General features: G+C 38.6%; 1 protein-coding gene across 2 annotated transcripts; it reads left to right on the forward strand.

Annotated features, from left to right (window-relative positions):
• The first annotated feature begins 8,680 nt into the window (after window positions 1-8,680).
• On the forward strand, window positions 8,681-94,938 carry HIBADH (3-hydroxyisobutyrate dehydrogenase). 2 transcript variants are annotated; one of them, XM_066195218.1, is made up of 8 exons: window positions 8,681-8,785; window positions 16,992-17,152; window positions 21,519-21,628; window positions 24,015-24,136; window positions 78,281-78,414; window positions 78,957-79,033; window positions 86,040-86,196; window positions 93,957-94,938. In XM_066195218.1, exons 1-8 carry the CDS (start codon window positions 8,722-8,724, stop codon window positions 94,113-94,115), a joined length of 984 nt encoding a protein of 327 aa, XP_066051315.1. In that variant the 5' UTR covers window positions 8,681-8,721; the 3' UTR covers window positions 94,116-94,938. The 2 variants fall into 2 exon arrangements, with proteins under 2 accessions (XP_066051315.1, XP_066051324.1); XM_066195227.1 differs by lacking the exon at window positions 8,681-8,785 and adding an exon at window positions 15,319-15,388.
• Window positions 94,939-144,179: the final 49,241 nt, after the last annotated feature.

The following is a 144,179-nucleotide window of genomic DNA, read 5'->3' on the forward strand; positions in this document are numbered from 1 at the left end:
TTTTATATAGAGTGAATTAATTCTAAATTTTCAGTAGGGCTGAAGTGTAGAAAATATGTTGGTTCTTTTATGTTGATTTATGTTACTTTAGTAACTGTCACTTTATCAAAAGTTAATTGATTGCTCTCTTGATCTGCAGTTGGTTATGCTCCTGGTTACTATTTCTTCTAGCAAGCCAGTGGTAAGGCATGCAACCTTGCTTCCTTATGTTGCTTTCTTTAAAATCAGGAACAAACTCTTAAGAATGTTGATAGGAGCAGGATTACCTCCCACTGGGTGAAGTCAAGGCTTTGCTCAGGAGCATGCCATATAAAGACAATCTTTCTCAAGCAGTGTGGTTTACACTTTGGTGTAAGGAAACTCAAGGACTGGTTTAGTGCCAGGTTTCCTCTTTCTATATCAATAAGGAGGTTAGCTCAGGATTTTATCAGACAAATGTGAGGTTGATGCTTTTAGCCTGATACACCTAGGTTGGTTGGAAAAAATCCTATTTTTTCTGTGTTTTATATGCATGCATCTTTTCCTGGGAAACAATTACCTAATCCTTACTCAGACTCCTTAAGTTTGAGATCAACGTACCATGTAGCTTTTCCACGTTGCTTTTCCCAGTTGCCCTACTACGTTCACTTACTTTTCCTACATCAGTACCCAATAACGGGCGGAAGGGCATTGAGTGACTGTTTTGTGCAATTCCCACACAAATCAGTATGTTCTATATGTGGTGCATTGCAGGTAGAAGTAAAAATAAAACCACCAATAAACCACCATGACTGATACCAGATATTTATCGTATGTAGCAATACTTCTTTTGGATTTTGTTTCCTTCTTCAGCTGCTTTTAGAGAATCTGCCTATCTAAATCTGAGCCAAAGTCATCATCCTCTTTGCATTTCTGTCATGCGAAAGAAGCTTGTAAAAGAAGGTATTTAATAAACACTGCTAGATTCTAAATCCATTAGAAATGCTAAACATATCTTTCAGTTAAAACACAAAAATGGAATCAACCCAAAATTGCTATGGAATGCTCTACTGGTAATTTACACTTTACATTTTTTGTGTCAGTCCTCCAGTTCTTCTGTCAGTTTTTTGTGTCTATTCATGGTACAACATATATGCAGTCACCCACATAAAAAATCCTACTTATTTGTAAAAGACTGTTGCAACTGAAGTTGCTCATAACCAGAACTGCAACACATTCCATTTAGCAAAATGCTTAAGAAGACCAGTTCTTTGAGTGAAATCTTTTCTGGGACTTTGGAAAATCCACACTATGTTCCATGAAATTCAGCTAGATAAAGTATCTCTATTACATCCTCCTTGTGTGGGAATTTGAACAGGACAATTGAATTCTTCTAGGAAATAGGTACTTGAATCTTTTCAGCCAGCTCTCCAGGAAACTCAGTCAGCACAGTCTAGCCTAAACACCCTAATGGGATTTGTCAGAGCTAAAAAGAGGACAAAACCTCTTGTGCTCAACTGACCTTGGTATCAATTAGTACAAATAAGTATGCATTGCTACCCTGTGGTAGCCTGCCCATTCACCTGATGTCCCAGTGAGATGCAACTGCTTTCCAAACGACAGTACAAATGCTTCTGACAAAACTGACACTACATCTTCATAAAACACTACATCACTACAAAACTGACACTACATCTTCACCAAAACAAAAGTTCCTATGTTCCCCCGGGGCACTGCATTCCCACAGAAGCCTAGAAGTTGTGTCCCCTTAGATATTTGCAATATTGCAGACTTCACACATATTTAGCTCGAAGTTGATTACTAAAATGCATACTGCAGGATATACCATATAATTTAGAAAGAAATAAAGCAGGTCCGGTTACACAAGAGCTTTTTTTTCTGTAGGCAAAAATAACCACTTGCATTGCTGCTTATGCATTCCAGTTTGTTATCTAGCAAAATGTGCACAGCTAAGAAATGAATTCTGCCCTGAGAATCCCAACTCAAATATTTACAAAAGTGAAGAATGTTATATTATGTTGTACCCAAGGTCCCTCTAGCCTAGTAGTCTGTCTCCAGAAATGACCAGTCAGAGAGGAAATGCTTTGAGATATTTCTCTGGAATGCTTTCCCAGCTCCAGCTATTTGCAGCTCAGGCCTTCTTGAGCAGCTACACTGTGCTTTGATTGTCTTTTCAAATATTATGACAGCTCTCTGATGCAGACAAATAAATGCAACAAATACAAGAGGAAAGGTTAGAAGGAGGAATGGAACAGTAGTTTTGGCTACGAATTCATTTTGATTCAAGTTTCAAATGTACTGTTGCATCCACTATAGTTTCTTTTGGCTACACTAAGTAGTGTTAACACTGAATTTAAATAATACTCTGCAATGAGGGTCCCATTTTCCAAGCATATTATGCTTGCAACTCTAGCTAAATTCAGTGGAAATTTAGTTATCATCCCAGACTATCAAATACAATGTCCTGAAAAGGGTATCTCCCAAAAATAATGGAAAACAAACAAAAAAAACCCCAACCAAACCAACTCCCCCCCAGAAAACCACCCCAAAACAAAAACAAAACAAAACAAAAAACCTCAAACCAAAACAAACAAACAAAAACCCCCAAACCTCTGAGCAAATGTAATTATTTCATGCCAATGGAGTTAAAGTCAAGGGCAGGCTCTGAAGTCAATCTAGATACCCTTAGCATGTTTTGGCACCGTGTATATATATTTCCCTTTGCTTTCAGAGGTTCCTTATTATTATACCTTAGAATTAAGGAAAAAAAATAATTACATGCAAAAATCAAAACTGACAAAAAATACTATAAATGTTCTGTGTTCTTAGGGTTGTGGGTTTTGTAAAATTCTTTCTTCTGTCCTTTTATATTGAGGCCTTTAAAGAAAATAAGATGGCCTTATTTTCAACACTAAGAAGGAAAGGAGTAGCCTTCTTTACATTTTTCCTGTTTATTTACATGCTTGATTAGATTTCTGTACTTGTCCTGTAACTTAGTGAGCACCATGTACCAATACTTAGAAATCTACTTACCTATTTATAGAATAGAATAGTAGAATGTGGAATATCAGCTGCTTTCTGAGTTACAGATGCTCTGACAAATTCCCAAGTTTTAATATCCATATGCCAATACTACAAATCATGTAGTACACTTAAGATATACACATACTTCTTAAGGTAAGAAAATGAATCTCAGACACTTAAACAGAAAGATCTAGATTTACTATGTCACTAAGCATTATTTGGGTACTGTATAAGTAAATATAGAGATTTTTTTGATGATCTAAAACTGGAAACTTCATTTGTCTTCCCATGAGTAATAATGTGGTTTTACATTACCAACACCCAGTAGTTTAGGAGCTGATTTAAGCCTGGCCCATTCAGTCCATCCAGAGTAAGGACTGCAAGCATTTGTTGAGCTGACAGTAAAACACATGGCTGTAGGTTAACAACACTTCTATCTGCATGCCTGAGAGGGCTATAAACCGTAATGCAAGGATGGGGATAAACAGTGAGGGTTTTTTTGAATCCTGCTCATTTCACAGGTCCGGTATAGGAAGCTGTCAAAAACCTGAACTTGCTGGATTGAATGGGAGAATCTCCAGGTATACCTAGGTTTGAGTAGCAACAATGTCTTATAGGGATTAAAAAATCAGCTAAAAAAACAGTTCTTAAAATACTATCTATACTGTTTTTATAAAGCACCATAAGATCTGCCAATGAAAGTAGACATATACCAGTTACATATTTACTATTTATGTCTTTGTCATATATAATTTTTATCCTGTTCTTTTTATGTGTTGTATAAACCAAACTCAACCTGTGCTAGAGCAACAAGTAGGCTAGGAAGTTTTCCTTTAGAAAATAGTTCCAATCATAATCATCATGATATTTTGAGATCCCATCTCATGCCTCAGTCATAAGGTTGGCATTACTGGTTTTAAGATACAATACACCATTGATGAAGCAAAACTTCAAGGCAAATTAATCACTGGCAATCTTTTTACCACTGGCAAAGACACACTTAAGAGTTCGCCTTTGTGGCATGTTTGCAGTGTAATCACTGATTTCTGGAAAGCTTTTCTGGCAGTTGAAGATAAAAATATCCAGTAAAATTATTTTTATAGACAATTTTACACTTGACTCACATTACTTGAAAACATTTTATTTTAAAAAGCAGAGGTTGTATGCACTCAAATGAGGTATATATTTCTATTCTTAACACAATTTAAAAAATGACTTACAGAACCAAGCTATACAAATAACAGTTTATTTGCATTTTAACTAGTTAATTTCAGAAGTCATCACATACAAATCTTTATGAAACCCACTACTAGGTGAGAGTAAGGAGACCATGCTGTTTTGTTTGAAAAATAGCCAACATTTATGTTCTGAGTTTTAATGTAAGTAAAAGCTTTCATGGCCATTTACTTAAATCAAGTATATTTTTGAGTTAACAAAGCTTTCTTCCTTCATTTTATGGGGGAAAAATGTAATTAGGTAGGCAAAGAAATAAACACACAAACCAAAATTAACTAGCAAGACTTTGTGAGAGAAACTTCTACAAAGGCAAAGTTACTTTTAACAGAAGGATCTAACTGCACTACATGCCTACTAAAAGTTCAAACATCTCTAGAGGGCATTTTGGAGAAAATAAAAACCACAAAAACTCTATTTATTTCATTTTCTCCTTTCTGAAAATGCTCTGCAGTATGGTAGTCCTGCACCATCTAGTCCTGCAAGTGATTCCTTCTCATACTGGCTACCTTAGTGGTACTAAACTACTGATGTCAGTTCTATCAGTGTTCATATCAGTGTTAGCAGTGATTCCTTTTAATCTAATTTCAAGGAATTTTATCTGTCTGCAAAAGTATATTCTGTACAATAGCAATGTAAAAGCTATAGAATAATAGTAGTTGTGTCTATTAACAAGCCTTTATACACAAGTGTGTTGGCAAGGTAAAATAAAGCTAAGTCTGCTACATTTTTATGAATAGGACTATCCTTTTTCCACTTTCTCATACTTCTTTTTGGGAGGAATCATAGTGTATTTTTATTATGTTGGTACTGTTTATTTTCCTCGTATACCTTTTAAACAAAGAATGCATTATTTATACCTACACAAACAAAACCACCTTAGACATGAAAAGGGTGTAGAAAACCATACAGCTATAGAGGTAAAGCTGCATCTTGTAAGGAGAGTTACAATCAGAATTCAAGAACCACAACGAGTTACAGTATTAGACTCTTCACACATTCCTTTACATTTAACTCCCCTTCCGACTGTCGCCCCCCCCCCCAAAAAAAAAAAAAAAAAAGAAAATGAAATCACTTGTGTCACTCAGTGTCTTGAATTATGTAACCAAAAAAATGTTTATTCTATTTCATCTGTTGAAACCTGGTTGGGGAGGTGTTTTTTTCTTTTTCTATTGTAACTCCAGGAGGGAGTGGGTGGCTGCCTTTCTTTTAACAAGCCTGCTGTTAAAACCGGGTCGGGGATTGTTTCTTATCTATTTCCACCCTCCCAGGGGATATCTTCTGTTAATGGGCCATTAAAGCTCATCACCCCAGTGCCTCCCATTACCTCCACGGTGATATCTTCTGTTAATGGGCCATTTAAACTCAGCAATGACATGACACATTACATCATCCCATTGTGAGATGCTCTACCTAGGGAGGAGTAGCCAAACCATTTCCACCTAGATAAAAAGGAGCCACAAGTGTAACCACACATCCAGTGTTCCCACAGGACTCCCAAAGGAAGGCTGGACCCATCTCTGGACCCTTTCTCTACAGGACCATCTCTACTTCCAACAGGACCACATCTGCCACTCCAGGAGGGCTTACTTTTGGACTGTTTCCAACACCCTGACAGGTTGTATTTCTGACTCTGTCAGAAATTTCTTTGTTTGCTTATTCTTTTGTACTACAACATTTGTACTTTTAATATCCCTAGTAAAGAACTGCTATACATATTCCCAAAATCTTTGCCTAAATTGCAAATTTATAATAATTTGGAAGGGGCGGGGGGGGGGGGGAGGGGGCTTACATTCTCCATTCCAAGGGAGACTCCAATCTTCCCTGGCAGATACCTGTCTATCTAAACCAAGACACTCAGTTTAGACTTGATAGGAGTCTAGACCAAATTGATAATGGGTCAATGACTCTAAAAATGTAAGGTGGTGAAGAAGCAGGCTGGAATGCAAAAAACCCCCATGTTTTCTAAGTACTGTGTGATTGCATGTAAAAATCAGGTTTCAAAGACTTCCAAAGACCTTATTTGGACCATAGCTCAGTACAAAGTTCTGCCAGTATAGCTGCTCAATTAAGAGTTCCACATCTTCTCATCTCAAAACCAAAATCAAGTACAAGATGGTAGTCAACCTCTTCCCCGCTGAGGATAAGGGTAAACATAGCTCAATAGCTTTATTCACTTGGCAGTCTTCAAATGGCCCAGTGAAAGAGATGAGTGAGCTTACAAAAATATTGGTATTTTTGAGTCTATGGAGCTTCCAGTGTTTTGCAAAGTGTTAGCAAGTGGAAGAGTTTCTGTGTTTGTGTCTCTTTCCATTGCTTGAATTACAGAGATTTTTTTCTTAATTTTCTCATGTCATATTCTGTCTCAATGCTCAGCTGAGAGGCAATGTGAGAAAGAAGCAGCTTGGTGAAGGTATGAGGTCAGCCTACTGAGTGTTAGCACTCTCACATGTCACAGTAAAGCTACTATATGGCCACAGCTGCCTTCACTGCCCACAAAACTCCTTTATATTGAGCAAGGTTGATTTAACTATATTTAACTGTATTGCTTTATACAAGTAAATATAAAAATTTATATTGTGGTACTGATAGGAGAGCCAAGCTCATATATACTTAGCCTATTCTTTCTGTGCTAACATATAATTGAATGAAGACACATTGTGGTGAGACCTGAGATCTGTGCCTCATGACTACACTCCCAGAAGTCTGTAAATGATACTACATAACAGCTACAAAAAAAGCTCTGACCTAACAAGAGAAACCTAATGACTGAGGGAGTACCCAGCATCCTGGCACAACAAAGTAAGGCAAGTTTTGCTGTCAGGAAAAGAAATTAATTATTTTGTTCCAAAGAGATGAGCGTGGCAGTTGCAGGACTGGAGCTGAAGCTTTGCTCTGACGAGGCAGCACTCGCCTGCCTCCAGCCTGCCCTCCCTCAGAGTGTGAGGTGCTTCTTCACACACCCGCCTGAAGCTCTCCCAGAGCTGCCAGTGGGGTCTCCAGATGGCAACTGGTCTCTTGCAAATTTTATTGATGTAGATAAACCCTCTGTTAGGCCTTTGAGAAGTGCACTCTGGGCATGATTGTATTGGGTTTGCATGGCAAAATTTTGGTAGCGGGTGGGTGCTACAGGGCTGGCTTCTGTGACTAGACAACCCTGCAGCCCATGGTGACCCTGGTGGGACAAGCTGTCCCCCTGCATCCACAGTGGAACAGAAACCCACCTGCAGCTCATGGAGGACCCCACCCTGGAGCCAGTGGATGTGTCCAAAGGAGTCAGTGATCCCATGGGAAGCCTGGAGCAGGTTTGCTGGCAGGATCTGTAACCCTGCAGGGGGCCCACGCTGGAACAGTCTGTTTCCGAGGAACTGCACCCCATGGATGGGATCCTACTTGGATGGGAGCAGTTTGTGAAGATCTGCAGCCGAGGGGAAGGACTCATAAAGGGAGAAGACCAGGGAGGAGCGTCTCCCATGGGAGGAACCCCACGCTGGAGCAGGGGAAGAATGTGAGGAATTCTCCCCCGGATCAGGCAGAAGCGGCAGAGACAACACGTAATTAAGTGATTGCAGACTCCGTTCCCCAAACTTCTGTGTCTCTGAGGGAGGAGGAGGTGGAAAAATAGGGAGTGAAGTTGAGGCCGGGAGGAAGGAAGGGGTGGGGACGAAGTGTTTTAAGACTTAGTTTTTATTTCTCATTATCCAACTTTAATGTCATTGGTAGCAAATTAAATCAGTTCCCCCAAGTTGAGCCTATTTTGCCCAAGACAGTAACTAGTGAGTGCTCTCTTCTCATCCTTATCTCGACCCACGAGCCTCTCTTTGTATTTTCTCCCCACTGTCCGGCTGAGGAGGGGCAGTGATGGAGCGGCTTCGGGGGGCGCTTGGCGCCCAGCCGGCGTAAAGCGCACACAACGACGAAGCCAGTCATAGAATCACAGAATGGTTTGGCTTGGAGGGGGACCTTGAAGATCATCTGATTCCAACCCTCAATAACCGCAAACTCTTATTCGCCACCTGATTCGACAAAACAGTGCAACGCGGCTTTTTCCCTCGCCCTGAGGGCACCGTCTCGCAACACAAGCTGTCTCCGCCAAGACGCCGGAGCTCCGTTCGTCTCCCGCTTCAGCCGAGCCTCCTCCCTCGGCAGCAAATCAGGAAGACGAAGCGGCAGCGGGCAGGCACAGGCATCAGAGCTGGAAAGAAACGCCCTCCCGGGAGCCGCGGGCAGCGGGATACAGTGTCCCACCGCCCCAATGAGGTGCTCCAGCGCCGGCCCGGCCCCCGCCCCGCCCCGCGCTCCGGGCCCATCCGTCACGGGCCGGTGGGCGGGGCCGGCCGCCGGCAGGGAGGACGCTGCGCACTCCCATTGGCTGTGCCCCGCCAAGCGCCGTCCGTGGTTGGTTGCGGCGGCTGCCGCTCGCGGCGCGCGGGCGGTGGCGGCGGGCGGCGGCGGGCCGGAGGTCACTCGGCACGGGGGCGCAGCATGGCCGCAGCGGCGGTGCGCAGGGGACCTGCGGGCTGGTGGCGCTGGCACCGGCGGGTGATGGGTAAGGACTTGCCCCTTCCCTCGGCTCCAGTGGCCCCGCTCGGCCAGCCGGGCGGGGAAAGGCCGGGCCTCTCCCGGGGCGCGCAGCTGCCGCGCTGCCCTTGGCGGCCGCGGGCCCTCCGATCCCCGTGCAGCTCCGGAGCCGCCTCCCTGTGCGGCATCCCGGTGACGGGCCCCCCGGGCTGTCACGGCTGGCACGACGGGCTACCGCTGCCGCCTTATTCAGGGCTTCACCGGAGCTTCTTGGCTTAATGAATGTTTTCACTGATTTGCTAAAAATAGCGTGCTTGGAAATCATCACAGCCCACAAATGCTTCCTGTGGCAGAAGTAACATGTCTGCGGTACCTGTTACCTAGGTGAGGGCTGTTCAGCCCTCTCGGTCATTGCATCCGATTATTTTCTTTAAACTGAAGGTAGATCCAGCGGCACTTCCTCTTGCAGGCACTGGTGCTCACTTGTGGTTGGTTCATGGGCAGTGGAAGGAGCAAGTACTACCGATGTCCTGTTGGTGCAAGCAAAGGAAGACTGTATTTGTAGAACTGGACCTAGACATTCTCCCTTTCCAGAGTCCTGAAAAATCACACAGTTGTTCCTAAGTAATTTAATTGTTGAAGTAAATGATTAAAAATAAACCTTCAGTAGTCTTTTCAGTGTCATTTTGATTGCCGTCTGTTGGCCCTGTATGTCACTCTGTGGTTATGCTCCCAACACAATAGGTGAAGGTTTTTAACTAGTAAAGTGGAAGAAATAGCTTCTTTTAAATGGTATATGGTTCTAAAATCTTGACACTTAATGAAGCGATTCAGGAATTACTAAAATTACTTTTAAGTAGGCAACTTTTAAAACTTTGTAACTCCCCTTTAAACATCACTTAAACTAATGTATGAAAAACATTTGACAATTTTGACGTTATCTTTCAGTGCTCTCTTTGCTCCATCGTCTCTTTTCCAATGCATTTTTTTTTTTGGTTGGTAGTTGTGGTTCTGATGTTGTAATAAGTGTTGTAATAGCTCGGGTGCAGCAGGCATGTTGATCTCATTCTAGTAAAGTTAAATACAGGAGACTTGTTTGTCTTTAGTGCCTTTTGTGATACCGGAATTGAAAGCAATAGCTTTCAAGGGTTGTTGAACTTTCTGTGCATGGAAACTGTCAGGTATTTCTGTAAGAGCTTTGAAATCCACTGTCGTGGTCAATTTCCAAATGATCATATTTAATGTAGGGCAGATGGTGGGAATCTTGTTTCTTGGTGTTGAGCATAGGTATGAAAGGCAGCCCAACAGTGGCTCTTGAAGTTGAAAAATACAGTTTGTCTTTGCCTGAAGACTTGAGCAAGAAACTGTAACTGAGTCTAAGGAGAAATTGTGGCTCTCCCAAGAAACTTCCACAGAACAGAATTTCACCCACAGCATTTAAGCTCTGACTTAGTCAGTAGTGACTGTGCTGAAAGTACTCTTGACTCTGAGAAATGTTTATGGGATGAAGGTCTAAGCATTAAGCTTTCTTAACTGCTAAGCTCTATTGCTTAGTTATATGTTGCAGCTTTCCCATCTCTAATGCATTTACTAAGTTTGCCATTCTTTTCTTTAGTTTTGATTACTCGGACAGTTGGGTTTTGAGTAGTGATTTCATCATCTGTCCTGAGTGAAATGCCATCCTAGGGAAGGAATTCTGCCAGCCCTGAGAGCTGTCCAACACCACAACTTGGTTGGCAAGCAGGCTGTCTTCCTTCTCTTATTGAATGCTCCTTGGTTACTTGGTCAGTTGCTCTTTGAAGCTGGTGCAGACCATGATGGTTTGGTTTTTCTATATGTTTATACTAGAGATTGTTAAATTGTCTAGGAGGAAATTAAAGAGCTGAGGGCAGATTTTGGAGGAGCATCTTGGATGTGTATGTTTGTGTAATAGCCAGTTGAACAGAGACTATGTAGTCTTGTGTTCTGCAGCTGGCAGGCACTGACAAAGGTGCTTCATGGAGAGGGTTGATATGACCTTACTTAAAAATATATTTTTGATGGATGTGGAGAAATCCCTCCTGGGGATTGCTGGGGGTGCTGAAGAGGGGGTTAATGAGTTATGGTGGCTGAGCAAAGAAGTTTTTCTGGTGAATGAAGATTCATCAGCTGAGGGAGCTGTTCATCAAGGAAGACAGTACCATGTTAGAGAACAAAAATGTCCTTACAAGTAGTTTTGTTGGAGTGGAGGGGTCTGTGCAATTAATAGTTAAATAGTACTTTTTCTGGTTAAACAGTACTTTGGCTGATGCAGGAGCTCTCTTTGAACTGTTGAATGACTCTATGCTCTGATGCAGAGAAGCACTGATTAACTAAGCAAGGATTATGACAGAAGACTTGCTGCTCAGAAGTCCAGCACATTACTTAATTAAGGGATCATGTGTACACTTGAGATTCTTTTTAGATGAAAAGTACTTAATATATGGTTTTCTCTGTAATGTATTAGCAAAAAATTAATGAGGTATAGGTACACATAAGAAAGATGATGTATAAGAAGACTCTGAGTGTTGCAAGACCATCTCTGGTTTTGATCAGCAGACCTTTACAGAGGCAAGAAAAAGCAAGTGGGATGTTTTCAATGTAAAGCTGGCCAAATTTAGAGTATTGTAATCTTCTTAAATTATTATTTTGGCAGAGTGCACTTCTCCTAATCATTGCATAACCTTTAAAAGTCAGTGACCCTGGGGCAATTTAAATTCCATTGGCAAAACTTCTAGGAGCAGAAGGATTCTACCCATGTTCAGCTGGCCTCTCTAACTTCTATATTTCTTCATCTAGTTCCGTCCCAGGATCTAATTTCAGTGGAGGTTTTATAAATTACATAGAGAAGTCCACACAAAGCACAGAAGCTCACTCTGATCCTTTCTTTCAAAGTAGGAAGGAGAAAAGGGATGATGTCTTCTGTTGTGCTTGTACTAGAACTTCAGATGCTAAATCAGTGGGAAAATCTTTCATTTAGTGGCTCATGTTGAATTGTCATCATGTTTCCTTCTCCTTGTCAAGTGACTTCATGTGTATTTTCTCATAAAGCCCCAAGCAAAACCAGCATCTTCCCATGATCCTGTTAAATCTCACATATTGGAAAAGAGGTGAAGTTTCACTGATCCAGACAGATCAAGACTATTAATGTGAACTGCAAATGGTCTGATTAGGAAGCTCTTATGGGACAGGACTGTGTGGACTCTTACCCTTGTGCCATTTGGTGAATATGGTTCAAAATAAATTTTATAAAGCTAAGAATTAAGTAATATAGTTGAAATTATATTTTGGGAGTTACTTGTTTCTCAGTCCTGTTCTTGGCCAGTTAGACTCAGTACAAGGACATTGGATTTTTTCCAGGTCTGCTGTCTGTGGTTCTACCCAGCTATTAGTCCCTTTTTGTTTGAATACAAAGAGATGTCCTCAGTTCTGCATATTATAGTGTTTGTGCAGTCAAGTATTTGCAGTGAAATCAGGGCAGCACTGGATTTGTTCTTGAAACTGTAGTACTCGTTACTTTGGGAGATAGTGTAAAATGAAATGTAAACATCTGAAATGATCTATGCATGTCATCTTTTAGGTTTAAAAGAAAACTACTTTCAGTATCTTTATATAAAGCTTGAAAAGACAAGTTCTAGGTCATTGACAGGCCAGGTATTCTGAAGACAGGATTGCAGTCTGTGCATTTCTGAAGTTACTCTTCTAACAGTTGCATTTTATTCAAGAAGAGGCATTAAAGAGATTCATAAACTCCTGCTGATTTTTTTGGTTAAATTGTTTTTAAGGTACAATTCCTGGGAAATTTTCTACTATTGGCTGACTTTTCAAAGCAAAAAAATCTGTATTTTATCTGTATTGACCGTAAGCCCCAAATTTGGTGAGAGTGTTGCAATTGGTTCTCCTCATCAGTTGAGTTTTCATAGCCATGAGGATCTGCAAGAACATATTCCCTGAAGAGAATATTGAAGAATCTTCTGGGGAAAGCCCAATTTCTTTGGAGTCAGTGTAGCTGTAGCTGGTTTTGCTCGCAATTACCTTGATTTACAGATTAATTCGTATTGCTGGTTTTGTTCCCAGGAAGGAGAATTAGTTGCACATGGTATCAGTGATTTTTAGAAAAGTATTTTCTGTTGCTCCTACTTCTGATGTTCTGCCCTCTCAGAAGTTGAGTATGGACTGGGCATTTTTCCAGCCTAGTGATTGTACCAGGTTACTATGGATTTTATGGTTGAAGTAAAATGGGCTCAATACCACAGCGGCAGTTTCAGCAGATGCTTGTACAGTTTATGGGATTAGTTAGCATACGTGATGTGGGTTTGCAGAATATCAGTCATCAGATGTTTGAATTACACAGTTATTTCAAAACTGAGTTTGTGCTACATATAAGATGCTAAAAAGTGCCAACATATGCAAGCTAGACATCACATTCTGTGAAATCACCTGTGGAGGTTCATCTAATGGGAAAACATGAAAGTTCTTGTCTTTTAAACATCCTCTTTTTGGCAAATCCCCACTGTCTTAAGTAGTCATTAAAAATGTGCCATGCATCTAAATGTAGTTGGTTCAAATTTAATTGAAATCATCGCTATTAGATCTGGGAACTAATTTAATCAGTCCTCTAAACCAGTTTTCCTGCGTTTGAGTTCCTGGAGATCTGAAGATTTTTCAGAACTGCTAATCAAATTATTTAATTTTGAAGTGTCTTATATTACACAGGACTGTGAAAAGTTAAACCAAAATAAAGTCAGAAACTGACTCAGGAATTGGAGTACTTCTGTTACAGATCTCAATTCCCATGGATTTGAGTATGTTTTAGCACATAACTGAAAGTGGTCTCTGATTCGTGAACTGAGACAAAAAAATCAGCAGAGACAAAAGGAGAAATAATAGAATACAATGACACAAAACTTAATAATACTGGTCAACAAGTTGCCTTGTATCACAGCCTAACTTTTGCCACACCTTTTTGGAGATCCTGCAAAATGACAAGTTTTAAGGGAGGCCTTACAGTAGAAGAATGTGTTAATTTCATGGATGTTTACCTTGTGAAGAGCTGCCTTAGAGACACATCACTGCAGTTTAATTACCAGCTGAAGTCTTAATATTAAGATGTGATGACAGTCACGAAAAGTCATCAAAGCAAAGCAGTCTTATATAGCATTGTTGGAGCAAAAAGCAGGCAGGTTGCAGAGAAGGAGTGAAAGTAGCACGGGCAAAATGTTCTTCTCAATTCTCAATGTGAAGATCAAGGCAAATTTATGTCTGTTGAGGCAGGTGACCAGGTTCTGAAGCAGCTGAGATCTCAGATGTGATGGATGAATCAGTGAGATTTAAGCAGGTGATGGATGAGTCTTTTAGGCTGTTGTGAGTGACAAGCATCACTGCTGGTGTCAGCACTGATAGCAGAAAAAGATATCAAGAAAGTTTTCTGAAGATTTTCAGTTTGAGGTGATGGTTAGATGTCCCTGAGATTGTGTGAGAGAAGAAGAAATCAGGATAAAAAGTGAGGAGTCTACAAGAATGAGCTAGATATGGTGGTCAGAATTATTTTTTTTGTCCAGGTTACTTGGAATTCGGAGAAGCAAAGAAAGCCAAGGTTTGGAAGCAAGGCTTCCAAAAGCCTTAAATATTTAAAGCTAGCTTAGGTTGCTCATGGTGTTCTAAGATTGCTTGAAGGATGGAGGTTCCACAACTTCTCTGCATTGCCTGTTACAGTGCAGAACCCTTTTTCCGCATCAGGGATGCTTTTCTTATTTCCAGCCAGAACTTCCCTTCCTGCTGCTTTTGGCCATTGCCCCATGTCCTATTGTAGTGCACATCTGTGAGGAGTTCAGTTTCATTTGCCCTGTAACTCTTCTTTTCCTCCCACTCCATAGGTAGTAGAAGACCACAGCCTTTGCTTGTCCCAAGCTCAGCAAAGACAGTTCTCTTAGCCTCTGCTCATACGCAATGTTCTCCTGCTCCTTGGTCATATTACTTGATGTTTGCTGGGCTGTCTGCAGTTTGATCACATCTCTTGTGTATTTGCTGTGTGGGAGAATGTCTTGTTTCTCCTGGGTCTGCACTTACTCATGCAGTGCAGAATGTCATTAACCTTTTGCTGCAAGGATGCAGTACTGACTCATGATCAACTCCCAGTTGATGGCAATCCACAGGTTCTACAGGGCTGCCAGCTGTCCGGGCAGTCAGCAGCCTGCAATGACATCCCCTGCCCCAAGTACAAGACATATTTGTCCTTATTGAACTGCTTGAGGCCTATTTCTGAATGGCCTATTTCTATTTCTCCAGTCTTTCTGAATGGTAGCCTTGCCCTGCCCTTTTTCAGACATTCCCCCTAGTTTTCTGTCACACACGATGTTGCTGAGGGTGCTTATATTTAATCATCAGTCATTGATGTTACTTTTAAACAGCTTCAGTATTGACCCATGAGGAACATCATGTGTAACTAGACTATTGCTAGTCTTTAAACTACTGATCACTGTTATTTGAGCCCAGCACTCCAGACAGTGTTTCTTCCTTCAGGCAGTTTTGCAGTCCAGTCCTGTCCATATTTTCCTCATTTGGCTACTGGAATACGAGAGGAGGCTGTTCTGAAAGCTTTACTGAAGTCAAGGTAAATAAAATCTACTGGTATTAAGGCCTAGAGAAAGAAAGATGCTCAAAACCAGGGCTTGAAGCTCCTCAGGAAGGAGGAAGCTTTGGGCTAACTAAAGGAGCAGTTTTAGATAGTGGAAGTGAGGGACTGGGGAAGACTGACTCACAGAAACAGTGAGAAGAAGACTCCAAGATGATTGTTATGGCTGATGATGCTGGTTTAGGCTCTTTGTTAATTTCTTCCCTGGTTTTGACATGTAGCACTTCTTAAAAAAGCAATGGGCTCTTTTCCTGACTTATCTCAGTTTTCACTAAGCATTTTCCCAGTGCACATTTATTTTAAATTCTGCTACTTCTCTAGCTATGTAATTGCTGCAGGCATCTGTGGAAACTGTCTCAGACCAAAGTTCTCTCAACAAACCTGATTTATTAAATGTGGCACTTCCAAAACAGTGCTACAGATGAAAGAGCATGACCATTGCTGGCTAAGAAGGAGCTTAAAGTCAGAAAGACTTTAAAATGATTAATCAAGTGTTATTGGCCTAGAGAGGATTCTTTGCTAAGCATTGAGACCTCTTAGAGTCTCAATCCAGCTTAGGCACATTTTCTATGTGTGCACTTTAGAGCTACAGCATTTCTGTAGTTAGTTAGCCTTGTTTCTGTCTGCTTAGCTGACACATACTTCAGTGTTTATTCTGCATAACTTTTTCCTTTGTCGTAAAGGAGAAAGTATTTTATGTAATTGGCAAAGAAATCTAGTCACTGTCAAATTGTGCTGCCTTTGGATTAGGAATGTTTAGTGTGATGAGATAGTGATTGCAGTAGATGAATGCCTGCAATGCTGCTTCTGTCCAGAATTTGATGCTCACTAGCTACTGGAAGAAGGTAATTGACTGAAAATGTAGTGTTTTCCAGAGGTTGTAGGTTAGGCTTTATAGTTCTCTCTTGGCAATCTGATAAGTAGAATACCAAGGTTATTCCTGCAAAGACTTCCTAATTTTTTTAATACTGTCTTTTGTTCTAGTTTTCAGTATTTAAACTGTGGTTGCATGGCTTAAAGGATTTGCCATGATTTACTATGGAGACTTTCATGTTTAGGTTAGTGGCTTGTATCTAATTGCAGGATCAGAGGAATCTGTGAGGGGCTGCATGAAGTAAAGTGGCAGCCTCTGTCTGTTTCTAGGGAACACATGGTATATCCCATGGCTGCAAGCAAAGTTACAAATAAAGAGTCTGTAAAATATGTATAAAATTGGACTTTGCATATCCAGTTTAGAATTTAGACACGTAAGACAACACAGACAATCCTGCATATTTTAAGTCTACATTTGAGCTCTTCTCGGATCTTAGTTTTTAAGTACTGTATATTTTTGAAATGCCCACATTTTCCTAATTACAAAAACTTTCTTTGATATGTAGAAAAATCATTGTGGGATGGTATTTGTGGCCCAATGTGTGCTATAATTTAAGGTCTAAATTATGTAAAACAGGATCCACATTTGCACTGTTTTTAAGCATAAAGCTGTTTAATTGAAAACAGATTATATGGTAGTTTTTATTATGTCATTGTAGTACGTTAGTCTAAAATACAAATATATTGATCTTTATTGTTTTGAAATCAGTGTGTTCTAGGACTATGGCTTCCAAAACCCCAGTTGGATTCGTTGGGCTGGGTAACATGGGAAATCCAATGGCAAAAAACCTGGTAAAACATGGATATCCAGTTGTTGTGTATGATGTCTTCCCAGAAGCTTGCAAAGAATTTCAAGACTTGGGTGCTCAGGTATAGTAATAAACTTTCTTCATTCCATAACTGTGTGTTGAATGGCTCCTGCATACAATGCAACTAAATCATCTGGGTTTTTTTCTTGGTTAAGATCACAATCAGAACTGAAACAGCACAATGAATACAATCTGAATCTGTGAGGTTTCAGTTAGAGCAACAGTATTATTCTATCCCAAGTAATTTTCTTGTTGTTAGCCAGAATTGCTACCTTGTCAGACTTCTCTAGTTGTCTTTTCCCCCCTCACTTTTTATGAGAGTAGGTTGATGGCCTATTCTTTCACCTCCTGCTTTATCCTGCTTCCTTCTCCCCCAGGTCTAGATGGCCAGTGGGCTGCTTTTCATCTGGTTCCTACTTTGACCTTTTCAGGTTAAATGACCCTAGTTAAAAATTCCTGCTGGCATAGCTGTAAGGGTTATAGGGACATATGAGCTTTCCTGCTGCTTCAAGGTGTAGTCCTCAGGGGCAGGGGAAAAATCTAATTATTTAAGTGCTTATTCTCTTGGAGGTGAGGAAGGATATGGTGAGAGAAGAGGAAGGAATGAAAAGGAAAAAGGAGGGAAGGAAATTGATTACATTAGGGAGCTTTACCTTCCTGCAATATACCCTGCAAAATCTTGGCCCTGTTCCAGCCAGTCCTGCTGCTTTTCTTAATCTGTTAATACCTTCAGAACCCCATTCTCTCAGGTGGTTGTGTCATTTCTACGTGTCTGTAACATATTTGAATAGTTTTGACATACTTCAAAGCTGTCACAATTTAGACAGTTGTGGGCAGATGAGTATGTGCTTAAAACACTGAAAAGAGGAGTGCAGTGCAAAAATAAACCTCTCATGTAACAATGTAGAGGATAGAAGGGAATGTTCCAGTAGTGGCAAGGAAATCGTTGGTAGATCTAGATAGAGGAACTGTGTGCCTTGAAAGTCTAAACTGTTAAAGCTAATTGCAGCTGTTTTAAATAATGAGGTAACATCAAGATTCCTAAAAGATAAAATGATACCACACACCTGTTAGTAATTAATTACAGCTCCCCTTGAATAATTACAGAATCTTGGCCTTAAGTGGGAAAGTAAGCTTTTCACCTCTTTTCCTAGCTCCTGTTGCTATTTTGTTAAAGCAGCCAAGACCCTCAGGCATGAAACAGACCTGTCTCGAGTAAGACTGGGCAAATGGAAGAGACTGTTTTGAGCTATTGGTTGTATTTTAAATTTGTGTTCTGCAGTGGGATCTTTTTTGTGGCTGCCCATGTTGATAGCTTTTTACCTTTGTAATAGAATCCTTGGCATTCACTGCAAGACTTAACATGTGATAATAAAGGTGAACTGTAATGCCTTTAAAAATAAAGTCCAAAGTATGTTTTAAGATCATAAATCACTAAGAGAATACATGGGTAGGCTTAAATACAAATAAAACACACTCAAAGAAAATATGTGAACATAACTTCCTCTTTTTGATCTATAGGTGTAAATCCTACTCCAACACGTTTTGCAGGGGTTGAAAACTTGTGGGTCCATGGGGCCTTGTAGAAACTGCTGTAGAAGTAACATTGGGCTCTAAGGGCTGCTTTCTCTTTGGTCTGGCTGTAAGGGTAAAACCATGAGGAGTGTAACAGGGGTGAAATGACCCCAAGAGACAGTAAACCTAGTCAAATGTCCATTGTTTAAGGTCAGTGCTGCTACTAAGGCATATGGTGGATGCGGGATGTTTGACCATAAATCTGCACAATCTGTGACTCCACTTTCTTTAGCCGCTGAAGTGAACAACTGGGACGTGGTACCTGTCAGAAAGCAGCCGCCTGCCTGCTAATGGTGAACAGTCAGAAAAAGACTGGCTAAGCATGAGCATATGGAACCACTTGGGGTGAAACTTGGAGGAAATTGAAAGGCTCACACAGTGGAGTAACCATGTCATGCTTCAGTTTCCAGGTCTTTGGATCTAAATCCTATGTCATATTTACAACATTGAGAGTATCACTGGAGTCACCTGATGCATAAAGCATCAAAAAAATAGAGCTTTCTTTAGTGTACAGTAAGAATGGCATTTCAGGCAAGCAGTTATTAATTGACTTACTGTAAATATAAGTAAAGCAAAATAGGGAAGCAGTTTTTAACAAATACAAGCAGATGCACATACTGAAGGGTAGTACCAACAACCAGCAGTATGCAGAAAAGTCTCTCCTATCGAGTTGCATACTGCAAAAGTTTGCTTGAACTAAAGAAGTATCAGAACATGTAAAGGCCTTGGTGGGCTGCTACTCTGAGTTAATATAGTCTATGTTGGTAATCAACAATTAGTATTTGGTCTGTTTTCAGGAGTTATGCACATATTTTTAATGATTTAAAATGCTTAATATTTTATAATAGCTTTCAAATAATTCAGCTTTGTTTCTGAGACACAAAGTCCCAAATAAAATAAAGGTTTTATATGCTGCTTACTGAACCAGGTAGGTAGATTTTTTTCAGGCAATATTATTCATATTTGTTAACAGTACCAAAAGGCCAAGATTGTCTATTCCCACTTTTAATTCCCACTTTGTTTTGCTACTTACTTCCAGGTAGCAGAACGTTTTTACTTTGTACGGTTGTAGAAGTACTATCCCAGTCTGTGTACATTTTTAATCTCTCTCTCTTTTTTTTTTTTTTTTGTTGTTGTTGTTGTTGTTGTTGTTGTTGTTGTTAGTATTTTGAAATATGTGGATGGAATAAATGAATTTCTGTTTAGATGACTACTGCACTATGTCTTCTTTCTGACTGTGTTGCTTAAGAATTGTTTAAAACTGTAACCAAAACCCATCTATCTTCTATCCATGTAGCTACGTAGAAATTTGAGGCTGAGGTAGTATTTCAGTTGTGTGCCCAATACAGTATGTTTTTCAGCTTCTGGTTGAAAAATGCAAATGGACCACTGAGTCTTCAGCTGCTACCCTCCAAACCTCTAAGAATACTGGAGATCTTAATTTCAAATAAGAAGACGTATATAGATTCAAGTTCCAATTTCACACTTCCTCCCTCCACCTCTAATAATATACATGGAAACTGGACCAAACCAGAGATACTCAGAACTGAAGACAAAGGTTTCATACTTCTTTTTTAAAGAGATAGGCTCTCTCATTTCCAGGGACAGAAGTCATAAAATCAACTAATCAGACATAGAAGGTTTGCTGCTTATAATTGCCTCGTTTATTCCTGCTAACCTTCGTTCTTTAGACTAGAGCATCTTTCCTTTTGTAATTGTGTGGTATGCCATGTCTTTTGTGTGATATTAACTTATGCTTTCAAAACAAAATCTGCGTGTTTCTCAGTCTCATCTATGCCAGTTTCTTTGTGTTTTTTTTTCCCCCCAAGAGCCCTGTTTAATGACTACAGACAGTCTTCCCTTCTTTTATTCAGAAGTCATATAAAAATCAAGAAGTTTCTTATGCTATTTCCCAGAGGTCCTTCAAGGTGTAATTCAGCATTTATTGCAAATTACTGAAATTAGATTTGATCCTTTCCTTTTGGGCTAAAGATAAAAGAATAATATGTATGCTTGTTGCTGTTTTCCCTGGGCTATGAATGTGTTAACAATGCAATTTTAAATAAATTAATTCAGACCAGTACTGGATAGAAATCTTAGTGGCAGATGCCTTCCAAGTGAAACTCACAACTTAGCTGTCAATATTTCATTTGTTGTGTATGTATGGGCTGTTGTGTATGTATGCATAATACTGCCTGCTTCTGAAAGTGACTTCAGAAGGTAATATACCTTTCAAGTTAGGTATGGTTATTTAACAACTAGTACCTAATAATATATTTTGAAAATTGTACAGATCTTTTTCGTGAAGGACGCTTGAGCTGATTATTTTCCATTTTAAAAATGCCAGTTGTAATATTGTAGAAACATCATTGGTTTACCTGGTTTCTTTTAAGGTGAGGCTCAGAGGTGCATCAAGTAATTTTTTTCTTTTTTTCTTCAGTCCTTCTCTCTTTCAATGCTGTATATGAGACAAGGAAAAAAGTGAGATCTTTGTGATCCTTTCACGTTGTCCCTCCTTAAAAACACTGTAGAGCAATATTTTGTATAGATGCAGGGTTTGTAGTGAATTGAAGATTCCCGAATGGGTTGATGGGATGAAAGCATATTCCCTTTGGCAGATGTTGTGGGGGAACTTCCATGATAGGAGAACCTTTTAAATTTTTTGAATTTTTTCTGTCTGGACCAATATTTTCATTAGGAGAGCAGTTTTTCTTGTGTTTTAATTTTTTACTTAGCTTAGTTGTGACCAGTGAATACTAAAACCAAACTTGTCAAACATGTCTGACATCTCCTTTTCAGGAAGTGTGTAAGCTTATATTGTTTGGGTTTTGTTTTTTTTTTTTCTTTAAAAGGTAACAGAATCCCCAGCAGATGTAGCAGAAAGAGCAGACAGAATTATTACCATGCTGCCTTCTAGTCCCCATGCACAAGAAGTTTACACAGGAGGAAATGGAATTCTAAAGTAAGGCTTTTTTGTAGTTTGGAGAATTTCCACTTGTACTCAAGGTTTGTCTGATGATTGCTGTTGTTATAACTCTTCCTGTACCTTCAGGGAACTTAATTCAATGTTCTCTGTTCTGTCACTATTGATGTTTCGAATTATATGAGTTCTCTCATACAGTGCTTGCTTTTGAATGGCTTTTGGCTAAAGTCCTAATTTTATTTCCAGTAGAATAATGATTCTTGTGCATTTCAAGCAACTTAACTGTTATCTGCCTTTTCAGTTGCATGGTTCTTTTGCCATAATGTACAACTACACTCAAGTACAACTAGAATATTTGCTGGCAACAATTATTTGCTCAAATACTATTTTCTTTAACTTGAAATCTTATAAATTAAATGTTCTGAAGATATGCCATTGTGTCTTATGCTGTTAAAGTATTAACATAGAGTAGCTGATAAGACTTTCTTGATTTCTACTCTTATTATCTGTTTATTACACAAAAAAAATACCTAAAGATGTTGCTTAATGTGAAACAGTGTTTTTTAACTTTTGTGGAGGAATTCCACTGAGCCTTAAATCTGCAGAATTCTAATGCTCAGAGTTTTTGAACGTGCCAAATCAAAAAATAAATATAATTTAAAAGTCTGCTCTGGCCACATGTACACTGCTCCTGGCAGGCTGACTAAGGCTACTGGATACCTCTGAGGATCATGCAGGCTCTTACAGCTAACATCCAGGTTAATAAAGTAAAGGAAGAAACATACAGAAGACAAAAGTACAGTAGACTATCAAAAAATGATGATGTCTTTTGGTATCGATTGTACAATAATAAGATGCAGTGATAAGAAAATGGAAGTAGAAGAGAGGGATTTCTGTTGGTCTTGGTATATAAGAATAATCGTTGCTTCTTTCCCTTACTGTCTGTAGTTTAATTCCTCATAAAGAAGGATGGAGCAGATCTAAGTATCTATAGCTTAGACCCTTCAGGGAAGATGGGTAATTGGATCAGCCCCATAAAGCTCAGGAAACAGCTGTGGGAGAACTGTACCCATGATGGCAGCGGTTTGAAGAACGATTGGCATTACTTACTGATACAGTACAGCCAGTTAGTCTCTTGAGTACGTAGATGTGGAAAATCCAGCAGGGAACAGAGGATGTGGAAAGCAGTCCTATGCTGCAGTTTTTCAGCCTCTGTATTAAAAGAAGAAAGTGTCATTTGACAGTGGTGAATAACTGTGTCTCGGAGTGACCTGGTCCTTGCTGACTGGTTTGATTTTCATAATTTTCTAAAGCTTTTAAGGCTTTATGGAAGAAAACATTAATAAAGTGAAGTGTTTAAAGGTTGAGTTAGTCATCCTCCTGTGTTACCAAGGAGCCTGTGCCACTGTGCCTTCTTCTGAACATAAGGGGAGATGATGAAGTACTTTATCTGCTGCTGGTTTTTGTTTGCGTATGTTTAAACTAACTGCAGCATGTGGGACGAGTTTTGTGTACGTGGCAGTGTTTGAGTCTGGAGTTCCAGTAGGGTCACAGTATATGTATACGTTGAGAGACTATTTCCAGCAGTCTGGGTAATTCAATTAAGTGAAATGCACTGTACTGCCAACAGCGTGCAAGGTGCAGTGGACCTCTTTGTCTGTCATGAGTAGCTTTAAATGTAGCTTTTTATCACTGAAAAATTCTGCTGTTTGATTTCGTGGTGATTGCTGGTCGGGTGGACTTGAAATCATGGTGCAGTTCAATGGAAAGAGGGATAAAAATCAACTTTTTTGTTGTGGAGGCCAATAAAAATGTTCAAATATTTTAAATTTCAAAAATTTTCTCGTACTTTTTAATCAGATATACAGCTTTCTGTGATCTACAGCCTGAAATACCAATCTTCCTAAATTTTGTGGCTTTAGTTATGATCTTTATATAGAACAAATTGTAGATTGATTAAAAGAATGCAATCAGACCATCTTGATAAGAACTTAAAATACTGTATATATATATATAAAAAGAACATTTTATGGTTATAGATTAAATTTTAGGCTGTATCAACAGTTGCTTAGAATGTATCTTAGGTGATCTGTGTATTATATACTGCTCATATGGTGTAATGGAAGATTTTCCTAGTGCAACCTTTCTGTGAATTTTTTTTCAAGGGTGTTTAAGAAGAACATCCTTTTTTGTGTTCATCTGTTATTGGGCTTTGGTTCAAAGCTGCGGTATACATACTCAGCAATATAGATACTGAGCAGATCTGCCTCAATAAGTTTTAAAACTTCATGTTTACTAGTGTACCAAAAAATGTCTGCACATTTGCCATGCTGAATGGGAGCCGGTGCCATGGTAATAGTTGCGAATATCTTCTGAAAATAATAATGATAATGATAATAATAGTAATAATAACTCTTTATTTTAGGAAAGTGAAGAAAGGCTCATTGCTAATAGATTCCAGCACTATAGATCCAGCAGTTTCAAAAGAATTAGCCAAAGCTGCTGAAAACATGGGAGCAGTTTTCATGGATGCCCCAGTTTCTGGAGGTAAGTCTTCATTAGCAGTTTACCTCATACTGGACAGGTTGTCTCTTTGTTTGCAGTTTCAGTCACCAGTTTGTACCTTTGTTGCTCTAAGTTGCTTTTCTTTGCTATATGTACAGTATTCTGGTTTTTTTGTTGTTGTTGTTGAATTGCATTACAGATATGTATGTTATTACAGGAGTATTTTTAGGATTTAGGAGTATACTTTTGTGTTACACTTGGAGAAACAGCTTTCTTGGGATATAGTACAGTGGTCCTTTTAGTTTAACTTCTTTCATAAAGTTGCATTTTTATGCAGTTATTCACATTCCTTTAGCCCCCATCTGTTTCTTCCTGTTAGGGAAAAAAACAGGTTGTCATTAAGAAGTTCCATTGCTTTTTCGTGAATTAAAAAGGAGATAATGAAGTGAGGAATGTAAAATTTCATAAAGAAAACAGGAATTTGTCTGGTTTTATAACAATTGAAGAATGTGGGTGATAATTGTCTATTCTTAAAAGTTGCTAACTATTGATCTCTGAATATTTAGTCTCTTGTAAGAAATAATATAGAGCAGGGAAGACTTCTCATTTTTTGGACAGAGGAGAGCAGAAACATAAAATTAATGTTTTGAAAACAAAACCATTATTGAGAGTTTTTGTTGTTGAATTCTTCTCCAAAACACCTAGAATTAGAAGGTGAGGAAACCTCATTTTATGTGGGAAAATCTTGATGTTTTTACAATCCAGTCTAAAAATTAATGTAACTGGCATTTGGAGAATTCTTTATTTTCCTCATGAGTGTCAGTGATGAGCAAAACAGTCTTTTTAACTAACTAAACTAACAATCTTTTTAATTTTCAACTGCGAACTAAGGCAGGATTTGACTACATACTAGAAGCCAAAATTTTCATCCAAATTCTATTGTGAACAGAAAGTAGGCAGATCCAGATAGGTGATATTGAAGAATATAATGGAGAAGACAAGATTCTTGCTTCCCAGCCAAAAAGTTAAGTTCTATTTTATAAAGCTAGATAGCTAAGCTGCCTGGGCAGAAAAATCACAGAAAAATTGTGTTGTGGGCAGATTGTGTATCTCTCTGATCCTTTTTATAAACACAGCATGGCTTTCTGCTTATCACTTGGGCAGTCCTGACCTACTTCTATGTTGTTTTCTTCAATCCCTTTCTGCCAAATATGTTATTTTCCTGAGAGAATTATTGACCTTTTAGAAATGTCTGTAATTTATTTTTACCTGTAAGTTTTTGGTATAAAGTTGACTATAACTACAAAGAAGAAAAGTTTGATTCTGAAAGAACATTAGCTGTTTAGGGGGTTTTGTTCCTTGAGAAAATGGTAAGGCAAAGACAGAGTTAATATGATAACATATAGTTGATAGTATGAATACACATGACCTTTTTGGTATCAGTGGTTTATCTGAATACAAATAACATGGTGACTAGTGTCAGTTATGGATTGAGGGATATCCTGAATAAAGGGGAAAGAATAGACTAAACTTTATAGTCCTTAATATATTCATGAAGCCCAAGGAATACTCTGTACAAACCATGTTTAAAGTGGGCACTTGCTAGAAATGTGGAGAAGTTGTCTCTTGGAAAAAACCCTTTAATATTATGCTTTGTTATTTCCATCTTTCAGTACCTAACACATCAGGTCTTTGGGGTATTTTTATATATCCTGACTGCATTGTTGGCCTTCAGACAAAACACTAAATGGAGAAGTATGCTTGGCTCTCTAGAAATTGGCAGGCACTATGCTGTTGCTGTGCAATGCAATAGAGTTGGCAGGAGTTTCAAGGAGAGCGTTTGTGGGACATAGGGAGGAGGAAGAGAAAGCAGCGTGCCTGAACTGTCCTCTTTAGAGCTGTCTGTTTACTAGCTGTTATAGGCAGACAACTCCACTTGGGTATTTAGGTATTTGGGTGTTGCCCGATGTTAACATTCATTTGCACTGTGAACAAGTTCACAAACTGAATAATATTTTGAAAATTGCTTGGTCTGTAAACCCTAGGTAGAGAAAGTAGTGATTTTAATCCTGTCCTGACATTGCAAATGAAGAGTCTTTGGGCATAGCATTAGGGCCAGATTTTAGTGGCTTCTTTGCAGCCTTGCCCCCAAAAGATTCTTTCTCTTGATCTTTTTCAGATGGGCCTGCATGCCAGCTTAGTAGTGCTGTCTTCTTCATATGATTGGCCTACAGCGTTTACTTGCAGCTTACAGTCAGGACCCATTAAGTAGAAGTTGATGAACCAAGTCACTATAGTATTAATTTGTATTAAGTGACTTCGGAAAATACTTCTCATCCGCATAGTTGCATGCAGATTATGCTGCTAATGCTGTCTAGAGATAGCAATCGCTTTAGACTGGGATTAGGATCTCTTGCAGGTCCACATGAGAAAGTTGTGTCATGGTTCCCAGTGCTGCTCTGGTTTGTGACCTCTTTGTGAGCATGGGACAAACAGAGAAACATCTTCAAAATCCATCTTTACTTAATTTTTTTGATTTTTTTAAATCTAGATGGGAAGAAATCTCTTTGCAAAGATTGGGTTCTTCATCTTTGTACGTATAAAAGTATTTTAAAGCACACATTATCACAGAAGCATATTTAAAACTGACTTCTGTTGACGCAAGGTACTACTGGTTAAGTACAGGATCTAAATTTAGCCTTCAAGAATTGTGTCAAATTTGTCCTCCCACTGATTTCAGTAGAAGTGTGATACAGAATCTCGCCTCGTAATCCAGAGCTAACTTCACTAGTGGCTTCACTGACACTGCTGTAATAGTTTTCTCTCTTTGACTCAGTATACAAGATAATAATTTCCTAAAGTATTTTGGCTTTTTTGTTTTATTTCTAATGTAATTCCAAATAGTAAGCATCGTTAGTGTCCAGATACAACCTTTTCAACTTTTTTCCCCTTCCACTGACTATTAAAATTATATCAGCTCTGTATCTGCTCAAAATACATTGCCCTGCATTTTACTGGAACTTCACAAAAAGATGTGACAACTTGATTTGTTTTTCTGGTTTTGGAGGTATGAAAAAAATTTTAACTCTTTTGTAAGACTGGTTCTGTAAGATCTGATAATCAAACTTTAGATCTTTCTCCTCACTGTATTCTTTAGACAAAAGAGTAGTCAGTTAAAAAGTCAGACTCCTAACTGTTAGTAGCAGCTATCATATTGAGAACTGTAGTCATGCTGAAATGGTAATAAAAGAATAGAATAAAAGATTTTCCTTTTAGAAACTGCATTGGAGGTGGCTAGAAGAGGTTGTAGTTTCAATGCCAGCTGTCATTTCGAACTGTTTCATCTTGTAGTATTGCTTCCATAAACTTCAGCTAATCATTCAGTGATGGAAACAGTAGTAGTAACACTGACAAGCTAAGACTTCAGGTCACTGATAACATACAGTATAACATGAGTCCTTGAGGGGTACATTGCAGACTTATTCCCTGATTGGCCAGATCTCTACTTAATATGAAACAAAGGAAAAAAATACTAGAAACACTCTGAAACACTCTGGAGACATTTTATTTTATTTTATTTTATTTTATTTTATTTTATTTTATTTTATTTTATTTTATTTTATTTTATTTTATTTTATTATTTTATTTCAAAGAGCAATATATTTCAGGATACCAGCTTTTTTTCTTCTTCTTCTTCTTTTTCTTAGAAAGGGCACCTTCCTAAAATAGGAGATGTGAATTACATGTTTCTCTTACTTGTGCATTGAAGGCACTTAATCCTGTGCCTTTTCCACAGGAAGCAGAGAAGTTAAAACTTTATGCACACCAATGTTTGCAAAGATGATTTGAAAGACAATTTCAGACTAGACTAAATAATAGGAATTAGGAATGAGTAGTTCAAACATTGCACATCTTAGCTTGTAAATCCTGTTGTAATAAAGATGCATCATCAATATCTTTGCCAGAATTAAACTGATTTAATAGACCTGTCTTTGTTGGGGAGCCTTTATAGAGCTATTTGAACTGGCTTCATTAAGTTGTGTCTGCTTTGTTTCTTTAACTTTATGCACCTTTAGAGAAGTGCAGTCCTACGACTTTATGGGAGTGGAAGAGTTGATGGGTTAATTCAATGTCTCTAATTTAATAAACACAAGGATTAGAATAAGGAATGTCCTGAATTCTGTGGAATAGAATTTTGGTGTGGTTTTAGCTTTCTGGTCTGGTAATGCAGTGATTGGATCTGTTAGGATCCTTGAAACACTGTGAAGATGGAGCAGGTTCATGAATTTAGAACTAATAATTCTGACCTATCCCCCTCAATAGCTGGTGTTCTTGTTGGTAGAGAAAAGCATCTAAAGGCATAGTAGTGTTTGCTCCATTATTGTTTCTGGATTTATGTTTTTATGCTTTATTTTTAAAGCCTAAATGTTTGTGCTCAGAATGTCCACAATGTTCCCCGTGTTCCTGGTACTGAGCATAACACTTTTACCTCACTTGCTTTTCTCTTCTTCAGTTGCTACATGCCTTGTGTAATTTTTTTTCTTTCCTGACATCTTTCTGAATTTCTCTGTTTACATTTTTTGTTGAATGCAGTTTATCATATTAATTTTTTTTGCAGAGTCTGTGATGTAGGGATGGTGGTAGAAATTACAATGTACAACCTTAATACTAAAGGTAGTGTGAAAAATATTACTGAGTTATTCTGAAATTTAGATGAGGAAAAATAAGGCAGGAAGTAACTGATGACAAAAAAGGGAAGAATTGGCTGAACTGATTTAAGGAAGCTGAATTGAGGATGAAGAAGTATTTCAAAATCTGAGATGCTTTAAAAGCTTCTTATTTCTAATAACTTATGGTTTAAATTATATAGCAACACTTGTTTGTAAAAAAAAAAGTTAGTTTAATAGATCTCTTTTGTTGGAGAGAAGAAAGAACTGAAGATCTTGAAAATCTTACACATTGGTAAAATATGTATTTTGACACAGGGAGCAGAGGAAGCATAAACCCTGTGCAAATATCACTATGTTGGCAGCAGCTGCTGTTTCAGAAGAGTTAGGTAGTATATTTACTTATGTGTTGACTTTGCAAGGCAGTTTTTCTTCTGTAAGTCTATTATGCCTTTTGCATTCTCTATAAAATAAAAGGTAGCAGAAGGTAAGGAGGAATAAACAGATTTATTGGGAGTATCATCTAAAAATGTTTGCTGGGGTGGAGACAACTTACCTACAATGACTAAAAGGGTGGAATTAATTATTTTATTAAAGCACATTGTATATTTTGGCATTGAAATTGTGTGTAGTCTGGCCAAATAATGACCAATGTGCAGAGAAACATATCTGTCTCCTTTTATTCGAAGGTGTAAAGATGAGTTATTAAGGCTGGCTCAGTGGGATATAACCAGGAATAATAGGCTGGAAATCATTAAGGAAAGAAAAATGCGTGCCGTGTCTACCAGGAAAAATGTCCTAACAACATTCTTCATACACTGTGGAATAATTTCCAAAGGAGATGGTTGAAGCCAAATATCTCAACATGCTTTAAAACTGTACTGGACAAAGTGCTAGGAACTATCCTGCAGGGAAAAATCTACGACTGGCAGGAGGATGGCTACATGATCTAATCGGTCTTTTCCATCTCCACTGTCTACAATCCTGTTGTGTTCTCACACATGGTGTTCAAAAACAGTTAAAGGAAAACTGTCCAGATGGAAGTTAGAAATCCCTGTGGCACTCTTTGAAAAAGAGTAAGGAATAACTGCAGAGTTAGAGCCAACATTCCTTCTCTCAGTAAAAATGGTTCTAATATTCACGGCTGCATGTAAGCTGTTACCACATTCCTAATAACTGCTCTGTTTGTTTGTGGTTACTTTAATGCTAGTATCTCCCTCTTCCTGTCAAATATTCTGAGATACCCAGAGTAAGAAAGATCTATAAATGCCAGCCTGTCATAAGTCCTAAGAAATAAAAGTTAATTTAAATTCATTTTTTAATTTTTGATTTCTTCTCCTAGAGAATGTTTAAAGTTAAGGGGTTGCAGGTGGTGTTTGGGAATGTTTCTGGAATGAACTGATGACTTTGAAGCTTTCTACAAAGTTTGTTTTGGTTTTAAACATTCATGGGCTTCTTTTTCTCTCTTGTTCTTTCAATGGAATGCCTTGTTCAAAGCGTGTATTTTTCATTTAGTCAGAAAAAGCTAGCATGATTCCTGTGCTTTTGGGACGGTGGGGATGATAAGCACCAGACCTTAACAATCCCCTGACTCCTAATGAGTCCTAATTCTGCACTATGCTAAATTGGATGGTGCAGATGTCAGTAGTGAGCCCAGCACCAGGCACACCGGAGTGGGAAGTCCGAACTGGAAGGCACTGCACAGAGTAGACTGGGGGTCCCCTGTGCCTGCGCAGTGGCCATCAGCATGGGGACGGCCCCACCACCCATGAGCTTTGGAGGTGCCACTGGAGAAAATGCAGTTTTCTCTGAATATTAATAAAAAGCAGTTGTACTTGTAATTCAGTGTTGCCTTAAACAGATTTTTTCAGTCTGTGTGTGGAGTTCTTTTTTTTTTTTTTTTGGAAAAAAAATAGAAGTCCAGAGAAGCCTGACTAAGTGGTTTCAGCTGCGATAGAGTTAATTTTGTTCCTAGTAGCTGGTACAGTGCCAGGGTGTTTTGGTTTTTTTTGTTTCAGAATGAGAATGAAGTTGATAACACATTGATGTTTAATTGTTGCTAAGTAGGGCTTACTTCAAGTCAAGGACTTTCAGTTTCCCGTGCTCTGTCTATAAGGAGGTGCACAGCAAGCCAGGAAGGAGCATTGCCAAGACAGCTGACCTGAACTGGCCAAAGGGTTATATTCCATTGCATAGAGCATCATGCTCAATATATAAACTGGGGGAATTGCCTGGGAGGGGCTGATTGCTGCTCAAGGATGGGGTGGACACCAGTCAGTGCAGCAACTGTATTCTGCATCACTTGTCATTCTTGGGTTTTATTTTGCTCTTTTTGTTGCCTTCCTTTTCATCACCATTTTATTATTATTGTTTGTTATTATTGTTGTTATTTATATTGTTGCTATAATTATTATATTTTATTGCAGTTATTAAACTGTTCCTATGTCAACACATGGATTTTACCTTTTTTATGTTTCTCTTCTCCATCCCACTGGAGAAGGGTGAGGGGTGAATGAGTGAGTGGCTGCATGATACTTCTTTGCCAAGCTGGGCTTAAATCACAACACTTATTTAAATGGACTGGGCCACTGAAGACATGGCCTAACACAGAATTACGTGTTTTATTTTGTCTCTTATTCATCAAGGGAGATCTGCAAATCTTACACTAGATATGTGGAAAGAAACATTAACATCCTAAGTGTCTGAACCTTAGGACACATGTTAAGTCTTAAGACACATTTGTGCAAACTGCTCTGTGTTGAAGAACACTCCTTTGAAGGCCCTTTAAACACTTGGACTAAAGGAGCAAAAAAGAAAAGAAACAAACCCACATGGAGTAAATTTTGCAGGCAGGGGCAGCTAACCTTGTCTCGTAGTGCAGGCCTTTGAAAGTAAATCACTTGTTGATCCCCTAAATAGCTGAATCCAGGATGAGTAGGAATGAAAGCTGATCTTCTATTGACCCCCATCTGGTGATGCTAGTATTCTGGCTTCCTTGTGTTTTCATTTTTGAAGTCATAGTGATGAGTTGGCCAACTATTGGATTTATTTATGACAATATTATCCTGTGATCTGGAACCATTCTAAGTCACTGGATCATTGCAGAATGTTGTCTTGTAGAGGAGGACATTTTTGTGTTTTGAAAAGCATCTTAAGTTGTGCAAATGAAAAGGAGGAGGGAGAATGTTCTAGCAGAAGTAGTCCCTCTGCACTTCAAACAAATACCTGAAAATTATTCCATATTTGCAGTGTTCAGTGTAGTGCTGCCTGTTGTAAGACAAGTCAGTAGCTTGAGCTTTTGTCCTTAGCAAAACAGTTCCTGATTAATCCAGAAATACCGAGATTGCCTAATTCTTCTACCTTCTACCACATTTGAAAAAAACATGGTTTGTATCATGAAATAAAATAGTAAGAGAAAGAGTATCGCCTCATACCATTAATAAGCATTTAGAATCCAGCTGTCAGTATACAAGCTATTCAAATGTTCACTTTTCAGTTTGTCCTCAGTATTTAGTCCTGTTGGCTCACCACTTCAGTCTGCTGCAGGGTGGAGGACACAGGAGAGTCTTGCAGTTCCAGAGCTGAAGAAACAGTTTTTAACTACGGTTCTCTTCATGCCAAGCACAACATAGGACCTGAAGTGGGAAAAAAAAATTACTTATTGCACTGTATTTGACCTATAATTTTAACCCTTAAAATTTGGTTCTTATTTTAATTCCTTAGTTTTGCTGGGACACATTGTGTGGAATTTCCTAAACCTTATAGAGCTTTAACCTGTATCTGTTTTTTAGAAAAAATTAGGAGATTGATTGATGAGAACAGAGTCATGCATGGCAATGTTACCCTGATGCTATACCTTCATTTCTATTCCTGGTTCTGTAAGGAGTTATGTTTTAATTACTGTGTAGTGGAAGAATATTAACTTACTTGTGGTAAAATGGGGGCAACAGTGTGAAACACTGTAGAACACTTTATTAAATTCTTTAGGTATTTTAAATCCACATAATGATTTGGGAGTATCCCAGTATGTTGTTTGTTTGCTGGTAAACTAACAGGGTTAGGGTTTTTTTCTAACGTGAAGCTTAGCAAGTTGACAGGAATACTAATCTGACATGTAATTATTACCCATTTATTTTATTAATGAGTTGCTGCAAACTATGCTAGTTACTCAGTAACCATATCATTTAACCATACGCAGTCAGAAATGTGCATTTTGGCTGTCATTTTGTTTTCAATCCATGTTTCCATTGCTTTCTGAGAATGTATGGTGGGTATGTGTGGCTTGTGGCTCTTAGTGTGTTTGCCACAGGGAGTACAGGGGAAGTCATGTTGACTTTTAGCTTTGGCTGAGGAGCATACTGCTTGTGTTTAATTTGTGTGAGATTTCTTAAGTTTGCTTAAAATCGTGGATTTCATTATGAAACTGACATGGAGGTACTCTGTAGAGACGTATGACTATACATGGTTAGCTGTTCCAACTTGGTTGATTTCTGAGGTCCAACATTTTTCTGATTAAACTACTTCCAGAATCACTACAATTGCTAGTAGTCTGAAAGCAGTATGTGGTAGCAGCTAGGTGCTTTTTGTCTTGAATAAGGCGTTTTATGTCGCATGTGCAGGAAGAACACAAATTTCCTTCCTCTTTTAAAAGCTGAAGTACAGCTGGAGAAAAGAATTTTCAGTAGGTTATCGGCATGTGAAACATTGTTGTGGTAGAGCCCTATATAGTTAGAGTAAACTAGGAACATGTCTAACTTTCCTCTTTCTGCAGATGCTCATCTTGGGATTTATATTAGTGGGGAGTTAGGGCTGATGCTGGGGCAGTGGTAGGGTTTTGTAGCGGAAGCACTAAATGAGAAACTGATGTGAATTTGGCAAAGCAGGAGAGTTTCCTGAGATAGAGCATCCTCTTAATAGCCTCAGCCTGAATCTTGGCTGCCTTGAAGGGCTCCCACCCTATCCAAGATGGAAGTTCCTGCAGAGAGCCCTGATAGCATCCCTCACTGCCTCAACAAATCGTGTTAAGGCATGGGACTTAACTGCTGTGAAACAATGCAATAAATTCCTCCCAGGACCAAAAGGAACGTACTTTATCACCTAAATGCATCATTCCAGTTCCAGAACAAGCTGGACTATAGAAAAAACATTTCTATTAGTAGTGCAACAACTGGCACACCTATTAAAGAAGAAGGTGATTATTCTGTTACCGTTTGGTCACTGGTACTTTTTCCCCCCACGTATTAATATGCTTAGCAATTCTTAACGCTAAATGTGACTATGCGCACTTAATATGTTGTTTTCTTTGGTAGACAATTACACCAATCTTGAAGGGAGCTTTTTTTTTCTGGTTACTGAGGTAAAGGAATCTTAGGAGATTGAAACAGTAGGCAGCAAAGCTTGTTAAGGAGGTTTTTATTTTACAAGCCCTCAAGAATTCAGAATATGGCTTGCTTACTACTTAAAAAGTCCAAATGTCCTTATAGACTCCATTTCAGAGCCAGCATCAAATCTATGCTATACTTGTCTAAAAATCCAACCATGCGCTCTTGGCTGTTACTGTTTACTGAATCAGAACCCTACTGTTCCTACTTGCACTGTATCTAATTTATCGTAAGTGACCGCAAAAACTAGAATTATTTATATATTGGCACCTAACAGCTCTACTATGGTTAAGGGTCTGTTGGCATTTCCATTATAAACCTTCCTTTGAGAGGTTTATAACTTGGCGGTTTTACTTTTGCTTCAGGCTCGAATGTGCCATTTTCATCCAAGCACAAATTCTTCTACAGAATTTCATTTAAATCAGTTTGGCCATTATTTATTTTAGAGTGTGTATGTTGGGGAGTGGAAGGGAGCACACTATTTAATTTTGGTTTCAGAAGCTTTTTGGTCAGACTATATAATGAAAGAAAAATGGTGCTTTTTATTTTATTTTGTAGAGACTTAAACCTTCGTTGGATGTGTTGGAGTTACTAAGCCCATGCCTTTTCAGGTTTCTGCCAATGTTCACATGCAGCATATCCACTCCCACTCATTCACCCACACATCTCGCCTGCCCCTGCCCAATGACATGCTTTGAGGAAGCATCCCCAGGCTTCTGGCAGAGAAAACTTTTTTGGGGAAGTGGGTGAAGTAACATACAATGGGTGTCCTGTTGAGAGGCCTTAGGCCAACCAGTCCAACTGAGAGAAGCAGATGGAGCTTAATTGGAAAAAGACGGGCTAAGTGCAGTTGTCAGTCAAATGTAATCCTATGTGGTTAAGAGTGGCATTTCCTATGGCTCTGCCATTTCTTGTGGGATCTGTGTAAATTACTACTTGGGAGCAGTAATTCTCAGAGTCTAAAAGTGGTGTAAGTTGCTGTTTTCCCTTGCTCCTGAACACTGAACCACAGAGGATTTCAACACTTTTTTTAGTCAGAAATTCTTGCCATAGTACTCTATTTATTATTATGCTAATTAAATTCTTGCCTCAAGAATAATAGGTATCTATAATCTTTCAGTACTAATCATAGTAATGAAGTACCACTGTTCTTTTGCATAGTGACTTAAGAGTGCAAAGAAGGGAAATGGTGTACAGAGAGGTAGAAGCTTTTATTAGACCAAATAATACAGCTGAAAATAGAAAACAAGTTTCTGAGTCAGTTCTTTCACCACATTACACAAGAAGCAATAAAGTACAATAGTGTTTGTTGTTTTTTTCCTTTGCTATTGAATTACAAGAAAAAGCTAGTCAGTGGAAAACAAAGTTGGGAGAGAACATGTGATTTGGCAGCTTTTTGTGTACTTGTCCTTTTGGGATCTTTTTATTCCAGGTAATTCACGCAGATTACTGATTGGACAGACAAGTAATAAGAATGCTTTGTTATATTTTGTCTTCTGTTTTATTAGCAAAAGTTAAAAGGGAAGCATGAGTATAATTAATTATGGCAGCAGATACAAACAGCTTTTTGCCCTCTAGAACATTAGATCCCATTGAAGTATTTGAAAGTCTTCTCCATCTTGCTTTCCTCTGTCTAATTCCAGAGGTTAATGAATTCATAGGTCAGACATTCCAAATTTAAAATGTTTTAGGGACAACTCATCAACCAATTTTATTGGTCTATTTTTAGTTTGTTGGTATTAACATTTAAAAGCACTGAAGACTAAAAGTTTAGTATCTATTATAACCTGCTATTTTCAGCTTTGGAACCTGGAAACAGAAGCTAAAATAAACAACAAATGTTACAAGACGTGATTAGTTGATCACTATCAAAACATATTTCAGTAACATTTTCCCTGGTATCCCTTTATTGCTGAGGATCAAGAACTATAAGCTATATGCAGTTAAGACAAAGAAAATCTTTATAAATACCTTAATAGAACACATCTGTAAAGCTCCAGTTCAGCATATAACACTTAGACATCTGCTTAAGTCTGTCCAATTGAATGGGAACTTGGTACAAGTTGAAAAGCTGTGTCCTTGGTATCTGTTAAGTGTCTGTGGTGTAATCTCTCTCTCTTACACTACTGAGCTGTTGTCTTTCAAACTCTAAGGTTGCAAAGCACTGTGTAGAGCTGACTTCCTGGGCATGACTTGACTGGACTTTTCATGCACCTATAAACTAATTATTTCATTTATTTGGCAATATCCTTCATCCCCAACTAAACATACAGGATTTTTTTTTGTTTGGTGTCACCTAAGTTCAAGGTTTTATTGTTTGCTATTTCCAGCAGCTAACCTTGTTGATCTATTATTTAAACCCTGTTGAAATATAACTTAGTACAATGACTTACACTCCTGTCTTGGAAACGGGATCGTATTGAGTTAAAATATTTTATGGTTATTTTCAGAGCACATCTGCAAACATGACCTTGAAGCAGAACTAAATATTTAGGCTTTGCAGGTTGTTACATTTCATTACTGCTCTGTTTCTCTATCTTCGGCACAGCAATGGCTGACTCGCTTTAAATTGTGTCCCTCACTTCCTAACCTTCTAATTGAAGCAGAAATAATGTCCATTTTTCTTCTCCCTTCATTGCTCTAGTAGGAATATTGCTGTTTCTCATGAGGCCACAGCTGGGAGTGAGCATTCTTGAATCTTTATCGCTTTATTATCTATCAGCATTCACACTGGTGATGAAATAAGACGCATTTTTTAAATTCAAGGTGTTGCTTTGGATTTCCAATGACAAAATATACAGTATTTTGGTGGGAAAGGAGAATTGGAGAAGGTTTATTATCTGAAAGGTACTTTTCTGTAAGTACATGATGTGGATTGCAGTTTCAAAGGAGTGGGTTTTCTATTGATGCAAGGCTTTAGCAAAGAGTTTTAACTGTTCCTAATGCTAGTATAGGTTATTGAAACCACTAAAACTTTGCAACTTTGTCAAAAGCTACTGGAATATGCCCCCTGTACTGACAGCTCTTACTAAGAAGGTGACTACCTGCACTTGGTCACCTCTGTCTGTTGCTTCAATCGGATCTGAACTTCCGAAGCTGATGTGGTTTTGGAGAGCAATGCCACTTGAACACGTTAGAAATCTGGAGCTAGTTTTTGCAGACCATCATTATGTTGCCTGCCCAGTCAGATACTTCTTAGGGAAGTCAAGAAATTGAACTGTCGCGAAGAATATGTACTTACAGTGATGATAGACCTCCATAGGTTTTATGGATTTAAGTCAACTGCATGGAAATTAAGCTTTGGAAGGGGATAAAATAAGCTGTAAAAGTCACAGTTCAGCCGTTAAGGCCCTATTTGTGATGTTGCACGTGGGCTTTCACATTTTTCTTTTCCTTAAAAAACAGACAAAAGTAAACAAACTAAAAAAGGGACAGAAAGTTGTAAACATGCTTCCTAAAAAACCAGATTTTGGTTTTCTTTTTTGTGTTTTAATTTTCATATATTTGTGAAAACTTCTGAAATTTCTCCCAGGATCTAATTACAGTTCTTCATTTAATACTAAGCCCAATACTTGGCATAAGGTTTGTCAAAAAAGTTTTCTTTTCTCTGCTTTGCCAGGACCTTAACTTGAACTAAAATTACTAATTTCTCTAGGGATTGTAATGGTTTAGGCTCAGAAGGGTCCTTGTCTGTCACTTGGTGGCTGCTTGATGTGTGTGTGTCTTGCATGACATCGCAGTGTCTGTACTATCAGTTCCTAACAAAGACAGAACTAGTTCCACATGTTTTAACAGACTTTGCACTAATCTGCTTCCATATACTCAGTACATTTGCAGAGACATCTAAGACATGGTGTTCCTCTTTTTAAATAATATATGCTGGAAATACAGTAGGTTTAAGATATCTCTGTCTGTTTCATTAGAAATCAATTTAAAATACTAATCATATTTCATGTTCCCTCATTTTTTCCACATTTAGGGGTGTTACCTGGGTTTGGAATAGCCAGCTGTCTCAAACACTGTCCACATTTTTAGAGAAATAAGAGGTCTTGGCAGACACTGGAACAATTAATTGGCTTTTTCAGCCAAGTCAGGTTAGGAAAGTATTTTGTGGGGAGGGGGCCGTGGGAGGGGAATACAACATCCTGGTTTCAAGTTTGAGTTCTATTAACTCTTTAGGAATGGTAGTCTGACTTCTTGCTAAGCACCGTTCTCTCCATCTCTGCCATATGTGGAATTTATTTAAGAGAAAAATTTCTAATATAGGACAAATATGCTTTATTAGAAGGAGTTGCTTGGCACAAGGTGGTAACTCCTAAATCTAAATCATGATTGATTTAAAAATCTTTGAGGTGAAATAAGCATTAGAATATGTATTAAAGTAGTCTAACTTCCTCTAGTATACATGTTTAGAAAAGAACAAGAAAGCTGGCACCTGAGGCACAGGATGATGGTACCTTCCTGTTGAGTTAGAATGAAATATTTCCATGCTGGACTTGCTCACCACATTCAACATCTTGACTTACCCACGGATGCTTGGTTAATATTTGATTTCCAGCTCCATGGCTTTGTTTATTTTCATTCCAAAAACAGAACAAGTACTAAACATCATATTTTAATTACACGTATGTCCTTGCATTCCTGAAGTGTTTTGTTTGAAATATCAGAACTGTCACACAGTCTGCTTTTTCACAATTCTGTGTATGTTCTGGTGCCAGTGGATCAATTTATAGCAAAGAATTTTCAATGCAGTTGCTTTTAACAGGTGGCGGCCCTTGTTTTGAGGACTGTTTGTTTGTTTGTTTGTTTGTTTCAATTGTCCTTTATGGAGTAAACAACTAGTAGTTTAGACTGGAAACTGTAAAGTTAAACTTTTTGGAATCGTTACTGCCCCAAGCGGGAATATAAACCATATTGAACAAAATTTATTTAGCCTATTAAAAAGTCAGCCTAAAACTACATTTAATTAGTTTACACTATTACATCACTTCTAGTGGGGCGTAGAACTTAGGCAGAGTAAAAGGAGCTATATCAGGTGAGCCGACTGTGGCCCATATGGGGCTTTAAGATAATGATGAGTTTAAATTTCCTCTTAGAGCTAAGTGAGAATAAAACTGGAGGCAATAAATTCTCTTGGCCAAAGCCATTAAATGAAAAAGCTGGGAATTCTCCAGCTCTTGACTTAAATTGTTTGTTTATCAGCTGGCGCCTAGTCTGGAGTCAAGAGCTGGAGATTTCTATCTGTGACAGAACTTTGAAACTCTTGCAGGACACTTTCATTTTAACTTAAGGTAACTTGAGTTTATAGCTTTGGCTTTAAAGATTACTAATGATTTACTCATTTCCTTACCATTTAACCAGAGAGGACTTTTTCCCAGGAAGGGATCTGTGTTTATTTAGGGCCTTTGTCTGCGGAGGGATTAAAAGGCAGCCCACCAGCATTGTGAACTTGATGGTAATAAAAGGTCACCAACACACGCCATAAAAACGTTCTTACTATGGAATTAATTATACAGTGTAATTTTACAAAGCATTTCAGTAACCCTTCTTTTAGACTTCTGCTGTATTTGATTTTTCCCCAAGTAGGGAAAAATTCAACTTTAGGCATTTATTGTGTGAATTAGACCCTGTGTGTATGTGTGCAACCTTTTATGGCGTAATATACTCATCAGCAAGTTCAACTCACAACTGAAATCAATTGTAAAATTCCAGTTGAAGTTGGATCTCGACATGCCAACTTTAAAACTTAAAATACTGTGCACTGGAAGCAACAGAATGAAAAAAAGACTTGTTAGCTAAGAAATGCAAATTATTAACTTAAACATTGTTGCCATGTTTGGCATTTTTATAGAATATTGCGCATTTTCCAGGCTGTTAAGCACTGTTCAAACTGCATCCTGTTATTTTTTCTAAGCCACCAGGTGGCATTGCAGCCCAGCCTGCTCAAAATTGGCAATTTATCATTTATAAATATTTGTATGGAAGGCATTTCCTCCCTTCACTCCATTAATATGCGATAACTATTAGGGCTTAATTTAGAATATCTTATAATGATGTTTAATATTCCTAAAAGCCAGATTGATTTAATTCTAGAATTTTTTTTTGCAACGCTGAAAGTGTTAAAGATGTCATGTCAGGGTATCAGCAAAACATTTTTTGCTTTGGTAACATGATAGCAATAGATTTATGTTCCTATTTAATGAATTACCTTAAATTCATCCACAGTGAAGGTCACAATAATTTCTGAAAAGCTGTGCAGTGGACAGGCATAGAAGAACACATAGAATAATCCTCGTGGTTTTCTATATCCAGTGCGAAGATATCTTGTGGAATTCTAGATAGAGATGGAAAAGTATAGTTATGAACTTGGGGTTTTTTTTTCTCTTTCACCTTAAAAAGATATCCTTCCTCCATTTCCCATTATCAATTTTGAATTACCCATTTAGTCATGTGCTCTATTCTCTTATAAGTGGACAAATGAAAGCACATACCCATGAAAAATAGCTTGAAAGTCATATTTCACCAATTAAATAACTTATTAAATGGCTATTAACATGTATCATGTAGCCTATTTGACCAATTTAATACAACAACATTGTCAAAACCTTAATAAATCTCTAGTTTGATTAAGGGGGATTTTCTCCCCAGTTTTGTATTTTTTGAGTATGTACTTTTGTGCTTTCTCCTGAACGGTATGAATGTAAAGTGCTAATGCAGTAATTTATCCACAGTTTTACTAAGTGCCACTCCTCTTGGGCTGGTGCCCTTTTTCTTAGACTATTAAATGGGCATAACCCATTTTAAGGAATGTATATGTTTTCAAAGTAAGTGTCTTTGAGCTCCCACCTCGTTGAAATCCAAACATACATGTTTTGCTGTAGTCTGAGTATCTGAGACGCAGCATAACTGTGATACTAAAAATTCAGATACTAAGGCAACATGCAAAACTTCATGTGGTAATTTAGGTAATGCTTTCAGTAAATCATACTTTAACTCTGATTTCTTCACTAAGAAATGTAGTAGAATAGGTAATTGAGGCTTTTGACCCTGGATATTAAACTTTTAAACTTGATACAACAGTCTGCCTCTAAGCTTTGTTGTATACTGATATTGCTACTTACTTAACATCAAAAAGCTGTGGTAGTTTGCCTTTATAGATTGTGCCTGTGTTCTGGAATTGCCTCCTGCTGTCCTTGAACTGTTTCTTAGTTTAACGTGTTAGATTCTCTCATCAAAGCTTTTAAGCATGATGTTTAGTTAACACTTGTTCTATCAAATCTGATACAGTAGATTGGTTTGGAATAAAACTGTTGTTTTCATTAACAAACGCTATAGCTTGACAGGCCCCTTTCCCAGCACGTCGTGGGTTTTTGTGTAATGATATGCACATGCAGATTTTACATCGCATGTAATCTTTGAATTTGCCCAGTTCTCAGTCATTGCTCTAGGACTAGAGTAAATGACTGGTTTTTGCCAAGATTCCTAAAGTAAACTGGCCTCATTAAAAATAATGGTTGCTGAGGAAAGAATCTCTGTAAGTTGAAGCAGTTAGCTTTCAGACCTGTTTCACCATAACAGAGCTTTGATTCCCTGTCTATGGTTCAGTTCACTGTGACACCACTTCTGCTGAGAGGTGCTATAGGATTCACAGCGCAGAAATGAAAAACAGGAATGTCTGGACAAAGGAAAAAACATATAGAATAATTAGTATATATGTAAGATTTGATGCATCGCTTCAGGTAGCTAGATAAAAATTGGGGAATAGGGGAAGAAAGGATTAGAACAAAGTAATAAAATGTCTTTTAATGACTTCAGAAAACAGAAGTTCCCTTAGACTTTTTATTTGACCTGTGTGTACCTAGTGTGTCAAAACCATGGCAATGTTGTGTATTGCTTTACCTGTTTTTGAAACAGTTTGAGAAACTTATTTTTCAAAGTAGCAAATTCAATACAAGTATATAATGGGAGTGTTAAATTACTATAATCACTTACAGCTACTGTCATTTTGGAGTGTCCAGATTTTATAGTATTTGTGTTCTTACTGCTTTAAACTTTATAAGCGTTACTTCCTACATAGACACTTGAAGTTTTTTCATCCTTCTGTTTGTGAACAGCTTTAGCTTTAGTCAGTAAAAACTGAAATGCTTAAATATGTAGCACATGGTCTTTAGAAAATTTGAAAAATGTTTGGCTGCTTTATTTTCAAAAATTTGGGGTTTTTAAGATACATCTATCTGTGTAGAAAGGATCTGCATATGTTTCTAGTAATATTTTGTTTTAACCCTACATGAAGTTTCAAAAGGTACAGAAAGACCTTTTCATAAGGAGAAAAAATGTGTGTGTGTTCCAAAAAAGTCTCAGATTTGTAGCAGATGTATTGGTTGTACTACTAAAACAAAAACAAAATCCAATTTCATTTCATTTAAAAAAAACCCTCAGAAGACAAACAAAAATACCCCAGCTAGCTGTGGCAAAATAAAGATAGCACACTAATGATAAACACATGAAGCTTCTAACCTCTGATCTATACTCCAGCTCATACCTGCTTGGAAGTAAATATAGATGAAGAAATTTAAGCTGCTTCTTTAGAAAACATCCTCAAGCTTTAAAGTACATACCTTGGACCACTATATTTAGCATTTTCTGGGATTAGAGAATTACCATTTCAGAACTGGGGTGTAAATTAAAGAAGGAGATTACGAGATATAATGAAGCAGAGCTGAGAACAGGTAAGAGCAGTGTCTTCAGGAAGTGTACGAACTTCTCAGAGGTCAGTCCTATTACTCATTTCAGGAATCTTTGTGCTGTTGTTATACCTGTACCTTTGCTCAGGGCTGTGCCTGACCAGATGAAGTGTGACGAGATTGCAGAACTTCTCCCTGCCTGGAGATACTGAGTAACTCATAAGAAAAGCTCTTCTGTGGGGAAGTGGGGTGTCGGCTGAACTGTTCATGAAACGAGTGGTTGCAATGTTGAACAGTGAGGGAAACACTGCTATTGGAGTATTCAAGAGCAATGGGAATATAAAATCCTAATTCTTTCATGGTCTTCTTGTGGTCCACCTCATTGGACAAGAAGGAAAAAAGGGAAGGTGTCAGACAAGATCTTTTATGTGTGTGTTTTGTTGTCTGTTTCAGATTATTACTGTATTTAAAAAAAAAAAAAAGAAAAAGAAAAAAAAAAGAAAAAAAAAGAAAAAAACCCTAACTAGTTAGAGCAACAGGTGAGGGATTTCCTCTAATGGAGGAATAATAGACATCCTGGAAGAGCATGCAGTTCTGTTCTCTGCTGGTTTGTGAGCAATGTGGCTGATACAAATGCTTTGGGGTTTTTTGGTTTGGTGTTTGTTTGTTTGTTTGTTTGTTTGTTTTGGTTGGTTTTTTGTTTGTTTTGGTTTTGGGGTTTTTTTGTTTTCTTAAAAATAAAACACCTGTTAAGTAAGGTGACAGCCAGAAAGATGAAAACACTCAGTCTTGAAATTTTAAATACATAATTGCTTGTTCCTACTTTGACTTTTTTAATGACTTCAGAAATAGTGTTTAAAGCAAGTAATAGTGTACATAAACTGTTTAAAGTTCTCACCTATGGATTATATACTTTCCAGGGGCGAGTAGATAGGACATGCTAAATAGCGTGTGTGTGCACATTTATATCTGTGTTCTTTTCTCTTATCTTACAGTGCCCTACCTTACATGTCGAAATGGCCCAATAAAATGAACAACAAAATGTGTAAAATTTCCTTACAACAACAAGGACCTAAAATAACCATTTTATAATGCCAGTGAGGTAGCTGACTTTGTGTGTTATTGGGTAATAAGATATTCTCTCATGTGTTTACTGCATTCAGCCTTCAACACAAATATGTATTGAAGCCATAAAATGGCAATAATTGTAGTAGCATACACCTTACATTCCTGCTGAATTACTTCTATTGCATTAATGATTCTGTAGTGAAATAATTTTTGTTGCTACTATAAAGATTTTATAGAAAAGAAAATTAATAGATTTTCAGTTGGTCAGTAACAACTTTGTGATCTCAAATTTTGTATCTGTGTGAAATCATTAAATGGTTAAATGTTGAAGCACTACAAGGTCTCAAAAGACTGAGACAACTTCGAAATTATTTATATATTAATAATGCTTCTGTTATATTTATAATGTCTAGTATAATAGGAAGCTCAGATTAATAGGATAGGACTGTGGAAAAAATTCTTGTCACCACTTTTTTGCAAAAATGGCATTCTTTGTCAGTTTCATAAAGTGTGTTGAATGAGGGTGATTGTATTTTAAATATGGTATAAACACTTCATGGTTTTTAGTAGTATCAGGTTTTATAACATTTTATATAAAAAGTAATTTCTTTTTAGCTTAATAGAAGATTTTTATCTGTATTGCTAGGCTGTAGAAAACTTGTAATTTTGATGGTCTTGAAGAAAAATTAGTCAGCATTTGCATCTCACACATTAGATGAAATCACACTGCCACAGAATTAGATGTTATTATTTAATGCTTAACAGTCTTCCTTATGTTTTTCTAGGCTGTCTCACCTCACTGTAGATTATGTCTGTGTTTGACCATTAACTTTATTTTTCTTTTGAGTGACATACATGTGTGCTGTATTTTGAAAATAACCTATATCCTTTGAAGACCAATAGAGTAAGAGTAATCTACAGGAGGAGTACCAAAGAGTAGGAGTAACCAGTACTTTCTCTCAGTTGCTATCTTCTAGTTTCTTCCCATCCACACATTGGATAGAGCTGTAAATACTGAATGACATTGAGCTACTGAACAGTGTGGTTTTCTTCTGACAGCCCAATTTGAATGTCTGGGGCCATGGATGTTTATGGTGAAAAAAATGAGGATGGAAAGGTATGTGCTTCCCAGTAAAACTGAATAGGCAAGTAAGGTGTTGGAGATTGTTCTGGAGGAGGAACATTCTCTGAAGGCGGGAAGTCAAAAAGCAGGGAAAAAATAGGACTGTCCTAGAAAGCTTAGCTTAGCCTAAAACTTTCTCATCAAATTTTTTGAGGAGAAAACAGTACTCAAATGTTATGGGAGAAACTTTTTCTAGAAGTGAGAGCAGTGTGGTGAAGATGCTGCTTTGCATCCCATGGTTTTCTTCATGTAGTTTCTGAAGCATGCAGCTCTTCTAGAGAGACATGCTCTGAAGAAGAGTATCTAAGTAGAAAATACTGTGATGAGTATTGGGGGAAGAGTGTGACACTGCTGGACCATGGACTGCCAAAAAAACTCAAATCGTGAAGTGTCTTCCATGTGTAGGTAAGATGATCCAGGGTTACTAACTGGAGCCAGGAAGGCAATCACAGCGGAGAGAGGGAGCTCTATGCATATGGATGCTGGCTTGGGGAGTTCTCTGCTGATGAACTTCAAGCACCAAGGGTTCATGTCTCTTACCAAATGAAGAATGGGAAGTTTTTGCATCTTGTTTTTCTGGGAGGAGTTTTTCTGAATGAGTATATTATACCATCAAGGAATGGTTAATGTTAAACTTGCTTTAGCTAATAGAAAAACTACAGACTTGTTGGATAAGAATATGATCACCTCAGGGCTTAGTCATGGGCACAAACAGCCTGAGAAAACATTGCACAAAACTAGAAAATCTAGAAAGCACTATTCATTAGCATATCCCAGACTGCTTCTTGCATGCCAGGGCCGTTCTGAAATCCGATCTGTTTAAGGGGGATGTTTCTGTCACTCATTGGGAAGGAAATATCAGCATAGTGTCCATTTTCTGAGAATCCCTGGTTTATAGGGACGTCTGGAGGTCCTCTAGTCCAGCCTCCCCCTTGAAGAAAGGAGGATGCCAAGACTGGATGATGTAGGTCGTTGTTTTCTTATGCCAAGTCTTGAAAATATGCAAGCGTGGAGATTTCACCACCCTTGTCCAGTTAACCAGCTTCAGTGACAAACTGTTCCCAGCAAAGAGGTTTTGTAGCCAGCATGCAGAGGTCAGATACAGATGCCACAGTTATATCTCAGAATTCTAGAGAAAAGAAGAATGAAGAGTCTGTAGATACACTTTTTTAATCAGTCCTGATATTTTTGAGGTGTGACAAATACAAAAATTCTGTGTCTTGTTTCATAAACACTATACTCCAGACATATTGTTGGAATTTTAAACATAACCGTTCAGAGAGTCTCAGAATTAGTCTTAAAATACAGAACATTGCCAGTGATCCAAAGATATATGTAGCTAGACCTAAGATTCTCATTTTCTAAGTAGTTTTGAAAATATGCTTTCCATGTCAAGTTGTGTTTGGTTTGGGACCCAGAATTTGGACAAATTGATACCTGATCCTGTAATTTCTTTGGTCATCTGCTTCTCACTGCATGGATTCAGTCACAAATATGGTAGCTTGTCTATTTGGCTAGATAGTGCAAAAGCCAGAGAAAAGTAAATAGGCAATATAATTATTTTTCTAACTCTGGCAGTCTACAGTGAACTGTTGACATATTTAGTCAATCACCTCCTCAAGTTTCTCTGAAAGTGGAAAACGATTATATGATCAGAACATCTATAGCAAACCCATGACAAAGCATTTGTTACATGGATCTTTCATGGCCTGACCATGTGTAATCTTTTTCTTAGAGATGGGTCATTTTAGCACAAGAAAAAAAGCTTCTAATCTTCGATCAGGTTTTTTTTGTGTGCTAGCATTAATAAGTCCTGGGAATTCCTTAGTAGTGGAAGCCTGGTAATTATCTCTTTGCTGTCAAAGAGATACTCTAGTTGATGCTCAGCTTTTGCAATGTGTAATGTCAAGGTTCCATACCAGTAATTAGTACCAACACTTCCCACATTCTGAATTTATGGCACTGTGACCACATTTTTACATATGTTGAGGGATATTTCAGTAACCCTCTTAACATGAAGATATTAAGAAATATGCTCTGTTATCTCTCTAGAAATTTAGTTTGCTGCATTTTTGTTTTTTGCTCTCTAGCAACAAGTGTAATTACATCAAATTGTGTTGTTCTGCAGTGCTTTTCATTATAAATGATTTTTAAAATAAGTGTCCTTGACATCCTGCCAATATGCTGTGGAAATGCAAAATAACTTCTGTTGAAGATGCTTTTCAGTGTTAAAAGATACTAAGTGGGCAGATAAAATGAAATAACTGGCGTGAAGGTCTGCTGGAGTGCAAGTAAGTTATTGATATTGAGCGCTTGACCTTAAGGTGTTCTAGGAATGGGTGAACAAAGAAATAACTTTTTTCATGAACTGGCACATGATTAATCAATAAAAGTTGCATAAAAATACTATTTTAGAAAAACACTGTGTTGACACTTCTAGCAGGGTCTCAGAAATTAGTTTCTGGTAATTTCTGACTGAACTAGAGCAAGATGATTTTAAGAACCTGTTTTGAAAAGTGCATAGCAGGAACACTGTCTGCAGCACACGTGGGTATGTTATCATTCCAGTCACTACCAATGTATTTTGCTACAGGTAAGATAGTCAAGCCCTTTTCTGACTATGAGCAATACATGAAGCATAAGAGCTGTAAATCCTTAGGCCTAAATTGTAAATTTATTTATAAAACTCCTCTATATGTAATTGAGTTGTTTCTGCTTTGCTTTTAAAGCAAGCAGCAAGTACAATAAATGTCTTTATTTGAACTTTACTTAGTTTATAAGGGATTATTTTTATTTGTATGTGAGGAAAACCACACAATCTATTGTAGCTTGGGATGCATTGTTGTTTGGTTACTTCCTATTATTTCCTTTAATTTTCTTTTCACCGGATTGAAATCCAGTAACTGCCATACAGTTTCAATAATTTGCATACATATATCTACTTTTGTTCAATGGTAGATGATATTTGTTAGAGGCTGTATTTATCAGTGGAAAAAATGTCTATTGGATAGTTAAATCCTCAACTAGGATTATCTCCAAGAAAAAATCGTAAAGCTGGTGAAATCACTTCAGGTTAAGAGGGATTAATGTAGTGGGGTACTACTGGGAGAAGAATGAGCATGTTTGCTCACATTACTGCCTAATTTTGAAGTGCGTTTGGGTGTTGATTGGAGTTTCTGCATGGTGCTGTGTGGTGGGAATTTTTTTTTCTGTGACTTTGATGGACCTTCTTTGCCACAGCCTGTGCCCTGTGACATGGGAATCCTGGCCTGATATGTGTCTGCAGTGTGTTACTGCAGTGTGTCCAAAACCCAGCAAACTGGCAGACTTCTCACACACTGGGTGTATATGTTCTCCTTCCAGGGATTTGGAAGGATATGGTAGCTCCAACAGTGTCCTTTACTTGTCTCCTCCTTGGCACTCCTGCCATAGAGTGCAAGTTCTCCAGATAAATACCTGTTGCTAGTGGCATTTATTTTCAGTCAACTGTATTTGATTTGAGCACTGGTTCTGGTTTACCTCCTTTTAACTTTGAGAATGGTGAGTGATTGTCAAGAATAAATATAAAGAAAATGTGGTTCTGAGCTTCCTTTTGCATGTTTCTGATGTTTCAGCCTGTGTTATTTCATTTGCTTTCCTACAGACCATAAATACTGTTCAAGTGAGAGTTTTAAAGAATTATATTTAACATCTCATTTAAATGATTAGTGCTGCATTCTTCACTAAAAACACCTAAAAGTGTCAGGAGGTAAGGATCAAACTCATTGGTCTTCTCCAACTCCAGAGCTAAAATACAGAAAATAGAGATAGTTTTTCATACCTTGTGATGAAAAGAATTTATGTCCATCTGGTTTGATGACATCAATACAGTTTGTTCTCATGGGAAATAATCTCCCCAGCAGATCTGGAGGAAGGAACCTCTATGCCTCTTCAGGTTAATAAAAGTGCTGTGCATAGATATGGAGATTACTGTTGGAGCTGACAGTAAGGAAAACTTTGCTTTAAGGGTTTGAAAATGTTGGTGATAAGTACTGCTTGGGTAAATGTTGTTGCTCACTGGAGTGATGAATCTTAAGGAATATTTCACTTCATTCCATCTAACAGCCTCCAGCGCCTGAGGTTCAGCAGTATTTCCAGAACACCTAGAGCTCAAGCACCCTTCTTTATGTATCTCATACAATATAATTGTAGGAGCTAAGGGGACTTTCCCAAAGTTCATCTCTTCCCTTCTCTGGTGGCTGGGAAGATGTTCCTGGAAACACTCCAGAGGGTTCAATTTTTTGGCAATATCTCTACCTTATCACCAAGCACAGCACAATCAACTTTCAGTCTTTAAAGATGAGAGTCATGGATTCCATATGAAGCAGATTTAGAATGTTGCTCTGAAGAATGAAGGGAAATACATAATTAATAAAATGTTCATTTCCAGTTCCAGTTCTGTCCTTGCTAGGAGTGCTGGAGAGTGTTTATTCTAATGATTATTGTCCTCCTTCCTGTACTTGCTGCAGTTGCTAGGTATTCAATGCAGCTTTGGGGGGCTTGCCAGAGCAGCTGTTACTCTGATTAGATCCCTCAGCTAATACAGCTAGAGCAGAGGTTTGATCAAGATAAACAAGATGACAGAATGATAGGACAAAAGGGCTGCTCTAGAGAAAGGGGCCACATTAGACCAGCATTATGATAGGTTGCAGTAGGGACTTGGAGAGAATTGCAGGAGCGTGGCACATGGTTCATTGTGTGGTGGTATGGTCCTGAATCTATGACCCACAGTGTGTTTAGCAGAATGTTGTGAGTGGGGAGTGCATTAGGCAGCAAGAAATTCAATACAGTGCTTCTTACTATGAAGCCTGCTGTAGTTATTTTCCTTTTGCTTGGAAGCTGATGCAGTAGGTTGTACCTCACTAGCAGAGTGGAAGGAGCAGGGAAGGAAGAAACTGCTTGTAACGTGTGGCAAAGCAAATTGAAAAGAAGCCATTCAAGGGGCCAGAAGGAGGCATTCTTTATCTAGAATGCCTGAAAATTATTATTAAAATGTTCCTGTCTCTCATTCTGTAAGACTAAATTCTCTGATCCACCATTCCACCATCCTTTTTATTTTTTTCCTGCTGTGTTAGCTTATCTGTGGTATTGCTGTCACTTTGATGGTTTAATTGTACATGTCTCTTTACCTCTTTGATGATAGCCTTCTGTTGGGCCACCTTCCTTGCCTTGACCAGGTGGCCAGATGGGATCATCTTACCTTCTTCAAGTGAAGTGTTTCAAGGGAAATGGTTTTCTCATGCAAGGAACACTTCCTGTTGTACCAGTCTCCTTGGTCTCCCTGGATCTCCTGTTTGTGACTTGGGTCTTCTGGGTCTCATGTAACTGCATTTTCCTCTGCTCAGTCTCCTATTTGTGAGTTTGCTTCCAGCCATCTCTCTAGTTTACCATCATCTTTTATTCCTCAGATGGCAGATTTTTTCCCCCCGTATTTGTCTCCTAACTCATCAGCTTTGTGACTCATAAAAGTTCATCAAAAGTCATTAGCAGCTGCTGGGTTCAATGAAGAAACTGAGGTTCCTTTGCTGTAAAGAAGATAGGACTTGTCAGGACTGAGAGAGTAAGAAGTGTACTGATAGCGACTTCACCTATATCTTCCTATTTAAATGGCTGAAATACAGATCCTAGATAACAGCTTCTTTGGCCAAAGCAATCTTGTAGAGCAAAGTGTGACTCATAGTTTTTGCTCAAACAAAAATAAATGCTAAATCCAAATTTCTTAGGTTTAGTTAGCATAAACATTTTTTTAATACGAAACCTTGGGGACTATGTTTGCAGGAATTTTTGTTCCAGAGAATATGATTGAAATTGAAAAGGTGTGTTTATAGTTGTCATCAGCCTCACAACTGGGTGGCTCATCATTTTTAATATTTCATGAGGGGAGTAGTCATACTTGTGGCTCCCAATAATGCTTCTATTTGTGTGTATATCTTTATCAGAATAATAATTTTCTCAAGGTAATTGTCATAAGAAAACCAAAAGCATTTTCGGTTAATTGTATTTTCAGTTATGTCTGAAGTTGTACTTGCACGTCAGAGTATGTTGTATTACATAAACAAATGAGCTGCAAAAAGGAGCAGGAACTTTATGTTACTCTGGTTGTACAATTAGAGTTTGTGAGTTAATTTCTTTTGTAGCTGGCTTGTTTGTCTGACACGAAGTGCAAATTGTGTTGTAGACATGCTCACAGCAGAAATCTAGTGACACTGGCATGGGGTTAAAAACTGGAAAATAATTCAGTATGATTATGAAGTTTTTATTACCCAGTCTTGATAATACATAAGTGTAAAATCAAAGGGCAGAGCCAAAAGCAATGAAAAATATGTGTACTTTTATATTTCTTGCATAGATATCCTTTTACAAAGTCATAATGCAGAGGTAATAGGGCATTATTGCTGTGTCAGATTTATACAAATCGAAGTTTAGCACAAATACAAGTCAAGAATTTTACCAGGCAGATCTACATCAGTAAAGATGCATTTTTATTATATATTCATTACTGTAATAAAGTATGTAGCCACAGAAAATTTGCAGAAACACACCTGTGGTAAATATTATTGTACGCTTTAGTCTTTTTAAGTTGGTAAAATGAAAGATAAATGTGAATGTCAAATTCTTTGGAGAAAAATGTGGGGAAAAAATCTTACCACCTAATGATAAAGGATGGAGCAACTTTTGATTCTTTTTCATATTAGAGACTTGTCTGTCTTTTGGAGGGAACCATTGTAAAATTTGGTTTTGTTTTCTTAATTGCACTGTCCAGGTAATTTTTGTCCATTGCCACTATTTTACAGGTACCTCTGTTAGGCCATATCCTTGCCTACGTCTGCAATTTTTTTTTTGCTTTTCAAAGTCTCAAGTCTGCAGTTTGTCTTTTGGGAAATTCTGTGAAATGTTGGGAAATGCTTATTACTTATTCTTTTGCTTGGATCACATATGATAAAGTCTTGTAGATTAACTGTATTTTCAGGTTTTAGTGCGACTTGGATGGAAGCTTGCTGTATGGAAATAACGGCTCCCATCTGTTTTGGAATAAATTGCTTGTCATAGTGTCTTTACAAGGTGAACACTTGTCACAGACATCCTTCTGTTTCTGCCTTGATTATATTTCTGACTTGACCACTTCAGTTTTCAGAGAACTAGAAAGTTGCTGAAGAATGACCTTACAGTCTCCATTATTAATCTCACATACATAAATAAATGGTTTTCACAGAAAACGTTCAGCACTCTGCTCATAATGAGGCAAGGAAAACGCATGTTCCTTCTTTTTTATCTTCTTCCTTTCGTTGTGTTTTGATAGAAATGGGTACAATTTTATAGAAGCAGGTAAGTTACACTTCTGTACCAAATTAAATACTGAAGGGAATTGCTTTCAGGTCTACACATATATGCTCTTCTTCTGGGCCCATTTGTTCTCTGCTCCTTTTATTTGTGTACACATTTGGTCTACTCTTAATTTGTTTATAAGAACAGTCTCTGAGAAGAATTCGGTGGTTGTTGGGAATGTGGGAGGGGTACAGCAGATACCAAACTGCTGATGTTTAAAAGCATCTCAACACTATGCAGAAGCCAGCTTCAGTGCAAAGGATCTCTTCTCTCTCAATAGTGTTCCAGTGAGCCCAGAAAAACCCTGACTTATATCAGTAAGTGATCCGATGAATGAATTATTTCAAAAAGGAGAGGACCAAATGTTTTCTGGCAACTTTGCTAGACATAAAGGTTGCTCTTTTTAACCCTTTAAAATGCCCTTTAATCAGTGTCAGTGGCCCTAAGCGAACCATTTCTGATGTAATGGGTGATTTACTTCTCTTAATCTCTCTGAGATCTGCTTCTGCTTTCAGAACAGGAAAACTACATCTATCCTATTCTTCCTTTCTGTTCTGCACCTTTCACTATCTCCTGTATGAATCCAGAAATATAATGGGTGGTAAGAGCTCCTTCCCACCCCAACAATTTCATCTCTACGTTGGGAACTCATTATCTGGGACAAAAAAAAAAAAGGTTATGTCTTTTACTGGTTCTTAGTAATTACTTTGGTCACTTAAGAGTAGAAAATACCATAATACATTGGCTTTTTTTGGGATGTGATGGCAAAAGTACATTCTATTTAATTGTAAGTCAAAAAATCAAGATGCGTGATTAATCAACATAGAGTCAAATACAGTTCAGTGTTAATAAATATAAAGTGATACTCACCAAGGAAAAAAAAACTCTCTTAATTCCTCATTGCTGCCTGATTTTGAATTAGCTGAATGCACTTCAGACATTTCCTTTTTTTTCACCCACTCCCTGTATATCCTTTTATGCTAATTAGTGAAAGCTTCTATTTAATATGGATCCGCTTACAAAATAAATAAATGTAAAACTTTATGAGAAGCAGGTCTGAAAAACTAATACTAAATTGTAAATCCAGTATAGAAGTAAGTGATTTGGCACACAGCTTTATGATTAACGTATTCTGGTTTTACTGCTCTCACAAGGATGCAGCTAAAATGGGGAGACTGTTGAAACGGAATTTAAAAAATAGTAAAAGGATGAAAATAATAAGAATTTCCTTTTTAAAATTAATCTCTGAAAGTGGGTAGTAGTGGAAAATACACTGGTATCATGTTTGGCTTTTCTCAAGGTATGATGGTAAAGGGACATTCAACCAAATTCTAAGGCAACAAGCTAAAAACTAACACCCGTTTTTTTCCTAATGTAGTGGAGTATTAATCTGTTAAATAAATGCACTGATTTGTCATTTAACTGAGAACTTTTTAGAATTAAATTAAAGAATTAAGTCAGTATATACATGTACCAAGAGCACCCACAACTTCTTTAGACACAATTAAATCAAAATCTAGGAGGCATGTGCATTTTCATACATCACTGCATCAGGTGCCTAGGAAATGACAGAGGTTAAGAATAAATAATTTTCATGTTATTCTCATGTAGTATTTCAGCATTTCAGGTTGAAAAAGAGAACTTCTTGACTCTTCCTAACTCTGGAACTTTTGAGCGTACTTGTAGGTGAGATTAAGTTGGTCAATCAGTTTTAATGAGAACCATGTCATCTTTAAAGGTGATACAAAACATCAGTGCAGAATCCTGAATAACACAGGAATAAAACTTTCTGTGAGAATTGCATAAACAGACTTTCCAATTTCTTTGACGTTTTTGAAAGGAAACCACCATGCTTTTATAGCTTGATGTAGAAATGCCTGTGCAGTGCACCTCTTCTTACTTCTGGAAGGGATCAAGGTATTTGGATAAAAGAATCAACAAAAGGAACTATTTCTCCAGTGTCTGCTTGTATTCATTTTCTTTGTGGGAAGTAACTATATTCTTTTTTTTTAGGAAGAAAGAGAATTATTAGGAGCTTGGCTGGCAATTGTGCAGCTAAGCAATAGAGAAAGTGAAATTACTGATTGATGTGGTTAGGGTGGATCAGTACTGGATAACACCAAGTGGTGAAATCCTATCATCTTGAAAGTATATGTCAAGTGACTGAGTTAGCTGACAACAGATTGTCTCCATTCTATTGAAATACCTGTCTTTGGATTATCTGTTCATGTCTTTTTTGTCAATGGATCTTGGGACAGTATTGTTTCTTTAACTTCCATTTATATAGTTGTTTCTTGGTTTGTAATAAATAAATAAATGTTAATGTGAGAAATAAAGAAGAGTAGCCTGAGTCTGCTGTGGTTGAGTCTGACAACAGCAATTGCATTATTGTTTGAGACAGTTTGTAACAAACCTGATGTGTTTTGTCAGATACCAGTAGTTTGAGGGTGGTGTCATCAGAACTGTCCATATTATTTTGTTTGAAAAGTGTAGCTCAGGATTGCTTCAAGGAGACAGAACTTTCCAAGACCACTAATTTAGTCTTGAATAGGGACACTGTGTTTTTTGTAGATAGAAAGTAGAGTGAAACTCCTCTGAGAGATGGTATTCTCTCAAGACTTCCCTAAGATTTCCATTTTTTAGAAAATATTTTTTAAGCCCCCTTCTTAAGAAGGAGAGGTTGGGGGCAGAAATGTGAGTTCCATGTACATTCTCAGTTGATTTTCACAAGAATGTCTCTGGCTTCATTAGGAATAAGACTCTTAAAGCTCTTTCAAAAGCCATGCTTCTAAATCAAAACCAGATGTATCAATAATGTGCATTTTCAGTGTAGTTTTCTTTTGCTCTTTTTCCTATCTACCCTGCCCAACTCAACAAAAAAAAAATTCTTTTTTGGAATGATTATTTTGCTAATTTCTTTGAGGTTATTCACATCATTTGTTAAGATCCTTCAGTAAGGCTTTTAAGTTTTTGGTTAAGTTACCTTGCTTAATTGGATTTGTGTGCCTTTATAAAAGTTGGAAAATAAATATGAGGCTGTTTCAAAGTTACTTTTTCCTGATAGTAACATTTTTCTTATGAATTTCAATATCCATTTTCTAATGGACTTGCATGTAGCTTATTTTCTTTATCATGTGCTTTGTTTTACATAAACGTCTTTCCATCTCCCTCCCACCAATTTACAGTCTTACAAGTTTTGCTGTTGCACAGTTTAGTCAGCCGTGTCCTTCCCCATTACTAGTAATTTTCCCTTTCACACTCCAGTCCTACTATCATATTTGACTTTTGTTCTCCTTTTCCAAGAAATTAGGTCTGTTCTAAATACTACAGGTGTTTCAGTTAGATTCGTTTGAGAATCTTCCCGTAGTATTGGCATGATCATGGTCCATGACCCAGTTATCTCAGGCTCTGCCAAATTGCATATTTTTATTTCTCTTTGGCTTGTTATGATCTTTATCTCTCTGCTATTTTCTTTCACCTAAGTCTTCATCCCTTGCAGACTGCTGTAAATGTGTTCCTGGAATCCTTTTTCTGGTTTCTGATCTCAGTCTGTAGCACCTCTCCTCCTCTTCCAGAATTTAACAAAACAATGCCTCTCTCTCAAATATATCTCTTCCCATCTCTCTCACTTATGCCACGTATTCTGCCAGCACAGTGTGCTGTGCCATTTTTCCACTTTGTCCCAACGTTTGACTCACACCTTCCTTCATGAAAGCTTAGATTCCTGGGCATTGATCAAGTCATTGTCTTACTGAATCTTAGTATTTTTCCCCACAGTCTTCCAACACTGATATTCTATAAATTTGTTCAGCAGTCATTTTGGAAGAGAAAACCTTTTCGGGTAAATGATAAGTTTTTGAAGTAAATGTCCCCCCACTCCTCTCCTTACCAAAACTCACTGTTGAAAGAGGCTGAAAAGATGAATCAACACTGAGAAAGGCAACTTCGTTCCTATGAGGAGAGAGAGAAATAGGTTAGTAAGATGTGACTGGATTTGTTTTCAATTGGCCTAGGACCTGAATTGGTTCTAAAACACACTGAATATTGATCTAGCTCGGGGACTGTCCTGTAGCTTTGTACTCACTATAATTGCATTCATTGGTTTAGAAAACCTCTCCAGTATTCTTCTTCACTGAAAATATTTCAGTTTGAGAAATAAAAGTATATTGTCTTAAATGCTAGATATAGAGACTTACACCAGTTTGTTCTAGCCAACAGTGTTTTATCTGCTAATGTTTCTTATGTCAGCTTTTGAATAACTTTTCAGAAAGAAGACATGCAATTTCACAATGATATTTTAAGCAGAATGTTTGATTTATATGGTGAACAAGTCAACAATATGATACTTAAGCCTTAGTTTTTAAATCTTCACCAGACATTCCTAGTTTACGTTTTTGTGCTTATATGATGACTTCTCTAAGTAAAATCTTTCATATCTCTGCATCAGGGGAAACTGCCAATAGCTCGGAATTACATCTAAATTAAATTCAGTAAATAAATTTGTGAGAGAAGCAGGTAGTTATTGCTACAGCAGGCCTGCTAGTTGAACAAATCTAAACACCAGCATGCTAGTTAAAATGAGAAATCTTGCTTTTCATTACCTGAACTCCTGCGTTAAAACAAATACCTCAAATGCAGTTCACTGCTTTCTTGAATATTCTGTGTCTTGTTTATTTTTTTGCATTTTAAAATACTAGTTAGATGATCTAGCATTCCATCAAAGTTTTATAATTCCCATTTCTAGTGGTAAATTGTGTAGGTAGTGTGGCTTTAACTCATGTTTGATTAGATGCTGTATGTTTTTAAATTAATTTCTCTCTAAGCTCTTTGCAAGGAATAGTAACCCACTGCAGAGAGGTTACAGTACTGTGGACTCTGTCTGTTCTGCCTTAATGATACAAGGGAATAGTTGAGCAAGAATAAATGAGGTACTTTTGGTGGGTAGAAATGTGAACTGACTGTCAGTGTGAGATTGGTTCTAGGAGCAGTTAGCCAGCAGTAATAGGGCACACTTGAGTAATTGAATTTGCATAACAAGGCTTGCTGAAGAGATCTGACAGGCCCAGAGATTTGTCTGGCTGGAGATCTCCAGATGGACGTGACCACACAGCAGCTGGGTGGCACGTTTCTCAGCATGGTCAGCAACACCCAGACTGTCAGCTGGCCTCTGCAATTGCAAAGCCCTGGCAGGCCAGCTGGTGGCTTCTGACAGGCAGTGGCCCCGTTAGAGAATCTTTTCATTCTGCCTGTCAGGGTACAGGACCTGCAGGGACCAGTGGTAAGATGTAACAAGTCACCAGTGAGAGTTGTTAAGATGCTTCAGAAACCTGCTTCTGTTAAATAGCTGCTGCTTTACCGCTGAGAGTGAATCTTCTGAAAGCTTTTTCTATCCTTTAACAAGGACAGGACTAACCTGTTCTCCAGCATTTTGTTTGGAAATCTATTACTTGGTGTTAGTTTCTACATGTTTAGTTTCAATACCAATATTTCTGCATCTAACCAAGCATGCCCAGTCAGTAACAGAAATACATTTTATGTGCTTTATTACTTTCTCAAGAGAAAATACTAAAGCCTTTGTTCCTGTGTCCCTTCCAAGGATAGTGATATTACTGTATTCTAGATTTAGTAGTTCAGTTAAACAGCGTTTTATGGAAATACACTGTGAAGGAAGGCATTAGAAACAACGGAGGCAACAACTGTTCTAATTGTTTAGTGTGCATAAATATTCTGTGTGAATATTCATAATACTAGAATTCTTGTCCTTTGTCAGCCTGCAAGAAGTGATGCAAAAAATTGGATCTATTGCTGCCTTAGTCTAAGTTGCTTGGTCGTAACATCCCTGAGCCCTAGCCACTAAGCATTAAGCTGTTGGATTTAAACTCTATATGCCCTTGCAAACTTGGGAAAGTTCCTGTTCACCAGGAGTTTAGAATTCAGGTTGTTCCACTTCCAAGACAGTAAAAAAACCACACTAATGGGAGTTACATATTCTCATCCACTTACTGTTTCTGTCCTCTGTGATGTTACTTTGCCCTGTTTACAAGGTGACTAAACAAATAGGTGCCTGCTGTCTAACCTCCAGGCTACTGATTTGAACATTCCTTTTTTTTTTTTTTTAATGTATGCAGAGCCCCACCAAACTGAGGGAACTAAAAGTAGGTTTTTTATTGGATATGGTACCCCTAGTCATCCTGATTTCTAAGGGATCTTACTGTTCCACCAAGTCCAATAATTTTGGGAAGGCTGGAGGACAGAGACATGTTTAGTACTGTTCTTCAAGTGTCAGTTTCTGGGTTGTTTGTATGGTTAGTCATCCATGGACTTCTGTCCAGTCACAGAATCACAGAATCATGGAATGCTTTAGACTGGAAGGGTTTTAAAGATCATCTAGTTCTAACTAGTCCATTTGCAAGTCAATAGCCCTAACTTTTACATTTTTTTCTGAAAAACTCCGTGTCAAAGCTGAACATTAGACCCATTCTTCTAACTCGGCTTTCTTTCTTCCTGGGAAGTAGTATTCAGCATTTGTAAACCCAACCGGTCAATTTCAGAATAATTACAGAACTACAGATTGGTTCAGGCTGGAAGCTTCCTTAAAGATCACCTAGTTCCAACTGCCTGGCACGAGCAGGGACACCTTTCACTAGACAAGATTGCTCAAAGCCCCATCCAGCCTGACCTTAAACATTTCCAGGCGTGGGGAGTCCACTCTTTACCCTGAGAATGGAGCACCTTCCAGAATAAGCTGTGGCAGTGCCTCACCACCCTCACCATAAAGAAAATCTTCCTAATATGCAATCTAAACCTGTTCTCTTTCAGTTTAAATTCTGCTACTAGATTTCTGTCTTCCTCACTCTATTAGTCTTGTCACCTATCACCCTTATCACAAACTTCATCCAGTTCTTACTTTTGACTTCTGAAAGATTGGGTGCCTTTACCACTCTGAAGTCATGGCAACCTGGCTGTAGTCTCTTACATACCCACTTCATAATTTGAAGGTTCTCCTACCCCTGGAAGATTCATCTAATTTTCATGTCTCTGCGGGGGGGCTGGGATTTTCTGCCTGGACTTCTGCACCCTGGCTTTAGTCAGGCTGAAGTCTTCTTTTGACAGGGGGATGTTGTACCCAACTTGCCTCAGGTCACTTCATAGCAGAAGGAACTTTGTCATGCACAGAGGACTCTATTGGGGAGTGCAGTTAGAAATAGCCTCACGAGGCATCCCATTCATCCAGTCTGTGAGTCTACTCTGGCACACCTGTTCAGTGCTGGACCCATTTCTCTGTGAGGAGACTCGTATTCCCACCTGAGCTACTGCACCCCAGTTTTAACAGGCAGTGCCCCTATGGCACTGTCTGGAATCAACTGTATAATGTCCTATTGTAATATATTCATTTCATCCATCTTGTTCTGCTACAGGATGCATAAGTTCCCTTTTGTCTCAGGGAGAGGTAGGTAAGACTGTTAAAATAAGAACAAAAGCCTGACAGTTTGGAGGGACAGGTACGTTTAGTTTTTTTAATCAAGAGCGTTTTGATACCACCTCAGACACTGTCCAGAAAGAGTTCTTTTTTGAAAAGAGCTCTTTATGAATGGAAAATGAATAAGAGAAATTGTCAAAATAAAACCACTTTGATTGTTTTATAGGCTTTAGACATTTTTACTTGAATTTTCTCTTGTTGACTGTAAGAAATGCTTAGCATGCAGTAAGTATTTTATAGAAAGTTCTACTTTGAAAGAAGTGGAATACTGCCATTAAACCTTTTAATTAATTTTTATATCTGTTCATCAAAGAAGGCTGAAATAACAGGTTATAAATTTTTTTGAGTCCAGTGATGCTGCAACATAAACCTCACAAGATTTGGCTTGTAGAATGGGAACCTCAAAGCATTTCTGTTCAAACAGCTGTGATGAATGAGAAAATCATTGGTTTGTGTCCATCAGATGGAAAAAAAAAAAGGCATGTAGAGAACATACTCAACAAAACTGTCTTCTCTTGCCACCCTGAGTTTTTGTTACGTGTACTGGTTTTGGGTATTGTACTTGAAGTCTGATGTGTATATAATCCCTGTAAGTCCATAATATAAATAAGCAGAAACCTTTTGAATGCACTTTTATCTGATGCCAGAAATGTCCTTTTTAGGACATCAACTTGGGATTTAATGGGTTTTTTTCATTAATTTAAAGACAATAATATTACTGAGAAATACCATTAATAGACCATTCTCTCCTGACAAAATAGTGCAAATCTCTAATCAAAACACTGAACAGCTACCTCAAGAAGAGAGATTTGGCAACCTTTGGAGATGCTTACATGATCATTTTACTAGCTAACCCTTGACACAAGATGGAAAATAGCATTTCTAAGAGTAAATGACGTATCTTTGTTTTCTGTAGATGATTCTGATCCCCTTCCTTTCCTTTTTTTTTTTTCGTGTGTGTGTGTACTTACACAAAGAAAGCAAGCAGTTGTACTAGATATACATATGTAGAGACTACACAGAGAAAAGGAATGTAGTCTGAAAAACTGTACTCTACACACAGCAAAATGAATTGTTGCAATGCCAAAGTTCACCTTATATGTTTAGCCAAAAGTGATTAAGGAGCTGGTATTTCAGATGTTGTAGGAGGTATGATTACCTTCCCTGATAAGAGCGTAATGTTAGGCTGTGTTTAGCAGATCTGATTGCTATTAGTGTGTAGTCTGTGCCAGTTTTAGTAATTTCTGGTGTGGAGGCTTCACTTTTATGCCAGTTGCTCTGGAGCTGGTTCAGAAGTTTAATTTCTTATGTAATTCTGAGTATTAAATTCTAATTTGGAACAGTTATTTATCTGAAATTACATAGAGTTAAATAAACAACTATCTTCTCTCTTCCTTCTTTCCCCTGCGCACCAGGAAAAGGGAGATGCTGTTGTCATCAAAGCTGCTTTCTTGAGGTTTCTCAGTACAGAAAGCATAGATTGACTTCCTGCTGATACTCTGAATATGTAGCTAAAGAAGTTTATACCAAGTACTGATCTGATTGTTTTTCTCTATTTTCCTTACTAAAGTCCTCCCGGAGCTATAGTGTGTTGATGAATAATAGACTCAGAAGGAGCCAGAGACATACTTTGGATACATGATCCCCCCATTAATCAAAGAGAAGAAGCAAAATACAAAAATTAAGAGAACTTTGGTGTTGGAGAGTGTTCATTAGAATTAAATCTGTGTTCTGAAAGAAATTTCTTTAGTTCGTTTATCTTTCCTAGTTTTCCTATCATTCTTTATGAATAAAAGACCAGATTGGTGCCTGAGTTACATTTGGGAACAAAAACCAGAATATTTCCTAATTACCTATTTTAAGACCAGAGCTAGCACAGAAAGATTGCAGAATAACCTCCTAAAAACCTTGTTTTCTATGTTTATGTCAAGGAAGCGCTCATCTTTCTTCATCTGCATTTCTTCGTACTTAAAAAGTTTATTTGAAACTGTAATGTTATCTCCCTGTGAAGGTACATTTATTTTTTTCTTTTCATTTAAGAGCTTTTAAAGCATACTTTTAAAATTTACTCTAGCCACTGTTTTATCTTTTGCTAACATTTCAGAATGATCTTGGGCATTTTATAGATAGCTATAAACCCAGTAGAAAGCAAGCCAAATTACTTTTTTATTCCATGTCCTTGCTTTCTCATTATTTTTTTGTGAGGAGGAAAAACCAGTTTGAATCTATTGAACCAATTATACACATGCCAAAATATTCTAGAGAATACTTGAAAGTGGAAGGGTTTTGACTGTTCTTTGTCTTCTTTCTTCAGTATTAACTGTAACTGCATCTCTTCAGTGCATATGACTCAGTGCATTTCTAATGCAATCTGATTTTTCTAAATGAAAAATTTTGAAAATATGAAATTGATCTGATTCAAGATGAGAAAATTGTTCGCCCTTAAGAATGGCTGCTTCTGTCCTTCCATTATTTGATGTTGCTTCTCTACTTCATTTTTGGTTCTTCCTTTCAACAATATTCCCAGACAGGATGCAGTTTCTGTCCTTCCTCCTTGTCTCTCCACCCTAGTTATAAACCCTAGTTATATCTTTCCTTGATTACTACATGCACCTCCACTCTAGAGTTGATATCTGCAATTTTACTGAGTTTATTTACAATGGCTGAATTGCAAGTAAAAGCTTTCTCTCTTATTTTGGTTGTTTTGTTCTCTTATATGCTCTTTTTGATGAGGAAGAGTGGAAGCCAAACTAACATAGGAGGTAAATAGAGTGGACCGAACTACACAGTTTGGCAAGTTGGGTGTGTTTGTCATCTACTTGCCTTTAGGGCAAGAGTGGCAGGTCCCTTTTTTCTCCAAGTTCATCAGTGAATTCTATGTTGCCACTGTTATAGGAAGCCACCACCACCTTCAAAATATTTGTGAGATGGTTTGGCAATCTGTCTGTCCAACATGGGAATTCTGGGTAAACTGTTATTTAATACAGGTCGTGTATTTGATACCCTGTTCAGTGAAGAACCTGCAACTTGATGTGGCTTGTAGCACCTATTTAGCAAAGTCTGGACTGTGGAGGGTTGTTACCTTAGTCTGAAGGGACTGCTCAGTTTCTGGGCTTTGTTTGTGTCAAGGAGCTGTTAAGAAAGGGGAAGAACAAGTTCCCAGTTCCTTGTTCCTGTTCTTCTGCAGAAGGTAAATGGGATGAAATGGGGTTTGTTCAAACAGAACAAAAATGTATATGGCAAACAGAGTCTCTAAAAGGGCTCATAGAATGAGTGTACAGTGAGGAATCATGGAGGCAAACCAGCTTTGTGTAGCAGGAGAGGGCTGTATGGCTTTGTGAGAGCAGAAGATGCAATCTAGCTGCAAGACTCCTAGGAGAGCTAATCTGCAGTGGACTAAGAGAGCACCATGATTGTGAAAGTTGCATTAGTTGCAGGTAACAGAAAATATTTTTGACATCCTAGCAGGCAGGTTTACAGTTTGTGCTTGATGGAGATCTAAATACAGACCCTTTATTTTAACTCTTCTTACTATGTCTGGAGTTCCTAAGAGTGAGCTAGGACTATGGCTGTGCTACTGTGTGGCGAACGCCTCTTTGCCTCGAAGTTTGGAGGAGGGGTGCAGAGGAGGTTTTAAAGGCTGTCAGATGTTACCCCTTCGGGCACACTGCAGGCAGCAGTGTTTGCAGCTACACAGGACAGCCTTTGCAAAACAGGCTAACACTAGTCAACTGGCACACAAGAACTGTTTGGTTTCTGAATGGAAAAGCAAAGCTTAAACATGTGTCTGTGCTGGCAGCATGAATTACTTTCCTGCCTAAGTGTCCATAATTCCTTTATTCCTTCTTTACATTTCCAGCAGAGCTCTCAACTGGGAATTCAGACATCAGGGCTTTGTCCAAGTTTTAGTCATGTCGGTTTGACATGTTCCTGTTTCCTTGGCTGCTGGTGGTTATAAGTCAATACTTGGAGTGTTCATTCTTGTCCCACCCATGGTCATTCCATTCATATGTGGGCAGTTTTGGGGATTTTACTCAGTTTTCTTCCAGTCCCTTGACCTGAAAATCCCTTAGCCCTTTCAGTACCAGGTGACAACAATAAAAAATGAGGGGTGAAACCATTGTGGGTTTCATTTTAAAAGTAACTGTACTATGTTTTAACAATAAATCATAGTAGTTACTGTGCTTGTGTCAGTTAATATAACTTGACAGATAAATGCCATGTACTCCTCCCAGATTCAGTCTGGGTTATTTATATAATGTTATGTAGAGAATCCTGAAAAGCTGTCTGAAAAGTTTTGCATCTTTTAATGAGGTTCCTAGGCAAGTTATTTAAAAGACATATGGCGAATATATAGCAAGATTGTACTAACCTCATTGTGACTGGTAAAACATGTCTTTTTTTCTTGTTTTCCTGGTTTATTCTCCAAAGAGAACAGAAAAAAATGATAAAAAATTTGTTGAGTAGGGCTCTATCATGGTACTGAATTACAAAAGAAAAAAATCTTTGCTATTGATGTAAAAAAATGTGGGGGATGCCCTTATATTCACGAATGTAACTGGCACAAGTTTCTAATCTTCTTGAGGTGTATTCATTTTGCAAAGCTAAAGTAGCTTTCTTCTGTGACCTGTGCAGCATCACTCATACAAGCTGTTTCCTATTTACAAATCAGTATTTTATTGCCTCAGTGACCTTAGAAAAACAAGAACAATTTCTGATCGTTTCCTGATATGAATTGACAGTAGCAAGTCCTACAATAGCATATGCTAATTTTTTTTCTTATTGGTATCAACATGGGGTTTGTATTTGGACAGCCATTTTGAAATGTTTCGCTGTATATCAAAATAATAAGTCCTAATGGATTGCTTCCTGCTTGACTAGGCAAAAGTATTTATTTCCTTTTTTTTTTTTCTTTTTAATGTATGCCCAAGCAAGTTTAAAAGAAACAGTAGAGCAAAATAAAGTAGATTTGCTGTTAATGGCCTTGCTTGATAAGGTATTTATATTCTGTGTATGGTTTTATTATATATTAAATTCTGACAATAAGGTAGCTTTTCCTCTCTGAGGTCAGTAGTGTTCAGATTAATCAGGCTGACATTTCATGCCGGTGGGTCATGAACTGTTGATAATAGCATTAAATGGTGATTCACTTGCTGCAGGGAGCACAGCTCATTATCCAGTCACTATATTAAATCATCGCCACAAACAGAGTCCTGTGTGTGTGCCTGCACACATCTGCACACACACACGCACGGGGCAATCAGGGTGGAGATCTCTGTCCTTTAGCTATCCAATTCTCTGTTTATAGCAATTGTTAAAGCTGTTTCCAGCATACAAAGATGATGGACATCTCCCCATTTGGAAGACTGGAATAGTTTTTTCTGAAAAATCTGTTTATGCTTGAAACAGGACTGTGCCATTTATTTTCTAGCTTCTATCTAAAAAGGGGGGATAATTTTTTTAGCCAGTTCTGTGTTAGACAAAAGTGAAAAAAAATACATGTGCATCATTTCTACAGTGTTAGCGTTGGAAAAAAAGCAAGATGGAAAATGAAAACAATGGAAATTAAATTTGCTTGTACTCATTGAGTGTGAATTCTTATTTAGTGCTGTGTTTCAGGGGCTTCTATATTAGTTTCAGATGTGCTAGTTCCTGTTAGAAACATTCATACTAAAAAAAAAAAAAATAGATACTGTCCTAGTTCAAGAAAAAGTGTATCTATTATAATGGAAAATTTTAAAATAGAACGCTGTCTAAATAGCCTTACAGTGGATTAACTAAGTTGAATGAGGGAAGATTCCACCCTAATGCTTTAAAGATTTTGCAGGTAAATGCAAATCATACTTACTTTTAAGTTGCATTTTTCTTAATTTAAATTTGAGTAAACAGTTTTGCAAGGCATGTGTCCAGCAAATAATAAGAAATGTTGGGGTTTTTTTCTCTTACCTGGAGCAGAGAACTGCAGTTCTCTCTCTCTCTGTCCTCTGCCTCCTCCAGCTGAGCCAGTGTAATTTGTTTTAGTGCAAAACTGACTGTTGTTCAAAGGCAACGCTTAGAGGCACTTCACCTTAAGGTATACACAGGCTGGCTTGAAGTATGAGCTTCTCATTCATAATTGCCACTAGAAAAGTGTTTTGTTTTAATATATGATGTATTTTTAGTACAAGACATTATGTTTACTCAGTATATAAATAGTAATTACCATGAGAACCGTGTTAACTTCAGTATTAACTTAAAACCTGGGAGGTTGTGGGGTTTTCACACAGATGTACTTTTTCATACATTTATATAAATGGTTACAGAGCGGGAAACCATTTTGTGAAGAAATTAGCACGCTATATATTTTAAGGGAAGTTTTAAAAAAGGTATCTTGAAGGGAAACATTTTAAATTCCTCAAACTGCCTTTTTTTTTTTTTTTTAAGGTTAAATAGTTGCTAAAACTGCTGCGAGAACCAGAATAACATGAAAAAGCTCTGGGCCGCTAGAGGTCACTATTTGGTAATCAACTTCTAATGAACCAGAACTGTCGAGAAGGCCAATAAATTACACTGTGGATTTTTCTAATTATGAATTCCTATTTAATCATTCAATGACAAGTTAACTGTGGCAGCGGTTCTATGTACTTTGCATACACAGTTATGTTAATGTACTATTATATTTCTTAGGATGGAGGTCCTCCATCATTAGAGCAGTTCATTACCAAAGAGTCTCTTATCTAATCATAATTACTGATTATGAGAAATAATTAACTTTGTTACCCTCTTGATTCTGTTCGTTGGCAAAATGCAGTCTTTCTCTTTTCTTGTTTTTTGAATGGAAGGCTGGGCCCAGTACTGACTTTCAATACCTTTACATTACTGAAAAAGGGTTAAATTGGTTTTGTGCAAAATTGCCTAAGTTGCAGCACTGGAATACTTACAGGTAGTACAGAAAAAAGAGATATGCAAATATTATAGCAGGTCTCCTTAAGCTGTCATTCAGTACAGTTAAATATGAAAATGGGTTTTGTTTCATGAAAGTACAGCATTTGGAGCATGTAAACATTTGTAAATTTAAACCATATGATTATGTATTGGCTCATCCTGGAACAATAAAAGTAATAATAAAAAAGTATCTCTTCTTAAAAATACTTCCGTATTAAGCTTAGAATTAGATCATACATGAAGAAATACGACTTTTAATTAAATTACAAGGGTTTGAAATCATTGTATAAGTGGCCTCAAATACATTTGAGAACACTGAAAAGTATATTGCTGTTTAGGCTGGAGGGAAATGCTAAATCTAGTTCTCTGAAGGAGATGTACTATCTATTTTGCAGAGAGGTAAAAATAGAATTATGTGTAGAAGATTCCTGAACAGGAAATAGAGGCTGGGAAAGGCCTTGAAACAAAGGTGTTCTTTAGATGGAATCTTTCCAATTTAGGCTGTTTCTCTAGCAGTTGTCATAATCTTGCATTACTGTACTGCTTTGCTTTTCTGTGCCTTAAAGCTTCAAGAATTAACTTTGACTATGCTGAAATTAGGCAGCAGAAGGTGATTTGTTACTTTGTAGGTAATAGTTAGGCATGCTTTAAAATAAGCATGTATTTTAAAGGAGAAGCTGAAAGATAAGACTCTGTGGGCTGTTGACTGTATCCAGAGGCAAGATTCAATGCCAAAGTGCTTAAAGAATGCATAGACATATCTGAAGCAATGCACTCTGATGATGGTTCAGATTGACAGAAAAATTCTTAAAATTCATACCGCTAATGTCACTTGAAGGGACAGAGTTCACAAGTTCATTCAAAAATGTTCAATGCAATCTTCACTTCTATTATTTATGCATTTCTTTCCAATTTCATTTGGTAAACCTCTGTCAGTTGTCCTCTCATAGAACGTACCCCAAAAAGGTAAAATTAAAACTTTCAGCTGAGCAGCTCTCCAGGAGAAAATACTGGAGACTGATTTATTTTAAAATTACCTGTCTGACACTTCTTTCTGGCTATCCATTTCTATTTTATTTTAAAATTTTGCTAGATTCCTGCTATTAAATAGTAGGTATTGATTGTCATGTGACATAGCTGCATCTTCAGCTCAAGATAAACCAGAAATGCTTAGGAACATATATGCCTTGTTTATCCACCCCATTTAAATGCTTTTTGTTTCATTTTTCTGTGTTTATTGTCTTTATTTTCTTATATGACATGAAGGGATTAATGAATGCATCAGTAGAAATTTACCTGCTTCTGCAGCTGGCTTTTTAAGAAGCAGACCTTTTATTATGAAGAACACTTGGACCCAAACCTGTTGAGTAATGCAGTTTAAATGCATATTTCAGTGTGACTATATTTTTCTTTTTTAGCGATGTGCTTGATGCCTTCATTATTCAGAAAAAAAAAGTGCCATGTTTTGTTGGGTTTAGGGGTCTATGGGAAGGTAATATTATAAAATCATAAAGTACTAAAATATTTCAAGTATTTTGTTTTTGTAAAAGGGGATTGATACCTTGTTAGAGTTGTACTAATACTGGAGGAACAGGTAAACAATAATATTAAACATCCCTGGTTTATTTTTTCTTGAAGGTTCTTGTTTTGCTGTTATAATGAGGGGGTTCCTTCAGCTTTATGTATCTATTCCACAGCACTGTGTAAACATAGTTGCATTTTGCTGTGGAGTTAAGGTAGAATGTGCAAGTATTTTATACTTTCCACAGACATTCAAGTCCAAAATCTGCAGAAGTGGTGGCTTACAGCCGACTACTTCTTCTGATTTAAAGAGCTCAGCAAGACTGGCCACACATCTGATTTTGTTGGTGATGCATTTGCATGTATGTTGTTCAGTCAAAATGGATGAGATGAAAAGCTGTGATCAAAAGGTGGATTGTTGGATCTATTTGTGGCTTTTGGTTATTCCACACAAACGTTCAGCTTCTGGAGACTTGATGTTCATTTTGGTGTCTGTGAACTTGAGTTAGAACAAGTAACTATAAGAATACCTTTTCTGGGATTTTGCCTTTTCTTTTTTAAAGAGAACATCATAAATGTCTATCCCTTTGAGTTTTTCTTCTATAGTCACACAACAGTCTATTTTCTGGTTGCTGATCTTCTGCATGGAGTAGAAGCTTTTCAAGAAAGCATGATTATGATGATATTGGAAATGCAGCTCTTCCCTCTTTCTAACACCAGACAAAAATTATTCTTGATTTTGCACTATGTGATTGGGATAAAGTTTTATTTCTAGGACTTGAAGCCTCATCAGCCAAGATGAGAATTGTGTCTACTGAATTTTAGTTGTGAGGAGGGTTAACAGTGACCCACATAGTGGAGGAATTGCATGCATGTTCATATTTAATTTTTGGACTTCTCCTGAAAGACCAGAATTTCAAGCAGTAGTGCTGGGCGAGATTTGTTTCCTTTGAAGAAGGACTATTTTCTTTGTTTCTTTTGTACTCAGTATTTCACATGTATTTGATGCTGTGCTTGCTCAGAACCCAGCAACAGTTAATCAGACAGCTCAGTGTCATGTGCTTTACATTTGGATTGTCTGAAATCTGCTTTGAAATTCTGGGGTCTTGTATATGTGGAATGTATTGCTTCTATTCATCACTGGCTGTCCAGCCTTCTTGCTAATGTTCAGATAAAAAATTAAGTACTTGTTTTGAACTGTGCTGAGCTCTATGCATGTAGTTTTGCTGTCCACAACTGTAGATACATGCAGCTGTTGTTATTAAGTTTTCTTAATTTCTGTATAGGTCTGGCAATGAGATTTAGACCATATATCTAAATATTAGGAATGTGTCAAGGAGTAGCCAAATCTGGTACTCCAGCAACACTGAAAGGGTGTTTCTGTTGTCTGTGATTTTGTGGTGGAATATGGATCAAAGGTGGAGACTGGGAAAGATGACTGTCATGAACTGCTGTTTTTTAATACAAGATTGTGGGTATTAAAAATAAGCAAATAAGTTAATCAGTCATACTGTATTTCCCTTCTTATTGCACTGCTGTTAACTTTTTTACTTGCTAACTTTTCAGGTGCTTTGATATTTCTCTTTGGAATTACAATGACTAAAGCTAAATGTGGTGCTTTAAAAAAATGCTGCAAACAAAACAATTTCATCAGGCCTTTCAGCTTGTATTTCTCTTGGAAAAGTTGAAGTATCTTATGTGTGCATTTGCCTTTTGCAACTTACTTTCTTTGACTGATCCCTTGGAGGCATCAGTTGCTACTTAATACCATCTCATAAAATTTTCCTCGTGCATCCCCCTCATATTAAACTGCCTCAACAACAGCTTCTAGTCAGTCTTTGCATGATTTATTGAGAGGGCATATTCTTTTCTGTGTTTTGGCATCATCCTGTAATACATCTAAATCAAATTGAGCATCTTTATTTCACCATCCACGGCCAAGTTCAAGTACGAATCCCTATGCAAATCTACTCAGGCCTGCCTTTGAAAATATAAAGCTTCTCATGACCATTTTGCCTCTTTTGTTTAATCACTTGTTTATTCTTCCTCCTCCACTACCTTCTACCTTCCACTTCTGATTATGTTTACATAATCTTTTCTGTTCCCAAAAGGGATATCCTCTTCTACTGTAACAGATGTATGTGCCTATTGTTTATATGCGTGTATCCTTATAATTCATGTAAATCTCTAAATATGTTTTCCTTGAGGCCTCCAAGGATCCTTGCATATACAGCAGCACTTCTCAGATTGGCACATGGGACTGGAAAGTTTGGAACTGGCTTTGTCTTTGGACAACACCTAGCAAAATTGGGATCCAACTGTGACAGCTAGTGAAATGCTAAAGAAAGGCTCTTAGAACACTCTCTGCCTGCATCATCTACCCTCATATAATTCTGGGAGGCAAAATCTGTTTTAATTACGCCCTGTCATGCTGGGTTGCCCAGAACAGGTAGCATATTGCTCACCTCTCTTGCATCTTTCTTTCAGTGTCTGCTACTGCTAGGAAAATAGCTGCATGGAGCATTAATGCTGATGCACACAGTCTGATCCACTCGTCTTCATTCTTGCCAGTGCTTGTGGGAGAGGGGGTAGAGGAGGAGGAGGAGGAGGGAATTATTATTCTGCTGCTGACACAGGGAGAATGAGAGTGGCTTGGTGCAACAGAAGATTATGTTCCCTGAGGATAAACAAACAGAAGGAGATAAATTAGGAGAGAGGATAATCCTGTTAATATGTGCATTCCTTAATTCTGATCCAGTTTTTCAAAACATATGATTTCACAGAGGCTGGAAATTTAATTAATACCTGTAAACCATCTCTTCAAGTTTACCTTTTAGATTGTGGAGTAGTGTTTTGAGTTGACATTTGAGATGCCCAAATTTGCTTATAAACAGGAATTGTAAGTAGTAATATGAATATCACGCGAGGGAAAAATAATAATGTGCACATCACCATCCCTTCCTTAATTCAAAAAAAGAAAACAAACAACTTTGGTTCTCTGGACTTGGGCAGCTCATTCTTTGCAATCTTCTTGTTGCTTTTTCAGCAGAAGCTGGGCCATTGTGATATTTATCTGAATTCAAACAAGGCTAATTAAAAGAGCTGCTGACAGTTGTTGTGATCTGACTTTGACTGGAGCTTGATGGTCATTATGGGTAAATAATGAACTAGGTCTGCAAATGTAGCAGCTGCCAACTTGGGGTAGAAGAACAGCTATTGCGTCCAATTTAAGGATCTATCGACCGCTTCCCTTTTCCCTGCAGATCTTCTTCCTAGCAGAAAACTAATGTTTTATACTGCTTTGTTTTGTGGTTTCAGCTATTTCTGATACAGTCTATAATTTCCTCTTAAATATTTAACCTAGTCCATTATTAGCTTTCAGAGTTAACAACTTTTCCATTGGGCTTTCTTTGCATTTTTATTTTGTTTTGTGGGTGGGTTTTTCACAGTTTGTTTTTATATACAATGTAACTGCTTAAATAGTGATTATCATGTGTATTTAATTTGCCTGTTGCTGCAGAATAAAAATCCACTAGGTTTTTTTCTCTGTACAGCCATAATCTCACAAATTGTATAATTCGATTATGCCGTGAAAGAGATGTTTCTACTTCCTTAAGCATGCTTTTTTCTGGATTAATATTTGAGTGCTTGTTGTATAAATCTTGAAATCACTGACCTGAACCTCCATTTCCATTTTTGCTCAAAAATCACTAGCTTATGAGGTACAATGATGCAAAGCTCTATTTGTCAGAAGAGGGAAACAGCAATGACTTTCATTAAGGGGCACTTCCAAGTACGTTGTCACTTCATCATGAGCTTTGCCTTGTCCCATTAGCAAGTAGGAATGGTACCTTAAAGGGAAAATGGCAGATTTTAATAATAGATTAATTCCACTTTCTTCTAGAACCCCTGGCATTATAAATGCAGTACAAACCACAGAATTTGATATACAGAAGAACTTAGTGCATCTACCCAGCATTTGCTCAGCTGCCATTAGAAAAGGCAGCGTGCATTATGTAAAAGGTACAGAGGCACTTGTGCATTAGTGCATAATGCGGCAGAACTAGGGATCTTGCTGGGAAGAAATGATCCCAAGCGTGCCCCTAAAAGACAAGTCTTGCTTTGAGATATAATGATGAAAAATTGCCCATTTATTTGTGTCTTTGCGTTTCAGCAAAAACGAAACTTGGACTCGTTGACTGTCGTGCTACCGCAGGGGTTTTGTGCACGTTTGTGTGCGTCCGCGGGCACGGGCGTTTCTGTGCCTGCTTGGAAAGGCTAGCAATACGTTAACAAGGGGTTATGTTATGCTGGTTTATGTTAAACCAGATCACCCCCTAACATGTGCAGAGCCATTCATCTGTGTCACCAAGACCCAAGAGAACATCTGACATGGACTTCGAAACAGAAACAGTGATCACTTACAAATCAAACATGGCACGCTCTAAACCGATTGTGCACGGCAATCTTTTCGAGAAAGGACAACTAATTGAACATGATAAAGTGTAAAGTTAATTAACACCCTTAAATTTGTTGATTACTTTCACGGGATTATATTGTTCGTTGAGGAGCAGCTTTCTGTCCCAGCTGTCGCCTTTTTAGCGAATGTCGCTGGTAAACAATAGAGACACCATAACAAGTCGTAAATGGTCCCTGTGACAGCAGCCCCTTGTGAGGCTGCATCTGTAGAAAATGATTAGAACAATTGCATTTTAAAGACGGCTCACATTGCAGCCCGGTCCCATCGGCCCTCTTCTTTATCTCTGCTGATGGCAGACTGGTTAAAACATTTAAGTTCTTTTGAGCAAATTCAGTGATTTACTGTGTTTTAGTTATACGGCAGCAGAATAGCTTCATAGGTCTAGCTTTGATGCTGATTTTTATAATAGGGAGAAACACAAGCCCTTGGAGTGGTGGTGTGCTGTGGGGTTTTTTCCTGAGTCTGTTCCATTTACTCGTTTCCTGGAAATAGATTGATGATGGCAGACATTATCTAAGAAGCAAGTAGAAAAAAATTGATACCCTATTTCTATTTTATAAAATAACTAGTCTCTTCATGATTATTTAAAATCTATAGTATGCTTTTAAATATTCTTTTATTTCCAGTAGGGATTTATAGCAAATTTTGCCTGTACATGCCTTTTAATTGGTTTTAGATTTATATATGTAGCAAAACAATAGTAACCTTTTCAGTTAATCTTTCCTTGTGTATCTTGGTTACTTTTCATGAGTTGCAAAGACAGAGTATTTGGTGTGAGCTGGCAGGTACTTTAAAAAATCTGCTTAGTCCTTAAAAATACACACTCACACAAGGCACGCAGATGCGGCCTCTCAAGTTCAGCCTATCAGAAGGAGAGCAAACATGACAAGAACCTGCTTGTTTGAGGCAGCTACAGTTGCTTAAACTGCATTTAAGAAAAAAAAAATCAGAATAAAAGACTAGTGTTCACTTGCACTTCCCAAAGTGGAACAGGCAAAACCTTAACTCCTGTGCTTGAAGGTGCAACATCGTAAAACAAGATAGGGGATTAAAACTCTAGCAATGTTCTTCTTGTTTTGTTTTTTTTTTTTTTTTAATCTAGTTTAGATCACAAAATTAGTTGTTAAAATTGCAACTAAATGTTGAGTGGAAAAATAACAGCATAGATTAATTTTTGCTGAAGCTTCTTGATATTCTGGCCTTCATCTTCTACTTGTCCTTCACAGACTCTGAAACAGCTCCGTTCGTATAATTTTGGTCTCAACTTGGTCGGCAATGAATTTTTTTATCTGCAGGTGCAGCGCAACAGTGGTTTAAATATGTTGGCACAGGGATATGCTTGGGGCATTCTTTCCAGCAGTGTTGCTGTTTTCAGCATTGCCACTGTGATGATGCTGTAATACATAGCCTTATAATACCACTTCTTAACTTATCTGCCCTCTGTTCTTACAGAAATGTAACAAAGCTGAAATCAAAAGCAGATACTTTCATATAACACCTTTACATTAACATCTCTTCTGGAAAATTGTGTTCTTAATAATAAGCAAACTGGTGGAAGCTACACAGTATAGATGTAGCTATAGAGCTAAGACCTTTCTGGACTTTTTTTGGAACTGGAAACATTGGTGGCAAATATCAAAACTTTTTGCAGCAACATGAAATACTTTTTAAATAAGCGCAGGAAAGTGAGTTTGGAAGGGCAGTGTGTCTGTCAAACGAGACTGCTTGACCTGGACGCTAAAACTTGAGGTCATCTTCAGGCTGTTCCATGGTAGCTGCAACCAGTTGCTGTTGTCATGTGAGGGCTCCTAAATCTCCATCCCTATTTTTGTCTAAAATATTGAACTTAAGAACGGCTCTGTAGCAGGTTCACTGAGCAATCCGTCGGCAGTCAAATGAGAAACACCTGGACTGAACTTGTCCCACAAGTAGCACAGCCAGATGTGACAGGATACTTTGAAGTGCAGTTTACTTTATGTATCTTTATTGATAAAAAAACTTAGTTTTGCAGGTCTTCATCCAAAACCTGCTAGTACGAAAGTGGAAAACCAGTCTCCAAGTGGATATTCCATACTGTCGTGCTACTCTGTAACTTCTCACCATATTTTATCCCAGTTATTTTCTTGCATATCCTCTCAGCTAACTAGATCTCTTATATTCTTCTTATATTCTTCTGCAATCCTGGTTCTGTCAGTTTATATCTCTGGGACAAACTCTGGTGCTGTTGTGACCAGCAGACTTGGAGCTGATCTGCTCTGTGGGATCTGCTGATGTGATGACCTTGCAGGATTCTGCACATAGATGTGGGTTATCATTCTAGAGAAACCAAGACTGCAGCCATGGGCTCCAGCAGTCTTGCTTTGCAGCAGAGAAGGAAATCTTAACACATGCTAATCATAGACACAGTTTCTCTGAAAACTGTTCCCCAAGGATGTGAAGAGACTTTTTGTATTTTAGAAAGAACAGATAGATTTTAAACTGCTTTCAACCCTCAAAGCAGCGGTACATAAAACATCTTAGGTGGTAAGACTTCTTTTAAAAAATCAAAATATGAAAAATAATAGTTAGCACATTTGAATTGCATTAGCTGCTCTGCATCTCCATTGGTCTCTTTAGTGTTTTAAAAACCAGTAACATTTAACTGGTTGTGTTGTTGGTATGGAAGCTGTGATTGTGAAAGAAGGCTGTGCATTCTTGTATAATGATTTTTTTTTTAATTTCTATTTTTAGCTGAAGTTACAGTTCTTGTACTCCCAGACTCCATGCCAATTTTTTTTAAATTGCCCGTCTTAAAAATTTGCTGCGTTGCTCATTTGATTCTGATAAAATAGCAGATAGTTGGCAAGGACCCTAGATGATAAAATCTACCATGAAGTAAATAGGTTTTTGTTTTTAAAACAAGAATTTTCCAAGCCTTCTGCATTATACAACAAATTGCTCTCTTTTTTTCTACTTAACTAATTTATTTTTGCTTCTTGAGATGTGTTTGAACAAGTGAGAGAGTGCAGCTGTCAGAAGATTAACCAGCTGAAAACTATTGTCAGCATTAATTTTGCTCTAATAAATGAATCTCTGAAGCTATTTAGCAGTCTGTAATCTAGATATAAGGCTATTGACCTATGATGGATAGTACTGGATTTTGTTTGTAAGCTTTGACTTAAATTGTCTACTTAATTTGCTGCAGGTCAGATCACAGGATTAGTGGTAAAGGCCATTATGTGGTTTGAATAAAAATAGCTAGAGGAATGGAATGAAAATCATTGTGTTTATTAATGTAGCAATCTTTGCGGTCATGTACATAGTGAGCTGGTAGCCAAAAAGACAACAATGACCTGTTTGTGCTAGCTAGTTTGGGCATTGCTCTTAGCCCAGTTCCTGGGAGTTGCCTGGAGAGGAGTTGTTCAGCTGAGATCAAGGATTGGCTGAAAATTGGGTGTCTCTCAACCTGGGCAGGAACATCTTCACCACGGTATATATTTCAGTGCCTCAACAGTGTTCTGTGTACAGAGCAATTGTTTTATTCAAGCTATGGGTCTGAGTTCTACTGGACGCTCCAGTTCCAGACTTTACAGCACAGAAAAGACACAGATTTACTGAAGTGTGTCCAGCTAAGGACCATGAAGATGGCAAAGAGTCTGGAACATCTCTCATATGTGGAGAGGCTGAGACTGTTTAGCTTGAAGGGAGGGCGCAGGCACATTACCAATGTGTATAGAGACCTGATGGGAGAGAATTAAGTAAAGGAGCTATTCTCCTCTCAGCAGTGCCCAGTGACAGCACAGGAGGCACAAATCACTTATGAAATTCCATCTGGAGCACAAGAAAACACTTTTTTTACTGTGAGGGTAGGCAAACAGTGGAAGAAGTTGCCTAGAGAGGCTGTGGGGTCTCCATCCTTGGAGATACTCGAAAGCTGACTGGACACAGTGCTGGGCAACATGCCTCACCTGGCCCTCCTTGAGCAGGGGGATTGAAATATCTTGAGAGGTCACTTCCAACCCCAGAAATCCTTTGATTCTAGGTTCTAATATAGGCTGAGCAGGTCTTTACTGTTGGCTGGTTTTGCATAACTGGTAGGTATTTAGTCTTTTTGAGACTTTGATCTGTCAAATTTTTCTGAAATTCTTCAGTGACTTAAAAAGATGATATATGTTAAAGGGCAGGATGGGAAAAATAAACACTTGGGAGATACAGAAAGGGGCATTTGTTGACATAGCCACACAGGGCAGTTGCACACAGAGAGAGCAACAATTGAAATTTTTATTGAAAAGCAAAAAAAAGCTAAACAAATTCTTCAGTGTGAAAAGCTGCAGTGAAACTGTCCTTGATGTTGTAAACAAAGTCTAAAACTGACCACTTGCTTAGCTGCAGTACAGCACTTCAGAGCACTGTACCTAATTGAGCATGTTTAATTTGAAAGTCAGTTGTTATCTGCAGCTGTACACCCTAACCGGCCAATGTTTGGTGCATAGCACAGAAAATTTATTGTGGCTATGCTTCTTGCCAGAGTGAAAATTAGGAGTGAGGAAGCTGATTTGTCAATCAGTTTAGGACAAATTTTCCTAGCAGTTATACTCATTAAATACTGGGGATGAGGAAGTTAGGGATGTTAAGAGTAATTCATATTAGAATTAGGCTTCTTTTGAGGAATAGAATGTTTCATGGATTGGAGGTAATAAATATCACATGAAGAAATTGCCAGTGTTGTGCTTAGGAACTGTGTATTCAAAGAACTATGGTGTGTGTTTACTGAACTGTGCTAAAGACAGGACAGACTACAGGAATGAAACTGGGAGTAGTGTGTTTGTGTTTGTGTGTGTGTGTGTATGAATAATTTTTACATTGTCTCTACATAGTAATTGCATCATTGTATATGCATTAAGTTTTTGTGTGGGGAAACTGACTTAAAGCTTCTCAGATTAAGGAGAATTTTGCTTTGGATTAAGAACATCATAAACTGCAGAAATTCAGAAGACTTGGTTTTATATTCCTGTGTCTTTTAGCTGCTCAATCATGTGAAAATCAGGGAGCATTGATAAAAATAAGCCTAGGTTTGAAAAGGCTGATAAAAGCAGAGTTGTCTTTGAGAAGTTGTTTGTTAATGGTTGCATGTGAAGAGTAGTTTGACAAAACAGAAATTTTAGTTAGTAATTCAGATACAGTGAATTTTGTGGAGTGCAAAGTTGCAGGAAAAGTTGATTGTTTCTTTGTATAAACTCTAAAAAGTGACTTCCAGTTTTATGCAAGTCTTATGACTTTTCTGCTAGTGTGCCTGGAAGATAAGGTGGTTTTATCTCCATCTGATATTTGAGAATTAAGATTGCTGATCTTTTGAGTACTGGGAGTGTAGGGTTACTTTTACATAGAATTTAAGGGGTTCATTGTAAGTGAAGTATTAGTTTTGCATCATCAGATCCTTACTGGTAAGAGAAACTGCCTAACTTTTTGAGGCTTTTTAATAGTGTTATTAAATCCAATGTTATCTTGATTCAGGTGTTGGAGCTGCTCGAGCTGGGAACCTTACTTTCATGGTTGGTGGAGTGGAACAAGAATTTAATGCTGCCAAAGAGTTGCTGACATGCATGGGTTCTAATGTGGTTTACTGTGGAGAGGTTGGAACCGGACAGGTAATGCTTTCTGAAGGGCTAATAGCTACCTCAGCCTTTCCTTTTCCTGGCTTTTTATTTATTGATGCCTACTCTTTTACTCTAGAACTAAATGCATGATAATATATCTTCAGAGTTGTTTGCTTGTCTCTAGCCTTGTATTTGTAAATAGTATCAAGGCAGTTTTGTGCAGTATGCTGGGTAACTTAGCCCCAAAATCTGACTGGTATTTCTCCACACCGGCTTGTTGAGATCATACTTCTTAGGGGACAGACATTTTAATTTTGTTTCATCTAAATTTAGATTTACTGGATGTTCTGAAGGACATAAAACCCCTACATGGCATGTGTATTTACTGAGCAGTACTAGGAAAAGATGGTATTTTTAATCTGTGAAGAAGCCACAGAGCAACTTTCATTAACTTTGTGCTATCACAGATCTGTGTTTACTCTGGAAGAAAGCTGCCAGAACATTCTTGATCATGTTTTCCTGGGCCTAGTTGATTCCTTTATGTTAGTTCTATGAAAATGTATGAACTAATTGATGGTTTCATGTGTTTCCAGGCTGCAAAGATCTGCAACAACATGCTCTTGGCCATCAGTATGATTGGAACTGCTGAGGCTATGAATCTTGGAATCAGGTTGGTTTGATTTTTGTGGTGGATTGAACACCAGAAAAACATTTTTTCCATATTTACAATTTTTATGTATTATGGTTGATCTTTGCTGAGACAATGATTAAAAGAAATAGGTAAACTATTTGCCAGAAGTTGTCTTACAAAGCCATGAACAGGCTAAAGGAATTATTTAACTAAAGGAGGTGTTTTCAGCATGAGAATAACCTCTTGTATTGGCTGCATAGGTTGTTATATTCTACATCTGAAGTTAAGAGTTTATTTTTTCTGCTGTAGTGCAGCATACAATAATGTTCGTCTTTCATTATAAACATCCAGAGCTAATATAGAGGTAAGTTTTTGTTTATATTCTAAGCTAATGTACAGTTTAGTCAGAATATTATACTCCCATATGGCTCTCATTTGCTTTGTTTATTTCTTTAATTTTTCCAAGATATATTGCAAAGTGAAACTTCTACTACAGTGTGTATATCAAGTCAAGATGAAAGCATGAAACAGAACATCTACCTTTCTCTGGCTTTATGAGAGCACTTTGTCCTAATTGCCAAAACTTCTAGTTTGTCAAAAAGCTGCAGTATGCTCCACTACACTCTTGCTGATGCTGAGTCTACATTTCTTTTCTAGAATGTGGTAGATCTAACTTTTAAGTGACATCATATTTGAGCAAAATTACTTTTATTTTCCAATTCTGATGTATATGTTTTGCTGTTGTCTTTGTCATTTTGTTTTATTTTCCAATAGAGTGCATGCAAGTACCAGTTCAATATCAAGGTATTTGAGCTTTTAATAAATTCCAGATCAAAATCATTTGCAAATTTATAGACAGAGAAGTCCCATGTTTGAAGAGATTATCTTGCAATTGTGTGTCTTTTAGGGGCTTTTCATGAATTATTTATCTGCACAGTTGCATCCTTAAAATTTGTCTGCTAAAACTACAGATACTCTAGGTACCTATCAGCAGGTCTCAGTTGTTTTCATGTGGATTTGATACACTATAAAAACAGCAAGAGGGCATCAAATGCTTAAATAAATAAGAAAAAGAACACCTACGTATGCGCGCATACGCAAGACAATGTAATGGATTCACATTTCCTCTTAATTACCATATCAAGATGCAGTTGTTTTATTGAATTGCCCTTGTCTCAGATGTTAGACTGTCTTGACCTATTAAGTTGTCATGTTGTAATTGAGATAAAAGAGGAATTTGCTTTGCATCAGTGCTAATTGGTTTATCAATATCCTGTACCATTTACATTTTAAAATTGAGAGTCTGTAATATACTGAAGCATGTCTGCATCAAGCCATAATAAAACCAGTAGCATTGTTTACAGCTTTTGTAATCCAGTGTTATCTAGAAAGCTTGCATTGGGTTCTGATTTAAGTCATGATTCACTTAATAAAGCATATGCAACTAATTTTTTGTTATTATCTACATTTGTAGAAATTACTAAAATAAAATTAGGAGGTTGGGAAGAGGGGTATTCTGGACATGTAAGCCCTGTGAAGAGCAAGGGGATGTCTGCTGTCACTGTAGCTTGAAGTTGTTTAGAATTTTTTTCCTTTCCAGTTTAAACTTTGGCTGAATCTGTATTCAGCATTTGTGAGCAAAAACCCAGTGTGAAAGTAACAATATATAAGCCTCCCTACCCTACAATTAAGGTTATCAAGAATGAACTGTATTTATCGTAGAAGAAACGTGCTGATTTTAAACCAAAGTATAGAAAAAGCTGAATCTCATTTAGTCAAAAACTGCATGAAGTTTAAGACAGAGGTGGTTATTTAAATCCTTATGAAGTAATTTAGAATCCTTGCATCGATTTTAATTTAGTGTGATTTAAATCTTGAGAAGCAGATGACTTCTGCTTATAGCTAAGAATAAGAGCTTTCCACTTGGAGTGCGGAAATTTCTAAGTTAGAAGTTTACAGTTGTCATTCTAATTATTAGAAGTTTTGCTATATTAATAAATTCAGGATTTTTTTTTTCTAGTTTAAAACTCAAAGGTTAAGTGTGGCTGCCTCTCTGAAGAGAGTAGGAAACTGAACTTGATTTATTAGATTGATGCTTATCTAGTGAAAAAAGTCTGACTTTGACTTAATAAAGGTGGTAAAGGATACTGAAAATCTATAAATTTAGGATAGGAATTGTGGAACTTAGATATGTTCTTACCTTTCAGGTATAATATAAAATGTCTTTATGTCACGCACTGTGTATATCTGCTACATCATTTAAATTGAGAACTAAGCACTTTGAATATGTAATTATTCAAAATACTGCTGTTTGAACTAGATGTAGCTACAAAATCATGTTACAACACCTTCCATAAACCAATATATATGCCAAACTTAAGTCTTCAAAACAATGTGATATTAATTCTATTTATAACCCACTTCTCTAATGTTTTCATATACCATGCGGTCTAAATTTTCATTTTTCTGAAGCAGAGTGACTGTTTTACTAATTTCAGATTTTTAAATTATTGTTTTATTTATTTTATATTTGAAATTATAGAATTTTTCCAAACTTCAACATAAGTAGCAAATAGAATGTGGTGAGGAGGAAAGAAAACTGACATTAATGAACAAAAATTCCACAATAAACTCCCAGAAAAATAGGCCACATTGCTATGTAATTTTGCATTTATATTTCATTTGCTTTACTTGAACATCATCTTCATTTACTAATGAAGATGACCATTTTCACTGGAAGTTATTTGGATTAAATTGCTTAAATACTTTTTAAAAATATTCTCATCCTTCGTTCTGACCAATGAAATGTTTGTTTTGTTCAGTTTTTCCATTATTTTCCTGATTATTTATGAATGTTACTAGTAAAAGTTAAAAGGTGTGGCAGCCATTGCGGAAATTAATTCACATCGTCATTTATATTTTCTTTTCCTTCTAGCGTGTTAGTGCAACTTGTCAGAAGAAAAATATTGAGCATGTTTGCTGTACAGCTTTATCAGTAGTGTACATATTGCAAAATACTGACTTACTGTGTCAAACAGACACACAGAGTACATGTAAACCGTCCAAATAAGTACAAACATGAAGTGATACTGTCCACCATCAGAAAATACTTTGCTTTTTCATTTTGCTGATCATCTCAATGCCAGCAACTGTTTTACTGAGCCCTGAGCTCCAGTGAAACAATTTCTAATACTAGCAAAATAAAGCTCAGAAATGAAATACTGCTGATACCTGGTTTGTGTTTAGGTCAGATGGAAGGTGCTGCCTGACAGACAGTTTGTGGTCCCATTGGAAACCGCCTGCAAAGACTCAAGGAAGGGCCTGTGTGTTGACACAAGACAGGACAAGGTTGCTTAATGTAGTTGGGATATAAGAGACCAGGAGAGCAGTAAGGGCTCTATGGTAATAACCTCGCTGCAGAATCAATTTGTACTTCCAAGAGCAGAGAAGATCATCTCTATGAGGAGGGACTGCAGTGCCACCCCAATTTATACCAAAAGCTGCAAATACAGCTCCTTCCTAAGCGATTTTACTCTGCGGATTTGTGCCCGCTTGTTTTTTTAGGTAAATATAGTGACAAGATGGTAAAAGAACTTTTTCTTCTCATGCTGAGTTTAAACATAGTCTCAGTCTCTAGATCTGGCTTCTGTGAGCACCCCTGAGCTATGGACGTATCACGAGCAGAAATGGGAGTTGACAGAGTAGAGAGAAGCATGTGCAACAGGCTGAGAAATAATTAGCCCTGGACACATCCCCACTGCAAAATGTAGGAAGAATACCTTGAAAAAGAGCTCCAAGGTGTGGTTCTGCTGTCTTTGGTATAGTTAAGTCTCATGAAGGATAGTAATGACACTAGACAGCATCTCCCTTGTTTAAAACACCAATGGCAAAGTAATTTTTAACTGGGGTAGAAGGGTTGTAAGGCTCTGCTTGAATATTTGCACCTTTATACAGTGTTTACCCAAAGCACCTTGAGATGGACAACTCAGCTACTTCAGTTGTTACACCTTAAAATGAGACCGGGATATCTCATCTTTGTTGTGAGACACTATTTCAATTTCTGTATCTGTTCCAGACTGAACTTTGGGAGGAATACGTGAAAAATTCAGGCTGAGGCTTTATTAGTACTCAGCAAAACTTGAATTTTGAGCAGTGGCATGAAGGGATCTTATTTTAACCTTTTTTTTTTTTTTTTTTTTTTTTTTTTTTTTTTTAGTATGTGCATCTATTGCTTAGTTTGTGCTGTTCACTTCATTAGGAATGTTATTGAAGAAGCATTGATTTGAGGGAGCAATTGTTTTTGTTCTATTATGAGTACAGTTAATACATGGGCTTCTTTTCTACTTATAAGGGAGAAGAACATTTTGGTAATTGTAAATTCACACGCACATGCACAAGCTCTTGCCACATCCAATGGCAAGTTGTTATGGGGACTGGCAGACTGTCATCATTTTGATAGCTTGAGCAGTATATCTCCTGAACAGCAATGGAGCTCTTATGCAGAGAGTATCGTATGTTCCCAGCCAATTTACAGGGAAACAGCAATAACATTTTATCATGGTTGAGAGCCCAGTAGCTGCTTCCTATTAAACTTGCCCTTTCAGATACCTGTCTTGGATTAATTTGTTGATTTCAAATGGAAACTCAGTCTTCTCCACTGAAGCATGACTTTCTAGGATAGACTCTTGCTGAATGACAATTACTGTATATTCTGGATGGTTTCAGACCATTACAAGCTTTGGGCACGGTGGAAGACAGAGGACTTCTTCAGTAACTGATTTTAATATATGTCTAATTTTAACTGTCAGTTATATATGCACCAGTGGATGAATCTTCAGAAAGATGAAATGCAAAGCACTTCCAACTTGCTCTTATTAATGATACACTTGCTGCAAAGGAGAAAAAAAAAATAGGTTCAGGTCTCCTGAAGAGATGCCGCATGGTGTTTAAGAGCAGTGAATTTTGAAGAAGCAGGGATACAAACTGACACTATCTTCCCTTTTCTTTTCCAGGAGCAAAAATATGTCAGATCTAGTGCAAGACAGTATTTTACATATCTGTATAATACATGCGTATCTTTTAAAGTATACTTTCACAGAGAGGTAGTTGGAACACTGTAAAAAGAGCATTCTTTGAGAGGGCTATATATGTTTTGAAATAATAAGCTCTCTGTCTTGCAGTATACTCGCTGCTGTAATTGCAGGCCTCTCCATGCAGCGGGATATGGCACAAGCAGGCACTACACTGGAAAAAATACTGATCTGTATGTAACAATGATAAGGAAACAAACAAGTCAAGAGATTTGTTTGAGGGGAAAAAAGCAACTTCTGTGTGTTTGAAAGCTCAGGCTTTGAATGCTCCCAGTGTGGAGCAGTTTTTGATTACTACAAATAAAACCATTATTCAGAGTGGCTCTTGATGAAGACTTTTATGGTGAGGACTTTGATGTACTGTGCACAGTAAAAATGCCATTCAAATACTGCGAAAACATACTAGTGCTGGAAAATAGAGTTTATATTTTTAAATAAATGATCATTATAAGCATTCAGTTGAATCAGCAGGTTGGAAAAAAATGGGGAGGAGCATAAAGCTTGATCCCATTTAGGCCAGTGGAGACTTTTCATTGAATTCCAGGGGCTGCTGCATTATTTAATTGTAAATAAGAGTGCACAGCAGTACTGCTAAAAAACTGTCTGAAATACAGAAAATTATCTTGCTTTGCATTAGGAAGACAGACTTGCAGGACACAGTGCCACTATAGGAGTAGGAGCCATGCTACAGCCAAGTGTCTTAAACAGAGGTTTTCAAATCCAGAGTGCCTACTGGAGTAGATAGACATGCATTTTAGCAACTGTTCCATTGGTAATGAGCTTTTCTCATCTACAAATTAAAACCTTGAGTGCTATAGTGCCTGGAAGCACTGTTAGGCTATGGGGATCTGCAGAAATCTGTGATGTAAGAAGTAATATAAAAAACATATTAAAAATATAAAATAAATTTGTAGAAAGTTGTGATATATCCTTTTTAAAATGTCCGTTTCTCATCTGGAATTGTTACTGGAGATAGTTCCCTTGCTTTCTCTTTTGTCCTGTGTGTAGCTGAACATTTGTGCAGTGCCAGATAAACTGCTGCTGCTTGTCCTTGGTATTAATGCAATTGATGTATAATTACACTTGCAACTTACTATCAGCATAAACGTGAATTCATAAGAGGGTTAATTTCTTATAATATTGAAGAAATTTCAGGGTCTGCACCAAGCAGCATTTTATGCCATCATCTCCGTGGTAGAACAAATGACGTTTCTACTTGGACAAGCTTTGTTTTATTGGGATCAGTAACCTTATCAGCAGCTGACCCAGAACTATAATATATGTTTGCGAATAGATAACATATGTCACAGTGAAATGCAGACTTGCCTCATAAGCAGGAGCATATAATGAAGATTTAATAATAGCAAAGACAAGAATGCACGGATGTATACGACAGTAATGTTTTTTGAGACAAAAAAGCATTTTAATTCATTTTTATGCAGCATTTTAATTCACATTATTAGAGCAGAATCAATTGTGTTATCTAGTTTACTTCAGAAATGCACTAATGTTCACATATAAACGGATTGCACAACAATTTTCATGTTGCCATACTTGCTTGTGAATTTTTTGCTTTATTCAGAGAACACTTTGATATGAAGAACAAGTACATGACTTAGTAGGTGGCAGAACAGAGAATGCCTTTAAGTAATTGAAATACAAGGTAACTATTATTCTCAGAGGACCTTTAATTTGCTTGCACTTTCAAAATTGCTCGGTGAAGAAGATTTGCTTAGTGCAAAAGGAAAAAAGCTTTGAAAACCTATTGCTTAAATGGTGGATTGATGCTCTTTAATTTAAGATACAGCATCCCTGCCCCCAATATCAATACTCTGTCATTTTTCATGACTTATAAGAAAGGGAGAGGAATGATGGTAGGGTCCTAAGTTATAAAACAAGTCACCCATGTCTTTTGCATTTTGACATTAACACTTCTCTTCTTTGACCTTTGACAGATTAGGCCTTGACCCAAAGCTGCTGGCCAAAATCCTAAATATGAGCTCAGGTCGCTGTTGGTCAAGCGATACATACAACCCTGTTCCTGGAGTGATGGAAGGAGTACCAGCAGCTAACAATTATCAAGGTGGCTTTGGAACAACACTCATGGCTAAGGTACGTAACACTTGCCTGTCGAGTGTGTGCAGTTGCTTCTCTCTGGGCTTCTAGCAAATGGTCTTCTCAGTGAAAATTTGTGATTACAGGATAATATATAGGCATGAATAGAGGGGAACTGAGCTCTTCCTATAGCTCTGAATTAATGAGTTGTTTAGAGGGCTTTTCCTTAGTCTCCAGCTTTTTTCTAGCCACTATTACTGCTGAGCTACCCAGTGAGGTTATATGCATGATCTTTTTGGGTTCTGCCTTAATAAATGAGTCCCAATTGACTTGTGGGTATAGTGGGCGTTCAGCAAGCTATTCAGGTGCCTCCTGCATGACTGCTGTAGAATTTAGGAGCCCAAGTTCGAGAGAGAATTCAGGGAAATCCAAGTGACTTAATTAGGTGCTGATAGTGGCATAAGCATCTCAGATTTTGGGCCTACTCTCTTCCAGATACCTTTAACTGTGCTACTGGACGTGCTTTCTAGTAAGCCGTTCCTTGCTAAGCCAGTTGCTTGTGTGCTTGTCCTTCTGCCTAAGGCCATCTGGAATGCAGAAAGCAGCCCACACCACCGCAGGCTGATCTTCTGCAGGTTTCTGCACCATTCTGTGAGCTCTCCTGAATTGTCTCAGCTGGTGACAGAAGAAGGGCTTCTCATGAGTAATTACCTAGTAATCTAAATTGCTTGTCCACAAAGTGGGAGATCTGGGGTTTAGGTCCTTCTCAGCAGTAGGAAGTTGAAAACTACTGTTATCCCATCCCCAGGGAGTGCATTTACTGCCATGCTCTTGACTTTTCCAGGAAAAATGCTGTCCTGAGTCACTCTGTGGTCAGGAAAGCAAAGCTTTTAGAGGCCAAAGGAAAGTAGGCAAGGAGGTCAGAGCTCTGCATCCCACTGTTAGGACACACAGTTGGAGGAAGGAGATACAGAACTCTGACTCTTGAACTACTTCTGCACTGAGCACAATGATTGCCTAAGGTAAACTATAAAATCAGCTCTGGAAGAGATGTCTCATCTAAGTGCAGGATATAATTCCACACTGAATATCCGATTCATGGAGATACTGTCCTGAGGGAGGCATTTGAGTTCACGCAGGATAGATTTTATGCATACCTGTTTATTGAGTGCTCCCAACTGGTAAGGCATTCTGTCCATTTTCAGCTCTTCCATGCAAGTGGAAATGTAGCACTCAAAACTAAAACAGCATTCTCAAAGCTGGTGAGCAAACTCAGATATTACCATGCAAATCTCCAAAGTGCTGGAGCTTCTGTGTATAATATCTGCTTATTGATACTGTTCATGTCATTTCACAGTTGATTTAGGACAATTGGTGCATTTGCCCACTCAATGAAATTAGCCAACTTCTCTCCAGAGCGGGTCCAGGGTGTTTTGCACGTGGTAGCACCAAAAACTTTGCTAATGCTGCATGGCTCACAACCCCCTATATTTCATATTTATGGACCAATGACCAGGAACTTTCTTTTCTCTGGGGAATGTGTTAAAATATTGAAAAGTGGTAGGTTTTACACTGTGTTCATGTCATTGAACATCCGGGACAATAAAGTGTTGTTTAAATTTGTAAAAAGCTTTAGGTTATTGCTTGGAGTTTGCCAGGCAATTAGAGATAAGCAACCTGATCTCGGCCCTGCCTCAAGGCTTGTTGCCGTGTTATGTGTTGTTTTCAGAATCTGTTCTGCCTGTTGTGCCGTGTTTCACACTGCAATCTCTATTCTCATGATTGACAGCTCTCAATCTTGTCCAGAATAGCCTCATAGTATAAATGCAATAGGGGTGCACATTTTCTTCCCTTTTTTTTTAGTTTCTTTCTAAAGGGTTGATTTTTTTCCTTTGGTCTACTTCTAAGAGAGACCTTCATCTCCCCTGGAAGATGCCCTGAAGGATCCTTCTTTAATTGAAGGAATAGCAGCCTGGTTTGTGCCTGTTGAAACTGCCAGCTTTTGATTATGAAGCGTCAATGATAACCAAGAGAGAGTTCCTCAGAGAGATTTGTAATTGCTGTTCACCTCTTCTGACTTGCCTCTCCTGACAGTCCTGCAGACTGTCTTCTTTAGGCTAGAATCCTCAGTAAGATGGAAGACATTAAATTCCTCTCATGCCTCTTGAACTATACTCTGTTATTCTATATAGATAGAAGATTTCTTGAATAAGTAGCCAAGACAGCTGATCAAGTTCAGGCTATTCCTTGGTGCAGTGGTTCTCTACCAAGACACTTCTAAGACACTGCTTTTTAGTTTATGGAAAGACTTCTGCTACTACCCATTTCATCCTGATGTGTGACATACTCTGCAGCATGGGAATTGTTTGAGATGGGGACTTTTTTTAAGGGAAATACAGAGCATGATTTTGTCACTTAAGAAACAAAAAAAGAATGTTTTCTAAGGAGAAAGAGGTAGGTAAAACCCTGAGGTTGAGAAGAAAATATTCCGCAGTGAAAATATCTAGGAATGCCTCGGTAACAGTCACTAAACACAGTTACTAAACGTCAAGTTCCTGCTCATGTATCAGAGATGGTGGAAGTCAAAGGCTTTCTTAAAATGACTTTAAAAAGTATTTTTAAGAAAAATCTCGCAAACTAAGCCAGAGGATCCTTATTTTAAAAGTTTGGGTCAGAAAAGTTTGCCAGACACTTATAAGAAGCTCTTTGGTCATGCAATTTGATACTGAAACATACAATTTAGTCAACTTAATGTGAAACCTGCGCTAAAGATTTTGCATTTAAAAAAATCTAGTTTAGTTTACCATGCCATGTATGTGTCCAAGGCATTGGCAGGCCGGAAGTTCCATCTTTCACTGACAGCACAGTTGCTAATTAAATGTCAACTTTGGATCCTGAGAAGAGCTAGATTTATATCATACTCCTCCTGAGTCATGTCAAGACAGCCTTTGAGCTTTATTCCAAATGGCAGTTTCATTTACGTCAACTGCAAAATAAATGTAAGGAACCAGGTAATTCCAAAGTGGAAGCAAATTGTGAAAGAGAATCTGTTCCCCTATTCTAAGCTGAGGAAAAGTGTTAGAATATTCAGTGCACTGAGACATTTAGAAGATGTTGTCCGTTCCAAAAAGTATGAAAGAAGCCATAAACTATGCTCTTATTTTTACTTTTCCGAATACGTCAGCGAAGGGAAATTTCTTTCAGAGCTGTTTTGTACTATTTCACTTGAGGAATCTCCAACCTCAAGTGAAAAGATGCAAAATACTTTACAATCTGAAGCTAAAGATAAGCTTTACTTAAATTTTCTTGGTTTTTTTTCCTTCAAAGCTCTAATTTATAGAATGGAGTTTTTAAAAAGCAAAGCAACCTTCCTGCTCTTCAGTCAGGAGTCCTTGTCCATTTGACTATTGAAATGGTATTGAATGTTTCAACCATCTTGGAGCAAGACCTTTGTTATTGAAGTGAACAGAGCTACTTTATTGCCTTGGTTTAGGAATGCTATTCCTCAGTTTAGTACTCCCATAAAAAAAACTCTGTGAACTGCTCCCTTTCCCCGCCAGTCAGAGACACAAGAGGGAGGGATCATGGGTTGAGTTAAGAACCATTTTTGAGAAGCAGCCATGACATAAGAACAAAAAAAGTAACAGCAACAATACTAGTAACAAAAGAGAGGATGATGTAAATGCAAAATGCTCACCAAGCCCAGAACAATAAAAAACAATGGTGGACAGACGCACCCACCACACTTTTCCACAACCAGAAAGGAGCATCCAGAAAGGAAGCCAGAGTGTTCCTTTCCCCACCCCAGTGATGACCTAGGATGATACCAAATAACGCTGGGGTTTTGACATGGTGCAAGGCTCTACCCCCTCACAGCTACTGCAAAAAATTAACCTTGTCCCTTGCCAAAACCAGGACATTTATGAAATTGTATTTGTGCTAGCAGTCCATTCAAAATTTTCAGGGATTGTTTCTGTTAATGTTCCTTCAGAGAGAAACAGATCACAGTCATCAGTGTCAAGTACTTTCACTAGTTTGGAGTTAGATTATTTTGCCATTCTAATACTCCATTACATGAGTTAAGCTATCTTAAATAAAATTATATTATGGGTACAAATTTCACAAAGAAGGTTTATATATGTCATGAAGTATCTTAATGTATGCAGGTTAAAGTAAATGTTCCTAGATTTGTCAGCTCATCAGTCTTTCAACCGAGAAGAAATGATCTGCCCTGATGCAGATGAAAACTATTTTGGATCCTGTGACATCTGATATGTGTGTTTTTCCCATTTTCCTGGAGCTTGAAGTCATTCGAGGGTAATAGGAAAAGTAACTATAATTCTGATTTGTATCAGAATGACCTTTATAGAGCCGATTTACAGATCGAAGTGACATTTAGAGAGTAGAGTAAGATCTTGAATTTCCTTGTGCTAATTCAAATCCAGACACACAGAAAGTAAAGACCTGTCTTGTAAGTCATCCCTGAGAAGTCAAAGGTGCTCTCAGCAGTACTACAGTCTTTCAGTTCCTCTGTATCAACGATGGGGACCACCTGTCAGAATAGGGGAAGAGCGTCTTGGCTTACACGCTTGCAGAGCTGTGGTGAAGAAGGCTTTAAGCTAAAGTTACTGGGGGAGGGGGAACCTGCATTCATCCCACTCTTACCAGTTTGATGCCAGTGACAGCAATAGCTGTCCAGAGCGTGGAGATGGATTGCAGGTCCAGCAGGAGAGCACTTGAAGAGCAGCACAAAGGAATTACAGCCATTCCAGCCAGTAAGTTGGCTTCATCGGGGCCCAGTTTAAGGGCCCAGTTTAAAGGATCCTATGCAAATGCTGTGTGTCCATGCCTGCAGGGCCGTGACCTTACTGGCATCACTGAGACATGGTGGAGTGACCCCTCTGACTGGGATGTTGGAGTGGAAGGATTCAGCCTCTATGTCAGTGACCAGCTTCAGTACATGGAGCTTCGCCTGGGGATGGAGGAGGAGCTGACTGAGAGCTTATGGGTCAGGATGAAAGGGAGAGTAGGGACAGGTGACATTATAGCGGGGGCCTTCTGCAACCTATCTGACTGAAGACTAAGCAGATGAGACAAATACAGACAAAAAGGATCCATCTCACATCCACAAGCCTTGGTACTCATGGGGGACTTCAACCACACTGATGACTGCTGGAGGGGCAGCACAGCAGGGCAAAAGCAATCTAGGAAGGTCTTGGAATATGCTGGTAAGAACCTCCTTCTCCAAAGATAGAGGAGCTAACAAGGAGAGATTGTTATGTTGTACCTTTTTCATATCAGCAAGGAGGGGCTGGTGAGGAATGTGAATCTCAAGAGCAGCCTTGGCTGCAGTGACCATGCAGTGTTGCAGTTTGAGGTCCTTAGGGCAGCAAGGAGGGCGCACAGCTAGTTCACTACCCTGGACTTCAGGAGAGCCAACTTTGGCCTCTGCAAGAATATGCTTGGTACAGCACCATGGTAAGGCCCTGGAGGGAAGAGGGTCACAAGAGAGCAGGTTAATATTCAAGGATCTCCTTCTCCAAGCTCAGGAGCAGTGCATCCCAACAAGGAGGAAGTCAGGCAAAACAATCAGGAGGCCTGTGCTGATGAACAAGGACTTCCTGTAAAAATTCAGTCACAAAAAGGAAGCCTACAGAGGTTGGAGGCAAGGACAGGTAGGCTAGGAGAAATACAGACAAATTTTCCAAGCAGCCAGGAATCAGGTTAGGAAAGCTAAAGCCCTGATAAAATTAACCTGATCAGATACTTCAAGGGCAGCAAGAAAAACTTCAATAGGTACAGGACCTCATATAGGGTTTGGACTTGGTAGCCCAGGATTTGGAGAAGGCTAAGATACTCAAAGACTTTGACAAGTCTGGGAGGTGGGCCCTTGCAAACCTCAAGGGGCTGCACTTGGGTTGAAACAATCCTAAGCACAAATACAGGGTGGGCAAAAAATGGATGGAGAGTAGCCCTGGGGAGAAAGACTTGGGGGTGTGGGTGGACCAGAAGCTCAGTGTGACCTGGCAATGTGTGGTTGTAGCCCAGAAATCCAGTCACATCCTGGGATGCATCAAGAGCACTGTGACATCAGGTCGAGGAAGGTGATTCTCCCCCTCTGCTCTTGTGAGACCCTCCCCCGTGGAGTGCTGTATCCTGCTCTGGGGCCCCCAACATAAGAAGGTCATGGTCCTGCTGGAGTGAGTGGTGAAGATTGTCTGAGGGCTGGGTCATCTCTCCTATGAAGACAGGTTGGGAGAGTTGGAGTTGTTCATCGTGAAGAAGAGAAGACTCTGGGAAGACCTTATAGCACTTTCCGAGACTTACAGGAAGCCTACAAGAGACCTGGAGTGGGACTTCTGGAGATGTAGTGACAGGTTAAGGGCTAATAGCTTCAAACTGAAAAAGGGTAGATTTAGGCTAGATATTAGGAAGAAATTCTTTACTTGAGGGTGGTAAGGCACTGGCACAGGTTGCCCAGAGAAGTTGTAGATGCCCCATCCCTGGAAGTGTTCAAGGCCTGGTTGGATGGAGCTTGGAGCAGCCTGATCAAGTGGAAGATGTCCCTTCCCATAGTCGAGGGCTTGGACTTAGATGATCTTTAAGGTCCCTTCCAACCCAAACCACTGAAAAACAGGAAAAAAATCAACCACACAGCACATTCTATAAACCACCATAGTTCTGAATGGATGGAAAATCTAGACATTTCCTAGTAACACTTGAGAGGTTCTTTTGCAATTTTCTTGAAATAGCGACTCCAACCATTGATTTCATTAGCAAGACCTTAAAAGCAACATTCAGAACAGGCATTAGTTTCCTACTTAGTCAAGAGATCTTTTTATATATATCCAGGCCCTTACTTAGTGCTTCCCTCTTTGGGTTGTTTCATGTCTGATTCAGCTTAGAGTTCAAGACACCCTCCAGCCTAGCCGGCTGACTATTTCTGGCCAGCTATAGTTAGTCACAGTACCTGGCACTCACCTTTGGGTCCTGTCCTATTTATTTCAGATTATAACTGTAGTTGACCAAGGAGGACACACTTCAAATTAGTCTTCTTCGAACCCTCCCTCCCTTTTGTTGACCAAATACAGTATTTAAAAACACAGTGGAACTATTCTCTATATGCCTCTACTAAAGAAAGTCATTAAAGAAAAAGTCACTCAAGAAGAATTTTGAGTTGTAGCAGGGACAGCCTGAGCGATTCTCTAATACATCCTTCCAATTAGGCAGCAAACCAGTTATATTCACTAAGTGGCCTATGACTTTCATTTTGCTGTTAACTGTTTACATTATAGTAAATGTATGTTTGCTCAGTGGCTTCCATTTTCTTGTTCTTGAAATTTCTGCTGCCTGATTTTTAACCTGTTTATAGTAATAAAGAACTTCACTTGCCAAAAGAACTAAAATACACTCTTAGAATCTATGTGAAATGCTTCAGTGGATAGCCAGGGAGATTTTCTTACTAGTGATGACATACTCAATGGGGAAAAGTAGTCTGAGTCTTGCTACCAGGTTACATAGTGATCTAGAATCTTCAAATTCCTCCTGTTCTTAAAGTGGTTCCTGCCTTGCAAAGTTTGAGGTTTTTGAGGTTACTATTTTGAAAAATAAAAACTACACAAAACCTTCTTCTTCCAGGTCTGAAATTTTAAGACTGGAATATTGTACTTGCTGGGAGTAGAGTTCTTGTTACAGTGGAAGCCAAATAACCTATAATATGTACATGGCTGTTTATGTCCTTGTTGTTTCTCCCCTGACTTTTTCTCTTTTTCTTTCCTTCCATTCTTCCTCTCTGCCCTCTTCTTGCCCCCACACAGGATCTTGGCTTGGCCCAGATTTCTGCCACCAACACGAAGACACCAGTTCCTTTGGGCTCCCAGGCACATCAGATCTACAGGATGATGTGTGCCAAAGGCTATTCCCTGAAAGACTTCTCAGCTGTGTTCCAGTTTTTACGTGAGGAGGAAAGCTTGTGAGCTGTCCTTTGGAAACGGACACAATAACAAACCACTTTTTTTTATCCTTATAGCTCGTTTGGGAAGTTTGTGGGTTTAATCAAGTACTGTGCGTCCTGCTCCCATACAGATTAATCATCTTTGGCTGTCCAGATCACAATGAACTCCAGAGTTTCTTTATAATTCTTGAAAAAGCAAGCCACAGGGAAGGGATTGTTTGGCAATTAGCCAACAGCAAGTCTTTTCTTTTTAAGAATCATCAAAGTTTTTTCACTAGATGCAATAAATAAATATTTTTTTTATGAAACGACTGTTCACATATAAAATAACTTACGTTATGGCTACAAACTTAGTTGAATCATGAATAATAAGAGAATGTTTTATTTCAGTTTTATCATATATAGTGATCTATTAAAATTTAAAATTAATACCTTATGGAAAAAAGGAATATATGTTCAATGAGGAAACACGTCTTGAGATGGATTTTTTTGGTTTTGGACCTGCTAACCTTGAGTTGTTCAGAAGTTAATTTTTCCTGGGATTCAGGTTGGAGATTAAGTTTATAGGCATGTGTTCCAAGTGGAAAGCTGTTACACCATGTTTACCTGATAGACTTAGGTCGAATAATATAGAATGTGTGTCCTTCTTGTAAAGCTCCACTATTGTATTTTGCTAACCCAATTTTATATTTTCTTGTATTCTGTCACGCATTTTCAGAACTCAAGATCGATGCTTACCAGAAGTTCTAATAAAGTGTACATTTGTTTTAGGTAATTACTAAAGTATTTTAAATCTAAACAAACCCCATTATTTTGAAAATAAATAAAATCTATGCTGGTAAATACTTGCTGCATGATTATTTGCTTTTTTTTGTTTTGGTCCAGTCTTGTACACGCAGTATTAACCAAAACTTATACTAAGTGGTCTTATTTTTTAATTTGCTGGGTTTTCTACAGATTATCAGATATCTTGCAAACCCAAGCCTTTCAAAAACTCTTGTTGTGACAGTGATATATTTGCATATGTATTACCTTAACCGTTCATGTCTTACTGGTCTTGCCAAAGTACAGGTACATATTTGGCTTCATAAATACTCATGCTGATTTTATGAGAACTACTCACATTCAGACTCTAGGCTTAATGATCAATTATGCAACTACATTCCTGTTTTGGTTGTGTGATGGATCCTTTTATAGATGCACATAAGTTTATCAAAATTATGTGCTTGAATTAGCTAAATTCTGTCAATAATCAGACAACTTAGACACCATTCCAACAAATTAGTAACATCATGCAGAAGTTATTTAAGAGTAATAGTTGATCTCTTCTCTTTTTGGCTTTCTTTGAACACTGTTTGACATTCCAGGTGGTTCAGGGATTTGGGATTCATTTTTGTTAAATATGAGTATAGGACTACTGAGAGCAATGGTACTTTTAAAGAAAATGTTTGTCTCTCTTTTGGTAACAATATTGTTTCTACAGGATTGCATTCATTCAGAAATTAGACACAGAACTACCTGCGGCACAAACAGCCACTCAGGTGCTACATGGCACCATAGTTGCAGATGTGTGGTTTGACCTTTGCTAACAAGATCACATACTACGACATTTATTTCCTAAGGGACTCCTGTCTCACATAATACAAAAGGTAGATCTAGTCTTTTTATGAATTTGGGGTCAAGTAGTGAAGGCTGGTTTTGACAGTGGGATCCTTTTTCATTTGGACATTTTATAATGGATGAGGTAAGGAATTGTAGGAGTGTCCTGGTTAAGTTTTTATCCTCTGTGTTTGGCTTGGACATCTGTCTAGCATTGCAGCACTTACAAGAGACTCTTCCTTCTGCCATCCACCCCAGCCTGTGACAGCATTTGCCATGAAAGTGTTTTCTGGTAACCCTGGGTTTACCTGTAGGCCTGGGCTTGCAGAAAGCATGATCATTTCTTTTCTGAAGAACATTACATGCACATATAATTGTTGGGAGTCATGAGGGAAGAGAATATGCTCAGTAAAGAGAGGTTTTGAAGTTTTTAGCCTCTAAAATCATAAAGCTTCTATTAAATATGGGGAGCCATCATTGTTATTTTTATGTTCCTCTCTAAGGCTTGTAGCTTAGGCTTCCTCGTGTTCTTTTCTCCTCCCTCACAATCTCTCATCAAATTTTTAATTCTCACTCCAAAGCACAGGGTGCTCAAGTTGGAGGAAAGGCTGCCAGAATGCCATTTTGGCAAACCAAGAAAGTGTTCTATGGTCTCCTTCTTAAAGAAGGATTGTGGCTGAAATTAAAAACAAAAAACAACAACAACAACAACCAAACAAAACAAAAAACCCCACAACAACAACAAAAAACCGAACAACATTTTCAGGGCAGACAGCCAGCACATAAAGTTTTGGAACAAGCAGTTAATTTGGCAAAGTCAGAAGCAACTTTTTAAATAAATGTTATTATAGAAAGTGCCTTGAAAACTTCAATGATGTCCAATACGTGAAGCCAGTAATATGATTTATATTAAAACACTTTTTTTTTCTTTTTTTTCCTTTTTTTTTTTACTAATTCTGCAGGAGAATATTGTATGACTGTGTATGTATAGTGATGATAGTACATGCTAGGTGTGGCTATTCTGCATGTGTGTATGTTTGTAATGTATCTTTTGCTGAAGGTATACTTCTGCTCTGTGGCAATTAGGCAAATACTAAAATGATTATCACTGTCAGAGACAGGTTTTGAAAACTGTAATTTGTTGAGTTGAACAGAAAGACAGTAAAACTGGTTGAATTTCTACACTAATTACCATCCAGTACATACACGTAAATTGGGTGCAACAAATTAATGGCATCTTTTGTAAATGTCTTAAAGGGAAACTTAAAGGTGACTTCTTTTTAATTTACTTCGAATATCAAACTAGCCCTCCCATCATGCTTATTTTGGAAACTCACCTATATCAAATGCATTTACTGACTAGTAAGAAAACATTGACAACCAATAAAAGTAGTGATTTTTTTTAAAAAAAAAAAGTCCTCAGCAGCCTTCTCTCACTTATGATTCGGTATAACCCATCTTAAGCAACTATTTTTGGTGATTTTTTAACAGAGGAGGCCTTCTGTTAAAACCTCTGAGTACTGTATTGCATTATGCTTATTTATGGCTCTTACAAGCCTCAGGAGGAGGAGGAGGTGTTCTGACCAAGTAAAAGTATTACATGTGGTAGTCTGGCTCTGCTTTAATCAATGAGAATTTGGCCATTAAGTACAATACTGCCAAAATTTCAATGTGTTTTGAACGCCCGCGTGATTACACTGCAGATGTGGCCAAGATGCATCTGTGGAGCAGCTCAAGCACATCTCTCTGGCTGGGATTGTTCCACGTTAGTGGCATTAGGATTATGAGAGGTCTGGGTGGTGACTGCGAGAGGAAGGAGCCAGCACAAGCCACTGAAGTTTGTATTTCCAGTCTCCATCTGAGCCTTGTCCCACACTGGATGAGGGAGAGAGATACTGAGTACAAAATAGCTGCTGTCCCTGCCTGCATGAGCATAGAGCTCCCTGTCTTTTCAGCTGTTTACATCTTAGAGCTCTGCCACAAGGAGATTTTATCAAATGGCTTACAGAACTGAAAAATGGGACACCCCTGAAGCAGGCAGAGAAAGCTGCCATCATACAAGGGTTACTGTATTTATGCAGTAGATGTCTCTCTTTTGGTCTGCCAGCTTGATTTGTAAGATCAAATCTATCCAGGCACAAGTCTGAGGGTACTAACTTGATCAGTAGTGATACCTGTTGCTTTTGGTTTGTTTTTACACCATCGTAATTTTTTCCTTCATATAAAGATAGATGAAACTCAGTTTTCCTCAAGACAAGTTGAGAATATTGTCTGCCTTTGTAAGACTGGCTAGTAAGCTGTGGAAACTTTGAGGCGGTTTGGAAACTTCTGTTGTGTTTCCTTGGTGCAGTGATATAACGTGGAGTTAAGAGTTCTCTGCATTATTTTAGACTTTAGGTTTACTAAAATCCTCTTAAAGTTTGGGGGACTTGGAGATGTCATTGATTTCAGTATCAAGTTCTTAGAACTCTTACTGCAAGCCTTGCAAAAGTGAAAAATCACACTTCAGGAGTGGGAGAACTTTGGTTCAACATCTACAAGTTAGAATAAATGGTGCTTTTGAAAAGCTCAAGCTTTCTGCAGCAAGCATGTCTTTGTCATTCTGTGCAACACTACAATGGATATGTGGTCTTTAAAGGCTGCTGGTATTTTTATGATTTGTTGCTTTCTATATATGCTTTGTCACAACCTGTCCAGCCTGCTGGCACAGTTACACATTAATTTTTTTCCAATAAGAATAATAGTAATGGTTACAAAGTTTCCTTGGGTGGACAGAAAATTAATATTTTTATGGCTGGTACGTTCAATAGATGTATGACATGGAACTAGGCTTCCATATGGCAGTGATTTTTTTTGGCTTTGGCATTCATCATGGATTGTGAGCACTTGGGGTAAATTTGAACAGGTGGATAAACCTTTCTAAAGTACTAAATGTCTCATAACAACTACTGTATAATTAAAAGCCGTCTGGCTCTTTCTGCATTTACACCTAGCTCTTCCTTTTGACCTTGACCCTAAGATGAGGTCTGGATTTTCATTTGAAGTAAGAAATAACTGTTTCTTCATCAAGTTTTACTGAGCCTCCATTAGTGATGACAGAGTTTGGTTTGTTAGAGTAAATGCTGTATATGAAGATAATAAATGTGCTAACATATGTTTTATGAAATTCATTGATTTCAAAAAGACTTGGAACACTGGCCAAAATCAACTGAAATCTAACTCATGAAAAGATCTTTGGCTGTACCAAAAATGCAGCTACTCTGGAAAGAAATGCAAATGTTGTTACAATACATTTCAGTCCTTACGGCATTTTTAGAAAATAAATTAGTTGTATCTTTGTCTTGTTGAAATTCAAAGGAGAAACCAGACAAGTAAAACAAAATTTGTAGGCTTCAAACATGGCCAGCTCTAAGCTTTATTTGGCCAGAATCAAATGTTGCTGCTGTCTGTCTCCAGTTTGAGAGCGTGACAAAAAAATACGCAGGCAACTTAGGGCATCAACAGCGGTAGAGAAGTAACTTAAAGAATACTTCTCAAATTCTCTAAGCTAGTTGCTTTGCTCTGAGTCACCTTCCATCTGATTTAACAGCATTAACTGGGCTGTAACCACTGGATGCAGGCATAACTGGGCCAGCTGTAAGGTAGCTGGTCTGTCTATCTGCAGCTCCCTAGTCCCAAAAGCTTTCCTGGGTAAATACTGGGCCAGCAGTGCTGTTTCCAGTACCTAAACTGTCTAGTTTGTGGCTAGCAACAGTGGGCCATTTTTGCTTTTCAGTCATATTATTCCATGGCTGTAGAGCCTGGAAGCTTTCATTGACCAATATTTAGTAGGTTAATGCACTGGGTGTTGTAGCTGTTACCTGTTTTACAGCATCCTTCTGGCAGTCTGTGCTCGTTCCTCTGTATGATGCCTAAATGTCCCCTTGGTATTGTGGAATTGTGTCAGGCTGCAGTCCACAAAAAAGATTGACGTCAGTCACACTCTGATGATTGAAGCTGAAGCTTCAGCACTGGGATTTAAGATGTGCTTGGGTTCCTCTCTGTTTCTACTTTCAAGGTTTTCATACAAGCTCTACTTTATTTGAATTGATGCATTGCAAGGCACCAAGAGCCCGCAGTATGTCAGCTGGTTGGATTTTTTTCCTGTATTTGACTGTGTTTAAGCTACATTTGCTATTCATGCTCAAGAAAAACCAATTTCTTGTCCTTGTCAGGAGACAGGGAGGAAAATACCACTGAGCAAATGGAGATTGGTAGGTCACAGGACCTGATGCCAACACATTACTCTCACTGGAAAGCCATTGGATTCTGTCCCCACCTCCTGTTGCTATGATTTTTTCTTCTGCTTGTCCCTGGGTAGATAACTCTGTTCATTTGTGTGGATGCAAGCACAGTCTGTGTTTTATAAAAGAGGAGAAGTAAGCAGCATCATGTGCTGTGTGACCTACTGGGTCTGTCTGGGGAAGGTGGTTCCTTGTAAGGCAGATAAGGGGATGGCAATCTGCTCCCTCTGGCACCATGATAAAGATGGAGACAGCGAGTCTGCAGACATCTGTAGATACTACCACTGAAGTCACAGCCTGCAGAATGCAGTTCCTGTCCCGCATCACACCACCCAGCTCTGCTCTCTGAGCAATAAACATCACACCAGCCTCTCCAAACTCTCCCTGGGGCCGCTTGTGGCTCTAGTTTTGGTAGCTTTGTCTGCCTTGGCTCTGGCTGCCTGGAATCTACTTCTGTACTTCTTCCCAAAAATTCCTTTTCCAGTTCTGTGCCTGAGCTGACTGTAGGCCTTCACTATGCCTACAAATAAGATGCTAGGTCTTAACTTGGACTCCATGTGTTCCCAGTAGTGCCAGAAAGCACATAATGAATGTGTCTCCCTTGTTTCTTCCAGACTTATTAAGTAAACAAAGCCATAAACAGTAAGCCTAAAGGATAGGGATGGCAGGCATTTATGGGGTAGTAGGAATTTGTTCATTGAACTGGTCGTTGTTCTACTTTGTGACTGTGGTATCTCAGCTTTTTTCTGAGAGCAGGAGTGATGTGGGTTTCTTTTCAGATGAAGAGGAGCCAAAAATGGCTTTTTCCACTGACCTGTGGCTGTCACTTTGAAACAGACTCGTTTAGATTTACAGTAGAAACAAAAAAGCCTCTTTTTTTTTGTATTAAAATATAGCTAGTTTGCTTCATAGGGTTGTTTTTTTAATCAGTTTCCTGCGAATGGATGCTCTAATCTGTTTGCTAGTATTTTACTTCCGTCTCCATCTGTGTAACAGCCTGTGTATTATAGGCTACATATAACATCTAAAATCACATTCGGGGATCTGTGAGAAACTCTACTCTTAAGGTAACCCTGCCATGGTGCTGTTAATAACACATTGCAAACAAGAAAGTAGTAAGTGGAAATAATGCACTCATTTAGAAGTAATAAATCCTTTGATCTTTCTTTGAAGCAAGGGTATATGCTTAAACTACCAATTCAGGGACAACCAGATGCCCATAAAGAATGGTTCTTTGCTTTGATAGAAAATCGCTGAGGCCTGCCCAGCAGCTCTGGTCTGTAAACAGATTAGTTAAGTGCTCATCAGCTCCGATTTGCATAGGACAGTCTTTGCACACAAACCCTACTTCCAGCCTTAATAAGCTATTTACTTGCAGGAAGGCTACTGGTTTCCTTCTAGTTAGAAATCTCAGTAGAAAATTGCTTTGTGAAAAGGGATCCTGGTTTGGAAATAGCACTGTTCCTCTGCAGAGATGTTAATAGGCAAGTGGTGAGTGGCAGTTTGGTGTGCTTGCTGAGCCTCTTTAGTGAACAGCTGTGGGAATTAGAAAAATAGCTCTTAGTTGAAAATTTGGAGAACAGTTACTTCTCTCCGCTCATTGGTGGCTTTCAGCCGTGGCTGGATAAAGAGCCTACATGGGAGAGGATTGGGAAGCAGACGTTTGTCGCTGCGGGAGAAGGATCCCAGAGCTGAAGTGTTCACTCAAGAGGATTTTGTTAGGCTGTAAAATTCCCATCACCTTTGAATAAAAATTAATGCCTCGTGGGTGCTTGTTGGTTTGTGTGCTGCCTGCAGATTTGTCACTCACGTTTTTCCCTGTTTAAACTTCATTTGATCCCCACAATTACTTTTGTCTGATACAAAGGGAGGTCAGTTTCAGCCACAAATGCAGCAGATGGTGAGATTCACCCTAGAGTATAGAAAAGCTACAAGTACCTTCAGTGTCTTTTGCATTTTAAAGTGTGTTACTTCTCAATTGATTCCAGCCTGGCCAGCAGTTTGCTTTTCTTTGAATCAAGAAAGCAGTGAGACTGCGACTTTTTTCTAATGGGGAGACAAATATATCAGAAGTGGGAAGAGAAATGTACTCCTGAAACTTTCCAGCTGCAGTTTCAGTGCAAACCTGCTGCAGCTGGAAAGGTCTTAAAAATTATAGACTAGATTCTTTATTAATGATCTCACAAAGTTTGGGGTGACAGGTCTACAAATAAGGACATAATGTAGGTGTGTGTGTTTTAAAACAGAATACTGGCATTAGACACAGGAAAGTAAATTATGTAGTTCTGCCTTTCCCTTGTAACAGTGAAAAATGTTATGGATCTTTTTTCTCACTGATAACATTATTTCCGTTTTGTGTCCCCTTCTGCTTGGAAAGTAAACTTAGGTTAGCGCCATTGTGCCTGAAAACACAGGGTGGAGGGCTGGACTGAGGAAACTACTTATCACTTTCACAGGCAAGCTAAATATAGTTATAAATTCTTCTCTGTAGTTTGGTTTTCATCATTTATTTCATCAGCCAGATGCTAGTTTTTCATGTATGATATGATAAGAACATTACCCAAAGACTTCCTCAAAAAATAAAATCCAAAATATTACAGGGCACTCTGCATTAGTCCATCAACTGTCTGCCTTTGAAGGCTTGTCTTCAGCCTCTCAGTTTATAGTGCCAAGATTCAAATATGGGATTGCTAGAGGAAATTAATTACTAGTAAATTTAGAACAAAGGAAAGAACCTGCAATTTCACAGCATGTAAAACACCTTTTGGAATTCTTTGCTCTCTTCTTGGAAACCAGTGTGCCAAATTCTTGGAATTATTTTAAAGGTCTCAGTGAAATAGTTAGCTATCCAAAAGGCATAGTAAAAACCTTATGCTTAAGGATATAAATAGCTGGCAGAAAATTATTTTTTCTCTAACCACTTTAGACAATGTCTATTGAACACTCATGGCAAATCACTGCAGGCCTTGCATTTCTGATGTCCTGAGTGCTGAGTATGGCTACAGGCAAAGAGTGGAACCTGAAGGGACAAAGTTGTGAGACTTCCTCACCCTGGAGATCTACAGCTACCGCCACCTTCCCTTCAATCCCTGTCAGACACCTGTGTCCAACCAGGGGCAGCAATGGGTTCAGGGACCCACATCGCTTCACACATCAGATATCCCACAAATCCAACAGTACCTGCATTTTTCTGAACTTTCTGTTCAGAAAACTTTCTGTTCAGGTGACAGGAACTGTCACCTGTCTTCAGCCACTTCTTAGATGCCTGAATCTGCTCATACTGCTTCATGTCTTCTCCAAGGCTGACAAAGAAATGCCTGCAGTTTTAGTGTCTATAAACCCGACCTTTCTGTTGATGCTCTTGCTGCTGGTTCTCACTACTCCCTTTCTGACAATCCTCTTTTATTGTTGCCTCCAGATTACAGTCTGTAAAATGTGTCTCTCACCTGCCTCCTCCCATAGCCACTCTGTCATGTGGTCTTCTCCTCATTTATTCCATCGCATCTGAACGTGCATTTCTTTGTCTCAAAACACCATCCACCAAGATCCATCATTCTCATCCCTAAAGGCAGCATATGAGTCCACCCTAGCTAGTTTTCCTTTCTTTTTCCTTTTCAAGTAGTGTGGCTTGTCTCCCACGGCTCTCATGCTGCATTTGAACTGCACCTTATTTCTCTTGTATCTTTGCAACCCTTAATGCTCACAGAGGTGTTATGCAGGCTGTACAGTCAGTCTGAAGAGTGATTCCCAAATCACTCTTCAAGTCATTAAGGAGGTTGGATTTTATGTCGCCACATTCACTCTTGTTTTCACATCTTGTATCTTACTCCTGCTCCCTCAATTGGCTTTTCGACTAAATTAGCATCAAGTGTCCTCTCACCTCTCCTTCAAAAGCAGTTGCATCAATACCGGTCTCTAAGGCTGTGTCCAAAGCAGTGATGTAGTCCAGAGCAGGAACCTGCTTTACAGCGTATTTTCTGACCATACCCATTTCCCATCCTTGTATGCACATTGCAGAGGGATCCCAGAGTACATGAGTGGGTTTTCTTTCAAATGAGGCAAAAGAGCAGGATGGTGCTCCAGGTCTGCCTCAGGTACTTTGACTCGCTCATGGGCCTTCTGAGTACCAGCCCAGACTGCAGCTGATCTGGGGAAAAGCTCCAGATGTAAAACACTTACAGTGTAAGCATAGGCTTCTCAAAAACAACTGTGTAGTTTTCCAGATTTTCTCCTACTGTGCTGCCGGGGTAGGCAGATCCTGCACATCCTTTCAGCAGATGTGATTTTTCACTGATGCTGTAAACCTCAGTTTATTATTTTAACATTTGAGAAGTATCTGTGCCTCACCAGGTTAATATAAGATTTCAAGCCTGAGTCTTCCAGCAGTGTGGAGCTGATCCTTTTTTACTGACACTGATTTTATACCCGAGCACATTTATGGGCTTCTGCAGGGATTCCCTTTATGTCATCTAAAGTGAGATCCACATGGAAATGTATCTTCAGTTTGGTGAGATGTCATGTCTGTGACCATATTCTACATTTTTTAAATGCTCAGTCTGGGAAGCATCCTGATACTGGCCTCAACAATTGTTTTTTCTAATACAAGAGTGGCAGCACTCAGCTTTGTATTCTTATGGAGCTAGCTAGGTTATTATTGTGGAAACAAGATATGGTAGCTTGGTTTTAAAACTGTTCTCTGTGGGAGATTGTTTTTATGACCCTGGATTTTAAAAGATTTCAAAATACATTTGCATTCATGAAAAATGTATTTTAACAACATAAAGGCTGACAGTCCTGCTAGTTGTAAGGAATTCCTTTGATCATGAGCTACAAAGTCCTTGGTAGCCCTGGTAGTAATACAGGGCTTCCAACACATTATTCTCCACCTTATTTTATTTATTTATTTTATTTGAAAGCTTTTCTTTCCAGAAGCCACAAAGGAAGAATAGGAAACAGTCATCAATGTGGAAGTGACTTTTCCACTTCCTTCTCTTTCATGAAGTTGTTAACAGTAATTTACAGTTGTTCAATTACATTGAGGTGGCTGGGATATTTCTACATAAAGTAATAAAAATCAGTTTGTAGGCCTTATTAATTTACTGCATATCATAAAGCCTAACAAATTGTACTGTACTAAAAGAATATTACAAAAGTATTTACAAAAAAAAATATTATATTGAAAGTAATTCTGCTTCTTGTGGACTTCCTTACCTCTGTGGGAAAAATTATGATAGCATTAGGCATGTTCCTCTGCTGCACGGTGCGGCAAACCTGAGAACTGTTGTGCACTTCTGAAAAAAAGTAACAGATATTTTTGATTCATGCACATGTTTTTATTTCCTTCTTGAGTTGTGCCACGTGGATGCGTTTCTGCCTTAAGCAAATAAAAAACTCTGAGTGCTTCTGAAGTCAGTGGAAATTTTACCATATATTTCAGTGACTTTTTCTCCCATCTTAATTTTTGGGGGGCACAATTAAAATTTAAGAGTGTCTCTTCAAGTTTAAAAAAGTGTCAGGTGTTTTATAAAATCAAATTGTATTATTTCTTCAAATAATTGTGCAGGAAATGGTATATATGAAGAGTGAAGTTGACTCCTGATTTATAGTATAGTAATGTATGACAGATTCTCTTAAAATGGGGAAAGTTGTCTGGACTTGAAAGTCAGTATCAACAAATTTGTTGATGAAAGGTAGCCAAATACTAGATATCTAGAAGTTGGGGAGAGTCAGAATTAGGAACATGGGTTATTTAACATTTTCATAAGTCAAGTCTAGGGACTACAAGGTCTAGTCTACAAGGTCTACCCAGTGTTGAAAGTTGCAGCCACCACTATGCTCAGTAACTGTCTTTCATCCCTGTGACTTCAGACGTGTGAAGAATCACAGAATCCCAGGATGGTGAGGTTGAAAGGGACCTCTAGAGATCATGTGGTCCAACCCCCCTGCTCAGTTAGAGCCATCTACAGCAAGATGCCCAGGACCATGTCAGATGGCTTTTGAATATCTGCAAGGATAGACTCCACCTCCTGGGAAACTTGTGCGAGTTATCAGTAAAAATGTTTCGTGATTTCAAACAGAGCCTCCTGTATTTCAGTTTGTGCCTTTGCCTCTGGTCCTGTCACTGGGTACCACTGAAAAAAAAGCCAAGAAGCTCCATCCTCTTTGCACCCTCCCTTCAAGTACATGTATATATTTATAAAATGTATACTCATTTTGCCCCACTCCAGCTTGCTCAGCCTATCCTCACTGAGGTGATGCTCGAGTCTCTTCATCATCCTTCTGGCTCTTTGTTGGATTATTTTCAGTATGTTTTCTGGCATGTACAAGATGACACAAGGGCAGGGCTTCTCTGGGGAGGAACAGGGACCATGCTCTGGTTCTCTGCACATCCTCTACCAAGGTGTTTCCCACAGACGTGTAAGCATGCTGGTCTGCAATGAGATGTCTTCGTGCTCCTCTATGCCACAGTAAGGCTAGAAACCTGTGGCTTTGCTGTAGCATTCTGCCCACAAAGGGACCACTTCACAACTGTATAGATCTCCAGGGCATCAATGAAAGAGTAAACTATCCTTTCTAAAATAAAACTAACTTGTTCTATTGGTGCTATAATAACCAAAACCAGAAAAAAACCCCAAAAAAACAGGCTCCAGGTGAAAGAATTGCGCTCATTCCCAAACCAGCTGTGTAAAAGGAGACAGAGGTCTAAGGCAGAAATTTTTCCTACTGTGCAGTACCTTTAACTGTGAAGCAAAAGTTTATTACTGAGGGAAAGACTTTTGCCTGATACTCTGCTGGGTGCTGTAATTTCATCTTTTCCTTTTGGTGGCTCTATGACTTGTGAAAGTCTTAGTCAGTGTGGAAGACAAACTTTGCCAGGCCACCCTGAATGTAGTGATGACATCCTATCTGAAAATGTTCTGCTAATGGCCGAAGAATGTACTTATAATTTAACTGTCAATAATTTCATTTTCTGTAATTTGATGGAATACGATGATTTTGCATGTGACAGCCTAAATCTTCCATTGGTCTAGGCTAAAATACTATCCCTAAATTGAGATAACAAATAGCAAACTGATCATAAACAAATAATGAAAAGAAGGAAAATTTGAATTGACTGGATAGCTATTTGCTGTGAAATATTCACTCAGGTCTATAAATAATTTTTTTTTCTCTCCAGAGGAAGAATGACTTACTTCACCAAACAAGTAAAATAGAAAAAATAACAAGACCCTAATACACTGAATCAAATGAGAAAATAAAAACTGTGATAGATGTGACCTTTGGAGAAGTGTTCAATTTTGTTTGTCATTGCTTGGAAATAATGCAATGTACCTTACAGGAGGTAAGAGCCAGGCAGCAGAAATGTCACTTTTATTATCTTAATGTGGAACGCAAGTTTTTTAATAGATCAAATATACTTTAATAGATTGCTTGTTTTCTTTCATTCATAGAGGGTTTTTATGTGGGATCACAAATGGGTGTATTCCTGCACCCCCTGCTTTATAGCTTATCACAGTCACACTTGACATCAGTATTGCTGTAATGTGTGAATGTATCAACAGTTTTTCAAGAGGATTCATGGGCCTTTAGTGTGCTGATGAGCTCCTTTTATACTTTGTTTCTTCTGATTTAGATCAAAAGAACTTGCACATGGCCAAGCCTCTTGCAATAGACTTGATCCACTTCCAAAACAGTGCCAGGACAAATCTCGTTTTTATTCCACAGTTAGTTTGCATGTTCAATGTGTAGGCATTTTCCAGACACTATACCCCCCAAAAATTAAGTCTCTATTCCCATAAAGACCCTCCTCAAAGAGCCCCTGGCTACCTTATGTTCCCCCTTCAGTTACCATCTACCTTTAAGGAGGGAACATGCTGTGTATTGACATGCAAAATCAAGCTCCAAAGAAGTGACCTGCTGTGTCTGATAATTTCTCTACCAAGTAGCTTTTAAATTAGAGTTAACCTGAGATTTTGGAGAGTCTGCTCATTTGCACATCAATATCCTAGTGCTCCTCCTCAGCCCTGGTAATGCCCCAGTGTTACTTTTAGGATAAGGTGGCTAGCTTTGATATTTAGAGATATGCGCACATTAGAAAGTTGGATGTGATCCTGGATGAAGTTCCAGGAGTGTTTTGGCCAAATGCACAAGGGCATATGTTCGTGATACAGTAAGAACAACAACCTGGAAAATACTCATCACATGAATGCACTATGATAGGCAAAGATGTGCTTTGAGCAGCTGCAGACAGATTACATCAGCAAATGTGTAATTTTACTGCTGGAACGTCACCTATTCTGGAGCTTCTGCCATGCTGCTACCTTGGCCAAGGGCACCTCACTCCCTGACCCTTCACAGAGAAACCATGCCAGTGGCATCCTGCTGCACAAACATGGTCTTGGTGTGTGAAAAAAGGCCCTGAAGAGCAGTGCTGAGGAAGTATGACTCTGCTGGCTTTCCAAAGATGAGGTGAAGAGCAGACCTGTTATAACACATTTAGGACTGGCAGTCCTGCAGTGGCAGAGTTGCAGCCTCCAGTTCCCCTCTAGCTTTTGATACTGAACCCTGAAAAATTCAAGTGGGGGAAATAAAAGTGCTGTTTGCTGAGAGCAACAATAACTTATCATCAAACAGTTCACAAGAAAAAGTGACGGATTCATCCTTGAGAATGCTAGCTCAGTCACCCAGCTACTGGGTTTCACAGTCAGGATCACTGCAGGCTGCTTGACAGCACCTTTGGATCTTTGTCTTCTTCTTTGCATTCAATATTAAACAGAGGCTCTGGCCTTGTTAAGATGCAGTAATTACTGTTCAATACACTTGTCCTTTAGGATTTGGGGTGGCTTTTTCAGCTTTGGTACTAATGATTTGTGGTACTAACATCCAGTGATAGCTAAATGTGAGATACAAGTACATTTCTGATGGATTTTGGCACTTACTGCTATGTCATGGCCGTAGAAATGATTTCTGGGTCTATCTTCCTAATGATATCAAGAACTGAAGTCCTTAGTGACATTAATTATATTCTCAGCTGTGTCTCCAGTTCTTCCTACCACCCTAGTCAGACCCAGGAGTGCTTATAGAATTGCTTGGAGAAATCCATGAAAGTTTGAAGCTTGTACCTCGTGGAAATAAATGCTGTGATTGATTTCCTATGTTAATGTCTGCTCATATAATTGAAGTGAAATAATTCCTATGAAATTGTTCTCTTTGAAGAGTGTAAGAATTGAAAAGTACCAGGTCAGGTGCACCAGGTAGCTCTGCCTCCTGTCATACACAGGAATATGTGATGGATGTGGACAGAAGAGTGTGACAAGAAAAGCAAGCCAAGAAATTACTCCAGTCTCCTCTCCTACTCTCTTACTGTAAGGTACACATTTTTTCCAGTTTTCTGCTGGCCTGATCCAGTGAATGGAGGGCACTCAGCACCTCTCACAACCTATTTGCTTCTCATCATGATAGATGTATTAATCTAGTCAAATCCCTGGCGTTTGACCTGAAAGTTGCAGAGGAAGGTGGGCCTCACAGGCACCACTGGGTTAAGGTGGGCTTCTATTGGGGTCAAAAGCCACAAAAGAAGTGCTCATGTAAGTTGTGGAGGAGTATAACATGAGTATGACTATTTCAGTGTTTGCTATCAGAGAAACTGCTTGTTTTTAATCCCACTTGTGTTACATGTAGAGCAATAATGTCTTCAAAATCTGGAAATGTTACATTTCCTTTTAAAAGCCCAGGGGTGTAACTCAGGCACACAATCAATGCTTGTACTCTGCTGGTCTCGATTTCCAGACTGTTTCCAACATTTAAAAGGCTGTTTCGTTCATATTTCTCCTATACCTGCTAAGCAAGGAGTAACCAACATCTGAGTGGAGAAAATGTTAACAAATTCCACTGGTGACTCTCTTTTGTCAGCTCTAGAATTGTGATTGCTGGATAACATTAACGTAAATTAACCCTTTAAAGATGGACAAACAAAAAATCCCAAGGAAAAAACCCAAAGGCTCTGAAGTTCAAATAATATACTGATGTTGCCAAAGCATTGTGGAATTGTAATGAATACTGTTGTTGCCAGTAAAAATCCTTGTGCTCAGTCAGGAACCTTTCCTAACAACCCGGCTGACATCCTTTGGGCGTGGAAATGTGTGTTACATTGTTTTCCTATTTAATTGCTCCGATTTTATTTAGAGAGGAGGTATTAGGGAACACCTTCAAAGTAAGTAAAAAAAATTAGTTGCGGGATAGGTAGAAGGCTGTTCTCTCACTGGGATCTTCAAAAAGCCAAGATTTGTAAAGCTTTCAAGATGACTGGGGACAGGATTGACTTCATGTTAAATCAGATAGGGACCTAATTAGAGATTTATGAAAGCAACAAAGCACCCTGCAGCAGGCAGTTTCCCTGCTGGGAGAAAACTCACTGAAACATGAGGGTAAGGCTAATAGTAGCTACTAAGAATAAAAAAACCCAAAAAGTCCCAAGTCCCTTTTAACTGTTTTAAACCCTCAAGCAATTGGACTTCGCTTGTCAGGGTTGAGAGGAGATAGCCTACCTTGTCCGATATGAAGACAAGCGACTCAAATCTGTTGTCAAGGGCCACAGGGGAGGACTGAAAAAAAGACTGTGGTGGTCAGCAGATGAGCCGATATCTCCCCTCTAAGTAGAGGGATGAATTAGCCTCACAGTTGCTAAACTCAGGATAACAAGTCTAAAAGCCAAAAAAAAAGCCTAAAGCTTTGCTTCCTCATTGGGAAAATAACCTTTCAATGGATCTCTGGAGCAACAGAAAGAGATCAAGGAAAATGTGTCAATTTGGGATAATAAAGGAAGCAGAAGGGCCATAAACATAGCAGATATGCATCCCTAGGCAGCATCCACCTTTTTTTTCTTTTAGCAATTGACAGTGGCCCTCTAGGTGTTGTTACACATGATGGGTTCTCAGACTTGATAGTGCATTTCTTCTTATTGCCATTTGCATAATATATGACCCTTCGCTTTTGTGTAGATGAAACAATCTTGTGATAGAAATGTCAACACATGGGGGAAAATTATCCACATTCCATCTGTTTTGATGCATTCATTTTTTCTGGATGCATTTTTGCAAATGAAATACAAAGACTGACCCAAATTTTTAATTTGTTTTTTTTTTGTTTGGCTTTTTTTTTTTCCCTATTGCAACCAATAGAGGCTGAAGTCTGAAAACTGAGAAAGCTTCAGGGCAGCAACCTGAATAACTTCACTTAGAGAAACATTCTGTCATAGAAAAAGGCATTCATAGCTCAGAAACAACATTTCTGTGTTCAGCCCAAATTAGGCAGTCTGGCCAGGATGGGCCTTCTTTTGCACTTTCCAAGTGAGTGAAAAAAATGCTCGTCTTTGCATGGGTAAAATTATGATTATTTTAATACACTGCAATGCCAGAAATAATGTTCTGAAAGTTTGGGGGCGGGATGGGGTTAAATGGAAAATAGTAAACAATGAAAATTAATGAAAAGTCTTTTACCTCTCAGCATGATAAGCTCACTTATTTAGCACTGGAGAGGTGACAAAGGTCATGCCTGTGTATGATACCTTTCTTGATGAAAACAAAACTTCCACTCTTTTCCCTAATAAATGTTGAATGCTTTAGTAACGCTTGCATGCTTAAGTAATATATGCAGGCTCTGCTAGTTTGATTTTCATAAACTTGATGGATTCAAATGTTGATTTTACTACCACAGCTTTTATATCCCTGTCTAATCAAACTACATGTTTATTATTTCAATTTTACATATTTTAGTAATTGGATTGTGTACCTTAATAGTACAGTAAGGTTTTGCATAGTTTACTAGGGAAAAAGCTGACTTGATACTCTTTCTCCTGTTTAAGTGCTTAATTTTTAATTTTTCTGGATCAAGCTAAGCTCTTAAGAAATTACTTTACAGGAGAAGTGTATGACAAGTTGAAGGGAATTAAATGAGACTCAATTCACCCAATTCATTAGTTCTTGCATTCCAGCATTACTGCTGCTCATCACTTGGGATTCCTGCTCTGCAGCTGCCTTAGCCTGATACAGTGTTCATGGCTTTCCAGGTTCATGCACGTGGACCCAATTCCTGTAATGTTCTTATAGGCTTCTACTTGGAAAAGGAAAATGGCTGAGTCTCAAACTTGTAAAAAAAGACTTGGTTTTGTCTGCTGCTTTTCCATCATAGATACAATCCGCAAAAATAATTCATTCTTTATTTCCCAGAATTTCACTTTTCAGATGAAATACTCAAATAACCGTTGCAATGTGAAGTGCCAAATTCAAGACTTCCTGTGAAAACCAGAGGTGTATCTAGTTGGACATGTAAAAAATAAGGCATCCCTACTTGATAGTTAGCCTTGCTAACTATAGCAGTTGCAAGTCTTGTCCTCTGAAACATATTTTGGTTTTGTTTGCTGGTCTTGTCATCTCCCCTTATAACAAATTTTTTTCACTTTCTGCTCCTACATTATTTGACTTGCATAGCTGTAAGCCATCCAAATATTTCAAGGAATGCTTTTCATCTCTGCATATATTTAAAAGATTGGTAACTGAAAAAGTTAAGGTCCTAGGTCTAAGTTTTAGCACAGTGCAAAAAGGTTTTTTAGATAATTTGTTATCAAAATATTCAGGTTAGTTCAGGAATTTATTTTTGCTGATGAACTCCATTAAAAAATAGTCTCTGCGAATTGCCAATGTTATTGGATGAGCCTGGGATTTCTGGGGAGAGGAATATCTCAGGTATAATTTGAAAAGTATGTTTGTTCATGTTTTATATTACCAGAGGGGCTGTTATGCTTATTTTTTAAATAGATTATGTGATCAATACATGAATTAATGTGATTTATTGATTGAGCTTTATGTGTTAATAACTTGACTTCTATGCGTGAGTGGTATTATGTTTTAAGCAAGTCCCTTTATGTGTGTTTTATAAACAGGATGATGACTTAAAGTAGAGGCGACAGGTGGATTGTATGTTGGCAAGAAGAAAGTGTAGGTTGGTGGCAAATATCTTTTCTCTGATATTCTTCTCCCCTTTACCGCCCTTTTGTACACTTTCCAGCACAGGCATATTGCATCTCACGGATTGGAGTGGATTTGTGGCTGACAAGGGCTTGAGTAGAAGGGGTCTGAGGAATGTGTTGGTGCTGCTGCCAGTGGCAGCTGTGATTTAGTGGATGGCAGTCTATCTGTGGAGTTAGAATTGAACTGCCAGCTCAGTCTGGAGTTTAGGACACTGGTGGAGCTGCTGTGTTTTGGGTGAAACTGAAAACCAAGGGTTTGTTTGTTTGTTTGTTTGTTGTCAGTGAAGACTTCTAGTGAACAGCCCTCTACTAAGCTGTTGTATGGCAGTGCATTAAGAGTTGTTTTTCAGGAGTGGATTAAGAGATCCTTTTGTCTGGTTTCCTAAGAAGTTAAGATTTCGAGGGATAAAAAAGTACCATATAAATGTAAGTTACCATAATAATAATAAAATGAAAACACTCTTTTCTTAACTTCACAATCAGGAGCAAATCAACAATAAAAGAAAAAAAACAGCTCAAGGCTCCTCTAATACATAAATTCAGATGTTGTTGACCAGACGGTGGGTCAAGATCACCTTTACATCAAGGTTTGGGCTTCAAGTTAAAGGCTGAAGTTTATCTAAGATTCAGATTCTGGCTTAGTGGCAATGAAATTCCATGAGAATCTTGACTGAGATTTCATCTCAACACTGTGAAAATTTCATTAAATCACCTGTTTTCCTGAGGTTCTCATATTTTTCTTCGTTTTCAAATAGGTTTCTTCTCCCCAGCTTGTGAAAGACAAGGGAGTGGAGGGATTGGATTTAAGTTTTCCAATATGACTTAGTGCTAAGCCCTGGACAGCAGGGATTCATACCTGGTAGTCTCTCTGGCGCTTGGTTTTAATGCCAGACATAGAAATAGGTTTGGAAGGAGAGAGAGAGGACACTGATATACAACACCCTGTAGCTTTACTGATCCATATTTAGCATAACTCTGCAAGTCTTCACTGGTCATTTTTAAGACTCACTTGGTAAGCAAAACTGTGTAGGTACTTAGGCAGCACTTAGACTTAGACCTAAACTATCCACACATCATTCACCATTACTCACAGCTAGCACTTTAAGGAGGCAGGGAAACACATGCCTTTAACCCATCACTTTCTAGCTCTGGGATAATCCATTTTGCTGAGTACTTTACTTATCTTTGCACAGGTCAGCACATTTCTGTCACACAGGCTGGTGGTACTTGTCTGGGCAATATAGCAGTTGATCAATACTCTCTGTAATCATGGCCTGAACCACTCTGCATTCCTAAAGTCTTGTCTTTGCCTCATCTCTTCCATTTACTGTAGGATCTGTCTGGGGACAGAATGGAAGTACTTTCTAGCTGGCAATTGTAAAAGGGGCTCTGTCCAGGTGGGCATGTTAAAGCAAATTCCCCTCCAGAGATTACAGTGGTGGAAAAAGCTAATTTGGGGATAACTCAGACAGCTGTATCACCGTTTGTGATACATAGATTTGTGATAAGCAACTGCTGGCAGAATTATTTAACTATTTGAAAATGCAGTTGACTAATAATCATGAGCTATGGGGATCAGCTCAGGAAGAAATGCTGTCCAACAAAATGACGTGGCGTAGCATCAGAAATCTTGTACAAATAAAAGATGATGGGACTATCAGTTTTACTCACTTACATAGAGGGGTGGGTGTCTGAGAAACAAGAATTCTGTTCTGGAAAAAATTCCACTCTTTGTCATTTGCTTTTGTCTTGCAATGCAATGAGGCCTCAAGTTCAACCAGTTTTAACAGAAGGAAAAATTCCAGCTCAGAAGATCTGGCATTTTAACAGCTGAGACAAACCCAGGAAATGTGGTTGTTTGGGAATTTCATCCTGTGTGTTCACAATTTACCCTATTCCCTCTGACCAGCCACTCCATTCTGTATCCCTCAAACCTTTGTAAAATTTATGGAAATGACATCTTCTCATAAGACATTCCAATGAATGGATCTGCATTTTTCCATTAAAAATGGTTTAAAACATTCTTTACCCAATCTTACTTTCATTTTTATGAGTAGGTGAGGAGATGCAAAGGAATGGTTCTGTTTGAACAGTAGGACAATATTCTGTAGGAAAAGCTGTCAGACCCAAAATTATATAGCTCATTAAATATGCAACCTAATCTGTGTCTACCTGCTGCCAAAATCATGAACCCTGTGAAGACAGTATAAAAACTTCCTCAAAGATGCATTCAAGCTCTTGGTAGAGTGCTAAATAATTTCAATTTCTGTTAAAGCTACAACTTTCAACATTGCCTCCCGTATGTAATAGGCGTAACTGTGGAATATTTGCATGACTTTCTCAGTGTCTCTGGAGACAAGCAGAGGATTTGGGCTGAGAAAATCTCAAGACTGCAACCAAGAACATCAAAATATATGCATACACTTTAAGTTGTTCCAGCAAAGGAAACTCACTTTCATTGAAGTAGTGTAAGTTGATCTAAGTGAGTTTTCTGATGTAATGAACTTTATCACTTTGATCCCCATGAAGAATCCATCTGAGTCAGAGCCAGAAAAACATGTAAATCTGACACTACAATAGGAACATTTGTTTAAAATGAGTAACACATCTTGATAGGGGTTTTTTGATAGCTAAAACAAACTTTATGCAATACAGTTTTGAAAGCTTGTTGAAAAATGAATGGATAAAACATGTTTCAGCTCAGGAGTCAGCTGTAGAGTCAGATTGCTTCTTTCACTTTGATTCAGTGTAATAAAAAGCTAAATCCTCTGAAGAGTCATTGTACCAAACTGACTAGGTCTGTTATGGTGGAGCACATATTACTGTAATGAACCAGTTTCACACAGATAATTGTCATGGCAATGGAAACTAAAGCAGAGACACAGATGCCCGTTGTGTTCTGCTCGTCCTGCCAATGGTTGTTTGAAAGTCTGAAATCAAAGAGAGATGAGCATGTGTGTGTTAGGTTGCTGCACAGGGTTTTCTGGTTTCCTACCAGGGTTTATGCAAACAATTAAAAACATATATTATCAAATAAAGCTTATGCTTCTTCTTTCCATCTATACTTTCTATGAATATACAAAAAGGAAGGCCCTGGCAACTGCAGATTTTGGTAGTAAAATCTGATAGTCAGGAAAATGTTTAGCACATTTATTTCACAATATTTAAATGTCCATCAGCTTACCAGAGTTCTTTACAAAAATAAAAAAATTAAAGCTTAATACTCTCATAATGGTCATCAGAACTCTCAAGGAGAGGCATCTGCAGCCAGTGCCCCTGCAGATTGTCAGCTGATATATTATCAATTAGCCAGCAGACTGGCCAAACACATCTGTGCCATGTTTTTCCTGAAGATTGCTGAATCACATTGCCTGGCACTTCAAAACAGTGATGACTAAGTGTATTAGAAAGGGTGAGATGATGACCAAGCAAATACAGAGACAAATCTGTTCCCTGGTTTGGAAAAGACCTGTTTTCAAACTGTTGTGTACACAGTTGTGTTTATAACCTTTTCTGTATGGCTCACATTGAACTTCCCATGCAGTGAATACAAGTAGCCCTCAGGAAACACCACCAAATTGCTGCAGTATTACTTTTGACATGGGAGCTATTTAGAGAAACCTAATTTGTAAACACATTTTAGAAGATAAAGAATCAAAATACTATGGTTTCTGGAATAATCTGTGTTAATAATTTCTGAAATAACTCAATGAACTGAGTTAGCTTCATAGCTCACTTCTAATAAAAAAGTATGAGATTTGAATGAAAATGACTGGAAGGAAAATATAAGAACTTAAATTAGAAACATCCACTTCTACAAGATACTGTGAGGGAAATGTCAGCAACAAAATTCTGAGTGATTTTTTTGGCTCAACAGTATATCAACCTCACTACTCGCCATAATTTATGATTTCTTTTAGGGACTGTAACACTGGCATAGCAAGAAATATCAGCTGAGGTGAGTGGCTGGCTGACAAACCAATTTAAGATGATGATAAGCACAGCAATGATGAGAGGATGTGCAGGGGTGAGATTTCCCCACATCTTAACTCCAGAAACGCTGGTTAATGAATTCAGTGTAAGCCTCTTGCTTTTGGATGAAGTAAAGTATGAGCAGATGAGTAACAGAAGAGGGCAGTGAGGGAAGACAGTAAAGAGACTAATCTTTCCCAGCTGAGATGGGAAGGCTTTGTGGAAGGACTAATTTCAGGCCAAAAATATTATGAATAATAGAGATTATTTCTGTCAAGAGAACATTAGTTTTAAGTCTACAGGGAGGATTTCTAATAATAACGCAGAAAGAAATCTAACAGAAAGCATCCCAATTTTTATTTCTTCCATGGGATCAAAACCATCAATGAGTATGGGCAAGAAGCTGATGAAATGTTATCTTCCACAATATGAATTTAGTTCTTGATCCAAAGTGATAGCAAAACCCTGCAAAACTATGTTTTACCCTTTCCTTTCTCTCTCATGTATGGAATATAATCTGCTGGCTGTGGTCCTGTCCCTTTGGTGTTTGAGGAATTCAGATTTTTCAAGTCCTTGATCTGCACCGTAAGCACAGGGCCTTCTACAGGAGGGAGCACGTGGGAAGACATGGGAAGTTCCCCCCCACAGTGTGACTGTGGGAACATCACTTGGCACTGTTTTTTGCAGAACCTGTTTGCTGCAGATGGTGCTAAGACACTTTACTGGGCACTGCCTCTTGGAGTGTGCCTGCACATGTGCACACCTCGTGTGTGTGTGTGTGTGTGTGTGGGCACATGTACACACGTACCCTTGGGGATCTCATTTGCAAATGTAATCAAGCTGACCATGGATCCTGCCTTCTCCCTACAGTACTTTTTTTTAACCTGACTGTGGTGCCCTCCATGATCTTGTTGAAGGCTTTCAGAGCAGAAAGGCGAACGTCTTGGGTTGCCGCAACCAAAGCGGCTGGGAACATTCACAGATGCAAAATGTCACCCACCTGGTTCAGCTTGCTGCTGGAAGCTGAAATGCCAATAGGTTTAGATGAGAGTTTCAAGGATCATGTTCACAGACTTGAATGCTGGTGTTCTGCCAAGTCCCTTTAGGGGCTGTAAAAGGACGCACGCCTCTTTTTGCTGTGCCTACCCTGGCAGGCAGGGCAGCGCAGCAGCGGAAGGCCAGCAGTTGTCCATGCTCTGTAATTGCTGCACGCTTCCAAGCACAGCGATTGCTCTGCTGATTGCCCTTCTTCCAAACAACACACAGACGCTTCAGGGGCCAGCATGTGCCAGGCTCCTTTCCCATCAGGCAATTTCAACTCAGACACCCAGAGCCTGGGGGGTGGGGAAGGGAAAGAAGAGGCTGTGGTATGTAGAGCTGCACCGTGCTGAGCCGCCTGGCCTCAGGGCCAGAGCACGGTCCCTGGTTATTTTACTCACTAGACATTTCCTGTGTGTCTCAATTCTCTGTCTATTCAAGAGCAAGAGAAGAACTTCCCCCCCTTTACAAAAAATAAGTGCCTTTTTAATGTGCTACAGGAATAGGTGCTATTTTAAGTATTCACCAGAGATGAAGCCAATATTTTTTCAGCCTGCTGAGAGAGTGGATCCATGGTAAGAAATCTTTGTCCTGCCATCCAGATTCTGTCTGAGTTTTAACCTGCAGAGATCTCCAAGTATGTAGTTGTTTGAGTTTGCTGTTCAAGTCTGGCCCACTTTTGATAGCATGTGTGCAAAGCTGAAGCTTGAAATTGAACCGGACGGAAGGCGAGACGGGTTCTACTTCATTGCTCTGCCTGTTGGGTTGCTTCGTCTCTGGGCAATGTAAAAAAAGTCAACTGTATTATTTTTCCTTTTCCATGGCCAGGGCCAAAGAATGCAGGAAAATTCGCCAAGAGTAGAAAAAAAAAAAAAATGAGTTCTGCTATAGCTTCAGGGGTCCAGGATACTTGCCTTTCTCATCAGAGAGAGAGCAACCAGTCTGATATACTATTTTCCATCAATCAAGTCAGCAAAGCCAGGCAGAGCACTTCCTTTGACATCAATGCAGTGGTGACAGTTGTAGAGTTAATGCATTCCTTCTTAATGGAATACCATAAATCTAGGTTCAATGCTGCCAAAATAATGGCTGCAGCTCTCACTGGTGAAGTCAGCTCTCTCCCTGCATTCCCATGGGCCTAAAACATTTTGGAAATAGAACTAGTAGTATTATTTACTGGTATTAATAAGAATTTCTAAGACAGTTTACAAGGATGGCTTACTTGTTCAAAGTGTTGCTATTGCCTCTTGGTTGAGCACACATGTGCCTTTTAATAATGGCATCATATTTCACAGCTTCAGAAGAATCACATTTCTTGTTTGAAACCACAGGATAAAATTAGAAAGGAACAATTTATGGGTTTTTTTCCAGGAAGATATTTTTATTGTGTCAAAGATTCCCTAAAGTAAACACAGGTTCTTCAGGTTTAGTGTCTTATTTCTAAGGAAATATGTAAGACAGAATTCAAATGTGACAGTAGGGTATAGCACTGGTACAGGAGGAAAGTGTTCATTGATTAATTCACTAGCTGTATCATATTTGGGTACCAATGAGGGAAAAACCCCAGGTATGCCTGCTCAGGAAATAATCAGAGCGGAGTTAGAGATGCATCAGAGGTTCAAATGAAAGTCAGAAGATGTCTTTGCAATCTCAGAGAATGGCTTTGCCGGTGGGGTGTGTAACCAAGTGGCCTGCAGAAGGAGGAACAAATGGATGCACGGTCTGCCTCAGAGGGAAAAGGCCTGACACCACAGGCAGCACAGCATCTACCGAGCATTTACCTCACAGTATCTTGATCCTCTTTCTCCTCTCCCACAAGAATTTACTCAGCCCCCAAGGGGATGTTGTTTGGGATTGTATAACTTGCTGGAGTTAAACAGCTTTATAGCACTATTCAGGCACAAGGCTTTACCTCTCACTTACAAGTTTATTTCACTCTGCAGGGATCATAAAGCAACTTTCAAATTACCAGATAGTATTGCTGGGGCACAGAAGAAACCATTGTGGTACAAAGTCCGCTGAGCATAGGATATAAGTGTAGCAATGCTTTTAACCCCTCTCTGCATGGGAATCTGGAAACAGATGGTAAATGCCCAAAGGATAGGTAGTGCTTAGGGGGAGGGAAGGAGGTGGACCATGAGCATTTTGATTCAGGTAATCTGTATCTTGGTTCAGTGCACTTCCAAAGTGCAAGCATGTGACCAGGGCTTCCTCGGAGCCCCACCCCCAGTGAGAGCAACAACATCCCTGCCGTCCTACCCACTGGAGGGGACCTCACCAACATCCAGGTGGTGACAAGAGCAATGCCCTAATGCTGCCCACCCTCTAAAGGAAATTAAAATTATTGCCTATATTTAACAGCAGTCTGTTAAATCTGGTGTTTGACTTAAGCATCCACAAGTAATCATACAAAATATCAGCTTTGGTTGTTTTTGCAGTCCTAGACACTCACAAAGAAAATGTGCAGGATGCAAATAAAACATAAGCAGAAGGTGGCCTAGGGGGTCCAAGCCCTGAAGGCATATAATGTGTTGATTCAATTTTTGGAAGGGATTTCTTGTTTATTAAACCAACCACTTGAAATTAATTGGAAAGCAAAGTCTTGATCTTGGCACATTTAAATCATAAATATTCAACTTTCATTTAGCTCCTAAATAAAGCCAACAGTAAAGATCAGACTTGGAGAGGGATAACAGGACTTGGAGGCTCTGAGTTGGGTGGAAGCTGTTGGTGCTAGCTCAGCTCACAGGACACGAGTGGAGAAGGAGTGACGCTGGCTCCAGTTGCAGACACTTTGGTCAGGGTATGTGGAGGTCGGCCTTTGGTCCAGACCTGTGAAGACATAACAGCAAAGAAGCAACACACACGAGGTTGCTCATGGTACTGTGCTGATGTGAGCATTTGGCTTGTGGGCCAGACAGGCTTGCATCTGTCCAACTCAGTGCATGGCCTCATGCAGACAGGCTTGCACTAAATCTGATCCCAGGGCCATTCCCGACAGAACCACAAAATAAACACATGCGCATTCACTGCTTTCTAGAGTATACCGGATGTTAATGAGCAGCGTAATTTGTAGTGGCATGAATACTGCCTTTTTTTTTTTAGCTTGTGGCTAATGTATGAAGGCATTTCTGATCACAACTATGCCAATAACCTATTGTCACGTCAGCTATTGCTAACTGCATTTACTCGAACAAAATATTGAGGGAGTTCTATTTTATTGCACGGAAAAAACCCAAGTGGGCATGCTTTCAAGAATCACAGTCAGAGTACAGTATGTCTGCATTTAATTATGGGGTTGGAGCAATTAACACTTGGGCTCTGCTTTGTTCTGTATTCCATGGCCAGTTGTTGAGAAAATACAATTCTCAAAAGCTTGCCATTTAAAATGTATTTGGACTACTTTTAGTTAGCGTGAAGGGGTTTACCTACAATTGCTGAGGGCTAAGGTTGGGCTAAGACTCAGGAGACCCTGATTCAATCCAGTGTTCTTTGTGACAGTGGAAAAGCCTTAATTTGTGCTGATGTGTCACTGGCCTGCTGGAGAATTATTGCTTGCTGTAAGGCAGGGATTCCATTAGCTGTAAAGTGCTCAGAATCCGGGCTACTTAAAAAAACATTGGTATTTTCTCAGCTTTTATTATTAATGTATATCAGTAATAACAATTTACATCAGACTTATTCACTGATAACTAGAGACCCTTAAACCAAAACATTATACAGTGTGCATCGTATATAGCTTTGCCCCTCTTTCATGAATTCTCTTAAACATCTAAGTCTGACCTAGTTGAAAATTGTATATCTCAAGTATGTATCCTAGATTACAACATATGTTTCTGACCCACTGAAAAAGTTACGATACTACAGACCTCCTTTTTATTATTTCCCCTCACAACTTCACCTTGCAACACTTTTTTAATTGCAAAACAATTTTGGCTTGAACTTCTGTATCTCAGTCTGCTGTACTGTGACCTAAAGAACAGTACATACACATGCAGAAATTAACTGGTCCCTTAGGAGTACTCTTGTGCTGGAGAGTGAAGGAGGAGAAGGCAGATTTGCAAATAGCTATATTTTCTTTCACCAACTTAATTGCTTCTGTTTGGAACTTTTAAAATCTCACCTTACCATGCAGTCATTTTCAAAGTGAGCACAGCATGACTGATCCAAAAAAAAATCTGTTTGCTTTTTTATTATAATTTTGGTTGTGATATTTTATTAGTGGAGGCTGAAACACCTCAGAGGAATAACAGTCGGCTGGTTGTGGCACTTCTGGCATTTCCTAGATTATACTCTGATTAACTCTGCTATATTAATAAAGACCTTTTAATATGCTTTTGTGAGAGTAATTTCCTAGGGATTTCAGGAAAGCATGTGGAAAAACAAACTGCATCACATAGCATCACACTGGCACTTTTGTGAGTCATCAGAGTTGGACCTTTGGATCTTTAGCAGGTGAGTCAATCAACTAACCAATAATAATATTAAGCCATCATCATTCTTGAAGATTAGTACTAGAAGTGTTAACCAATTTCCATAGTTATTTGCTGACAGAGGAACAGTGAACCAACCTCAGGTTGGAGTTTTCAGTCATCATTTATGGCTCTGGAAGTATCTTCCCATTCTCAAGTGCAAGCCTTTGCTAGGCCACTGGAAATTAATGCCTTTTGTGGAAAATTGTCCATTTTAACATCCTTACAGTATTATTTTTCTTTCTGTAATCCTTGATATTTCAGTTAAAAGTAAAGGTTACATTTTTATAACGGTGGTACAAAACAGGTTAGTAGAGTCAAAAGGGACTCTTTTTTTTTCAGCCCTGCTCACAGCATTTCTTATCCAGCAGAGTGCATAAACTGCACACAGATTCCCACATGCACTCAGCCCTTTGCACAGTCCTTTGATCTTTGACAGGAATCTTCAGACACCCTTTGGAATGGGAGACACTCTTGTAGTCTGTTACAGTTGTGGGTATATTTTTGGTTTAGAGTAAATATTCTAGTTAGAGGATGTTCTCTTATTCTTAAAATGACATGAGGTCCTCAGAAGGAGATGAAAATACATCATTGTAGCTTTGTACTTGTGGGAATATTGACCATTTATAATTGTCTGGAATAAAATAAAAATGGAAATACTGAGAACATGATGCATAGTAGACAGTCGCAGACCTGTAAGACATGTATTACTCATGAACACAGGATCAAACAGCTGCTTTTCCTGCCCTTTACAATGTGTTCCTGACATAAAGTTAACTGCATTTATTGCACTAGTATCTCACTTGATGTTGATTCCCCACCTCTGTCTGTAATTTCTTCAATTGAAGTTCAAGGACTGATCAGGGCATTTTGTCCTATAATGTCTTGCCACTCTTTTATAAACTCTGGGTGTCTAACACTCCAGAAATTCCGATCTATTCCATGCCTATCTTCTAGCTTATAATGTGTTTTTATCTAGCTGTCTAAAACAGACTTTACCCCCAGCACAGGAGGTGTGACACCCTGCTCAAGTTAAGGATTGCAGCATCAGGAACCAGAATTTTCAAATTTTCACCTGATTCTTTTCATGAGCTCTCCAGAGCTTCCATGCACCACAGCATGACCACAGCTGACTCCTCTTGGATCCAAAAGGAACAGAGCTAAAAGGCAGCAGAGAAACAAACCTCTGTTGCCTCTCTGATTACAGCTGCAGAATGATTTTGAGAAATTGCTATTGAGAAATGCATCAACATATTGTTGATGCCTTTGCCTTAGTGAGTGATGATCTAATTTCTGTTCAATTGACCAGCAGCCAATTCACATTTGGATCAAAGTTTGAAACATAGCTTCTTTCTTATTAGAGCGAGCTTGTCATAATAAATGTGAATCATAACAACATTTAGTAAGGGATTTATCCTGCAAGATGCTGCCCTCTGTGAAGGAGGGCAGGTGCTCAGTGTACCACCTACCTTGCTCTTCACGTTACCAAATCACACCATTTCTCTGAATCTGATCTGCCAAATTATTCATGAAGCCCTATTCTGTAAATACAGATATTCATACAGACAAATATGTTGTACTGTTCACTGAGGAAGGAAAAATTAATTTTACTCAATGATCCTCATTCACACCTGCATTATGGAAGACTTAAGTCAATCTAAACCCATTGCTGACTGAAAACTGTGGGAAATGGTCTTTCAATGATTTGTCTATTTTACTCTGATTTCTGTCACAGATGACCAGAATAAACCAAATGCCTTGACCAGTCTCATATAGACCTAGCCCTACTTTTTTCTAAGAATAAAAAGCTTCTTTAATTTAATCAATAGTAGCATGACACAAATGAGAAGATTACTGGAATTAGTTAAGATAATAAAAATACTCTGTGTCCCTCATTAAAAGTCTTAACAAGAGTAACTAAAATTGAAAGGAACAGTTGAAAGATCAGGGTCAACATCTGTTTAATTTTTAGCTATTTTAATTCTAGTTCATGATTATTTTAGAAGCTATCCTAAAGAGTCAAAGGAGAAAGAGCAATGGGAAGAAGACGGAGTTCTTCAGGGGACGATTCATCTATTGATTCAACATATGGTGTATGAGAAAAAAAGCAAATAGAACAGAGTTCTCTTAGGCAGAAGCTAATAATAAAGCCTCTAGCCACTGTCCAGGGTAGGGTCAGGCCTTCACCACTTTGAATTTCTGACTGGTGACACGTTGCAAGAAATCCAACCCACATGAAGGACGGGTTACTGTCTCTGGTGAAAGTGGCACTAACAAGAGCCACTCACAGTATCCCAAAATGTCCCCAGGTTCAAAGCACCTTAGTTCAGCATGTAGCTAAAGGATTTCCATGACAAAGAATAGCTGATGAAGGCCCTTGTGCAGTCAACAGAGGCATAAATGGGGAACCTTTCGGAGGATCAGTCATATTTCTTGTGGACTAAGAACAACTTTCCTTCTTTACCCCATAATCAGTCCAAGGTCATTTGGCTTACATCAGTGCACAGTAAAAAAGCTTTAAGAGACATCAAATGACCTCTTCCTTATGGCCAGACCAAAAAGAAGAAAGTAAACTCTTCTACCTTCTCCTTAGTTTAACTTCTGCCTTAGATATTGCCTGGGGCCTGAGATCTCTGAATTCAAAGATGAAAAATGGAGCACACTAAAAAGGATGATTTCCTTCTCTTCTTTCTCTCTGAGGACTCCTCAGGCTTTTCTTCACTACATAAAGTAGAGCAATCCAGCTACCCTTTTTGCATTACAAACTTTGCTAATAAAAACCAAAATCAGACAATAAAAGCACACTTTCTCCTGATGCTCTGTTTTCTCATTCTTTCCCTCTCCCTGGCCCCACCTGTACTAACACAGTCACACTTTCAGTAGCCCTTACAAGCAGCAATGCAAGCTTTCAGTTTTTATTAAGAAGGCTAAATCAGGAGTTTATAATAGTCCTTTTATACTTTTAATGTTGCCCATTTTACTGCTGCTTTAACATTCACTGCCCAGACCTGCCTTGTATTCCATGCTCCCAGATCTGAACAACAGAACACCCCTATTAATTTAACCATGTCCTTTCTATTCCTACATTTCTTAAGTAGTACAGATGTGATTTTGTCTTAATTTCCCTAAGGTCCTTAAACATCACTCACATCCATACCTGCAGTCACTACCAAGGTAGAAAGTCAAAGAGGAGTCTTCAGTTCCCTGTGCCTTCAAGAAATCTGCAGTCATACATGGATTTTGCATTGTCAGTTGGGAAAACATCCTGTAGAAAAGGGGAACAGCTATTGGGTGCACTTAATGCTTTGACAAGCCCAAAACAAGGCTCACCCAATTATACTGGTGCTTGAAGGAGGGCCATAGCTTTTTGTATTTAACTCTCACTAAAGAACAGGGTTTGACTGTTTTCCTTTCTGGTTTTGGTATTTGATTTCAAGCTGCAGGCCATGCAAGGACCAGCCTTGTTTCATGCACCCATCTCTTAGGTTTGGATACCATTCAGCAGCCAGATGAAGATGTCAGACAAGGAGATGGGGAGGAAGAACAGCAGCAAATCTTGTTCACGTCAGCTGCCTGCACTTTGGTGATGGTCTCCAAGATCCTTCTATGTTCAGTTGATTATGGAGCCAGATTTCAAAAAGTATTTAAGGCCTCTAAAACCGGAAGTGGCTGGGATATTTTCCAGAGCTAGCTTGCTGCTGAACTCTATCCAGGAGTATAGCTAGTGGATGTACCAACACCCAAACTTCAACTCAAGCAGGAATTCAGGCCAAAAGTGATATTCAGAAAGCCTCTGTTCAGACACTGTTTTCTGAGGTGCCTAAATTTGCACTGGGGCTGCCACTGCTCTTTCTTGAATGTAACTCCAGCTGTCTACCTGTGTTTGCTGATATTCACAACCTCAGATAACTTGTCTGTCTGGACTAAAATGCCTGAAACAAATATTGATCGAGTTTGGGATGCATGCCACTCCTTAGGCACACTGTTGCCTAAGGTGGGTCAAAGATTCATCATGCTCTTTGTAAAGTTAGAGACCTCAGAGAGAAAGTCTTTTGGACAGCACTGCTCCTGAATGGAGATTGTTCTTGTTCTGGGGTTATGCAGCAATATACCTCTTCACTCTCAACACACTAATGAAAAAAAACAAGTGTGGTACAGTGTGACCTCCCTACAAGCAAAAACCAAGCACCATCGTGTACCTAAATGACAATACGTTAAGATCATTATTGTGTTTAATATAGTTAAACTTATCATTAATCAGTAAAACAAACAGCAGCATTATGTTCCTCCTTAAGTGACAGATTTTTCAATAGAATAAAAAAGCCTTTCTATTGAGACATGGTGACATAAATCCAGGCACCCTAATGGAATATCAAAAATAACAACAGTCAGAAAGGAGATCTCTTTTACCAATAAAGAAGAAAAAAGCTTAGGCATCGACTAATTTGCTATAAATCTGTCTTTTGCTTTCTAATCAATCATTAACAATCAAAGGCCACCTGGCTTAATCGAGGCTAATTTTCAGGAAGCCTGATCTGGCACTCCTTGTGCACTGCTTGGTTAATGTGAATGTTGGAAAAACCATAGCTCAAATAAAAAAATTAAGAAAACCTGTCATTAAAGTATTTTTTAAACATCCATAAAATCTTTTTTTTTTTTCTAGTGGCAAATGCAAAATATGACTGTTGGTGATCATTCAACAAACTAGCAAGAAGATGTTTTTCTTCTCCTGAAGGCTTTTAAAGAGTATGTGGACAAAAACAAAATCACACCTACATTTCTTTTTTAAAGTTGAATGGCCTCAGCCTAGAGAAGTCAATGGTTTTCTACAAAGGTACCTTCTGGCATTTGGGTCATAGAAAGATTTTAGAAGATTCCAGCCTAATGGGGTAAACAAATATCCTAGACAAATACACTTCCTCTTTGGTACTGGTAAATGTTTTAGTAGAAGGCTAATTAGAGCCCTTGCAACTGTCTCTCTTCTCTGCAGGAAGATCTCCTCCTGTTTGAACTCTTTACCTGGCTCCGTCTTCCTTGTGGAAGCAGAGAAGCAGCTCCAACAATTGCTTCTGATAGGACACGACACCATTTACAAGGGTTGAAGGTTTTGGGCACCTGGTCTTGGGGTCATAGCAATGGACTGACTGCTCTCTGCTGATGGATAAAGTCTATGTTTCACATTTCTGCCTGAGAAATTGTAATAAATATTGATAGGTGTGCTCTGTTACTAATTTATTTCAGGCAGAGCATGTCTCTGAAGCTGTGGAATGACCTTGACAGAGCCAGCAGTGCTTACCAGGCATAAGTATTTCTGCTGAGGCCATGGCAAAGGCCAGGGGATCCTGTCAACACAGCTGAAAGATACTGCTACTCAACAGGAGCTTCCTTGGTGCCACAGAAAGGTAAGATATTGCCTAAAGGCAGAAATTTAAAAGTATTCAGTATTTTTCAGGATACTGCTGGAACAAGGTCGTTGAAAGATGAAATCGTACTGGGGCACTGGAACTGTAAAATGAGGCATTTCATTCCTTTACAGAGAGAGGATGTGTCATTCCTAGCCTGGTCTTTTTCCTGAGGTTTGATCCTTGGATGGGGGTTTACCACCAAGCTGTTTGGGGCTGTGCTGTCTGTGCCAGTGCAGTGCTGTGCTTACATGGTGTGTCACAGACAGATCCTGTCTCTGTAAGTACTGTAGGTAGAACTCTGGTTGGTCTCATCTTTTAAAAAGATTAAGGCTTTAATCTGAATTTCAATTGCCTCCATAAAATTGTATGCAAATATTTTCCTGGCTCACCTATTGTGAAGGGGATTGCCCATTGGGTGGTTGCCATTCAGCTTGGCTGCCTTTACTGTAGACTTTACTGGTTGGCATCAGAGTAATTTTTCATGTACAGACACATCTGAAGTTGTAGCAGCATTTTTTCACCTGGTTTTGCCAGGTATTTTTGCATTTCAACAGTAGCAATCTATTTGTAGCACTTGGATCATTGGATTCTTAGAGTACCTACACAGCTCATTTACTCATAGAGTCACTGAACCTGAGCTGAAACTCAGGAAGGTATTTCCTCCTCCTCTGTTACAAAGTGGAAACACTTTGAAAACAGTCTTTCCAGGCCCTACTTTTTTCTCTGTTGATTAATATTTGACCATGAAATTAACTCAGTTGATTACAACATGGTGCTAATAACACCAAGGTCATGAGTTGACACAGGTTGGATGCCTGTATGGACCATTCAGTCAAGAGCTGGACATCATGATCCTTGTGGGTCCCTTCCAAGCTAGAATATTCTGTGATTCTGAACATAGGGAGGATTTTTGTTTTTCACTTCTAGCTGACAATATCAGCCCCTCTATCTTGAAGTATGGTACTCAAAACTCATCTACTATCTCCCCAAACTGACTAATTTAAGTAGCCAGAATGATCATGTTTTACATTATGGTTTTATTTGTGAGCAACCGATAAAGGACTAATAAATTTTTAATAGATGTTGTAATAATTTGTTAATTGAATATTATAGACTACAACAGGCTAACTGGCGTCAAATAACCATAGCATAAAACTGTTGTTATTCTTTCTACTAATGTCCTTAGCAGGTATGTTTAATTTAAGCCATAATCCATGACCCTGGTGGCAGTGATGTGTCTGTCTATGTAGCTACACTGCTAAGTGCTTCAAATAGTGAATTTTGCAACCCCAAATGTCTTAAAACAGCAACACACACACACACAAATCAAACACAAAAAATCAAAATGTTGTAGTGTTTCAAGGAAACCTTCCTCCATATCTTGAGGGTCAGCTTCTTGATGGTAGTGAGATATTTTGAAAATGGACCACTTGTGGATTCTCACACTAAATATGACAAGTGCGTTTTCTATGTGTGTTAGAGTCTTTGCAACTCCTAAGTGTTTCTCTGAGGTACATGTCACTCTTTAAAGTGACAAGCTTCTGAATGGTGCAGAAAATCATGTCAGCTGCATCCTCTTGATCTTGTAGACTTGTAAGTGTGCTTTTGGCTGATAAACATAAAAAATAATTTTAAAAAAGTAATGTTAACAAATATCTCACTCCTCTCCAACCTTCCCCCCCCCATGTCAGCTTTAGTATAGGAATGAAGGTCTGGAACTTCTGCATGACAAGGGAGACCAAGCTGGCAATGGGTCAGAACAATATATTTCCTGAACAGAACCTATACCAATGGACATCTGATCACACAAAAGTCTTGTATATTCCAGGCCTAATGCTGGAATAAGAACAAGCATCAGAGATACTTCTGCTGCTCTGTATTTACCATGTTTGGGTTTTTGTCATGCAGCCCCATTTCACCCAAATGCAAATGAGCCAAAAAATATTGAAAAATCTTTTCTGCACTTTTTCACCTTTGAGAAAGAGCTGGGGATAAACTCTGATCCCCACTGCGAGTAGCAACTATCTCCACTTAAGCCAGCATGGTGCCACTACTTTCATGGATATAAGACTGGGATAATTTTGGCAGAGACAGAGCAGGAGAGGCCCTGTTATGTGGTAACACCTCTGTTCTGGAAAATTATCCACGGCTGATAAACAATAGCCAACTAGCCCTAACTCACTTTTGCAGATTTCCAGTAAGATTTATGCTGATCCTGCTACTGAAATGGTTCATTAAAAGTGGCAGTGTTGCTGGGACACTGGGGCAATCATGGTAGAGTTCTGCAAAAACACCTCAGAGAGCACCTCAGCATGCCCACTCCAGCATAACCACTGGAAGGTTTTTTCCATGATGAAAAAAGACAACTGCTGCATTCTCAATCCATTCCAATAATGTGCTTCATTCTAATCAGAAGGAGAAGTTTATACTAAACAAATGCTCTCTTTCCTCACTTCCCTTTTCACATCAGTCACTGTCAACTTGATGCAGAAAATATGGCTGTTAATAGCTTGCAGTGGAGCAAACATTTGCATAACTGTTACCTCAGAGCCCATAACTCCGAGCTAATTGGCTGATGGTGATTAAAATGATTAAGTGACTGTAATTTATATGATTAACCAATTAAGCCATTCTCCTGTGATTGGCCCAGGGTAGGGTCTGGGATGCAAGCTTGTTTCCCAGCATGCATGCCGGCAGTACACGATATTAAATATTCTTTGAAATACTTGCTGTTGTTCCTGCCAACAGCACTCAAGGTCCTTTAAAGGTATTTTAATTACTCCATATCATTTGTGTAGCACAGAGAGTCATAAGTTGAAGGCAACCCATGAATTATTAACAAAATAAATCTAGCACTGCCTAGAATAACACAGAATTACCGAAGGCAGTAAATAGGACAGTGGATCTGATCATCCAGAACTGATGGATGACTGACTGGTGCAAATACAGGCAATATCACTGCCTTGAACAGAAGTTACGCTGATTTATCCCAGCATGACATCCAGATTTTGATCCGTGGAAACTGGAAGTTCACCTGCAGGTCTGAAAAATAAGGTAGACAAAATTAATTGCAAATCCTTCTAGGTAAAAGAAGCAACTGACTTGGTTAATTTGTAACCAATTCCATTAGGAGCGCATTTGCCAAGGCAGTCAATGTTGTTTGAGTGAGCTCTGGTTCTTGAAAGAACAAGGCAGGTGGGCAGGAAGCAATAATTAAGCATATTCTCTGCTAATCTCCTGCTAGGTACACTGAAGGGAAATCTTGCCGTGGTTTCATCCCCCTCTTTCCTTCCCCCTACCACCTTCCTGTGGGCTGCTGTTACGAAACAAGGGACTGCTCCATTTCCAGCTTTTTCCCCTCTCACCTCCTACCAGCAGACAGTTTAATTCCATGCTTCCTGAGGCTAAACACATCACCTTCATTCACATTACTTTCAATTTCAGCTGCTGTGTGTCCTGAAACTTTAGATCAGTTGCCAGTTAACATGGACTCTCAGTTCTGATTCTACAACATAGCAGTCTTTTAAGAGATGAGAGCAATATGCTTTTCAACTTGTGATTTGCTTTGTGCTTTCTGATCTTTCTTGACCTATAATTAAATGTCAACATAATACAGAGGACTAGTATTTTACTCTCCTGTGAGTTAGCTACTTCTATGTGCAATTTTGTCCAAAACAGTGGCCTTGGCAGACAGGAAAATATTACACTTAACTTTATTAAGCATCTTTGTGTTGCTGACTGGGTATTCCCGGTGCTTCAGAGGATAGTGTCTTAGGGCATAGTATTGAATTCTTAGGGTAACCGAGGTTTGGAAAGTCGATTGTTCCATGGAGGATGTAAAAATCAGAACAAACTCTTTTGATCTAAGTGATTTGGCCAAAATGGCTTTGTGAGGACCCTTGTAGCATCAGGATGTCTGTTTTACAGTACCCTGCAAAAAAAAAAAATAAATACATTGCCAGTACTCCCATACTAAGTCTATAATGCTCAGCCTATGGTCCAAAGCAAAAAATTCATCCTCTGGCTTTTTGTCAGTTGGTGATATTTTCTCTATATTACTCACAGAGAGTTCCAAGCAGTCCTCTGGGGGCGTCTGTGAAACAGCTCATGAGGCTTCAGTCCTGAAATTTGTGGACATGTGTACCTGTCTATCACATTACTGATATGCCAGAAACATTTTAGACTTAACCCTGAGAAGAGTCATGAAAACTTCAGATCCCACCAAAGTAAAGAGCTGAGTAAACTTAACCAAAGAAGAGAGCAGTAGTTAAAGCTGAGGCTGGGGGACAAAAGACACTGTGTGTGACCTTGGCCCATCACCTCACCCCTCCCTGCATCCCTGTTCCCTGTTGTCAGAGCGAGGCATTGCTTTTTCATCACTCCTAGGAAAGCTTGAGGACAAGGCCATTAATATACATGATGCACTCACACAGTAACAAGATGACGTCCATGGAAAAGCTTATAAATAAACATAAATAAGGACCTGATGAGTAAAAGGCTGGGTCCTGCCCAGGCTTCAGTGAGACTTATAAAGGCCACAGAGAAAATGCATCTTAAAATAGACTATTTGAAGGTCGTAGCCTCCTGCCCTTGCCTGTCAAGACCTGAGCAGAGGCTTTGGCTGTGAAGTGATGGCACTGCTGATGACATCAGCACTCTCCATGCAGCTTTTGGCAGGTGTTAGCCATTCGTTTCACCTTTGCTACTGTTCACCCAGGAATTTCTTCAGAGTCATGACTCGCCATGTGCTTTCATGGCAACTACCATTTAGTTGTATGAAAAAACACATTTCTGCTGAAGATATGCTGCCATGATATGAGAACCTGAGAAAAGGCAGAGCCTCTAACTGATTCTTTTGACAGGTTTTAAAATATTAAAAGAGGGTGAAGTTTTAAAACTCATTTTTACGTATCTCTCTACAGCCAAGTGCTGCTGGCCTAAGGGATCAATGAATGAAACATTATATAGAAATGCTGAATTCATGTTATCCTTGATAATCTATATTTCAAAAATGAGACTGAGCTCTTAAATGACCCACACATGGATTTGATCTGCTCCTCCCTTTTAATTTGTTCTTCAGTAGCCTGCCTTTAAAAAACTTAACTGTTTCAGTAATGTGGGAGTCCTTTCATTCCTACAGTCTTCTGATTAGTTCCAATAAAACTGAATAGTAATAAAGTTAAAATCCATTAGTGGCTACAAGACACACAACAGAACTTGTTCTCCTATTTTAAAAAATGTAAAGCCATTATAGCCGCCTGTGCCACTTTGAATTTAGCACAATTATTTTTCACTTTTTGCTTTCTTGCTTTTTTGTTGTTGTTGATATTTGAAGCCTCAGCAACATGAGCATAATTTCTCCATGTAATACTATAAAAACTATTCTTTCAGAGTACTGCACTAGTTGCTCAACATGACTGAAAAAACATTTAAAAAGACCAAGCCACCTTAATAAGAATTATACTAATTTGGAGCATTGAAGACTTCACCTACATGTAAAGAAATACGAAAGGAGAGGATGAGTAGAGGGAGTTTTTTTCTACTGGAGACCCAATGTCCACGCTGTCTGTGTCAGAGCTGGAGGACAACATGAAAGAGTTTTCGTACCAGCACAGGTAGGTTTCCCTGAGTTACTGGAGCACTCTGTGCTCTCTCAAAGGTTTTTACCCAAAACAGTCCAGATTTTGCTATAAGGCAACATCCCAGTGCAGCTCCAACAGCCTGTGCAGGAGCTCACCATTACATCATGATGCTGCTGCACAAAATGGTGGAAACACACCCTCTCAGCTCCTGGTTCCTCGTGGTGCTTCTTAATCATCAAATTCCAGATCTCCTCAGAAATGCATTTCGGAGGGTAGTTTTGGCCCAATGTGATGTTTGCACCAACTCCACTCCCTAAGGCAGTTGAGCAATTCCAGAGCCCCAGCACTCAGCAGCAGGGTCAGGTCCCCCACAAAATGTTTTTTAATAAAGGAACCATGTGGAGGAATCTCCCCTTTTCTGGGCTAGTCTGCAGGAAGGATGCCCAACCCAAAGGCCCCAAAATCCAAATTTCCCTCATTGCTGGGCAGCCAGCAGGGCTGCAGGGAACATTTCCTTGGATTTTTAGCACCCCCAGCTGAGGAGGAAACTAGCCATGGCTTTATCTTTCCCTGGTTAAATACCTTAACCACTAAACACCTACACAAAAGGACAGGCAACCTCAAAACTTCCACCAGCAGCCAGGTTTTAAAAGGGAAGACAGATTAACACAGTGCATAGATGAGGTAAAAACCTCCAACAAGTGCTTGGATCAGAGGGTTTCCTCACAGGAAAAACAGTAGACTTTCTCCTCCTGAGGAATAATTGGGGGCCTGGCAGGTGTGCCTGGTGCTTAAAATAAAATAAAAAATTCCATGGCTGCACTTTTCAGTGAAGTCCTCCTTTCCTGGATGAAAATCAATTAATTCTTCACTGTGCCTTGAGGCTAACAGACAGGAAAGAGATTAACAACAGGAAAGGAGACTTCAGCTTTATTGTACAGCAGCATAGGGCTCCCCGTGCTTGATCCACTCCATGAGTGCTCTAATCCAGGGTCCTGTCTCAGCCGTGAAAGTCCAAGGCATTTAAGCACATGCTTAACTTCAGGCATGGGAAGATTTTCAACAGCCTGGTGGAAGTCTGGCATTCGCCTCTCCTCCTCCTCCCCCAGCTTTGGATGGGAGTTACACACCTAATTGTTTTCTACCCCTTTGAACATTTCCACTCAACATGCTTTCCTAGGCAGTGAAGAACTGCTGAGCTGGGGCCTTCTGGAATAACTGCTCTGTTAGGGAAGCTGCTCATTAGCCCTCTGTCGTCTAGTGGCTGGCTTTTGTCCTGGGGCATGGGGGTTTATTTGCAAGCTAGGAAAAAAAATCTTTTTTAAAATTCAATTTAGGATGATGCCAGCCATTCTACCTAAACAGGCTTTCCTTTTTCAGTCAATTAAGTACCTGGCTAACACAAGGCTCTGTGTCACACTGGCTAGGCTCTGTTTAAAAAAAAAAAAAAAAAATTGAAATAAAAAGTTTAGTTGCCCTATAATTAAATTGACTGCCTTTCATTTTTCAGTTAGAGGAGAGAGTAACCAAAAGTGCATGTTCTATCTTTGCACTAGGCGTGATGCTGTATCTTGTTATGAGCTGTTAAATTTGTCTTCTTAATGCAAATTCTCTCAAAATAAGAAGCATTTACATATTCCTTATCATTCTTAGCCATTTCCATCTCCAGTCTCTCTATCTGTTATGTCATCTTTGAGACAGAAAAACAAAAGAATTCTGACAAGATTTATACCATGCCATTATAATAGTCCCTGGATTAGTCCCTGTTCTCTTCTCTTTTTTTCTTTTTCTTTTTGCTGTTTCAGATGGTGCTAACAGGTGATTGCAGAACAGCTATAGTGAGATCGAAACCTGATATGATTAGATAGTTCTCATACACTCATTCATTTGTAATTATGTTTTGAGACATAACAGATAGATAATTTTTAACACTGAGGTATTGTTCTTATTGACCTGTGTGCATGAAATGTCAGTGGTCTGCATCTGGGTGTAAAAAAATACATTAGGACTGAAAATGTGGTATTTTAATTAGCACTTTCAAAAAATTGATAAACCTCAGGAAAAGTGATTGCTGTCATCAAAGTTTTCTACTGAAGAGTCTTCTTTCTCACACTAAAAAAAGCATTCAGCAGAACTGAAAACTTGCACTTAAAAAAAAAAAATGTTAAACAAGAACATTACAGAGGTGCCTTTTGGATTGAAATGCTTTCATTTTTCTTCTTAACTCCCTAGTTGGTCCATGTATTTGACCCTACACTGGGATCTCCCTCTGAGGTACGATGGCACATTTTGAGACTCCTTGCTTTACTATATTACAGGCAAAACTGGTGAATCAACATTGAAAGGAAGGAGTTCAGGTTATGAATAGCATGTCTGCATAGATACATTTCGGGTTTGAAGAAAAAAATTACAGGTTTTCTGTGTTTGAGTTTTTTGAAGGAAGGACTATTTTGTCTGTAGAAAGGTCTTTGAAGACCTAGTTTTTATAACATGCACCACTTTCCTATGTAGAAATACATTTAAATGTTGCCTACTTTCTTTTTCAAGAGAGCACTTAAGCACATTTACCTAAAATTGAGCATCCAGTGCTGTTTTGCTTTGTGTGCCCCACAGATTTCTAGTGTTAAGCACTGAGTTGCTTTATATTAATTTCAGTTTTTTCCTCCCACATTCCTCATACCAGTTCGAACCTTTGAAGTTTTGGTTGATTCAGTTGATTTTCTTTCCTTTCACCAAATAGACTTCTTGTTCCTGCTTATCTCAAACTCTCTCTCTCCTCTGCATAACTTTCTTTTTTCAGGGTACACCCACACCCACACCATGCTCTTTCTCTTCTGATGTCTCTCTGCTGCTCCACTCATGATTTAATTCTTTAGAAACTACTGCTGAGTGCATTTTCCTGTAAGTTTGTCAAATGGTCTAAAAGGGGCAACCTTTTTTTCAGTTTCTTGGTGGAATACAGAAGCATAAAGCCACGGGCACTTTATTATACTGCAAAACTGGGTCAAATGCACCTTCTGAAAAAGTCAGCCTCTATCGAAAATAGGATGCTTAGCCAATCACATCTGTGTTAGTTGAACAATTTCTTCCTTCTTTAAGAAATATTAGACCTCAATCTCTATAATTGCCTGTAATGACTGTAAGAGAGGATTCAGGTGGTTTCCCACTCTGCAACTGGCATTTTATGGGATGTTTAGCAGGCAAAACACCTCATTGAAAAGGCAAATATACTTTCTTGGTATGCACAAGAAAATTCATACACTGATATCATCTTATGTGAAACCAGTTTTACAACCACCGCTACTGAGCTGATTGCATATCTCTTTTGTGGTTCCCCTTAACAGAGACAGGATGCAGGCTTAACTAATGAGAAAAGATAATCTATTCAGACAAAATAATTTATTGGCATAAATCAAGAGAACTCTGGTGGTACTGGAACAGTGTGGCTGGAGCGGCTGGAATGGTGAGGGTGCCTCCTCGGCTGTGCTGGAGGAATCTGCAGGTCTGTATGAGTAACACAAGTGCCTAAGTTGTGCCCTTTCTGCCTCATCTGGACATCACCTCTCTCTTCCTTTTTGCTTGCAGAGCATGTAATTTATACAAGATACTGCTTAGCTTTACAGTATTTTCTCATTCAAGGGAAAGGTTATATTCAAAATAGTGGTGTGAGTGCAAAGGGAAGTGCTCAGTGAATTAAAGTAAGTGGAAAGTAGTAGGGAAGGAAAACAAATACCTGGCACATTTCATAAGCTATGGACAGGCAAAGGGACAAGGTACAAACTTTCAGGCAAAATAACACTAAACATCATCAATCTTTGACCTAGGAATAGGGAAGGACAAGAGACAGAATATCCTAAATTAGGCCATCTCAATGGCACAATGTGGTGGTAACGCTAGACTTGGCTCCTAATTTGATTGCAAGGTTGCATTTTACCTGCTCAGAAAAGGTTTTTTCCTGAGCTCTTGTGAAATTTGCTCCTAAATGAGCATCCATGTCTTAACTAATATTACAGATGTGCTACTCTTTAAATGATTTTTAAGTGTTCCCTGCTTAACTTTGAATTTTTAGGCCACACCAGAGAGAAATAGGAATAATGTTGTAAAACCCCTTAAAACCAACTTGCCCCTAAATGTTTATACAGTATTCCAGCTTAATTAACCTTATTCAAAAAGCCTTTAATATGGGGGGGACATATAAATGCAGATCCTTTATAAATGCAGATCTTCCTGCTCTGAAATTGGAGCTGCCCATGATCTTTAGAGCTGTTTCCTGTGCTGTGGGAGACTTGGGCCTGAGATCAGCTCAGCTAGCCTAGATGGTTCAGAGTTTACATCTATATTCTGGGCTCTTAAATACACAGCTAATAGAATAGAACAGAATAATGAGATGATGTTACACTTTGGTGCTTGAGGGGTTTTGCTGGCATTTACTACCTAGAACAAGAGAGGCCAGAAATTGTTCTCCTCTCTCCAGGTCCCTTATAACCTTTGATTGCATGGGCTACTCTGTGGCAGGTGAAGATCAATTAAACTGCCACAACCAAGTGGTCAGAGAAGATCTCCCTGAAGAATAATGGAAAAAAGAATTTCTCAGAGACTTGCAGCATGTTTTAAAAACAGCAATACCACCACTATGACCAATCTACACTTCATTAAGGGAGAGAGTCAGGATTAATATCTGAAAGGCAATCTCTGCAGTGTCTATTCCAGCAATTATTTGTATATGCATACACATAGGAGATGGAGCAGAAATAGTGGAGAAATGGCACACAATGCCTTTTTGCTTCCCCAGCAATGTCACACTTGAAATATGAAGCACTCTGAGCTGATGACTTCCTTGTGCTGCTTATACATTATCCTGCCTGGGCAACAACCAAGTTCTGTACAACAGTACTTCATTATTTTAATTAAGCTTATTGCAAGAGTAATCATCATTGCCATCAGTATCAATCACCAGTAATATTTCCAGTGATGTCTGTAAGTGATGAAGGTCCTAATGACAATAAATAATACTGTTCCTGGCTTGAATTGACACTTCATTGGACTTTGCTGGGTTGCTTTAAGTACTCCAGGCTCACTACAAAAAGAACTATTTATCTATGACAAAAGCCAGATCTAAATCATACTTGTTTTGCCTTCTCAAATGGATATGTTCATAATGTCAGCAAAATTTATCCTTTTGATTATGGCAGATACCAAGTCTGAAACACATTTTGAAAGAAATTAGAAAGGTCCCAATACTCTGCTGCAGACATACTTTCCCATATATTTTTAATTAGTATTAATTTGAGTAAGTTCTTTATTTTATTGGAAGAAGACAGCAGTTTGGATTACAATAATACTTCTGCTATTAGTAAGGATAAGTCTGAAGGGACATCTTTGCATTCACATCTAAATGATCCCATGGTGTTGAGATCTTATTGGAAGGTATTTGTCCAAAATATCAGTGCACTTGCTTATTCCTGTCCTTATGCTGCTACAGATTAAACAATCTGCCTGTTTTGGTTTGTGCTGCAATTTTTCTTAGCTGGACAAAGACATTTCTGGCAGTTTAGAAATGGCTTTCCTATTTTTATTTCTTTGTGTGCTTGTTAATGCTCTGAAGATGTTCATTTGGAATTCAGCAAGAGGATATATATACAATTGTTCAGGAAACATAGAACTTTAAATACAAACGTAATGTTTCCAAGAAGTTTTGAAGTATTAATATAATGAACAGTAACCCTAAATTATCTTTTTATTATCTCTCATTAAAAAAAGCAAAGTCCAGGACTATTCACAAACAGTCATCCACCTCAGCAATAGCCAGGCTCAGCTGTAAGACCAATAGCTGAGCTGACAGTCCACCCTTCTTTTTTTCCTCTGTCCTTCTTTCACCTCTCTCTCTTCCCCATAAAAGGCAGGCACTGAGCAGATGTCACTGGGGTCTTTGATGGGTGATAGCAGAGAGGACCACTTATTGCAGCAAACAGTAGACAAGACTGACATTTCCCTAACCAGATTTTCAGGAAACAGCAATTTTTATATTTTGTACTTATTGATAGGCAATGCAATATAAAAACTCTCTCTGATGGCACAAAACAGCAAAAAATACAGCAGACGGCAAATTGCAGGACAGGAGTTGCTGCAAATACATACCTCAGACTGTGTGTGGGATGTAATTACTTAAATAAGCTCTGAAATAAAACGTGTTAGAGACAGCCATCCAGGGGATTATCCCGTATAGCCTTTCAAGCAGGGTGCACGGCCACCCCCCAGAGCTCCTCTGGAGCTACAGGACTCTCAAACAGCTCAGCTCTCCACAGCAGGGCAGAGGTGGGTCTGAGGGGGATTCCTGCCTCCTGCACAGTTCTGGCTCTCCCCTGACAGGCACAGAAGGAAAAGGAGTGCCCGGGACAGTCTGTGGGGCCTCTCCATCATAGTGGTATGAATTTAGTTTTAATGGTCTGTATTAGAAGAAGCTGAAGATTTCACTGATTTTCAGTGTTCTCCATGGTAAGTAGTTCAGGCAACAGGGTTTTATATCCAAAGCATCACAAAGAAAAGCTTCCAAAAATAGACAACAGAGAAACTAGAGACAGAGTAATTCAAAGAAACGGCACAGCTCTCCTGGATGAAACAATTCCTTCTTTTTCCATCGCACATGGTGTAAAAGAAAATGCTTTCATGAAGCACTAACAACATTGAAGAGCATTTCTCCATTTCTTTTTTGTCCCCAATGCCCATTTCATGCATGCTGCTATTTTCCACATCAGTTTTTCCTAATGACAGTAATTTTTTCTAATGCTAGTATGTTTAGTTTAAGAAACACATTCCGGTTTGCCTGCCTGCCTGCCTGCCTGCCTGTCTGTCTGTCTATCTATCTATCTATCTATCTATCTATCTATCTATCTATCTATCTATCCATCTGCCTACCTACATACCTGCCCATATCACTCGTCTTACTAAGTCATTCCAAAATCCAATGTAAAAAGAAACACTCTTTCTCACTTTCTAGGGTCTGAACCAACAAAGTATTTTCCTAAAGTAAGGCAATTTGGCACTCTTGTGTCCTTCTTTGTGACTATTTGCTGCTGAAAAGATGCAGCCTGGTGCTTCTGGAAAGAAAGAAAACCCTCAGAGGTAAATCTCCTGTGTTGCATCAGGAGCTCATCACACCCTCTGTTTTCTAAACATAAATGCAATGAAATTTTGCTGTGAGATTCCTGGCCAATCCATCCCTCTGAGAACTGTGGACACAGAAACATTACCATAATTATTTTGAAGCCTTGCTCAGTGCATAAAGCTATCATAGCTTCTCTGAATGAGAGTTGCTCTTTCTAGTTTTTCCACTTCAGGGCTGCATCCCACCTTCTCAAAGATGTCTCACTTCCCTGGTTTCATCTCCTTACAGGTGTTAGATATGCCACATAACCCTTCCTATAGATCATGTTACAGCAAGTCACACTCCTGGTGCTTTGGGCTCTTTTTAAAATTACATTTTACACATCAGTAAACTTGTAATGTAGGAACAGCTTTCTTAGTGTTATTTATATCCCCGTGTTGCGAAAGAATTTGTCAGAGAGTAATATGAATGTTATTTATCTGACGGCTCGGCTTTATTGGCTGCTACATTTCATATCCCTCAGTACTTTTTGGCAGAGGAGTAAATAACAGTGCTGTTAACCTCTAACACCAGTATAAAAATAGGCATTTATTAAGGAGTAAATATTACTTTAATTATTATTGTCCTCGTTTCCTTTCTCTGTAAAAAATTACATCCCTTTGTAGATCTAAAAAATACCCAAATTTTATTTAAGTTGTAGACAGTTATCTGGCCACTTGCTGTCGATAGTCTCTGGTACCTTCAGCAGTAGTTAAGGAACATATAATGCTTCAGCCACCTGATTGGATAAAATTAAAATAAGCACATGAAAATAGTAAGTTAAACCAAGGTGTCCAGGGCTACGCTAACATCTGTCTGTGCCACATCAGTGGCTGCCTTCTGTGACCTGTTCTAACCTCAGATAAACACCAAGCAGACCTATGAAGAGACCAGACCTATCACTGGTTTAACAGAAGTCCCAGACAGTAGCAAGGGGAAATGAATTAAGTCCTAAACCCTCAGCCCTTTCAGCAAGAATTAAAAAGCACACAACACACACATCCTCAGAAGACTTTTTACTTCAAGCTTCCTTTGGTTTTGACAATCAATAGATGTGATATATGTAAATACCTTGAGAACCAGAGTTCCTGCATCTCACTAGCAATGCTCAGCACCCTGCAGGATCAAGGCCTTTGTAACCCTCTAAATCCCCTCAAGTGGCAATATTTCATTACAAAGCAGGGAGAGGAGTGTAAGTGGCATTTCTGTTTCTATGGCAATTGCAGCAGCAGGAAGCACTGGGGTTTGTTACTTCAGAGAACTCTATCTTCTGCTGCTGGATGCAACTTTTCTCTTCAAAATCTCATCTGCTTCACCTGGGGAGAAAAAATTAATGACTGTTAGCATGGAGAGATTATCAAATATCTAGTAAATAAAGCAGATTTTTATATAATGTGCAACTGTACATATTGGGTTGCATTAAAATGATGTAAAGAATTAGTAACCCTCTTGTAACCCTCTGATGTCTAGTCCCTCCCACCTCAGGTGTAGCACTTCTATGTAAGAGATCAACAACATATTGAAAGTACCTTTACTTCAGACTACAGAACATGCTGGATTCATCTCTGAGGGGTATCTTTGCTCTGGTAGGTATTTTCACACTTTTTATTTCATTCCTCAGGTGGCTTAAGATAAATGTTTTAGTGATGGCTAAAGTCAGCATTTGCTAGCTATTGTGAGCCTCACATGGAGTTAGCTCACCTATGCTGATGACAATATGGGAGTTCACTCCATGCTTTTAACCACAGTCCTCCCTGTGGCTCAGTGAAAGTGTTCAAGCTTCTACATTTGACAATAGCATCACTAATGAAGCACTGGGGCTTAGCCTGAGAGAAAACTAAAGAACTTCTTTGCCTGACAGGTGTGACAGGGTGAGACATTTTCTCCAGGATGCCAAACAGGCCTCAGGAGTCCTCTTTTTGATATCAGCAAAGACTGAAATTGGCTGGCAGATAGACCACAGGCTCACTCCACAGCCATATCGACTGTGGTGAATGGTCTTGTGCTTCAGTTTGCAGCTAGTCCTCCCATCCCAGTACCAAACAGGTCATGGCAGACACATGCTTCAAATGGCATGTGGCAAGACAGGCTTTCAATCCTGGATCAGAGGAGCATCAATATGCATGTGACCATTAAGGTGGAATATTAATGGGGTCACTCCAGTGGGAAATATATGAGACTATGTTTTGAGTTTCTTGACACATGTTGTGAAAAAAACTTCATTTGGTCTTGCTAAACAGAATCACCTCTGTTTAAAAGGAATGTGCAAAAATCTCTGGAAACATTTGTTGGGGTATTTTTAAGAAAGTAGAATCAAAATTATTTGGTGGATCTGTTGGAGATCGCAATAACTTAGAGAGAAAATCTATTTCATAGTGAGATAAGAATGTAAAAACTTAGAGCTGTGACACTCAAGAAAACACATTTTAGTAAAGAAGAATGGTTAATAGAAGAATTTAGAACTGGTGATTTTGAGAGTAACAATGTAGAACACTAAAAGTTTTGATAGTGAGCCCTTAACATTTGCTGTGTCTTTTTGTTGGGGTAGAGAAATTTGCTACATGCCTTTCACACAGACACACAATGGGCAAGGCTGGGAGGAACCCATGGAGGTCACCTAGTCCAACCTTCTCTCTCCCACAGGGGCCCCTAAAGCGTGTTACTCTGGAGTGTGTCCAGAGGGCTTTTGAGTATCTCCAGTGAGGAAGACTCCACAATCTCTGGTCAGCTTGTTTCAGTGCAGATTAACCCTCACAGTAAAGAAGTTTTCACATATATTCAGATGGAACTTCCTGTGTTCCAGTTTCTGCCTTTTTGCCTCTCATCCTATTGCTTGGCACAAACCAAATGAGCCTGACTCCTTCCTCTTGGCACCCTGGCTTCAGAAAGCTTTGATACAGCCTCATTATATTCTTGCTGATCAGATAAGAAGCAAATGGAAAGCAAAATTAACTTTAAGAAAGCAACAAGTAAAGTACAGTGTTCTTTGTACACAAACTTGTTTCATGAGGTATAGTTGTTATGAGTTCCATAGCTGCAAATCTGATCTTATCCGTTCAATAAAAATAAGTCACAGCTGAAACGAACTATACAAGGTTTGCAGTCTTACCAAGCATATCTTCAGAGAGACTCCTGCAAATTTGTAGCCATCTGTAATTATAAGTTTGTGAGCTTATTTCGAAAGGTGGTTTCATTCATGCACACTGCCTTAAAATCACACACAGAAAAGTATTTTCTATATTCAAAATTTTTATTTTCCTTCTTTCTCTTAGGAAGAAAGCAGGAAATCAACATGTATTCAACAGGATTTGCAATTAAAATCACAATGAAACATGCTGTATCTTAAAATTTAATTTAACTTAATATTTTTAAACAGATAGGGAAAAATAACCCAAAAACTATCTAAAATGAAATCAACATCTGTTTTGCTCAAATGAATTACAGCACTGATCCAGATAACTGGATTGGGGTGTAAAGTGGCCCCTGTATGATATACTATGTTTATAGATTAATATATATTATAATGCAATACTTTTGTTGTAAATAAGGTAATGAATTTGTATT

This window comes from Chamaea fasciata, unplaced genomic scaffold (assembly GCF_029207755.1).
Source record: "Chamaea fasciata isolate MVZ Bird 193981 ecotype frontalis unplaced genomic scaffold, bChaFas1.0.hap1 SCAF_1, whole genome shotgun sequence".
NCBI classification, from domain to species: domain Eukaryota; kingdom Metazoa; phylum Chordata; class Aves; order Passeriformes; family Sylviidae; genus Chamaea; species Chamaea fasciata.

What these genes read in the sequence shown, in the direction of transcription:
- HIBADH (XM_066195218.1), top strand. Translation starts at nt 8,722, where the DNA reads ATGGCCGCAGCGGCGGTGCGCAGGGGACCTGCGGGCTGGTGGCGCTGG. An exon ending in GAGAGGTTGGAACCGGACAG is followed by an intron (nt 78,415 to 78,956) that starts GTAATGCTTTCT and finishes ATGTGTTTCCAG; the next exon opens with GCTGCAAAGATCTGCAACAA. An exon ending in GCTATGAATCTTGGAATCAG is followed by an intron (nt 79,034 to 86,039) that starts GTTGGTTTGATT and finishes GACCTTTGACAG; the next exon opens with ATTAGGCCTTGACCCAAAGC.